This window comes from Danio rerio, chromosome 17 (assembly GCF_049306965.1).
Source record: "Danio rerio strain Tuebingen ecotype United States chromosome 17, GRCz12tu, whole genome shotgun sequence".
In the NCBI taxonomy this organism is placed as follows: domain Eukaryota; kingdom Metazoa; phylum Chordata; class Actinopteri; order Cypriniformes; family Danionidae; genus Danio; species Danio rerio.
In genome coordinates this window covers 39,154,492-39,288,446 of record NC_133192.1, presented here as the reverse complement: position 1 = coordinate 39,288,446, position 133,955 = coordinate 39,154,492, and the positions used below count along the sequence as shown (strand labels likewise).

Below are 133,955 nucleotides of genomic sequence, written 5' to 3'. Positions count from 1 at the left end.
TGAAATGGTCAACACCAATTTAGATAAACTAATAAAGTGACAAACGGGAGTTCATATGGACTTTTTTTTTTTCCCCTCAAAATCACGGGAAGACATGATCTATGCCAAACCAGCAATCTACAATGAGGCCAAAACCAATAACTGTACTGCAGCCAAAGAGGATACGCCCTGCTAATACAAGCACGTAAATTGGTTCACACAGACTTTGAATGAACATCTATCAACTGTATAGTAACTTCATAAATACATTTTTAACTCCATAGCAACACTGTAAAAATGGCGATTAATAAAATGTTAGTAGTACCAAAATATCTAGATTAAAATAATATTCGTAATTATACTTATAGAAGACAGTTTATGTTAAGTCTGAAAAATAAGACTTTAATAATGTTAAATGAAGGGTTATTTATTCACAGTAGCTAACGCTGACTGGATAAATGACCTGAAAATTCAGCCTTTATTATTTTACATTTTTTAAAAGTTGGAGTCAAGTTTTGGCCAACTAAATAAAAAAAACTAATAATATTTTGAAACAAAAGAGAAATTGATAGTGATATAAGAATAGTTAGTTAGTTAGTTAGATAGTTTTCGAAGAATGACTTTAAAGGGGCTTTATTTAAGAATTTTTATGCATTAATTGCTTTTTCCATACTGTATGTGCTTTGTTTGATACATTTATTTGTATAGCACATTTAAAAACAACAGATGTTGACCAAAAACAAACAAAAAAATCTACACTTGTACAAGTAAACAAAATCAAATTAATTACAATCAAATGCAAAGATAGAAGACGATTTTTTAAATGAGATTTAAAAGCACAGACGGAAGAGCATGATCTGATATAACAAGGCAAACCATTCCACAGATAAGGTGCTGCAACAGAAAAAGCCCTGCCTTTTTTCGATTTTAATTGAGACTCCGGAACAACTGGCTGAAACTGTTGTGCCAATCGAAGAGGCCTAGATGAAGTGTGCCAGTAAGGAAGCTTAACAATATATGTACTGTAGGTGCCAGACCATTCAAACCTTTAAAAACAAATGACAGTAACTTGTACTGAATCCTAGATTGGACTGAGAGCCAGTGAAGAGATGATAAAACTGGTGAAATACTAGCAAAAAAAACATTTGTCCTAGTTAAAAGCCTAGCGGCTGTGTTTTAAAGCCAACAGCAAGCGTACAATTGAGGCATGAGAACCTCCTGAATACAGAGAAATGCAATAGGCTGATCTGGGCATAATAAAGATTTAATGAGGGTTTCCAAATCTTTAGAAGACAGAAAAGACTTCAGTTTAGCAATGTTGATAGAAACCACTTCTGACTACAGAATTTATTTGCTTGTCAAACTTTAACTCAGTATCAAAAATGACTCCAAGACTCTTTGTGTGATTGTGGATTTTAGATTTAAGCGGACCAAGTTGATTAATTGTAGATTCATAAACACTCGGTGGGTCCAACACTAGCACTTTGGTCTTTGGTTCATTCAAGTCTAAATAATTTCCCGCCAACCATTTCCTAATATTATTAAAACGGGTTTTAAAAAAAAGGCTGTAAAACCAAGTTTTCAAAAATTTCTATGGGCATGTGAATAAAATGTCTACAATGGGTTTTGTTTTAATGTCCTCAGCTATCTATGTGAAGCCAGTGAACAAACATATCCATGTCACATAAATCTGATGCTTTTTAAACCACATTTTAATTTCCAACATCTTTATAATGAATATCAAAGAACAATCAAGAATATAATATAAACAAGGACCAAAAATATTACTTTCATTATATCAGGGCATTGAATCACATTCAAGCTGTTTTCGAAATTTCCCCTACACACTACTCTATTTACTAACCCCTTTCATTATTAGTCCACCAATGAACGAGTGAAAAGTTCCCTATTTAAGAGTAAGGGGGCATTTTCAGACACATCCTGTCAGTGTCTTGTACATTATGAATACATGAGTTTGCAACATAGGCTCATTCTGACAACGTAGTCCTATATACATTCCTGGAGATTATGAATTACGTATGTAGCCTGAAGTATGTATGGCTGCATTTTCTTTTTAAAACAAATATTAGTGGGCTGTATAACGCTGTTCCTTTTCCCCCTTACTAGCTGACCGCTTACCTCTGTGTGAATGGCTTTCCCGCTGTTACCTGTTTGTTCAGTTAGCTCCCCATGTATGTTGACGGACGATGATGGGGTTAGAGTCTGGTGAAGAACAAGTCCAGATGGCAGGTAAGACAAAAACAGAATCTAAAAAAATGAAATAAACAAGTAAATAACAGGGAGCAAATGTGGTAAAATCGTTTGATGTGGCTTTTCTTTTTCTGAATTTCTTTTTAAAACTGTTGGTTGGGTTTAGGGAAGTGGGTGGGTGGGTCAATCGTTGCTTTGAAAACACTCATAGTTTGGTTTAGGTAAGGAGGAGGGTGGGTCAATCGGTCAGTCAGTCAGTCAGTCAGTCGACAGTGGCCTCTGGTGGACTATGCCAGAACAGTAGGCACGAAAGGCAATTGCTAGAGAAATTTGAGATTTTAAAAAAGCGTACACATCGGCCTCTGGTGGATTTGCAAAAACAAAAACAGCTATATAAATGTACATCCTGGGACGTATTTGACACTTTCCAGAAATGTATATAGCGGTTGGTTTTCCAAATGAGCCTGGGTTGGGAGTTTGATGGTTAAATTGCTAGCTGCATTTCAGTAAATGGCCACAGGGGCAATCAACAGTTAATAGTTTTAATTGGAAAGAACTAATTATTTGTATAGCAAGGTCTTAACAATTACCCACCCACAATAAAACTGAGAAACCATTATCTAAAAAAAAAAAGGTTAAGGTTAAATTAAACTAATTTAATTTAAAAAATCATGAAACATTTTAGGTAACACTTTTGAATAACTATCTGTTACAACTAGTTAATAGATCATTAATAAACTGCTAGTTAACAAGTTTTAAATGACTTGTTAAATAAAAGTTAATAGTTTGTTAATTATTTATAACTAAGCCTTATAGATGGCTAATAGATAACTTACAAGCTGTTAGTTAACAAATTGTAAATGAATTGTTTACTGTATTTTAACGATTTATAACTATACCTAATAAATTATTAAGAGATCCTGAACAAGCTGTTAGTAAATTACTTAATAACGACTTGTTAAGTATCAGTTAATAGTATATATATATATATATATATATATATATATATATATATATATATATATATATATATATATATATATATATATTTATTTATATATATATATATATATATATATATATGTTATTGGTATGTTATTCTAAAATTGCAGCTATTCTTAATGTATTAACTGTTAGTAAATGAGGAATAATTGCAACTTTAGAATAACGTCCCAATAACATACTTAAGCTAATAACTAACACTTAACTAATATATTTACTCACACTTTAAAGATCAGTTGTTTATCGTTTGTTAACCATCTACTAAAACCAGTGAAACTTCTTAGAACAGCAAATGGATGGAACAATTTCAAGCTACAGAAATTTGATGTAATATTTAAAATATAGAATGTTTGTATCTTAACCTTGTTCCACTCATAATCTTTTCTGTGTGCTGTGTTTTACCGACGAAACTCCACAGATGAAATGTTCAACATTGTGTTTAATGTATAGAAACACACATACTGAACTATCACATGGCAGTACAGCAGTATACAAGAATACAAACCCATAAAGTGCTAAACACGAAAATTTATTTTATTAAAGTTCAACAAAGTTTCACTGGTTTTATTAGATGGTGAACAACTGATCTGTAAAGTGTGAGTAAATATATTAGTTAAGTGTTAGTTATTGGCTTATGTATGTTATTTGGACGTTATTCTAAAGTTGCAACTATTCCTCATTTACTAACAGTTAATAAATGAAGAATAGTTGCAACTTTAGAATAACGCCCAAATAACATATATAAACTAATACTTAACAAGCCTTTATTAAGTAATTTACTAACCACTTGTTCATGATCAATTACTAATTTATCAGGTATAGTTACAGTATAAATCATTAAAATACAGTTAACAAGTCATTTACAATTTGTTAACTAACAGCTTGAAAGTTATCTATAAGCCATCTATAAGGCCTAGTTGTAAATAATTAACAAACTATTAACTTTTATTTAACAAGTCATTTAAAACTTGTTAACTAACAGTTTATTAATGGTCTATTAACTAGTCATAATGGATAGTTATTCTAAAGTGCTACCAGATTTGACCAAAATGAACCTTAAAAATGGGTTTAAACACAATTATCAGGGTAAAAAAATTTAAATGGCAGTTTTTAGAAATCAATGTTTTTTATATAATTTGATTAATGTTAAATTTCCCTCTCTCTCTTTCTCCAGTTCAGTAGAAGCACTAAATATGCTAAGAAAAAAGACAGGCTGGAATATGCCCAGTGTCCTGCGATAGATAAAGCAGCTGCTCTGCTATTCTTTGACTTGGCTGAATTCTTCAGTGGTCTGACAGAGTTCCCACATAAACCCACCAGAGGAACCCTTTGGTCCAACTCTTTCCTTTGGGAAAACATTTCTTTTCTTTTCACGTCTGGAGAGCGAATCAGCATTTGTTTGTGTTGAGCAACCGTTTCCATAGAGACAGGAGGTTCTCAGACATTCAGCATTCCAGAATATTTCTTTTTTTCTTTGAAGCAACAGACATTAAAAAATCCCCTCTTTATTTCATCATGGAGACCATTAAGCTAATAATAACTAGGGGCCACAATGAAAAGTGAGGTATGTTTAACATTGATTCTAATTTTAAAAGACAAATGAGACCTTAAATGTTGGCCTCGGGAAAGCTTTCCTGATCTGTTAGGATGCTAAAATGTGATAAGCGCTTGATTAGCTGCTAAAAAAACAAGATAGAACCAGATCAGAAGATGGTCAAAATCAGAAGATGTGCACCCTAAACTAATACATACTTGAATGATTGAAGCTATGCTGAGGAAACTGTGCCCAATCAGTCCATTCAGCTCTACAATGAGTCAGAGATGCTGTTGTAGAACGTAATCCAAATGCATAAACAATGTTCATGACAAAATATTGAAAAAGTTTAAGATGTAATTGACAATTGAGTGAGCATAAGCGACAGATCATGCAGTTTTGTTTTACAATATTACAATTACATAATAGTTTCAACACCGGCTCATTCTGAAAACGTAGCCATATATATGTCACAGGAGAGACTTTTTTGTTTTTGTTTTCACAAATGCACCAGAGGCCGTTGTGTAACTTTTTGAGATCGCAAATTAGAGATCTGCACGGGACTAAATTTTGAATCCCGCTCCCGCCCTCACGCGCCGGGTTTTAGCCCGAACCCGACCGCTCCTGCTTATATTAAGAGCCGGAGCCGGGCCGAGTAGTAAGTCTAGTCAAGCGAGAATCTAGCCGGAACTGGCCCTAGTGTATTTTGCTATCTGGGAAAGCTCTCTCTCTCTCTCTCTCTCTCTCTCATTTGCGTGCGCGCGCACTAACATACACACAAGCACCAAGTACACACGAAGGCAAAGCTCTCTCTCTCTCTCTCTCTCTCTCTCTCTCTCTCTCTCTCATTTGCGTGCGCGCGCACTAACATACACACAAGCACCAAGTACACACGAAGGCAAAGCTCTCTCTCTCTCATTCGCATAGCAATATCCGCGATATTGCTAGACAGCCCGCTCCAGTCCCAAATTAAACCCGTTACATACCGCTCCCGCGATTAATTCGGAAATTTATTCCCACGCCACAGAAATCTGGTCAGGTCCCACGGTGCGCGCGGGACAGCCAGGGGAATGCAGACCTCTATCGCAAATTATCTCGCAAATGCCATTAGCGCCTGCTGTTTTCATGTAAGTCCACCAGAGGCCGCTGTTGACTAACTGACTGATCGATTGACTGACCCACCCTCCTCCTTCCCTAAACTCAACAAAAAGTGTTTTCAAAATTATATTAAGTGAGTTAATATTGAGTAACACATTTTAGACACAGTTACATTAAAAGAAAAATACTGCATTTTCCAAACCATGTCTTTAAATAAATAACCAAAACTTCTTCCAGAAAGAATCAACATTTTTAAATGAATCGATTGACTAAATAATTTACTAACTATGACTGAGGTTGCGGTCTGTTCTGTAGGACTCTTTTATCCTTTCTGAGGGTTCACCACCCAGAGGGCTTTGAATGGGATGAAAACTGTTTCAGGGAAATCCATTCTGCATCATCTGTGCCACAAATTAAATATCTGCAAATAATCTGTCCATGATTTGTACCCACTGAAATCCTTCATTCCAACAAGTTCTTTGAAGTGGCCAGTTTTAAGTACTTCAGTTAGGAACAGCCCTAAAATTTGGCAGCCATGACTGCGGTCAGTCTTGCACTTCAAATGCAGATTTACCATGTTTTGTAATGCACCATATGCCATAAATACAGTTATTTGTCTATTGAAGTCATGCATCCAACATCACAAACTGTCTGAGCAGGTACAACACTTGAATTTGAACTTAGTTCTCAACATAAAAAATGTTTTTAATGCTAAGAATTAAGGTAGTATGACTGAAATTGAAACATTTGCCTTGCTGTCAACTGGAACCTACTCTCCTGCGGCCTCATGATATAATAAATCGTCCACTGAATCTCAGCAGATGTAGCAGGTCATACCGGGGCTTCTCACCTGCTGTTTTTCGAATACTAGGGATTTAGTCTACGTAGCTCATCATTCTGGTTTTTACATAATATAGTACAATTTCAAACACAGCACATGATTCTGTTTCAAATGAAACAGTTCATCGGCATTAACAAAGGCCACTGTGTACATGTGTCTGTTTATTCGATGAGACTGTAGGGTGTCCCAGATGGCATTCTGGTTTTCAGAAGTGCACTCTCAAGCATCCCCTTGCGAGTACTCCCTTTACAGCTGCTATATCTCTGTTTTTGAGAGACTCGGTTGAGTAAATGAGCTTATTCTTGTGACTGAACTGAGGTAAGGATCAAGCAGACTTCTACCTGACAGTCATATTAGCGTAATGCCATGTAAGTGTAGACTCAGTGAAAGCCTGGGAAGGTTTCAGGTGCCATTTGGAATTGGCTTTGTGAAGTCACTAGTCGCCACCTACTGGTGTAATTATGTAACCTCCACACTACAGGCACTATGCCTTTAATACTTTAATGAGTTGGTTGCTTGAAAGATTAAATAGCTCACGTGTTTGTTTCTTTCCTGAAGGAATCATGAAGTGCTTTTTGAATGGCACATCCCAAGTGGCACACTTCATTACTTAGACTTGAAGTGGTCTACAAGATTCTAGGGTGTCCCACTGAGGTGTTAATCTTTTAGAAGGGTGTGCTCAAATGCCCCCACGATGTCCACTGCTCTTAATGTGCACTTCTATCACAGCAGGCACCCTGATGTCAAAACAACATCAACAAACATGTTTAAAATGCAAATAGAGTTTATGTTAAAACCTTGAAGTCTATGAAGGGCTATGAACCCCGTTAATATTGTTGTGGTATTATTGTACTGTAAATTTAGTAACTGAATCATTTTGACTAAGGTATGTCTTTTAAAACTGAAAGAGTACTGCTGACGATACTAACTTTGCCATCTGAATAAACATAAACAAAGAACACTGATCACACACTTACCAAATCTGTAGAAACAGGACAATCAACACAAACTGGAACTGCGTCTGAGACGAGTGGCAAATCCGGATTTCCCTATTTCCATATGCGAAAAGCTCTTGCGTAAAAAATGTTCCTAACACCCCTGTTTTTGTTGTGTGTTAGCAGAACACAGTAATCCACAAATGTGGGTCCGCACACATCACAGGAAAAGAGAAACAAAACCTTTTTAAAAGTTGCACCTCATTACGATAGACTGCACTGATTGGTTCGAACCAAGTCTTCCTCATGAATTAATGATAAAAACTCAAAGATGTCACTTTGTACCGGCCGGCACAGACAAGCCATCCAGTTTACAAACATTTACACAGTGATTGCATGGTCAGGATGTAGCTTCAAAACTTATTTTTAAACAGGAGGAACGAATTTGCTTAAAATAATGTAAAAACAACCAATTTTTTCTTTTTTTGCGAAACATATGTGTCCTAATAGTGTTTTTAGCAACGTAGGAAACATATAAGACTGTCAACAACTCAAAAAATGTGTTTTGGTGTTTTGTAAGCCTTTAACATCCACATTAATGCCTTTTTGATCACCAAATAATGACCAAAGTTTTTTTCAAAGTTTATTACAAAGTTACACTGGACTTTGCATCCTTACATTTGATCTATCTTGAGGTCAAAACAAAATAAAATAAAAAAACATAAAACATGCAAATCGATTTTTATGTCAAAATGACATTAAATTGACATCTAAAATTGGCATCAAAAACACCCTGAAACCAGTTCTTCCCTGCAGTCAAAGAGGCATTACAGGTATGCCATGAAAGTTGGGAACTTAAGAGTTTAGGATACCATTTGAGAGAGGGCTTTTGTTTCAGAAGCAATTGTTTGAGGTAATGATTCAACAACTCAGTCATAATTTGCCTAATTCTTTCCCTATTCCAAATATAGTACTGGTGGTCTGGTAGACTTACAATGGCTACCATTTGTGTGAACACGCACAGTCCGGCAGAGTCTTGATCCAACATTGATAAGAACTCATCTCTGCCTGTATTCTACTAAGCCTTATACCTCTCCAGGACAGGAGTTGTCCAAAGAGTCTCTGAAAACAACACTACACAGAGTCTCAGTGCATTCCAAAAGAAATATATTCAACCCAGGCTCATCCTAAAAAAGTACCACTATATACATTTCTGGAGAGTGCCAAATATGTCCCAGGAGCTACATTTTTTGCATTTTTGTTTTCCCAAATCCACCAGAGGCCGTTGTGAACACTTTTTCAGATCTCAAATTTCTCTAGTGATTGCCATGCACGCCTGCTCTTCTCGCATAAATCCACCAGAGGCCGCTGTTGACTGACTGAAGGACTGACCAATCGACTGACCCATCCTCCTCATCCCTAAACCCAACTAATAGTGTTTTCAAAAGCACCGATTGACCCACCCACCCACTTCCCTAAACCCAAACGACAGTTCTAAGAAGCAATTCAGAAAAAGAATAGCCTTCTGATTTTTACCATGTTTTCAGATTTTACGACCTTCTCATCCTACTATTTACTTGTTTATTTATTTTTTGGCCTCTGTTTTTGTCTTACCTGATTTCTGGAACTGCTCTTCAACAGACTCAAACCTCGTCATCATGTTCTCTATGCTTTTCAAGTCCGCCAACGTACATGGCGAGCTAACTGGACAAATTGGTAACAGCTGGAAAGCCATCCATTTAGAGGTAAGCAGTCAGCTGGTAAGCACGAAAAGGAACAACGTCATACCACCTCGTAGCATTCGTTTAAAACGAATCAGCCATACATACTTTTGGCTACATAATTCGCAAACTCCAGAAATGTACGTTTTCAGAATAAGCCTATGTTGGATATATTGCCTTCCCAAGGGCAATTTGGGTGAAAACAATCATGGCCGCCATATTGAAGTGTTGTACTTAACAGAAGTCCTTAAATCTGGCCACTTTAAAGGGCCCTTTAGAATGAAAGATTTCGAAAGATACAACTGATGGACACTTCAGAGCCCCGTAATTCTTTTCACAGGGAAGTTGTTTGGTCTTTCTCACTGTGTTCAATTTGAAAGGGTTCATCCTTATGCCCTAATCCCTTCAAAGCTCTCACTACAGTGGGTAAACTCTTTGACAGGATTAGGGCATGAGGATGAGCCTTTCACAGTGGAATGCAGTTTCTGTCTGAACTGTGCAAAAACAGTAGAGTAGAGTGTAGAGTAGAGTGAGAGTAACTGTGAAACGTGAAGTAAAATTAATTACAGTGGCTTAAATTTCTTCAGCATAGTCCTTTACTTATCAGGGGTCACCACAGCAGAATGAACTGCCAACGATTCGGGTATATGTTTTACACAGCGGATGCCTTTCCAGCTGCAACCCAGTACTGGGAAACACCCAAACACTCACATTCACACAGGTAAACAAACACTACAACCAACTGAGTTCATCCAATTCACCTATATCGCATGTCTTTGAACTGCGGGGGAAACCAGAGCACCCAGAGGAAACCCACGGGAATATGCAAACTCCACACAGTAAATGTCAAATGGCCCAGCTGGGACTTGAACCAGCAACCTTCTTGCTATGAGACGACAGTGCCCACTTTGGAAGACTTTGAAATTAATTCTTATTTTTAACAAATGATAACAGAGAAAGAACAGATTAGCAGTGATTTTAGGTTTCAAAATCGAATGTGTTTCTCATTCCTGTTCCCAACAGTCCTTTTCACGACATTGATTTACAAGCCGTTTCCACAGTAATGCCATATTTAATGGGCCGATTTTATAAGAACAACAGTATGCATAAACAAGCGACCACAAGATCCCCAGCCTAATATTTAATGATTAGTTAACCACCACAATATTACGATTCGTGACACTTTAGCCAAAATCTTTTAGGAGCCTTATCGGCATACAACTTTCCACTCCACTCACATAAAGTCCCTTCCATTTCACTTAAGAGAACAAACATCAACCGATCTCCGACATAATGACTTAAACATTTCCCTTTGGTTGCAGTGATTTCGGCACAATGATGGATCAGAGCCAGATACAGTAGAAGAGCATGATCTCTTCTCCAGGATACTGATCCACAGGACATTTTCCTGCTGTCCAACAGTCTCTGATTCCTAAATTGCACATTTTCCATATAAAACCACATTCATTCATTGTAGCTTACGCCGAGGCATGCCAGAGCACTGGCTTGAAATAAAAGTTTTACTATCCTTAGCTCAACTACAATCTGGTTTGCTTTAGCGCGCTGACAGCTTTCTCACTCTATTACTCACAGGTTTATTATACAGGTAGGTGTTAAATCCTTAAAAGTTTTGAATTAGGGAATGGATACTGTATAACAGTGGCAGGTTACCATGGCTAAAGTACAGTCTTTTCCTGTCCGTTCTGCTTTCCCTCAGCCTGTTACTCCATTATGACATAACCGGTCCGTCTCTCGCCAAACTCTCTCCATTGAAACCACAGCCATTTCCGTCCTGATAAACTGATTTAATGAAGACTCCAGAGTACACAAATGGAAACTTACCTCCCAGAAATGAAGGAGCTGTGGAGATCTGTTGGAGGTACATGGTGGAGAAAATCCCCGAGTTCAAAGCTTCACCAAGACACCAATAAACCTGTATTCTTGGTAATTTGTGTTGCTGATCTGTGCCATGTGCGGCTTAGTGGCCTCATAATAGAAACCGTGTGGATATGTGGTCTGCCCGAATATTATATCTGACTTTGTATCAATGGATTTATGGTAGTACATATGGTGAAGGAATAAGCGTAAGCGGGAGTCACAGTGGAGTGGATGATTGTGATACTTTTGTGGCGGAAATCCAGCTATAAATGTACTTCGGGGCTTATCGAACTACTTCTGAGATGCAGCAGTCTTCAGTAGTTTCAGAAGACAAGGGTTTTCGACCAGTCGCTTGATGGTTTAGCGCTCTGTGGCATATGAGAGTAATTTTCTCTGCTGTAGAGATACTAGAGCCAAAGTAAATTGGGTGAAATCACCTTTGATTTACCTATCGCTGAACTACTTATCAAGCGAGTGAAAACAGAACCTGGAAAAGTGCACATGGAAACTTGGCACTTTAAAGGGTTGGTGGTTTGTCTGAATATTTCACTTTTCAGTGAATTCTTGACTTTCATCAGCCTATTTTCTGCTTTATGCCTGATTGCGAAAGCTGAATTAAGTAAATATAGGTTTAAAATAGTCACGATAATTTAGTTGTTTCTTATTTAAATCATGTTTATTTGAAGATAGATGTTACACTTAATTGAGATTGCTGTTAATATTTTAAAATAAGTCTGGTATTTAGGGTTTGATATGTCACATTTTGAATAATTTACTTCTTTACTTTAATGCCTGTGTGAAATCAACATGTACAACTTTTATTTTGCTATAGTGCAGTGGTCCCCATGTGGACCGATATACCAGTCCATAGACAACTGGTACTGGGCTACACAAAAAAATCATTACTTATTTTCTGTTTCCATCTTTAATTTTGAAAAATCCTTAATTTTGAAAAATGACCGTAGTCTCTGGGTTACATTTCAGCCACCTGAGTGCTAAAATTTAACCCACAAGTAAGCAAAATGAGTAAAAAACACGTCTTTAAAAAATATTTCAATGTCTTTTGGAAATGACCCACGATTCCAATGAATGCATTCACAACCCATTTGTCAACAAATCAGGTGAATCCAGCATGTTTGTGCAAGAAGATCAACTGCTGGAGATCGCAAATGACGTCAGCCGTTCACATATCACGTCTTTTCTGTATGCAAGTTCGTTATTTCCAATGGAGACGTGGGCATATTGGGAGCGACGCTCACAAGAGGTGCAACACATACATGCCTTCCGGCGCATCCAGTTAAAAACATTTAGAATGCCATGAGCACACCACATGTCACGTGACAAAAACTGAACGATCGGCTTCATATTTTGTATGGAATATACACATTTCGGTAGACTTATTGTAACAGACTTGAATAAGAGTTATCTTCCATTTCTTTTCATTATCTTTCATGTTTAAGGATCACTTTACTTTTATTGTATATGGGGGACTTTTATTTTGACACGAAATCAATTTTTTAGAGCTAAAAAGAAATGATGGTTTGTGTAATTGTATACTGTTAGTTAGAAATACATATTTTGTGAAAATGTTTAAAAATGTTGATGTATATTTTTGTATTGGTTTGCTCAGCTCTTAAGGTGATTTCAGAAGAAAAGGAACGTTAATAAAGCTTCTTGAAACATCAGTAAAGTTTCAGCCATCAATTGGATGGGGTCTGCTACACTAATTATCTCAGAAGGTTGCCTAGGAATCCCCAACCCTGGGCGGCAGTAAAATGAAGCGGTGATAAAAAGGCTGGTGACCAATGCTATAGCACACATTGTTATTATTTAGGTGAACAATTATTCTAAGTTAATTCTGTGTTTGTTTTGGTAATCTTCAATAAAAATATGACCATTTACTTCTTAGTTTGGAGTATTGGTCCTTCTCTGTTGACGTCCATTTGACTAATCCTTTAATATTCTGTTCCCAAAGTACATTAACATACATCATACATCGGAAGTACATTAACATACATCAATTCCAGTTCACGCTGATGTTAACTTTTAAGTTAAATATACTGTTGTTTAATTTTGTTATTTTTGTTGTGTAAAAGACCGTTTTTAAGGAGTTTAATTGCTAATTGTTTTGTATGGATTTGTATGGAAAGTGATTTTGTACAGTTATATTATACAAGTACATGTATATAAATACAAGTCTAATTTCTACTTTAATGTTTCAAAGTACCTCTGTGAAAATATGTATGAAATCACGTTCCATCCATTGTCTAATAATTTAACAATTATTATGTACTTATAAAATATTATACAAAATAAGTAAACTGAAAATACTAAACCATATCACATTTGAAGTGATTAAAACATTTATATTTAAGCATTTAGCAGATATTTTTGTCCAAAGCGATTCACACCCATGAACCCACACATGGAGCAGTGGGCTACCCAGGGAATAGTAGGGATTTGGTGCTTTGCTCAAGGGATGCACCTCACCTGTGGTATTGATGGGGAAAGAAAGTGCTGATTATTCATTACCCAACATCCCTGCCAGTCCCAGGACTCAAAACTGGCACCTTTGGATCACAAGTCAAACTATCAAACCATTAGGCCATGGCTAAATGCAAATATATTCACACTCTAACAGCTAATACTGCTAATACCAATACAATAAGTACTACAAACATGGCCAATGTATATTTATTTAACGTTATTCTTGTTATATTTAATCGGCAACAATATGTGAACTTTTAAAAAGATCCATCTACTCATTAAAAGCAGATTTAAATATACTGATTTAGTCACCCTCAAGTGATTATAAACCTTGATGAGTTTTTTCTTCTGTTGACAAAGACATTTTGAAACTCAGCTGAAATCCTGCTTTCAAAGTATTTATTTTTCTACTATGACAATTAGTGGTTTACTAATTGTCATAGTAGAAAAATAAATACTTTGAAAGTCCAACATTATTCAAGGTTTCCAACATTATTCAAAATATATTCTTTTGTATTTTAACAGAACAACAAAAAAGATCCCAAACTGGTTTGTAACAAGTCAAGGATGACAGAACCTACATTTCTACTCATTTGAACAATTCCTTTAACCATTTAATGGACAATATGGTCAGACATGAGGAGATATCAGAGTGTTAAAGACCTGCAAATTGCAGAACTTCATTTCCAAAAGTAGGAAACTGACTATAAATGAAATATGGAGAACATGACAAGATGAGTGACAAACATGACATGTATGTCAATGAGGAATTAGTTTTTCCCAATGCTTACCTATTCATCAGGTACACACTCAAAAAATATGCACTTTTACTTTTAGGGATTAATGTAAGCAAATGAGAAATGGGACAGATCTTTACTCAGCTGGTGTCTGATATTGATTATATCACAATCCACAGCTTCACGTATAGAGGTAAAGTTGGTTTTATATTCGCACATTCTGACTTTTCCCTTAATAATATATTTTCAGAAAAGTATTATTTGCAAGCTCTAAACAGCGAAATCATATTAGCAGGCCAATGACTATCAAAGTACAACATTGTTCACAGTCAAATAATCAGTGTTAATGTTGTTTTCAAGTCACACTTGCATGCTAATTCCGATCGAATATTCAAAGTAACATGGTAAACAATATAGAGACTTCTAAATGAACGACTATAAATATAATACCAACGAATATAAAACCAACTTTACCTCTATGCTTCATTTTACCTCAACAGGGACTGTTATACCAGAAAAATCCACATCAGCTCAGGCAACATGCAGCTACCTTGGAGAAGAAATGCCAATTAGAGCCCAGTGTGAAACATGCGTGTTTAACACCAAACGGCTGCCAAACCATGAACACCTCAGTTCCATAAAGTTGGTGGTTGTAAATACTAGGATGTGTGAAACTACTGCACAACGTTCGTAACACTGCGACATGCAATGATTATAATAAGTTTAGCAGTTACAAGAAGCAAAAAAAAAAAAAAAAAAAAAAATCAGCAGTGCCGTCTCATTTTTCTACTAAGGGTGTATGTTTTCTCCTCAGTATTAGCATATTGCAACACATGCTAGTCGTTTAGTTAACAAATGACAGTGAGCTAAACAAATACAACCTGATACCACGTCTCAATATTTGTCTGGCAATAAAAACAGAGCAGTTCAGTTTGTATAGTGGCTCAGCTGACATGGGATGATACTGTCAGTTTGCCGGTGCAATAGTTTGCAACACTGTGAAAATCGTCCAAACACATGCAAGCTCATCATATCCTGTTTTATTTCTTGTTACCATGGCACAGGAAGTAAACTATGATAAATAACAGCCGGTTGTTAAGGAAACAACTTTTTCTCAGTCTTTTTTTGAGTAAATTCTTTCCACTGTGCCCCACCATAAATTAAGCTTATGATGACTGTTCAGATTGGTACAGTTAAAGCAGTATGGCATTTCTGGAATGTTTGTTTTATTCCCATTTAATCTTGTTTGATTAATGCATTCATCTTAAATAGAACCCGGTAACATGACTTATTTGTAAATGATATACATAGCAGAACACCTATGAAATATTCAGGTTTTAAAAATATCTACATTAATTTTGGACTATGAGGGTGGCTATTATTTTAAATGCGCAGTGCATGATGTTAAATGGTTTCACTCTGTGTTCAACTGGCACTGCCTCTTTCTTTATAATGCTAAAATAAAAAAGTAACACTTTAGTTTAAGCAACTGTTCTCACTATTCCAGTATGTAGTGGCATATTGCCTGTCTATTGTTAAGATATTAGCTGTTTATTAGTACTTATAAAGTACATATTCTGCAAAATCTTATTGTATATCTTTATTCTTAATCAATACCTAAACTAATACCTCAATAACCATCAGTAAGCCGCAAATTAAAATTTTATTGTTAATGGTTTATTAATGGAAAGAATTGTATCTTAAAATTAAGCGTGAAAAAAGGATACAATGCCACATTGCGTGGCTTTCCATTGTAATTTTCTGTCCAGTGGCAACAAGAGAAGTGATATTAGTCTTTACCAATGTTCATTCACAAGGAGTTTAAACACCCTGGATATCGAGACATAAACAGCCCTGAGACAAGAAACATTAGACCCTTAACATCCAACATCCTTAACATTGTCAAAAGGGTACATTTACTGACAGATTTGACTGGCCAATCATCAGGTTTAATCTCCTGTGTTCTGAACATTCTCCTTTAGTGATTGACAAGTGTCAGTATGTTTGCATATCCCATTTCTCTTAAACATATTTTACTTAATAACATGGATCTTTTAGACTCCTAGACTGTAAAAAAAGTTGACTTATATTTGTACGGCAACTTGCTGCAAAGCTTTTTTGAGTTGGCCGAACTTAAATCAAGTAAAGTGCAGTACTTGGGTTGAAAGTTGAGTCAACTCAAAAAAGTTCTGCAGCAAGTTGCCTTACAATTTTAAGTTGAGTCTCTTTTTTTACATTGTATTAAGGGGGAAAATCACTAGTATGACATTTGCAAGCCAGGTTCATTCTGAAAACGCACCGCTATATACATTTCTGGAGTAGGCCAAATACATCCCAAAAGCTAAATTTTTTTTTTTTAGGTTTCTTTTTTAGTTTTTGTTTTTACGAGGCCGCTGTGCTCTCTGAGATCTCAAACTTCTCTCACGAGGTACCATTTTGTGCCTGCTGTTTTGGCATAAATTCACCAAAGGCTGCTGTAGACCGACCGACTAATTCATTGACCCAATCTCCTACTTCCCTAAACCCAACCAATAGTTTTTTCAAAAGCACCGATTAACCAGCACACCCACTTTCCTAAAAAAGATTAGCCCTCTGATTTTTACCATATTTTCAGATTTTACCACATTCTCACTGTGTTATTTATTTATTTATTTTTTTGGATTCTATTTTTTTCTTACCTGCTTTCTAGAAACTGTTCTTCAACGAACTCGAACCCAGTTATCACAGTCAACTCCGCCCTGTGTCTCAAGTCCACCAACGTACATGGCGAGCTACTGGGCAAACTGGTAACTGGTAAGCGCAAAAAGAAACAGGATCATACCGTCCCGTAGCGTTTGTTTCAAAGATGAAATGCAGTCATACATACTTCTGTCTACATAATTCACCATTTCCAGAAATGTATATGGGGCTACATTTTCAGAATGAGCCTGTGTTAGACATTTGGTTTAAGCATACTTTTATATTCATATACCTGTAAGTTCTTTCATGAGCTGTGGTCTAAAAAATGCCTCAAAGGCACAATAGCACACACACATGCCTAGACGTATATACACAATACCATATACAAATGCAACCATCTAACAACCATACAATTTTAATTATAGTAATTTATTTATTAGTTTCATTTGAACATTAAACTCACCTAATGAGATGGGTAGGCACAATGTCACAGCAAATCTATTTTTGTTTTAATTTTGGGGACCACCACTCAGAGATCATTTTCTATATATTTAGTTTGGTTGATAATAGATGTGCATGAGTTCTGAAAAGATGACGTAAAGTTTAACATGGTGCCATTTAATACATCTGCTGCAACTGACGCTATTGCGGTGTCGTTAATCTAAATGTCACCTCAAGGGTCACAGTCCAAATGAAAGAAAATGGCTGATGGCTTTATATTTGCATGTTGTTGTTTTTATATGTAACCTATATTTTTATCTTTTGTATGTTGTGGATAAAATGTGTCATATAGTTTCATGTAAATTAATTCGATTTTTTCTTTATCCCACCAACAGGGGGTCCCGAACCTCACTTTGGGAATCACTGCATTAGCTTAGTGAGTGTCATGTCAAGCACTTAATGCACTCAAAAAATGCCATTTGCTCAAACTACTTATTAAAAATGTGTTTTTTGGGGGAACAACTTCATTGTTTTATGTTCAATCCATTTACATTTGGAAATGTTGTCCCAACACAAATTGATTGTCTGGAACTCAGCATTTTTTACAATGTATAGTCCAAATTAAATGTTTCCCAAATAAATGGAAATAATGAAAATATTTAATGGGTTTTCTACGACATATTTCAGTAAAAGAGATCATTTACATTATATAACAGTTTAATTTACATTATACAAGTCTTTAAATACACACATACTTGAGCGCTGAGACACAGATTACAAATGAGTTAAGCAATCGTGCGACTGTGTGAACCACATCTCACCTTTTGATCCCTTTCCAAGATCAACGTTTTTGCGATGTAATGACATGTAACATAAAAAAGAAAGTGTTTCAACTAATACTTCAGGCCTGTGATGAATAGGATGACGCTTTGAATAATATTGTTTCAACGTCAAGATTTTGCGTTAAAACCATAGGTGTGTTGAGGGACACCAGAACAGTCTTTCAGCTGTCAATCTGAAGGGCGCCAACTCGCCCACAACAGAGTTTCTATGGCAACATCTCCTCCCACCCAGTGACATGTCCCTCAGAGATGACTGACATCATCATTGTTGTGTGTACATGTGATGCAACTGTGCTCGGCAATAAAAGTATTACTCTCGAGGACTGTGGACTTTATGTGAGTGTGTGTGTGTGTGTGTGTGTGTTCTCTTCACAGCTTAGACTCAATGACATGTTGTAACATTTTGTTTGTTCGCCTCTCACAGAAAGAATGCATGGCTACAATGAGCCACTTCCCAGTCCTCCTCCTCTCTTCAGCAGGGATGAGTTCAGTCCAGCGAACTGTTATTCCACAGACCTTCATTACCTAATCGCAGACGTCTGTGTTTGTTTTCACTGGCCTCCTCCTCCCTTTCACTTCTGTACACGCTGATCTATCAAACTGGAAATAGGCTCCCACAAATAGCTGCTACTACGCTACAAAACAAGCTACAAATTTATGATGTACTTTACCTTTGTGGAGAACGACAACGCATAACCAAGTTACTTTTATTAAGAGCAGCATTTTAGAGTAATGATCCATAGCATTAACCATGGCAGCTTGCTAAGTAAGGACTAATGTACATCTAGGCGGTTGTTTTCACAGAATAAAGCCTGACAAGATTATCATCGACCAGACGCTATGGACGCTAGATGTACATTATCCTGCTTATCTAACGGCTAATTAAACAATACTAGTTCTTTTATTAAACGTAAAGCTTGCAGGAAAAAAATGGATGAATGCCACCTACACTGCAAAAAAATGCTTTTCTTACTTAGATTTTTTGTCTTGTTTGTAGTCCAAATATCTAAAAATTCTTAATCCAATAAGAATTTTCTAGAGAAGCAAAACATGTTACCTTGTTTTAAGAAATAATCTGCTAATATTAAGTGATTTTTACAATAAAACAAGCAAAATAATCTGCCAATGGGGTAAGCTAAATAATCTCATGTCAAAAGGAAAAACAAGATTATTTTGCTTACCCCATTGGCAGATTATTTTGCTTGTTTTAAGGTAAAAATCACTTAATATTAGCAGATTATTTCTTAAAACAAGGCAACATGTTGTGCTTGTCTGGAAAATTCTTCTAGGATTAAGAATTTTTAGATATTTGGAATACAAACAAGACAGAAAATCTAAGCAAGAAAAGCATTTTTTGCAGTGTACACTAACCTTATTATTCAGTCATAAGATGACACCAAAGAGTCAAGAACAGCGATAGAGCATATATATTCACAGCCAAGATGATTTGTAATACCTGGATGATACTGGGCTAAAACAAGCGGCTGTTATCTAGCAATAACATACCTTGAAATGTTGGGATTGACCAATCAGAATCAAGTATTTTAGAGAGCGTGTAATAATGCTAAATATCTACAACTGGGTTACAGAATGAAAAGAATGAGATCATCAAAACTTATATTTTTATTTTTTGATTGAGATGCTAATGGTCTAATCCGATTCAATGATTTTTGCTAATCTGAGATAAAATTGCTTTCGTCAGACCCAGAGATTGGATGAATGGGTTAAAAAAAAGTCAAACTCAACTTAAACTCTAGAGCAGGGGTCTCAAACTCAATTTACCTGGGGGAAAGTCTGGGTGAGGCTGGGCCGCATAAGGGATTTCACAAAAAAAAAAAGTCCTCAAATGTCATTATTAACAGTTTTAATTATTTCTTCTGAACATGAACAGTCCTGAACATTAATAGAACATTGAGTGAAGATTATGAACAGTTCTTCTGAACATGGCATCTTTTGCCTACTCCTTGCTGCCAGAGACTTGACAGCGCTTCTTCTCACAAATCTGAACCACATTTGGCTTTAGAGCGGAAGCAGTTGAGACCCTCAGTATGGCTTGAAGATGATCATCATTAAGTCTAGACCTGTACTTTGACTTATTGAAGTCCTAGGGAAAAAAGTAGGGGAACTCACTCAAAACTTCCATTCCCTCACCTAAAAAAAAGGCGTATATATGTATAAATAAAACACCCCCACCCCACTCCAGTCACATCAGTCTGTACCAGTCTGTATCTACCTATAATATCAACAGGGCAGGCACGTGCACACATAGGGCTCAACCTGTGCAGAGCACATGCCCTTTTTAGTCTTGCATAGAAAGTGCCCTTCCAAAATGATCAAAAGTGCCCCCGCGACGCGACACACCCTCGGTCCGGCCCTTCAGTAGGCGCGCGATAACACCGCTCTTGAGTATGTGCGCGACAACACAGCTGATCAGAACGCGCGCGACAACGCGCATTGAGTGACAAGCGCGCTGTGTACGGATAGAATCAGCGGAGCGGGGAGCGCTCTCTCTCCCCGCTCCGCTGATTCTGTCAGAGTACAGCGGTCGGCGCAGGCCACAAAATATTGCACTGAGGGCCGCAAATGGCCCGCGGGCCGCGAGTTTGAGACCTCTGCTCTAGAGGCTCTATTTTAACGATCTTGGCGCAAAGTCTAAAGCACATGGCGCAAAAGCATTAAGGATGTGTCCGAATACACTTTTGCTATTTTAAGAACAGAAAAATACACTCTGCGCCCCAGCGCATGGTCTAAGAGAGTGGTGCTTATTCTCTTAATGAGTTCTGGGTTTGTTTTTAGTATAACGTGCATTAAATCAGAATCTCATCTCACATTCCCTTCAAAAGTCAATTGCGTCGCAATATGTTGCATTTGCTATTTACATGGTGGACTTAAGTGGAAAAGCTGAACACTTCACTAGTGAGAGCAGCAAGGGTATAAAGAACGGGCCTCACCCATTTGGCCTCTTTACTTTCTCTTTACTTTAGTTTTACTCTCAACTTTACTACTTTACTGTTGTGGATGATGAAATGGTGGAAACGCCATTTAATTTATTTTGTTAAGTGCAAATATTTGTTTCAAAACTATTTTTAAATTTAGTTTTATTTTCAGCAAATTATTAAATAAACAATAATACCAAAGTGTGGTCAAAAAAGTTATATCCAAACACACATCCTATTCATATGCCCTATATGGTGATGCATACATCTCTGAAACCAGACAGGTGCACAAATCTATGTAGTGGTAGTGGTTTTTATATTTCAAAAGTTCACACTATGCTTGGAGTTAATAGTAGATTTGGCATGATGTCCCAGGAGAGAACCCTGAGCTCGGAGATGCTCGGAGATCCTGCCTGGTCAATAAGCATATAGAGGGGATCCGAGATCAGGTAGGTCTCGAAAGCTCCTCCTGAAAAAGGAAGGAAAAGGAGGAGATGGGGTGGAAGGGAAAAACGAAGATAGGGCAAGAGGGTGAAATCGGTCTATTTATTGTAAGCTTTGATCACTCTGATTGAATTATCACTGATTATGGATAAGAAGCCAGCCATGACCAATCATATCACGTGCTCCTCTCGAAATTAGTTTATAAAAACTTCACTTTTGTAGAAAATAATAATTTTTGTAACATTTTTATGCTTAAATTTTTTTTGCTTAAATTTTTTCTGCGCTAGACTTTAGAGCAGCTTTTAGTTGGTCAATGGCACGGTCTATTTCAGTTCCTCAAAATAGCAATACGCCAACAATTTAGACCGGAACACCCATGAGTCCACAAAGAGGCACAAATGGATTTGCTATTTAAACATTGTGCTGCAAAATGTGAAAAAAAGGGTTTGCTGGTCTGAAAATAACAACGAACTCCACCAAATACATCTTGCACTTTATTGCACCGGGTGTATGACAGTGCCCTTGGTGAGTTCTGGAATTAGTCTATTTGCAAAACAAGAATGTTTCTTTTACTAGTGAAACACAATTTCAGTTTTGCTTAAAAAATACAATTGTTTTAAAATTAAAGCTATTGAATGCAGTTGCAACAAATGCTTATGCATTCGACCAGCAGTTTTAGATAAATGTAAAATCAACATTTAGAAACTGCTCATGATTTTGAAAAGGCAATGTAAAATAGCTTTTAAAGATGTTTATCAAATGTTTTACTCAACAGATGTTTTCCAGATGAAGAGCTCTTTAAAAGACATCTTCATCATAACTGAGGCTGAGCTATAAAATATGTTCTAGCCTGACAAGCTACAGTTTCAAAGTAGTTTCTCCATTACTAGGATCAAGCAAAAATAAATGAGTTCACCCAAAATTTTAAACTCTCTTATCATTTACTCACCCTTTCCTTCGTCCAAAACAGTTTGAGCTCCTTTCATCTGTTGAACACAAATGAGCTATTTTGAAGAAAGATGAACACCTGTAACCACTGACTTTCATAGTATTTGTTTTTCTACAATGGGGGTCAATGGTTACAAGTTTTCGGCTTTCTTCAAAATATCTCATTTGTGTTTAACAGAAGAAAGTCATAAAGGTTTAAAGCCACTTAAGGGTGAGCAAATACTAACCTTTTGTAAATTAAAGTACATTTTTTATTATTCAAAGCATAATATTAATACTCGTCGTTTCAAAAACAAACCACGGAAGTGAGCGATGCGGGTGCTCAGATAAGATAACACTTTTAGTAATGGTACACAGACAATGATAACAGAGCTGGAAGAGGCTGGCAAGAAAATGATCTCTCAGCGTGGACTGCGGGATCTACTGTCAACAGAGGGAGGAAATGAAGATCGCTGGAAAAGCCTTGATGGTGAACCTCATGGTGTCTGCATTTGGGAAGAGCCCATGAGGACATGAAACAGCGGGTGGGCTGGGCTGTCTGTTACCAGTTGAGATGAAACAGTGGCCGGGCACGACTTGGTAAACATGGGTGGCACTAGAGTTTAGAACTTGCTGATGGATGATCTGTGGGAAGAGCCATCAAGATAAATCAAACACGGGACACAGAGAGAGCTCCAGACACAAACACAGACTGGGGTGCATAAATCACTCATTTTCAGATTAAATCCAGTATACATTTTCTTTGCACAAACGTATATATATATAGTATAGAGTAGTGTATCAACAGTCTGTGAATACTGAAAATAAGGGATTGTTTTTAATGTTGAAGAAGTACTTCTTTTAATCACCCCATCATTGCAAGTCATAGGTATTCATTTTGTTTTGCCTGTATTTGTATTTTACACTCTTAAAGTGCCAGTAGTCATTGCATTTTATGAATTAATGAGTACCAAGCTCAAATACTGATGAACTAAAATTAAATAACAGTTAGCAATATACACTCACCGGCCACTTTATTAGGTACACCTGTCCAACTGCTTGTTAAGGCAAATGTCTAATCAGCCAATCACATGGTAGCAGCTCAATGCATTTAAGCATGTAGACATGGTCAAGACGATCTGCTGCAGTTCAACCCGAGCATTAGAATGGGGAAGAAAGGTGATTTAGGTGAATTTGAATGCAACATGGTTGTTGGTGCCAGACGGGCTGGTCTGAGTATTTCAGAAACTGCTGATCTACTGGCAGTTCTTTGGGCGCAAATGCCTTGTTGATGCCAGAGGTCAGGGGAGAACGGCCAGACTGGTTCGAGCTGATAGAATGGCAACAGTAAGTGAAACAACTACTCTTTAAAAATGTTGCCTGGTCTAATGAGTCTTGATTTCTTCTGCAACGTTAGAATGGTAGGTTCAGAATTTGGCATTAACAGCATGAAAGCATGGATCCATCCTGCCTTGTATCAACAGTTTAGGCAGGTAGTGATGATGTAATGGTGTGGGGGATATTTTCTTGGCACACTTTGGGTCCATTAATACCAATTGAGCATCGTGTCAACGCCACAGCCTACCTGAGTATTGTTACTGATCATGTCCATCTCTTTATGACCACAGTGTACCCATCTTCTGATGGCTTTTTCCAGCAGGACTGCATCATCACAGACTGGTTTTTTTGAACATGACAATGATTTCACTGTACTCAAATGGCCTTCAGTCACCAGAACTCAATCCAATAAACCTTTGGAATGTGGTGGAACAAAAGATTTGCATCATGGATGTGCAGCTGACAAATCTGCAGCAACTGTGTGATGCTATCATGTTATTATGGACCAAAATCTCTAAGGAACTTTCCAGTACCTTGTTGAATCTATGCCACATAGGATTAAGGCAGTTCTGAAGGCAAAAGGGGGTCCAACCCGGTATTAGTAAGGTGTACATAATAAAGTGGCCGGTGAGGGTATTTGTACAGCACTTATTAATCTGCATTAAAGTAAAAATGTCCATTGGTTCAGGTTTGTTAACAGTACATTAAGTCATCAAATACAACTCTGGACATTAATAATGTATCTTTTAATAATGTGCGCTGAAACTAACATTAACTAAATTTTATAATGTCATAAACTGCATTATATTATTGATCCTTATTAACTGTAGTTACGTAATGTTAATAAAAGAAACATAATTGTAATGTGTTACCAATATGAGGACATTTGAATCCCTTAAATCACAAAAATATGATGATTACTGTTTTTTTAACAATGATACTAGAATAGCTGTACTAAAGTTACTGCATGTGTGAAATACATGTTGAGTAAACGAACATGCAAAAACAAGGACAATCATGTCAGTGATTAAAATATTATCCAGTCAAACACCTAGAAGTTTAAATCAATATTTGTGTGTGTGTGTGTGTGTGTGTGTGTGTGTGTGTGTGTGTGTGTGTGTGTGTGTGTGTGTGTGTGTGTGTGTGTGTGTGTGTGTGTGTGTCATGCTCATGATAACATGTTGAGTTTCCATGGTGCATATTTTATCAATCCATGGGTTGGGCTGAGACACACCTACAGTAACTTCTCAGGAAAAATGTGATCTATCAAATGCTAAAGCTCTTTACTTCATGTAAACACATAGACATTCAGATAAGCACACAAACATCCACTATATATTCTCACCTTCATATCTGTGAAAGAGCAAGCTGTAACTATTCATTTCAGGTACACAGCTCTGGCTATTATCTGTGATAAAAAATAACAAATAGTATCACCATATCATTAAAAAATGTCTGGCATGTCTACGGTATGATGATGACATCAGAAAGCCACCTACATTCAATATCACGTGACGTGTTTCATCCGTGAATTGAGAGTCGTTTAGCCTGAACTTGTAAAGAAAAAAAAACAAACACATTGAAAATGAATGATAGCTCGTACCAAAAATAGGCTCCCATTTCTATACATTTTAAACTTGATACAGGTTACCCACGCAAACAAAGACGAGTTGTTTGTAAATCTTTCGGTGAGCTAATTAAAAGCTGAATCAATATAGAATACACATGGTGAAACCCGCAGAATAGGAACATACTGTACAATGAAGCAATGTGCGTGCACGTGCGTTTGCTCTCTCGCTCGCGCGCCCTCTCGCTCTCTCTCTCTCCCTCCGTGACCGTGCGCAAACTATTTCCACAGTACTATATAAATAAGGCTGTTGCAGATGATCTTAAACCAAAGGCGTGGCTGCGTGCAGGTGGACCGTTGCTGCTCTCCATCTCAACTTTACATCAAACAGGACTTTTTCTTTCTCCTCCGAGGGACTAAATCAACGCAAACATGCCTAAATGCCCCAAGTGCCAAAAGGAAGTGTACTTTGGTAAGACTTGTGTGAAATATTTATTATTTTACATACTTTTACAAAATATAGGGAAAGAACGAAATGAAAGTCAAGCTGTTACGCGATTCAGTGTAAATATGTGGATGTTTTAAAATCAGATAAACTAGTTTACATAACAGCACGAGGGATTAACCAGGAAGAAAGCTGTCAAGTGATGCATGTGAACTTCAGGGTATTTCCTGCTTGAAACTTTTGCAATATAGACGTTACAAAATAACTTGTGCAAACTTTACAGCAAAAAAAAAAAAAAGAATATTTATGAGAATTGCAGTGTTGTTTTAAATTGATGTAGATTAGACTAGTATAGCCTAACTTAAAATGTTTAATAGACTATAGATATACTATAAATGTTATAATTCTGTATTGTTATTTATATTTCTAATAATAAAGAAACAATAAGAGCATAAGAGTTAGCAACTGAATGAACAATGCAAATGATAATGTCAGCATGCTGCTTTACATTGTAAAGTATCCTGTTTTACATTGTGTATTCAGCCAAACTATTTGAATATTCTCTTTACCATGAAGCAGCCGGATGAGGAGAATCCTCAAATAGTTTTACTGTTCGGTTTAAATTCCACCCAAGAAGTATTAAAGATAAATACAATAGTAAATGTGTGTATGACAGTAATCTAAACAGTAATCCTCTCCACTGAAGCTCTCAGTCTACTGCTGTTTTGCTGACTTGTTTTTTTAATCTTTCAGTTAACTAATTCCACTGATTTTATATTTTATATATTTTAAAAATATATATTCTATATAAATGTAAATTCTTTGCACATATACACTTTTTTGTATGGTTTCTATTGTTGTAACTTTATTTAGACAATGAAATCTTTATTTTAATGTATAGTTCTGAATATTTACCAGTTTCTAAATATGTTTTCCATCTTGTCAAACCAGTGTAAAGTTTATATGCAGCATTTACCCTTTATCCATTATAATTGACATGCTCATTTCCTGTGGAGTAATGATAGCCGTCATACAAAATCTCACACAATCACCCATTCTGCATTTGCTATTCATCTCTAAAGTTCTTCAAACCTTTGTAGAAACTTTTTCATTATATAAAATTGCCTCTTTTGGTGCCGCTCTTTCTTTTGATCTAACAATAACAGCATCTCCGAGATGGAAAATGGGGAAAATCCACTGTGAAAATATAAATGTAGAGATAAGATAATGGCACAATCAAAATAGCTTTGCCATAACTGCAAATTTATATATATATATATATATATATATATATATATATATATATATATATATATATATATATATATATATATATATAATTTTTTATTTTTTTATTTTTATTTATTTATTTATTTATAAATTATTATTTTTTAATCAATTTATATATATTAGGACTGTGATTAATTAAAATCGAATCACAATTTGAAACGTTGAGATTAGTTAATCGCAAGAGGCTGCAACATAAAATATATATTTATATAAATATATATATGTGAAAAAAAATAATGAATAACATCTTTAAAACCAGTCCGCTATGCTTCAGAAAGTTAAACATGCTAGACTTTCTGCGATGGTGTCCTGACGCATCGCAGACAGGGTATCGGTTGTCTTGAACTATTCCACATTACACAAAAAGAAATTATCTTGTATTAATGAAAAATCTTGTGTCACGACGTCCATTTGTTGTTTACGAATTCCTACGACACTCTATGTCAAGGAAATCGTGCAGAAATCATGTGATCTGACCATGGCTTTATAACTAGCCAACTGAGTGAACACACTTTTATTCTGCCCAATCAGAATTGCACAACTGATCTACACCCACAAAAAAAAAGAAAACAAAAAGGAAAGTGCTGACAAGTGGGATTATTCTGAAGCATTAATAGACAAATTCATATAAGAAAACCAGCATTTGTAATATGGGAATATTTTGGTTTCAAAGTCACAGACACCAAACAATCATTGGTAATTTTTAAGAGCTGTCGCAGAATTGTTACCACAGCCTTAAAGATTATTGAGCTGAAGCTTGAATTAATTAAAATCAGCTTAAAGCTTAAATTACATCGTAAATCAAATCGCAATCACAATATTTGCTAAAAAAAAATCACAACTAGATATTTTCCCCAAATCGCACAAATTTTATATGTATATATGATTACAGTATGTATGGTGTTTTTAAGGGGATTTTATTCATCATCTAATGTGGCTGCAAAAATAATGACTGCTTTCAAACAGGTTTCCCAAACTTTTTCTCTATTGGTCAATCAATATGATAGTCCCACCCCAAACTCACATACTTAATTGAGCCCTAGCCTTAATTTTAACAATTTGCTCTCAGCATAAATAAGTCTATCACTGTCTATTCTTTATCTTATGTTATGTAAAAATAAAACAAAAAAACAGATGCTTCACAGACTAAGAACAGCAGTATAGCCTGCCTTCAGATTACAAATCTCCATGCTGTAGACTTTACACCCAGTCTAGAACACTTTGTGTTGATAAAGACCGTTAAAGAGCAAGAGATTAGTGGTTCCCCTGTGTATTTGGGTGAGGGAAGTTAAGTAATTACTGTCTTAGGTGTGGCTCAGATGACCAGACTATTTCTTGGCTGCTTTTCAAGAGCCCAAACCCATTCTTGTGCATTCCTTTCTGCCTTGTTTTTCCTTTCCGAAATGTTCTTTCTCACATGGACCACTGATGGCGCATCCATCTCTCTCAGTGTGTCTGGATCATGTGTTCACGGTCCACTACTAAACAAAAGAGCTTCCTGTGTATGTGTGTGTGCGTGTGACATGACTAACTGTCTAAACTGGGATGAGCACGACTCTTATTACAGCTGTTGTGAGCAATTATAGCAGCTGGCAGTAGTCTGTAACAATGGGAATTATGTAGTGAATGTGTTATCCTTCAACACTCTGCTTATTGCATGAAGAATGGAGCATTATTTGGTGTCTGGAGTCTTTGCTAACACTTCATCACTTTTTTTCACATGTACGTCACAGATGGGAACTGTTAATCTGAGCTTAGTCCATCTTTTGATTTCTGCGTGCCAAAAAGCACAAACAAATCTCAGCTGGAGTGGTCATGCTTTCACAAAGTCTTTGGCGCCCAAATGTTCTCTTGTTAAAGGCATAGTCGAGCACCTTTTCTTATTGGAGACGCCCGAGCATGCATGACTTTGTCTTGGCTTCCCACTTCTTTTACAGTCTTCATCATGAGGGCTGTCTGGAGGAATCTTTTCTGCTGAGGGCTGAAGATAAAGACTTCTTTATGGCCCTTTTATAAGTGAAGGGAGGAATAAATTCCTTCGGGAGTGTCCCGCATGAAGCTTCCACACCCACCCATGTTCTCACTATCATGAGTTTATCCTTTTCGAGAGGAGAACTCAATGAACGATCCCCGATTTACAGCATCATGGTCTGTAAAGGGCATCTGCCAGACTTCAGCTTGAAAGGTGTTGACATTAAAAGTTAATCATGGCTTTGATTAAAGTGCATAATGGCTGCAAATCAGCTAATTTGGCCATGTCTGGTTGACTTTGTATTCCCCTGAGCCTTTTAAGAAAACAACTTTGAGCCTAATGAGTCATTTGGGTTTCTCCATGTTGTGTATGAGGTTTTAAACAGGGGCAGATGGAAACAAAGGTTTAGTTTTAGGGATTTTCTGCTCAGATTTTTTTTTTTTTATGACACATAAAGTATGGTTTAATGTGTCAAATTAAACTTTTCTCCAATTGGAGATGACAAAATATTTAAACAATTTAATTATTTAAAAATATTTCACCCCAAAATTGAATTCAGTCATTGTTTACTCATCCACACGTCTGCTCAAATCTGTATGGCCCAAGGCCCTGATATACTTGGAACTGGAGCTGCGAAATGGAAGCTGATTCAATTGAAAACCGGCTTCAATTACATTTGTTTCAGGAGTTCAGAACAACATGAACTTTTCAGAAAAGTGTGTAAATGCAGTCAACCTACTATTGGTCTGTAATGACTGCATAATAGTTGCCTGTGGCCCTTATTTGATGTAGAATCGGTTCCAGTTCATGTCTTTAATTACATGTTTAGATGTATGTGAGCAATAATAAGAATCAATGAGAGCTGCTTTATAGTTGTAAAGGCAGATGTTGTGCAAACATCCACGTGACTATGACCGAACCCTTTCTTAACTGCTGTTTTCTCACTGCTGTCTCTTTTATTTTGTCAAAGTAAAGTGTCTAGAACAAATGTATATATTTATCTAAGCATCACTCTCAGCATTGTACTTGGTATTGAGGTGTTTGCTGATAGTATAGCCCTTGTTAGTGATGACTGTGCTTTCGAAACACAGCTTCATGAACCTACAAAACATTTACAAACCTGCTGTTCCGAATCAGTGGCTTGTAAGGTCATGAGATTTTGATTTCAAAACACTTTAAAAATTCATTGGTGGGGATCTATTCATTCATTCATTTTCTTGTTGGCTTAGTCCCTTTATTAATCCGGGGTCGCCACAGCTGAATGAACCGCCAACTTATCCAGCAAGTTTTTACGCAGAGGATGCCGCCACAACCCATCTCTGGGAAACATCCACACACACATTCACACACACACACACATACACACACTACGGACAATTTAGCCAACCCAATTCACCTGTACCGCATGTCATTGGACTGTGGGGAAAACCGGAGCACCCGGAGGAAACCCACGTGAACGCAGGGAGAACATGCAAACTCCACACAGAAATGCCAACTGAGCCGAGGCTCGAACCAGCGACCTAGAGACCTTCTTGCTGTGAGGTGACAGCACTACCTACTGCGCCACTGCTTCGCCCTGGTGGTGATCTATATAATAGCATAAAATCCACATAAATCACATGGCTTCATTCAGATTGCCTCCAGTGACAAATTGCTGAGAAGGTCTTATAGATTTACCTGAACTCAAATCAGGTTTTTAATGAGACTTTTATAGAATAAAAGGTATAATTAGTATCTTGTAAATATAAGTCTTACAAATTTATAAAAGGCCACACATTATGCAGACACTTAATATTTAAGGATATTAGATGATAAGCTAAGTGCATTTATAGGTTATACTTTCAATTTAAAATTCACAAAATGCTTGAAAAGGTCTAGGTGTCCCTGCATCTGCTGTTTCGAATGCTTCACTTTGCAAAGCAACTGGTTCATTTTGTCTGGCAGCTAGCTCTCTGTGACTCTCACATGGTCGTCCACTGAAGCTAAGCAGGGCTGTGCCCATTCAATACCTAGATGGGAGACCACATGGGAAAACTAGGATGCTGCCAGAAGCGGTGTTAGCAGCAGGGGGCGCTCAACCTGCCGTCTCAGTGAATCCTAATACCCCAGTATAGTGAAGGGGACTCTATACTATCAGTGAGCGATGTCTTTCGGATGAAAGTCCTGACTCTCTGTGGTCATTAAAAATCCTAGGATGTCCTTTGAAAAAAAGTAGGGGTTTACCCTGGCAAATTTGTCCACTGGTCCATCATGGTCTCCAAATCATAATTGGTCTGTCTCCTCTTCACCAATCAGTTGGTGTGTGGTGTGCAATGTGGTGCAATATGGCTGCCACCGCGTCATCCAGGTGGATGCTGCACACTTGTGGTGGATGAGGAGATTCCCCCAAAAATGTGTAAAAGTCTTTTGAGTGTCCAGAAAAGCGCTATATAAATGGAAGGAATTATTATTATTTATTTATTTTTGTTGTTGTAGACCATATCCTGCTATATTTACATATACTCAAACTTTGCAATGGAATATTGCTGCACATATTTTCCACTGCAGAACACAAATGAGGATATTCTGATGAACCATACTATGAAAGTCAGTGGGGTCCAGAACAACAATGACCTAAATAGAGATAAAGACTTAATTGGAGATAGATTTAATACCTTTTAAATACCCTCAAAACTCGAACTGAACCCATTTAATTATTAATTTTTTATTTTTTATTAATTATTGTATGTTTTTGTGTATGTGTTCCAAGTCAACTCATGTCAAAAGTCACCAAGTCTTTTTGGGTGAGGTTTAGATGAGCTTTTATTCAAGGAATAAAAAAATATAGTGTTCAGCAAATGAAAGTTACAGTACTTTTTGATTCACTTTAATTATTCACTTTAATTATTTAATGCATATTGAACTATTTAGGCTGAGAATTGGTGTCAATGAAATGGTCTAACTTTAAAGCCAAATATTTAATTCCCAGGAAATGCGGGAACAGATATAAGTAAGGTAAACTTTGAAAAGCATTATAGCTACTTTAAATATTTCCTTTGGATTAAAGCATCTACCAGTTAAAAAAAATAAACAACGGTTGGGAAATTTTGTGAATAATGTGCGCTACAAATCTGCAAATATGACTCCATGTTGGTTTATCTATGGGTGTTTGTCATATTTATTCAGAATGAATGATATTTATCTTTGTTGTTTCAGCGGAGAGAGTGACGTCACTTGGCAAAGACTGGCATAGACCCTGTCTGAAGTGTGAGAAATGCAACAAGACCCTGTCCGCTGGCTCACATGCAGAGGTAAATATATAGTAGTACAGTAGTAAAAACACATACCGACTGCCAATGTCTTACCGGGACAGAGCGCAGATTAATGCACCAGGCAGTCTTAATGGAGTCCGGTTCAATTTTGGCATACTTTTACCTTACATAAACACTTCAGGGGGTTTAGTCTGTCAACGCGTTACGTTTTGACGAAGGTCTTGAATAATAGCCTTCGTTCAAGTCCATTAATAGAGAGTGCACTAACTAATGTGTTTCACCTCACAGCATGAAGGGAAGCCCTACTGTAACAACCCATGCTACGCTGCACTCTTTGGACCCAAAGGTAAGTTTCTACAATGCATTTACTGGGAGTTACTGTTCAACTAAAGAATCACATGACTTATACTAGGGGGCTGTTGGATGCTTGATTCTGATTGGCTGATGAACTTTCCAAGGTGTGCAGTTATTTTCAGATTAACACACATCTAAAGTATTTACAGGCAGGATTTGAGCATATTACAGCTCCATATCAGTACACTGAATGATCTGAGTTACTTCACAACCTACAGAAGTCAAAAATCAAACCAAAACCGAAGGCTTTGGAAGAGATGTGTAAGAAAGTAATGCCACACACAGGAGCAGTTTGAGGTCAAAAACCTGACAAATGTTTTGAAAAACAGACGTATAACCATAGTATCAGTAGAATAACTGACTTAGGTCTATTGAATTATTGAAAATTGAAATCATAATTCGGTGGACCAACATCATTTATTCTTTACATTAAACAGTGTTTTACTTCATAAACAGACATTCTCGTATTAAAAGCTGTGTCAGACTTTTAAAAGGTAGTACTTTGTACCTTTTTATCCTTAAAGGAGAGCATTTTAATACCTCAAAGGTCTATTTTAGTACATTTCAATAGGGTATCGTCTCACTGAAAGCATTTTTTTATCTTCTATTTCGGTAAGTGTGTGGACTGGAACAGCAGTTGGCCACTATTTTATAGTTTCTCTCTCATCTCATGTATTTATTCAAATTTCTTGCATTATCTAGCTAGCTAGTGGCACTTAATGCAAATGTCTACATGAGGGGACTCTTTCATTGATTCAAATTTACCATCAAAGCGCCACATTTTTAAACTGAGTATGTTTACATGGACAGTTGGACACTAATAATCCAATTTTATTAAGATTAAGACAATACTCTGATTAAGAGTCTACCATGTAAACAATAGTTTCTGATTACCTTAATCCGACTAAGGTCATAATCGAACTAAATAAAAAAACACATTAAGACATGTGGAGTATGCTGATTTAGATGCATTATTGAAGTGCAGTACAGACATGTAGACTCCTTAATCCTACATGTGTGTGAGATTTTCATATTTTACGTCAGGATTGTCTATACACACACACGGCTGTGTGATACTATTCTCTGCACCTACAGAGTCAGTGAAGGAATGCAGACACCTGCATTGTAAAATGTGGAGGTTTTTTTTTTATAACATACAGTGTGCAGTATACTCTTATCCAATATCTCGTTTGTCACAGGGGGCATGCATGAAATGTTCCTGAATGGAAGTGAAAGTGCCAAACTGCAGTTAAACTCGACAAGTTAAAAATGAAATGCCCGAAATTATACAAAACTCTGGAGGAAGCGTAGATATCATAGTGATGCAATGATGTTAATCGAATTATGTGCTACAACATGTAAAACGAGATGGTGAAAGAAACATTTAACAAGCAACTTATGTAAAGACCTTCATCATATTAGTGTCTTATTCAGATTAAGGCAAATCATTTGATTACTGACATCCATGTAAACGTAGTCAGTGTCACATGTTTTTGTGTGTGTGGATTTGGTTATCATGCCAACTGATCAGCCTACTGATCATGTATGCTTCCATGGTTAGCATGTCAATAAGACATATGGTTAAAACCTAATATATTTACCCTCCTGTGAAATTTTCATTCTTTTTTTCTGGAATATTTCCCAAGTGCTGTTTAATGGAGAGATTAATGGAACAATTTAAAGAACAAAATTCTAAAAGCTAATATATCTTGTCTTAATATTTTTGCCATCATTACAGCACAAAATATTTTACTAATTATTTCGTAAGATACTAGTATTCAGCTTAAATTAATAGATAGGTAATTAGGTAAGTTGGCAATTTAAAAAATTTAAATTTCTAAAGGGAACTAATATTATTAACCTTCATTTTTTTCTTTATTTTAATTGCTGCTTTTCTTTAAAAATAATGAAAAAAATGAATTTATTCCAGTCAAAGTAAAAGAAATATGTAAATAAATAATTAAATAAATAAATAAAAGACTTTTTCCAGAAGCAAAAATAAGAAACATAATAATAAATACTGTGAAAATACCCTTGCTCTGCTAAACATCCCTTGGAAAATATTTGTTATAATAAATATTTATTACAATTTATTAATAGAAATATTATTAATCTAAATGTTGCCTTCAAATGTGTATATTGTGCAAAAATTCATTTTCAAAACAAATTTCCAAACACATTTTTGTGCCTAATTATTAAATCTGTCTATATATGCCTGTCAAAGTTGTGAAACTATAAACATATTGCATTATATTCTAAATATTTCTCCTTTTTCTCTGCAGGTTTTGGACGTGGTGGAACTGAGAGCCACACATTCAAATAGGCCATTGCATTAGTCAGTTCATATTAAAAACATTTAATAAACCAACCAACTCTACCAATGCATACAGCAGATCATGTAACGTACTGTACGCTAACTGCATTCTTCTGTTTCATTTACAGGTTTACTCACTCCGTGTGCTTGTTTTTAGAGGAGCTCAATGTTTTGTCACTATTTTTATCTGCATATTGTAAAACCAAAGACAAAAAGAACCAAGGCATGTTATGTTTTAGAAAGTACTCATTTGTATAATGTGTGAAGTTTAATCAGGGGCACCAGTCGTAGACCCCTTAACAATTAAACTGAACATGATTTACATTAACATGTGTTTTGAACTACTTCTCGTCTCTCAAATTGTTATCTTTTTCTCAAATCAAATGATGAACCAATAAAGGATCAAATTTAAAAAGGAGTTTTCAAGCATCAAAAAAATAAAAGGGTAATAGTGTTTTAGATTTTAGACAATTTCACAATATTTACAGATTTTTTCTGATTATTATAATTGTTTTTTTTTCTGAAGATAAATAATGACAATCATACTTTTTATTTAAAGGGGACCTATTATGCTCCTTTTTACAATATCTAAAATAGGTCTCTTATGTTCCTAGGGTGTGTGTGTGTGTGAAGTTTCAACACAAAATACGACACAAATGATGTTTTATAACTCTTTGAAACTGCTTTTTTTAGACTTTGATCCAAGTTGTCGCCTCAAATGAAATTGTGCTCCCAGCCCTCTTTTCAAAACGGGGTGGAGCAATAAACACCTGTGTCTTAGCACAGCAGGACATTTAAAACTCAAATGGTGGACGGCTGCTTCTCACTTAGGGCTGTCTAAGCTAACGAAGGAGAAATCATAACTAATAGGCGGGGCTTTCTCCCTCTGATGACATCATACAAAGGAAGAATCTCAATCCAAGTGTTTCTGCAGACTATTTTTATATGAAGTGTCATTATAAAAATAAAATTAATACATTTTTAAACAAAAGCTGATTATATTCACACACTGTTGTCACATTTTGCATAATAGGTCCCCTTTAAAGAAGTCACCTGCTAAAATGTCATTCAATGTAACAATAGTTTACATACCAAAAAAAAAACATGTGTCAGGCATAATAGGAACAAAAAATATTTGATGAATCATTTTATTAAAAGACAATTTAACCCATTTGTGCCCAATTTTTTTTTATGATTTCATGCATGAAGCCTTGTTAACAGTGTCCTATATGAACATATTTTGTATTCATTTTATCCAGATTTTATTTTAATTTTTTTTACTCAAAACAACTTCTTTTAAATGATCAATTCATATACATAAACACAATTTTTATGTTTAAAATTAGAAAACCTTTTGATATTAACCCCCAGAAAATGATCTATCATATAATTTAATAAACATGAAAATGCAAAAAACTGATCCATTTGTCTTAAAGTGATGAAACACATGTTAGTTTCTCCAACAGACTACTGAGTGTCAAAAAGACAAATGAATAAGTCAAAAAGTAAAGTAAATAACAGTATAAATACACAAAAGTAAATGCTTTCCACAATGATGTCATCTAACAAAACAAGTAAATCTCACTACAGACTTTTATCTGACAGAAATAGTCAGACAGCTTATTATTTAAGTAAAGCTGCTGATTCTGTTTGTGGAGTTGTTTAATGATCCTGATGAGCTGAGATTCTGAGAGATTTATTACGTTTTCAGTTGGGTTCCTGAGGCCATGTCCACAAATACACAGGTATTTTTGTGAACAATACCGTTTTTCTCAATTTTTCTCAAAAAAAACACAGACCCTGGTGCTTTTGAAAATCTTTACCCTGACAAGAATCATAAAAAATGTGGTATTCAGTGACCCGATACTGCATTTTGTGAAGAAAAAAAATGCAATTTAGACAAAACCCTCTGTTCACTCAATAGTTTAACTCTGCTCCAGACGTATTTTAACTCTTTGCTGGAGTGGTACCAGTGAGAGAGGTTAATTTTACTCTGTGTGTCAAAAAAGGCTACTTTTAAGCAAAGATATCAGTTAAACGATTATGTTTAGATGGGGTATTATGAAAGCAAAAAATCATTAAACAAGACCAATAACCTTGATTTATTAAATTACTAACACATTATTTTATATACCCCATGATTTATGTACTTACAAGGTACATATTTGTCCATCGGCAACTATAGTTGCTACTTGAACTGTTGACAAAGTATACATAAAACTATAGATCTGAAAGTTTTATTTAATTTGGATGAATCTATAGAGACCTTTATTATTCGGTTGATATACATTAGTAAGCAAAAAATTATTTTTAGTATCATGAAAAATGTCTTTTTTTTCCCCGGAATTAAAGGTAGGAAGTTGAAGGCACCATGTGACAGGAAGTAAATCAATTCCTTTTTTCTTTCTTGAAATCTTTTATTTGGTTGTTCGCTTGATTGTCATTGAGAAAATAAACATGAATTACATGTAAAAAATTACTTATAAAAGGAAAATGGCAACTATGAACTTCGACAACTATAGTTGCCGATGGGCTTAAATGGGTTAAGATGACAGTCCAAAATACTACTTATATTATAATTGCTTCTCACAAATTAAATTTTTTTATTTTTATTTTTACATAAATGTGTGTTTGACAATGAATAATATTATCCCAAAAGTTATTTGAAACATTAAACAAGGCGCTTTATTTACTTTTACATACAGAACTGCCTTCAGTATGCTTTCTATCTATATAAAATATTTTAGAATGTATGCTCTTTGACCTTAAAATATACTGTATATATAAAATAAATATGTGTCCATCAACTGATCTTAATTATTTACTCTTCTTTATTATTGATTTGACAATGTTTTTATTGTCATTTTAAAGATTTTATTTTAGAGACCTAACATGAGCAAAATTCTATCTGGGCTTTAAAGAGCTTCAAATTATCTACACGTTTTGGCACTTGCTGAGTGTTAATTTTGCACCCTGTGCCCTGCTGTATTACAAAAATGCAAGACGGCCTTTTAACAGAGCGATTTTCACTTTTACAGAAGGTGAAGCCAGCAGATGCTGAGCTTAATGTTGAAAAGCTAATTATCGCTGGCACTCTTGCAGGATCCAGATGTAAGTTAGTGAGTAGGCAGTGTTAAACGAATAGTTCACCCAAAAATGAAAAGAATCTGTCATCATTTACTCACCCTCCACTTGCTCCAAACCTGTTTGAGCTTCTTTTCTCTCTTGAATACAAAATAAGATATTTAAAAGAATTATACACCCATATTCATATACATTTTTGTATAATTTTTTTCAGCTATGGATGTCAAAATGTAACTAAACATTTCACTGCAAGATGTTAAATGCAAATATGTTGCTAAAAAAAGATTTATTGTTTGGCTCAGGTGACGATCAACCATTCTAGAGCAAATCATAAAAATGAGGATTCTGCTTAAAAACAAAGGTGGATCAGCTGCACCTTTATTTGCAAGTTGGATGTTTACCAAAATACAGCTTTAATGCTGCTGTCGGGTAAATACTTAAAAAAAAAACGGTAGCAAATTCATTAATTTTCTTTTCAGCTTAGTCCCTTTATCAATCATTGAAATTCATAGTAAAAAAATAGTCAGTGGAAGTAAGTGGTTATGGTTCCCTGAGAGCAAAAAACGTCCCATATTTGATGCTTTGGAACAAGCTTCCACTCTCCTTAACAACATCTACTTTGGAGTCATTTCAAAGGTCAGTTAAAACACACATATTAGCTTGTAATAATGTGCTGTGAGTTTATGTATTTTGACTCCTTGCTTGTTTGCATGTATTTTGTTTTTATGTACAGCACTTTGGTACCAGTTTTGGGTGGTTGAAAGTGTTCTAGAAGTAAAAGTGAGTTGAGTTGAGTTGAGTTTGTTTATATCTGGAAAATATATTTATTAGTGTTTGCACATCTGCAAAACATCTATTAGATGTCAAATTTTGGACATTAAATAGACGTATAGAACATGTGACTCTGGACCACAATAAGCCAGCTTTATGTTGCATTGAAAATTTGTGGGAATAGTCAAAAATACTATTTATGCATCAAAATGATTGATTCATGCCACAGATCATTAGTATATTAAGATCATGTTCAATGAAGAAAATGTTTAACATTTCACACCATAAATATAGTATAACATAATTTGCTTTTCTCAATGTTTAACATTTTTAAAACTTTTCTGAACTCTTTAATTCCCGAATTTTAAATAGTTTTTACTCAGCCAAATACTGTCCTATCCTAACAAATCATCCCTCAATGAAACATTATTTATACTGTTTTGCGATTAAAATATTTTCAATAATAAATAATAAATTGTCACTCATTGTCACTTTAAAATGTTTAAAATTTGTTACTTCAGCCAACCTTTAAAAGATGTTTATAAGACCTTTAAACATAGCAGATGTTTTCCAGACCAAATGATCTTTAAAATACATCTTGCAGACCAGCCTGATCTCACGAGAAATCGTAACTATTTAACCTCAGTTGTACATAAAAGTACGATTTTAAAAAGAAGGCGTGGCACCCCACCCCATGCACCCCTAAACCCAACCGTCATTGGGGGGTGAGCAAATCGTACTAAATTGTACAAATTAGATCGTACATATTCATACGAATTAGCCATCAAATCAAAAAGTTACAAATTGCCATGAGATTGTGTTGTGCCGACATACGTATGCAGTCTGGGGGGGAAATGTGGGGTTCCACACAATCAATTTGTGTTGAGACAACATGAAGGAAATAAGTTAACTTATTGGGTGTTACAAATATAAGTGGACTGAACATGAAGCAATTAGGTTGTTGCAAAAAACGAAATCAAAAATTGTGTTGTTTCCACTCCTTTTAGGTAGGTAATTTGAACAAACAGCAAATGTCATTTTTTGAGCAAGGCCACTTCTGAATCACAGCAGACCAGGAGGAAACAACCTTCCAGAGTGATTAATTTACTGATTTAAGAAACTTTATTTAGAAAACCCTAATATGGCAACACAAAAACATTCTGAATCCGACATACGTTTCGAGGTGAAAAGGGAGTGCCACTTCTTCCACCCTGTGCCTGTTAAAAAGTGCACTACGCCCCATCCAGTACAGAGCGTCTGCTGGCGGGTCAGAGGACAACGGTCGCGATGGTAACAGACACAAACAAAACCCAACAGTGACTCGGCCAGCCCTCGGCACCACTCTCTCTTCAGCGTTTGCCATTGAACAAAGAGTCTTTATCGTGGTGAGATCTGCAGTGAGAGAATGAGACCGACAGAAAGGGTTGTTCCCCGGCTTCGCTATTTAAAATATTTTGTTCAAAGAAAGAGCCATTGAGCGCGCAGACTTGATGAAATGTGTCTATTTTTAAGCCATCTATAACTGAGATCTTGCAGCTGTGTGGGTTCCGCCCTCTCATTTGACGCTTTCCTGCACAGGAAGGATATCTGTGACTAAATTAAGGCTATCTGTCGGTTGTAACGCATGTAATATCAGTAGTGAAACTCCTGTGTGCAGATTTTAAACCATGATGAGCATAATCAAACTGAGAAACGGACATGTTTTAAAGTCTGATCTTGTTAAACTGATAATACTATTCATTTTAGACTTGGCCCTTTTGAGGTAAACAATTAATCTGTGCAACATTCTCCACAGAGAAAAATCAGCCCGTCCTTTAAATAAATAAACTTAAATCTCATATGGAGAATGAAGTCACAGGTGTGATTTTGTTTTCACAGACTTCAACAGTGTAAAAATCTGGACGTCAGGATTCAAGTCAGGTGATTGGCTGGGCCATTCTACAGCTTGGTTTTCTTTCTCTAAAGCCATCTGAGAGCTGTGTTATGGATCATTGTCTTTCTGAAATGTGCACACTGATAATTTAGATGTTGACTGAAGCAGCAAATATCAACTTGCTCTGACAAAGAGCAGAGGGTTGCTGAATAACTACTGAGAGATTTCAGCTGCTGTCTGGGCTTTCATTGTCTTTCTACATCTCCCTTTCTTCGTGTGCTCAATATTATTTCCCTGTGTCATTTCATTTTATTACACATGACTTCATCTGTAACTAATTAGATTTGTTTTCTTTGCATATATGGGTATTCTTTGGTTGTTACCAACATCTGGGGAAAAATTATATTAAGTCAATAGCACCTTTAGATTAATGTTTTCTGAGAAAAAATGGTTCAGAGTACCAATTCCTCATCATGGTGATCGGCCGATTCTGATACTTCAAGCTTTATATCTTTAACATTGCATAAAGCACATTTTCCCTCTTAGTATGATACTTAGACAATACTAAGAAAATAAATGAAGTATGTCACATATAATACCTTAAACATGTTTCTTATAACAATTTAGCGTGGACATGTCATGGTCAGAAGCAGCTTTACAGAAAATAATAGTTAATACATTTAAAATTTAAGAAAAATGACAAACAAAACCATTTGGAAATATTGCAAATGATGAAAGAAGAATTTAACATGTCTCAATTAAGAAAAAGTTTGGAACACATATTTGATGAATAGGAAGTTAAAATGGATCCTCTTCTGTTTCTAAACTCGTAAACAAACACTTGCAATTGGTCAATGTGATTAGCGAGTACTGTTTGAATCATAAGAGATGATTATCAGCAGATCTCTAGCCAATCGATCAGAGCATCCCTATTATATATATATATATATATATATATATATATATATATATATATATATATATATATATATATATATGTGTGTGTATGCTAACACTTTAGAAAAGTATTTAGCTTATATGAATTAAATTAAAAATGTACCACACATTTTATAAGCAGTATTTTTTATGCTTTTTTTTTTGTTAAAAGGCTTTCACTTCAGTATTAATACAGCAACTACTGTAAGTATATTCTTTAAAACAGCAAACCTTGTAGGTCTGTATTCTAACACAGTGATGAAATACAACTATTAAAGGTGCATGTTCAGGTAGATGACAGTTAACAGGTTAAAGGGTATCAACCCATCTATTACTTCACTCACAAGAGTTGCAAAAGCAGCATTTTTTTGTGTGTGTGTGTGTGGTTGTGTGTGTTTTTATGACAGGATATTTGTCTAGTTCCCCTCTACGATAGTGACATTAAATGGGCAAGCAGTACAATGCTATGGACCAAAGGGGATTATTACATTTGCCCAAGAATAACACAGTAGTTTTATGTGTTTTTAAGACACTCAGAGTCATTGCGTTATGGAATTCCCATAAAGTTTTTAGCCAACTACACGGTATAACTAATGGTACACACTGTTTCCAGCACATTTCCGTTTATCCGCTGTATTTTAGAAATGACATTTTTACCATCGCACCACTTACTTTCATTTAAGATCCTCAAATGGAGCTTTTCACAAACCATTTCCCTAAAAATGCCTTTTCGGTTTCAATGTTTTACTTTAACTGGAACAATCTGTTTGACGCTTACTATAAACTATATTTTATTCACCCAAAGAACATAAGGAAACTGTTCGACTGTCTCCCTTAAATAATCTTGAATGATTAATAGAATGAAAGTGCAAAATATTTTATGGTTAAACATTGTTGTAGCATAAGCTGGCTTCAGTTGTCATTGTGGGATGAATCTGATGTTTTGAGTAATTTAGCCGTGGTTATGGTAATATCTAAAAGGGATAGTTCACCCAAATTGAGTGTACTTTTTATGAACACATTCATTCATTCATTTTCTTGTCGGCTTAGTTGCTTTATTAATCCGGGGTCGCCACAGCGGAATGAACCGCCAATTTATCCAGCACGTTTTTACACAGCGGATGCCCTTCCAGCCGCAACCCATCTCTGAGAAACATCCACACACACACAGACACTACGAACAATTTAGCCTAATTCACCTGTACCGCATGTCTTTGGACTGTGGGGGAAACCAGAGCAAACCCACGTGAACGCACGGAGAACATTCAAACGCCAACTGAGCCGAGATTCAAACCAGCTACCCAGCGACCTTCCTGCTATGAGGAGACAGCACTACCTATTGCGCCACTGTGTTGCCCTTTTATAAACACAATAGTCTGCAAATAAAATTGTCAAAAGAAAAAACTTTGTTCGCCATTGTGTTCTCTTCCTCGTCAGATCAGGGTGTGCATTTACTATGGGCAGACACTGGCAAACCAGATAGTTTTTACATTTTTTGGTACATAAAAGTGTTCTTGGAGCTTTGAATGATTAAAGCTGAACCACTGAAGTCACGTGAAAAGTTTTGACAAAGTTTTTATTCTTTTTCTGCTATCTGTGGAGGTTCAGAGAGCTCTTGAATTTCATCTAAAATATCTTAACCTGTGTTTCGCAGATAACACAAAATGTCAGGTAATTGAAACAACTTAAATTATTTGAAATTAACAGAATGTTAATTTTTGGGTGAAATAACCCTTTTTGTTACACTCTAAGAAAACCTTTTTCTAAAACAATTGTTTTAGTTAATTATTAATAAATTATTATTATTTTTTTTTAATGATATTGACAAAAGGTCAACAGGCAGTTCCAGTGCCGGTGTCATTGAAAACAATTCCAGAAAGAAGTTCACAGAGGCCGAGACAGCAAAAAGCCCACATTAATTGTTTGTTTTGAATGATGTCTTGATCTTATCAATAAGACCAAAAATATAAAGTATTTTAAGCTTTTCACTGTTAGCTGGAGCTAGGTGAATGTACTGGCAGTTCATTGAAAGTACTGTAATAGAAAGCACTAAATGTGTCAGTCAAATGTGTCAGGATTCAAGAATCACCTATTTTTATGCTCAGCAGCGTCATTCATCGGATGATGCAATAGTTCAGTTTCACAGCATGGCCACAGTTTGTTACTTCAATTCAATTCCCTTTCACATGATGAATATATAATTGCATACAGTTGTAGTCACAATTATCAGCCATGTTGCGAATTTTGATTCTTTTTTAAATATTTCCCAAACAATGTTTAACAGAGCAAGGAATTTTTCACAGTATTTCCTATAATATTTTCTTTTTCTAGAGAAAGACTTATTTCGGCTAGAATAAAAGAAGTTTTCAGTTTTTTATTTTTTTTTCAATCATTTTAAGATCAAAACTATTATTAGCCCCCTTAAGCTCTATTTAGATTTTTTGATAGTCTACAGAACAAACCACTGTTATAGAATGATCTGCCTAAGTACCCTAACTTAACTAGTTAAACCTAATTAACCTAATTAAGAATATCCCTTTAAGCTGAGTACCAGTATCTTGAAAAATATCTAGTAAGATATTATGAACTGTCATCATGGCAAAGATCATGTTATGAAATCAGTTATTAGAAATGAGTTGAAAAAATCTTCTTTCCTTCAAACAGAATTTAGGGAAAAAATTACAGGCGCCTAATAATTCAGGGGGGCTAATAATTCTGACTTCAACAGTATATATAATAAATTGCATATGCATAAATTGCAAATGCATATTTATAGATCATTCTGATTACTTCTATCTGAAATCAACATGCCGATTTTTCAGAAAACATTTGATTATTAAATTAATTAATTCATTCATTCATTCATTCATTCATTCATTCATTCATTCATTTTCTTTTCGGCTTAGTCCCTTAATTATTCAGGGGCCGCCACAGCGAAACGAACTTATCCAGCATATGTTTTACACAGCAGATGCCCTTTTAGCTGCAACCCATCTCTGGGAAACATCCATAAACACTCATTCACACTCGTACACTACAGACAATTTAGCTTACCTAATTTACCTGTATCACATGTCTTTGGACTGTGGGCAAAACCTGGATGAAACCCATGCGAACACGGGGAACACATGCAAACCCAACATAGAAACGCCAACTGACCCAGCCAAGGCTCGAACCAGCGACCTTCTTGCTGTCACTGTGAGGCGACAGCACTACCTACTGAGCCACTGCGTCCCCCTGATTATTAAATTATCACATGATTTTTTAAAATTAACTTAATTTTTCAAGTCCAGTTGCTTGGACTCGATTTTGTTGTTTATCTTTATGAATCCCTTATCCAAAGAGCATCAACACATTACCCCCGAAACACTTTTTCTTTGATTTTGGATTTACAGTATATTAAACTATTATATTTTCTTTAAGGGTGCAGACATTTAAGGGAACACCGTGACCATAATGAAAACTTGTTGGACAATGCAGAAGGAAGATCTTGCAAGTGGTCAATTCTGAGATGTCTTACACATGTCTTAAAGATTAAAAATCTGTCACTGAGACGGACCTTTTTAAAAGGTACATTTTTGTCATATTAAGGTCATATTATAATTCAAAAAGTACAAAAGTGGAACTCATAGTACCCATAGTGTACCCTAAAGGTACTAATGTCCACCTCTATGCTACAAAAGTGTTCCTTTTGAAAAGGTACCATGCAGGGAGATTTATACCTTTAATATTTTGAGATAAAGACAGTTATTATTATGATTATTATTATTATTATTATTATTATTTTATTTTTATTTATTTTTTTATTATTATTATTATTCTATGCCATGAACAAGCTTTTATGATCAAGAGCATTTCAAAATAATGCATGATTTATATATAGCATAATTTAATACAATGATAATTGTATAGGTTCTATTTGCTTTAATATAACACAAATTTTAAGCTGTTTGCCAAAGTTGCTGTTTGGCTGCTAAGGAGCATTGAGCAGTTGTTTCTATGTTGCTATGTAGCAAGTTTCTATGGTCATAAAATTCGAAAGAATCCATTGTAGGTTCCTCTAAAAAGATTGCAAAGGGTTTTCCGCTGTGATGTCATAGGACCACCATTTTTGGTTTCCTTAAAACAGTTCCAAAACATTACAGATGGTATTTGTGATCCTGGACCACAGAACAAGTCTTGTGTTGTATAGGTAGTTTTTAGTTGGAATTACCCAATAATTCACTGTGTGGGTAAAAACATTGGATTTTTCTTCATTCATTTATTTTCTTGTCGGCTTAGTCCCTTTATTAATCTGGGGTCACCACAGCAGAATGAACCACCAACTTATCCAGCACGTTTTTTTTACACAGCGGATACCCTTTAAGCCGCAACCCATCTCTGGAAAACATCCACAAACACTCATTCACACATATTCATACACTACAGACAATTTAGCCTACCCACTTCACCTGTACCGCATGTCTTTGGACTGTGGGGGAAACCAGAGCACCCAGAGGAAACCCACACGAACGCAGGGAGAACATGCAAACTCCACACAGAAACGCCAACTGAACCGAGGATCGAACCAGCAACCCAGCAACCTTCTTGCTGTGAGCCAACAGCACTACCTACTGCGCCACTGCTTCGCCTTTGATTTTTCTTCTTATATAATAATCATTTGGATATTTGGATAACATTTCATGAACATGTTTTGTAAATTCCCTGCCATAAATATATAAAAATGTATATGTGATTAATAATATGCATAGCTAAAAACTTAATTTTGACAAAATAAAAGTTGATTTTCTCATTATTCAGATTTTTGGACCTTCAGATTCTAGATTTTCCATTAGTTCCAATCTTGACCAAATATTGGCAAACCAAAAAATCCAATGAAAATCTTATTCATTCAGGTTTTTGATGATGTATTAATCTTAATTCTTTAATCTTAAGTATAAATCTTAATCCTTATGACTGGTTCTATACAAGGGTGTAAATTAGCTCTTGACATTGGTGGGGGCAATATACAGTAGAGCGCATGCATAAAACAGCACATAATTTTTTTCGTGCTTTTAAAAAATAAATAAAAGCTTTAAGCTCCTAATAATTCAAATAACAATTAATGAAGCATGTTCCATGCTGCAAAAGTCAGTTTACATGATTTTACTGCAATCAGGCTTTAAAGGTAGGAATGTAGTGAAAGGGAGGCATGTGACACAAATGAACAATTTTATATTATTGATTTTCATAATTAGTAAGGCCAAAAATGTAATTTCGATTAATTGAATAGTGTTGGTTAATATTACTATGGTGGACTACTAGCGCACTTGACTTGAAGTGACTTACACTTTTCTTTGAAAAGTAGCGCCTTATGTCTAACATCCAAACATAACTACAGCTGTCAGTCACTTGATGGAAGAAAAAGGCCCAGCCAATCACACTGTCCTTATGTTTTTTTGGGAGAGGGAGGACCCAGGAATGAAACATAATTTAACCCTTTCTTCACATCCAGATTACTTAAAGTTGGGAGCATTATTTTAAATTAAAGGTGATCAAATTGTAGGAGACATTTAAGTATTGGTGAATATTGGTGGGGATACATCCCCTCCGTCCATACCAATTCTACACCCCTTGGTTCTGTTGTTCATTTTACCATCCACCAAATCCATTATTCAGCAACAATTCTCTACTAAACATGGAATTAATAAAAAAATAATAATATAATAAATAATAAGTCCTCCAAATGTATATCAGAAAATACAACTGAGTTCTGTTAATAGTAAACAGTCCAGCCAGAACGTGATACAAGGGACAAGCTGTGGTTTGATCATGAATCATGGGTTGTCCTCAACTCATTTGGCAGTATCCATAATATTTGTTGAATTACATTTCATCTCACTGCTTCCACCCTGACTAACTCACTGTTCCCTCTGGGCAAGCAAGCCTGGAATCAATCTGCTGTGATGAGCTGCACATTTCTCCTGCAGTCTAATGTGAAATAAGTCAGTGTGTGTTAATAAGAATGAAGTGAAAGACAGGAAAATCCACCTGCGAGGTGTGAGGGCCTGCACATCTGTCTCTGGTACAGTGCTGATTGGCCAACAGGGCTATTTCCTGCAAAATCCCAAAGGCCGGATGTGATAATATCCGCAGAGTGCATGACTACATGTTTGAAATTGGATACTTACAGAATACAACACATTAATGCTGCATACTGTTAGAAAGTAAAACAGTGGATATCATTCCACAATACGCACCACATCCGCAGTTTGCTAGATGAATGTGTTCAGAGGAAATATTAAGTTATTTCACATTTTTTATCAAATTTGATGGAAAAATATCTCAACTTTTGTTTTGTTTTAAATATATTTTTATCGAAAATTTTGTTTTCAAATAGAAGCATCTTCATGGAATTTCTCATATTTCTTTGTTCTGACGTTTGTTCTAATTAGCTCCAATGATAATAATAATAATAATAATAATTAAATAAAGATAAGAAATTGTTTATAATGGGCAATTTGCACAACGGTAAACCTCTGATGAACAGTTAATGTGACTATTTTAAATCTTAAAAATTCCTTTAACAGTATCGATGTTGTAATGTAATTTAAATACAACCAGTCAGCCCCGTTCAGAGACTATTCAAGTGGCATCCTGGGGGGGTGGGGGGGTAGGGGTAGGGTTGGGGGGGGGATTTAATGCAGTGCTTCTTGTCTATGAGACACACTTTATATTGTATATCTATCAGGTAATAAAGATCACTGATTTTTAAAGACATCAGTTCTTAAATGTGGTGATTTTGTAATGGCAAGACAGTTCACCAAAAGAGCTTGGGTTGGCTGACTGAAAATTTAAAGTCTGTGTGCATTTACCCAATTTTTTTTAAGCCTTTATGTATTTCTCGACTAAAGATTGTAATAATTTAAGTACTGTAGTTATTTCAAAAAAAAATATTAAAATGCAATGAAAAAAAATCTTAACTTTTGGTATTTTTTATACATTTTTCATAGAAAATGCTGTTTTAAGTAGAAAAAACTTTGAATTTCTCATGTTTGTTTGTTCTGAGTTTTTGTTAGATTTTGACCAAATAATAAAAACGCCCAAAATATGATAATAGTGTTTCTCTGACTTTGCTAAAAATAAAAAGTATCAATTATTTACAATTGTCAAAGAAATAGAAATATGTCAAATTTACTTGCATGTTGTAGGAAGCCTTAATATGTATATTTCTGTTTAAAAAAAAAAAAAAAGATTTTAATACTTGAAGTACTTTCGTTATTTCAAAATTTTAATAAAATGCTTTGTAAAAAATATCTAAGTTTTTGGTATTTTTTGTACATTTTAAATGGAAAAGCTGTTTTTAAATATAATTTCTCATATCTCTTAGTTCTAGGTTTTGTTCTAAATTGCCTCAAAAATAAAAACAGATCATAATAGTGTTTCTCTGACTTTACTAGAGCAAGCAAAAACAGAAATGTGCGCACATCTAAAATCCCAAAGGCAGGTGCTCGATCAAAAACAAACATTTGTAGCAAAAAATCCAAAGAAAATCAGCACATCTCTGACTTTCCTAAACATAAAAAACGAGAAATTGATTAAAATTCAAAAGACAAGGCAACAATAATGAATGCATAGTTTACTGGTGCGGCACCTTCTCAAAAGATACACATTTTACCTGAATGGTCTACATTGTGTACTATAATATTAATACCTAAAGTGCACATAAATAAATATAAAATAGTATAATCTTGAAGTGAGCAGCATGGTGGCGCAGTGGATAGCGCTGTTGCCTCACAGCAAGAAGGTCATTGGTTCAAGCCTCAGCTGGGTTGGCATTTCTGTGTAGAGTTTGCATGTTCTCCGAGTGTTTGTGTGGGTTTCCTCCGGTTGCTCTGGTTTCCCCCACAAGTCCAAAAACATGTGGTATAGTTGCATTGGGTAAGCTAAAAAAAAACAATTGTCCGTAGTGCATGTGTGTGCATGAGTGTGTATAAATGTTTCCCAGTAATGGGTTGCAGCTAGAAGGGCATCCGCTGCGTAAAACATATACTGGATAAGTTGGCTGTTCATTCTGCTGTGGCGACCCCAGATTAATAAAGGGACTAAGCTGAAAAGAAAATGAACGAATGAACTTAAAGTGGAACAGTATTTGTATCTTGATTTCTGAAAGTGTATGAAATCAAAGTATTTATGCATTTGTATTATATATTGTGCATTTGAATATGTACATTTTGACATCAGCAATGAAAACTTAAGGAATTAATTATTATTGTGTGATTAGCTTTATTTTTCAGTAAGCAGCAGTACTCTATTAAACATGGAATGAGTTTTCCAAAATGTCTTCTAAGTGAGTCTTCCAAAAGCATAAATTCTTCAGAGAAAGTGCCACAGATTTCTGTTAATAATAAACAGTCCAGCCAGAATGTGACACAAGGGAGAATCTACGGTTTGATGGTACTTTCCATTGTCATTGTACATTTTATATATCAAAATAAATAAATGAAAGTCAGCACCAATGGCGTAGTGGTTAATGTGTTGACAGACGGTGCTCAAGGTGACCAGTGTTTGACTCCCGCCTCAAGGTCCATATGCTGTTCCTTTCCTTCTGTCTGCTCCCCACACTTTCCTGTCTATACTGTCCTACTGTCCTATCCCTGAGTCCCTTTATTAATCCGGGGTCGCCACAGCGGAATGAACCGCCAACTTATCCAGCAAGTTTTTTTATGCAGCGGATGCCCTTCCAGCCGCAACCCATCTCTGGGAAACATCTACACACACATTCACACACACACACACTCATACACTAGCCTACCCAATTCACCTGTACCACATGTCTTTGGACTGTGGGGGAAACCGGAGCACCCGAAGGAAACCCACGCGAAGGCAGGGAGAACATGCAAACTCCCTGTCCTATCAATTAAAGATGAAAACCCAGAAAAAATGAATAAATAAATTAAACAAACCTGTTTCATTCAGATTTTGTCCATGTTTTCATGACGTTCATTTAGCTTCTTCAAACATCTGCTAAGTGAATCTGTATCATACACAGCTCTTCCTCCATACACCTTTCAAACGTGACTCCAGAGCTTCACACAAAATAACAGAGCCACTAAATCCTAAACATCTCTGCTGTACTGCTGTCTTCATCTCTTTTTTTTTTTAAACAAGCTCCCATCGCCCTGCGGGACATTAGGCCAAAACGGATGCTGCCAGTGACTTGTGGCCTTTTCCATTGATTAATGAACACACCTTTCACATCTGTTACAAATGGCTTGCTGAAATTTCCTCCAAACACACTATTTTACTGAAGTTTGCATTGCAGATTGAGCAAACTCTGTCTTTGTGCGTCCTTCTATAAGACAAACTGATCCCTTCTGATCTCTGATTGCTTCCATATGTTGTAAAAAAACGCTACAATCATCTCTCTGCAGCAATTATGTTTTATCTCTGCATCTCCTCCAAGTGGGAGAGAAAAAGGAATGCACAAAACCACCTCGCACTGTTCTTGTTTGAGTCTCCCAAAATCCCCTGGTGTTCATTTTTGAACACACATTTGGGTTTTGTTTTTAACCAATGGCCTCTACACCACAGCAACAGTCAACACAACACCTCCAGGATGTTTCTCTTCGCTGCATCAACTAACCACAGTTGGTACACACAATAATAGGTCTATAAACTATTTTCACTGACTTTGCTAGTAAATGGCTGTTTAAAACAAAAAGCATGATGAGTTTCATTGGTTTAGTCAGTTTTTAGCACCGTGATTTTGGCCTGGAAAACTCATATTACAGCGTGAGAAGCGAGAATACAGCTCCAGAGCTCAAATCTAACCATTTTTCTGTCTTCCTCAAAATTGTTTGCTTTTCACCTGAAAATTTATCATATGAGAAAAATGTATCACTTCATAACTTAAGCAAACATCAGAATGGAATGAATACAGAGTGTGAATTGACTTAGGGAAATTAAGGTAGAACAACACAAAAAAAGGGTTTACTGTTGTCAAAGAACACTTGAGTTTCAAAATAGTGCTATAGTCAGGGATGGGCAGTGTTTATGATACATGTACTTAAAATACATATTTTAAATACAAAATAGTATTCTGTAGTTTGTTTTTGATAAAGTTGATGATAATGGGTTTATATTTTGTATCAAAGTACTACATTGTAATACATTGTAAGAAGTCTACATGATGACTTCATACAAATGCGGTCTCAGATTGATGCTGAAAAGTAGGCTGAAAAGTAGTCCCACTCCGGCCCTGATGCTTTCTCAGTCGATGCCTATAGGTAGGACAGCACGATTCTGGCAAAAATGTGAATCACGATTTTTTTTTTTTTTTTTGCTTAAAATCGAGATCACGATTTTCTCACGATGTAAAATAAAGGTTAATATGATTAGCCTATTATTATTTTTAATTCTCAAACATATATGTTAAAACAACAATAATATTAAGCCTATGTGTAGGTCTACTGTTGCTTAAAATGCTAAATTGAACAGACTTTAAATGTGTCCTGTGTGCTAATTCACAGAAAAATGATGACAGAACATAACTAATCATAATTCTGGAATTGATTTATTATGTTGAAGACATGTGCTTATCATGTCATTGGACACATTATTAGACCATTTGTTTTCACTGGAAAAATTAGAATTTTGTCATTATCAGACTCCTTGCATTATATTCAACATTATAGCCTATATAGGCTAGGGTTGTTATACTGACACGGTAAACATTTATTTTTATGCACAACACTTTGTGTTCGCTATGAAAGAAAAAAAAACATATCAAATGCTTGTCGTAATCATAACTGTAAAATGCGATATGATCATTTAAATGTGGTTTCACTTTTACTTCTGAGTGCGGCTCATGGCTGCTGTCACTGTGAGAAAAAACACACATGCAAATCAAACCTCCCGTACGACCCTCAAACGATCGCTCTGTGCAACAAACTGAACGCTATTTACAACTTCGTTACCTGTTATTCACAGCCTATGCAGGTTGTGTTCACTGAAGTGGGCGTCATTGGGCGTGCATGCACGCTTTCTCGGAAACAAACAGCTGTATGTAAAACAGATGTAAAACTGAGGTATTTGACATTTTATTTTAAATACATGTCCATGTATTTTTGCCCATCCCTGGCTATAGTATTATATTGCCATTATAGTGGTGATTGTGCTAGCAAACAAGACTAACAGCCGTTGTGGGTAGCCTAATGTGTGTTTTTTTTCCAGTGTGCACTATTCTGTCACGAAAACGATTCCAATAATTTCACAAAACAGGAATTACTGTAGGTCGTTTTGTATTACCGTCGAAAAACAGTTGTTAAATTACAAACATTTTTGCTTAGTGTCTTACCCTAGACTCTCTAGTGCTTATGGTATTTACTTATCTTGTGAAAGGTTAAGCCCCGCCCTCTTGACTTAATTGGTCATCATTGAGAGTTGAGGGTAGGCTACTAGTAAAAAAAACTGATGAAACATGTTTATTTAATGTGGTGCACGTTAGAAAACAGTTTAAACTTAAAATGGTCATCCTAACAACAAACAGAGCAGCTTTGACATCTGGACAAAAACAATTAGATAGACGTAAATTTTCTTAGTACAAAAAAACTGAAATAGGGTATTCTTGTCAAATGTACAGCTCCAGTCATCTTTTTTCCCCCTCTATATTTGAATGTTTCTTTTGTTTACATTGTGGTGGATCGGATGTGTTTGTCTCTGGTCAGTGTGTACAGGTGGTGGACTGGTTTCCACGCATAGTTTTCCAGTAAAAGTTTGCTCATGCATTTGTAGTTTGCATGAGAGTAAAGCTAAAAATCCATCTCTGTCAAACATACAATCCTTTCATTTGAATTGCTAAAAGGACATATTTGTTTTTGTTAGTCGGGATTGTTTATACGTGTTTTAGCTACGATGACTCTTCTCTTTCTTTGTTTATCCATCAGAATGTTCTGCACTAAATTACATAATTGCTTTCCATCCGCGTATGGATGCTTGGAGCTGAACTGCAGGACTTGATGGCGGATCATTTGGCAGGGTTTGGCGCCACCCAAGGGTTGGTAGGAAAACAATGCAAAATTCCAAACAAAGTTCAAGTTCATGAGTTTTTTATAGACACACGACAAAAATCAACGGTGTGTTTTATTGTTTGATTATTACCTATTATGTTGGCAAAATATACAGGCATATAAAGGGGAAAAACGAGCGTTTTTGAGGTAATACAGTGTTTTACTAAGAACTCTCAACAACTTGAAAATGTCAACTTTGTCTTACGGTACTGCTTAAATTTGCATTATGCTGATGTTATTTTAATAATATGCAATTGTGCAGAGTTATGTGCTTTCCGTGAGGCAGACATTTCTCCTTCACTGTGGTAAATATAAAGAGGTGCGTGAGAAATACTTTGACAAACTCTCTAAGCTTATGCCAGAGCTTTATAGTTCTTCAGAAATGGATCAAATGCAGATGTTACAGGGAAAGACAGGTCAGTTAAAGCCAAATACTTTTTTTTTCAGCTGCAAAGCATCAAAACTAATAAAGGTGTAATTCAGCCTCACAATTTCATTTATAGAACAAAAATCAATGGCAGGCATTAAGAGCAATCAAATCTGTAAATCCAATATCCTTAAAAACACAGGTTGAGGTTTTTGGTATTTGTCAGCAATTTAGATTTTAATAATTTGAAATGTAATAAAATTTAGTTTGATCACTTATCGTTTTACTAATTTTAATAAGTACTGATGTTTCATTTTTTAGCAAATGAGTTAGGCTGAAAGACAAAACATTATTTCACTCATATTTTGACATGAAAGATGTTAGAATTTGAATAGATTAATTAGCATTTAGAATTTTGTTATTGTGTTGTTATATATCTCATTTTGTCTTTATTATGTGTAGACTACCTGACAAGTCTTGTCGTCGATCCCAGTTAAAGGAGCAACAAATATTAGCTTGACTTCTATAGTAGATTATTAAGAAAAGCAAAGATTTTACAGATGAATTATCTGTTGAACTGCATCCCAATCATTACAAATACTGCAAAAGACCTACTGGAACCTACATGGACCCAACATTTTCAGAGAAATCAGTCAAGTTTGATGATGGAAAAATTGTGGTTTGGCGTTACATTTATACATTACAAACCACAGGAGAGGTCAAATTCTTCAGCAGGATAGCGCTCCTTCTCATACTTCAGCTTCTACATCAAAGTTCCTAAAAGCAAAGAAGGTCAAGGTGCTACAGGATTGGCCAGGCCAGTCACCAGATATGAACATTATTGAGCATTTCTGGGGTAAAATGGAGAAGGCATTGAAAATGAATCTAAAGAATCTTGATGAACTCTGGGAGTCCTGCAAGAATGTTTTCTTTGCCATTCCAAATGACTTTACTTATACGTTATTTGAGTCATTGCAGAGATGTATGGATGCAGTCCTCCAGGCTCTTGGAAGTCATACATAATATTCATTATTTTTCCACTGCATCATTACTATATATTCTATACTGTACATCATATCTGATAAGTGACAAGACTTTTGTCAAAGCGCAGTCAGACCTAACTGTCCAAATTAAGTCGTTAAAAATGAAGGCATGATCATGTTTAATTTCAGTAAAATAATCGTAATCTAGAAGCCTTTGCCCAAATCATCAACTAGAAGCCAAGTTAATATTTGTTGTTCCTAAAACTTGGATAGGCGACAAAACTTTTCTCAGGTAGTTTTATAATAATATAAAACAAACAGTTATTATATGTATTTTAAATACAAATAAATATATTAAGCAAATAAAGGTTACACTGTAAGACAGTTACACTTTTCTATTTTCCATGAATATTTAATAAATTAATCAGCATTGAGAATTATTTTAACTAGTGTTATACATCTTTTTGTTTAGTGTATAATAATAAAATACAAATGCTTTATTGGAATATATTTAAAATAGAAATGAGCATTTATTTCACTCCCACTTACCATCATATGCCTATTGAAACATGTCTGTAATACCCGATTTACATTTTTTGAATAAAGATTTTCATGTAATCACTGCAGCTTTTCTAATGTCAGAAAATAAACGATCCAACAGTGCTACCGTGTGGACATTCAGTGCACAAACAACAATGAAACACATTCCTCCGCAAATACTGTTACAAATGGTCATGTTTATTGTGTTTTTCCTTGTTTATTATTCTAAAACACATGAGGAAAACACAACTGAAACACAATAAGTTACACTGTAGTAAAAAGCACTTCAGAGTTTCTCTCCACAGCCGTCATTAGTGTACAAGCCCCTATGAAAATAGCATAGAAAGTGTGCATATACAGTCTTAAGAAGCCTTTATCATACTTAACATTCCTCTGCAGAAGAAATTTCCCTTGGCTGAATGAAAAGACAGAAACGGGAGGTTCACCCTTTACAATTCCCTCCAATTCAATTTCATATTTCAACAACAACAACAACAAAACACAACATCGATAACAATAACAAAAAAGCTTGGCTAAACCATTTCAACAAAATGCCCATATCTTCATATTCGAGCGAATCAGTCTTTTCACATATGTCAACAAGAATATAATATATATATTTATATTTGTTTTCAAAAAAAATTAAGAAAAAGACATTAAATATCTTCTTTTTCTCACTTGGCTTTTGAGTTTGAAACAGTTTTTGAGTATCGGTGATCAACTACACACAACCACGCATGCAAAATAAACACAAACACATGAATACGCTCTTTCTCTCACACGCACACACACATACGCACGCTGCATAGAAGACTTGTGTGTTATCAGCAATAATTGGAGCCGTTACTGTTGGCGTTGAATCCCCAGTGTGTCTCTCTTTTAAAAAGAAGACTCTTTGCTGCCATAGAAACGAAGCCAAGTGCTTAAGTGTTTGGCCAGCGGAGAGACAGAAACCCGAGCTGCTTCTACTGTACAACTGCCCTTAAAACTCACCAACCACTCGCGTTTGTTCTTGTACTAAAATATAACTTGATTATCTAATACTTTTTTTGTTCAAAGATGCTGAGAAGGAGATCAAATAAGTCGTCGAGTGGGTGGGAACTCAACACGAGTCCCGCTATTGCTATATTGCACTTGGAGTGTGTTTTTTATATATAATCATGCTCTCAGCGAGTGTTTGTTATCTTCAAATTCAACGCAGGTAGCAAAACTAAAAGTCAAATGAGAAAAAGAATTACCTCCAACCCCCCCTTTACATAATAATAAAACAATACAAAGCTGATAGTGACACTACTAACAGCCAATGATTATATCAAGGACAACCGTTGTATATATAAAAGAACGTTTGTAAAAGTGATTGTCTTGTAAAGATAGAAAGTGTCGAAAACATCGAAGGCATCAGCGAGGTCACCAGTTTATACTAAAGGAATAGTTCATCTCAAAAAAAGGAGGAAAATTCTAGAACCACGTCATCACCTTAGATTAGGGTTTCTCAACCATGCTCCTGGAGGACCACCAACACTGCATGTTTTGCATGTCTCCTTTGTCACACCTATTACAGGTCTTTCAGTCTCTGCTAATGAGCTGATGATCTGAATCAGGTGTGTTTGGTTAAGAGACATGAAAAAAATGTGCAAAGCTGGTGGTCCTCCAGGAACGTGGTTGAGAAACACGACATTAGATCTTTTTAAATGTGTATTTTAAGAGTGGGAAAAATAAGACGTTAAGCAGAATTTTCAAGCTGCCCTTTTAGAATTACCGGGCCTTCAAGCTTTAGAAAGACAAAAAAAAAAGTAACAATAAAAGTGGTTTATTCTAATTGTTTACCATATTTAAAGATTTCTGGTGCTACTATAATGCATTTGTTTAACTAAAAAATCTATTTTATTATTATCAAGAAATAATATATCGTAGCTTTCATGCCTGCCTGTACACGCATATCTAAATGTAGTAAATTGCAGTTTTTTTTTGTATGTGTGCATACTATACTATGCTTGTTTAATATGTATCAGTTTGTTCTTGTGTTTATATTTTTAACTCAACCTTATTTTCCCCATATTTTTACAAATTTAGATGTTTTTTGTTATAGTTTATTACAAAAAAAGAGAAAAATTCTAGATTTAATCCCCTTACATTAGATCTTCCAAACGCTTATTATGGGAGTGGGGAGGAAAAAAAGACATTAAGCAGAATGTTCAAGCTGCTCTTTTTCAACTACTGGGGCTTCAAGCTTTAAAAAGACCAAAAAAGTATTAATAAAAAGGTTTTTTTTCTAATTGTTTACCATATTTAAAGCTTTCTGTTGCTCCAATAATGCATTTGTTTGACCAAATAAAATATATTTTATTATTAACAAACAATAAATTACAGATTTCATGCCTGCCTGTACACACATATCTAAATGTGGTAAATTGCGATGTTTTTTCTATGATTACATCCTATACTATGGTTGTTTAACATTTATCAGTTTGTTCTTGTTGTTACATTTTTAGCTCAACCTTATTTTCCCCATATTTTTACAAATTTGTATTTTTTTTTTTTATAGTTTTTTCCAAAAAAAAAAAAAGAGAACAATTCTACATTTAATCACCTTAGACCTTTCCAAATGTTTATTTTAGGAGTGGGGAAAAATAAGACGTTAAGCAGAATGTTCAAATTGCTCTTTTCCAAATACTGGGCATTAAAGCTTTAGAAAGACAAAAACAAGTAACAATAAAAGTGGTTTATTCAAATCGTTTACCATGTTTGAAGTTTCTGGGGGGGAAATATATATATATATTTTATTATTATCAACAAATAATAAATCGTAACTTTCATGCCTGCCTGTACACACATATCTAAATGCAGTAAAGTGCATTGTTTTTTCTATGATTACATACTATACGATGCTTGTTTAATATCAATCAATTTGTTTTTGTGCATATATTATCAATTCAACCTTTTTTCCCAGTAAAAAAAACTACCGGGCCTTCAAGCTTTAGAAAGTCAAAAAAGTAACAATAAAAGTGGTTTATTCTAATTGTTTACCATATTTAAAGCTTTCCAGAGCTCCTATCATGCATTTGTTTAACTAAAAATATATATTTTATTATTAACAAGTAATAATCATAGCTTTTATGTCTGCCTGTACACATATCTAAATGTAGCACATGGCAGTGTTTCTTTGTGTGTTCGCATACTATGCTTGTTTGATATCTATCAGCTTGCTCTTGTGCATACATTTTTAACTCAATGTTTTTTTCCCCATGACCTTCAAATTTAGATGATTTTTTAAAGTTTGTTCCAAAAAGAATAATTATAGATTTAATCCCCTTACATTAGATCTTTCCAACCGCTTATTTTGAGAGTGGGAAGAAATAAGACATTAAGCAGAATGTTCAAGCTGCTCTTTTGCAACTACTGGGCCTTCAAGCTTTAGTAAAGTGCAGTGTTTTCTATGATTACATCCTATACTATGGTTGTTTAATATTTATCAGTTTGTGCATTTATTTTTTTTCTCCATGATTTGCAAATTTAGATGTTTTTTTTTTTTTAAATAAGCATTTATATTTAATTTAAGTGTCTTTCTCAGCACTTTATTTTAAGACTTTGTTATATTAAAGAGAAAACTACATTTTGGACAGATTATTCATTATCCAAGACTGCAAAAATGAAATAAACCCCAGTTTTGTTTGGCTGTGGTGCATAAAACAGGTCAAATGTTTCTTGAAATCTTTAACAAAAAGCTACTATTAAAGGAAAAACCAGCCATAATCATCCTTTTTTGATAAGTTTCAGTTAAAACACTATGTCAAGACGACTTTGTGGCTTCAAAAGATTTGAAAATCCGCATAGTTATCTGAAGTACTTATGATTTTTTTTCGTCTCTTTTGAAGATGAAAAGCCCTTGGGTTATATTTGCGATGAATGGCACAGAACAACATGAACGTTCTGCTAATCTGTGTGTTCTACAGAAAAAAGGAGTATTATTCTGGAACGACATAAGGGTGACGCCTGCCTGAATTTTCCATTTGGGATGAACTATACCTTTAAGATGCTCAAAAACAGAAAGCCCGTAATTACAGCACTGGAGATCAAGACCAGGCGTACAAGCACAGTTGTGCAAGCGTTTGGCAGTCAGTCACGTGGAAGAAAAAGATATCTTCGTTTCGGAAAAGGAGGAGAAAACACACACACATACACGCACACACACACTTGCTTTTGTGTCCTTCGGCGTCCATTTCACAGCAGTGAACAGTGAGTGAGTTCTGTGCACAGATCAGTGTGTGTCCATGAGTCTAAAAGTGCATTTTGCACACGCACGCACGCAGACACACACACATTCACACTGAGATGGCATGGCTTACACTCCCAATAGCCCTATATCTGAACACGAAGCCCCTGAATGCCTCTACAGCATCGGTCTCTGTCTTTATCCGCCTCATACACACGTAACACACACGCACACACACACATTATACGGGAGTGAGCCAGTCCCTGAAACTGTTCTTTTGGGATGGGTCTTGTTGGCTGGTAAGGTAAAAATAAATATGTTTTTTATCTTTTGTTTCGTCGTGGGCAGGGGATTGTTAGCTAGCGCCAGTCTTCATCATCTGCATCCTCGTCTTCATCAGAAGAGTCGTCGCTGCTCGCTCTCCTCCCTCTGCCCTGATCTGCCATCGCCCCGTTCTGCTGGGCCGCTAACAAGGCGGCTGCTGCCCGCTGCTCGGCCTCTCTCTGCCGGAGCGCCGCCGCTTTCTTCTCCGCCTCGGCGTGACTCTTCATGTGGGCACTGCGGCTCTTCACCTTATAGAAGATCCTAGAGGGAAAGAAAAAACTAATTGATCATATCTGCAAGTCAGTAGTTTGAATGTAATATAATGTGTGTTTTTATATAGCGCGTTTACTGTGTGTGGCAATACACCCAAAGTGCTTCACAATCATAAGAGGGGGTTCTCTTGACACCACCACCAGTGTGCAGCATCCACTTGGATGATGTGACAGCAGCCACAGGACAACAGCGCCAGTGTGCTCACCACACACCAACTATTGGTGGAGTGGAGAGACAGTAATAGAGACAATTCGGTGGATGGCGATGATTGGGAGGCCATGATCGGTAAGGGCCTAGTGTTGTCACGATACTGGAATTCGGTACCAATCGATGCTCAAGTTTTAAAAACGTCCATTTCCTGCTAACATTTGAGCACTACTGAAAGAGTTCCTCAACACCGCTGAATTGCCATTTTGTTCACATGCTCAACAGAAATGACTGTTATCGTAAAGGTCATCAGTTCACCGAACTTAACGCTGTTTACATAGAGTGTAAACATAGATACAGGGACACTGGAGCGTTTCAAAGTCATGTCGAACTGCTGATTTGTCAATAAGCTGACATATGAGTAATCCACCGATGAATCGCGGCATTAAAAATGCTCCACTGTCCCTGTATCTGTAAACATGCTCAATACCGCTCAAATGTTAGTGGTAAAGGGACGTTTTTAAAATTCCAGTATCAATTGGTACCCAATTCTAATATCGTACAACCCTATAAGGGCCAATGGAGGGAATTTGGCCAGCACATCAGGATTATACTCCTACTCATTTATGAGGGCCATGGGATTTTTGATGACCACAGAGAGTCAGGACCTCTGTTTAATATCTCATCGGCGCCCATTATAGTATAGTGTCCCCTTCACTTTACTGGGGCATTAGAACTCACAAAAACCCCAGGTTGAGCACCCCCTGATGGACTAAAACAAACTACAACAGCATCCAGGTACTGACAGGTTTTTTATTCAGGTTTTGTTAAAGGTCCCGTAAAGTGCATAGGACATACTATAGCCCCTCCCCTTTTGTTTAAAAAAAAAACAACAACCAATAGCGTTTTGTTTGATCACAGCTATTCCAGTGAGAGTGAGGTGAAGGGGGCAGGGCATATCAGATACTAGACAATATTTAGGCTTTACGTGTTTTTATCAGATTTATATCTAAATTGTGTCACTGTTTTGGAGCACACTAGAAATCAAACAATCAAACAATACTGATACTAACATTAAAAAACGTTATTTTCATTTGACAGGACTTGAATCAACAAGATATGACTAAAAAGAATCGTTCATTCACGCTTGTTTGATTCATGAAGAATTGGCTGAGTCAGATTTATCAATGCATTCAAATGTTTTTTGTGAACCGAGTGTAATGCTTATTTGCAGAGATGATTCATTTAAATCTATTCATGATCAGACATGAACATGAGATCTGGATCAACAGCAATCGCGATCAGTTCAGCAAAGCTTTGTTAATTAAAGGAATCACTGAAAACATTGCATATCTCAAGCCTGCCTGGATTGCTGAAAAGTTCCACAATAATTTGCAATATCATGGCTTTTACTCTTTTCTTTATCTATGTTAAGCTGCTTTGACACTATCCACATGGTAAAAAGCATTATATAAATAAAGATGAACTCAATAATTAAACAATGATTCATTCACAAATAAGATGTCCATATCATTTAGAAAGTTGGAATCAGCTGGATTTAGAGAAATGGTATCTGACTCAAAAGAATGAGTCACTTGGAAATCAGAGATTCAGAAAGAACCAGAGGAGTTTGATCAACTGGATTTGTGAATCAATAATTCAGACTGGTTTTGTTAACTGGCTCAACTGATTCACTGCAGAGATTTCACTAAAATCATGATGCATTTACCAGTTCAGTCAGATTCATGAACTCATTCAGACTTTGAGCAAGATCAACTGATACCTTTGATCTGATCAGTGAGTCAATCAGTTCATAAGTGAATTAACAAAATAATAATTCAAACAATAAAAATCTTTAAAGATTGATTCAGTTCATGAACTGGACATGCAGATTATTTAGCTAGTTAAACCAGAGAACAGTATCAAATGGATTTGTGAAAAAGTAGGTGTTTCCTAAAATGCATACATATGCACTATTCTACACCATTTTGTAGTATAAATAGTGCAAGTAGTGCATTCACACTGAAAACTCTAATAATAATAATAATAGGTACACTTTAAACAGCCGGATGATGCACTTATTCAATAATTAAAATGAAGTGTGGAATGTTGGACCCTTCACGCACTCAATGGTCGCAGTTTTGCATACGTAACAGAAGGGGGAGAACTTTTGGACACTGATGTGTGATTATTTTGGATTGTAAAAGCAAAATTGTCCTACGAGAGGTTATAGCACCTCCCGATGGTGAACGCAGTTATACTCATGGCAGGTTTAATTTGGTAGTTTGGTCATTTATTTCACTAATTTGGCACCTGTCAAACCTTATTTGGGAAACGATTTGAATTTCTGCTTAGTGCTCCATTTGGGATGACACTACATACATGCACTATAATGTTGAGTTTGTAAGTGCATAAGTACATAGAGCATAAGTGCATAAATTATAGTTTGCCGTTTGGGACCAGTCATTCAGACTAGTTTTGCTAACTGAATCAACCGGTTCATTGCAAAGACCTGGTTCAAAAGAATGATTCTTTGTTCAAATAAGTGATTTGTCTTTCTGAATACCTGATTCAGAGAATTGGAGTAGTATGATTGGTGAATGCATCGTACACACAGGTTTAGTGATTTAGATCAAACAGATTCACTGCAAAGGTATAATGAAAAGCAAGATTTTCTCCCCCAGATCAGACATGATTCATGAACCAATCGTTCAGACAGGTTTTGTCAACTGGATCAACAAATTTTAAGATGCAACTAAAAATGAATCATTTATAAATCAGTCATGAAGTTATTTAAGATGAGCTAAGCTTAATGAAAAATAATCAACATAATTCAGGAAATATTAAGGAAATATTAATTCAGACAGGTAAAAATTAATAAATAAGTAAATTAATAAATAAACAAACATCCGACTCTAACGATCGATTCATTCTCAAATTGGGCTCAAAGATGAAATGAGAAATGGATCAATTGGAATTGCATAACATTCACATGAACTGGTTTGGTTAACTGAATCAACTGATTCACTGCAAATAAAAAATATGATCTCTCTCTGATTTGAATCATATACACTGCATTAATGATCCAGATAAACAGATCATCCATTGCAAAGATATGAAAAAAATAAAATTGACCATTCAGTTAATTCAGCAGAACTTCTAACTATAACTCATAAACTATGATTCATAGTACAGTTTTTATTAACTTGATCGGCCAATAAGAATGCTTTGTTCACAAATCAGAGATTCAGGGTGCTTTCACACCTGTGAATCGATTCAGTTGTTCCAAAACAGAGATTAAAATTGTTACATTGTTGCTCTTTGCTCTTGGAGCGGTTCGCTTTCACACTGCAAAGTTTCTAATCGGACCAAAAGAGCTAAAACAAGTCACGTGCGAGTAAACTCTCCTTACATTGGTCAGAGTGTCAGGGTTTATTTTGCAGCGTCCCGCTCTGCTGTCAGGAGAGGTGGTGGTTTGGTGGTGATTGACAGGGTGCGCGCGAGAGACGCGGTGGGGAGGGGTGAGAACGGTGCGCAACGATGCCTATTTGAGGACTGGGAGAGAGACACGAGATTACCCGGAGATCATCACTCGTTTGCGGGCATCCAGAGAATCGCGAAACTTCCCGCCATACTCATAATTCTCTCTTCATATAGCCTTAAGCCTATTACATATCCATAAAACACTGTGATATAACCGCGCTCGGATCGGATCGCTTTCTCACTGCAATCGAACCGCTCCAGGGTTCGTTTCAATCGAGCCGAGACCACCTCATTCAAGCGATCTCGGAGCGATTACTTTGGCGCGGAACAGAGCGCGATTGCCCTGTTCACATATGCCAATCGAACCGCGCTAACTGGGCAAACGAGACACGTTCCGAAACAAAAGTGTAGGTGTGAAAGCACCCTTAGATTGAGATATGTAGTTAAACCTGAGAAAAAGGCCCAATCCCAATTCTATTTTTGTAGACTTTTCTGAAAGGGCATTCCAGTGTCATCAAGTTTCAGAATGTTGTGGGACTGCTGTACTGGGACTGGAGTTATGATTAGGGATTGTAGATCGCGAAAATTTGTAGCTTTTCTTTTAGCGATTTTTTATTTTATTTTTTTTAGACATAAAAAGTGTCTGTTTGTTGTAAAAATTCGTAATAATGACAAAAATTACTAATTTGTGGATCTCCTTAATTCCGGGTCCAGCTATACTGCCGTTGTGGCTGGTGTATTCTGGGAAATGTTCTTACGCCTTGGTTTCGAGTGTGCTCCTAAATAAAATATCTGTTCAAAGGGCTATTCACCCCTTCTCCTAAACCCTTAGCCTAAAGAGTATTGGGACAACCCTACCCCTTTACGGGAGCTTGCAAAAAGAGGGGTAGGGGTAAGGGGAAGGGCTAAGGGCTAGAATTGGGATTGGGCCTAAATTCAGTCTGATTCATAAACGCCTCATAAAGAGGTATTGTTTTTTTTTTTTCTTTTTGCAAAGTGGACTAAATGACTTGTAGATTGAAGATTAATCATTAGCTCACTAATTAGAGATTCAGAAATGCCAGTGAATTAGAACTGTCAAAAAACACTCATTAACTAAATCATTACAAAAAGACTAATGCTAGCTGACCAACGATTGAGTTTAATTTAACACCAGATGGGTCTCATTTGTAAACACTTCACTCCTCATAAACAGCATCTCACAAAGATATTCTTTTTAATGCCTTGCAGTAACATTGGACATTGCTGGAAGCAAGAGCACGTGTGTGTGTGTGTGTGTGTGTCTTCAATCTCTCTCTCACTCACACACACACAGTATGTAGGAAACGTGGCATTCAACATCTCCATGGACTTGGTTGCTAAGAGACTGTTGATTTAACAAGCCGACTGTTGCCATGGATAAAATCTCCAATCAAAATCAGATGTTGCCTTTTTACTGCTTACTACTAGACTGAACCCTGCTGCATGAACACCTCAGAGCTGTCAAGCTTTATTGATTTCCCTGTAAGACCCTTCCACCTTTATAAGCAGCTCTCTGTCAGCTCTATGAAACAACCACACAGTGCATGTAATCTGATGATTTGTGCATCATAAAAAGTAATAGGAGAGCTAGTTTTAGATTGTACTAAATGAGCTACATTTACAAAAGACACCCAGTAAGATGTAATTCAGAATAACAACTATTGTTTATATATGCACTGGTGTCCATAAATAGACACTTATTGTCATTTATATCTTGTTCTGACAAGATATACAAGTAAGGAATAATCAATGGCTTGCCATGCATTAAAGGTTTTTAATTTAATAAGGTTTGTCCTCGCTGTGCAATATTTGTCAGAAGTTTCACCAGTTTTGACTTGTTAGATTTTCTAGTCCCTCCACTGAATTAGCAGTGACAGGCAGGATGACAGACGGAGAGAGAGAGATCATGTGTTTGCTGTTTAAACCTGCTAATGTTAAGATGCAATTTCATCAATCCGATCACAGATGGGCAAATAAAACATTCCTAGTCACACCTGGCGTGTGTTTCCAGTCACACGTGTTTCTTTTCTCAACTTTCTAACACTTCTCTGATGAGGGAGAATACGTATGTATAATGGCTTTCTCTTTCAATAACTGTTAATACTACAAATGCTGGGCTATCTATAGCAGAATATCCGCTTTATACATTTCATAATATACATACAAATCTTATTAAAATTGGCAAATTAATTAAATAAGCTTTAGCAACATGTTACTTTATGCATGGAACATAATTTAATATACAAATATATTACCAGTCAAAAGTTAAGGGTCAGTTTTTTTTCTTTTTCTTTTTATTCTGTTCAAAGTGGTATTTATTAAAATTAAAAAAATTGTTAAATATTTATTAAAATTATAAACAACTGCTATCTTATTGTATGTAGCTTCAAATAAAATTACTCCAGTCATTATTGTTTTATTACTATTACCATTAATAATTATAATAATAATAATAATAATAAACAATAATAATATTAACAACAAATAATATTAGAGTGATTTCTGAAGGATCATGTGACTCTGAAGACTGGAGTGATGCTGAAAACTCATCTTTAAAATCACTGGAATAAGTTATTAAATGAAATAATAAATTACTTTTGAACAGTTATTTTAAAGTGCAATAACGTTCCATAATTTGTACTGTATTTTTGAATAAAATAAAAGCAGCATCGGTGAGCAGAAAAATAAACCAATACAAAAGCTATTTAGCAAACACTAAGGATCGGTGTATTATTAAATTTTTTACAGTCATTAATTAATTATGAAACTTATCTTTGCGATCGACCAAAAAAATACACCTGAGAACAAATAATAGGTTCAAAAGTCTAAATACTGACCGTCAGACACATCAAAGATTTATTATATATCCGATTTAACAACAGATGCAGTAGATGAGATCCAGCGGCAGGTCCTGAGATGGTCTGGCAGATATAAGAGTCGAAATTTTTAAAGACACGCTATACTTGTACATAAACTGCCGATTTGACCTTAAAATAATATTCTTGCTTGAAAAACTTGTAATACTTTACTTTGTGGAATAATTGAGCAGTATTTTTCTAATTTTGCAGATTTCCCATCCACTATTAACCATCCTCATTGGTTTCCTGTGCAGCACATGCGAGTTGCTATGGTAGCTACAAAAGTTTAGGAGAAGCGCATTTATTTCAAACTGTGATCAAAACTGACTGGAACTACCTGTGCGTTTCAACAAAAATAATGCACACCCTCCAGCCAATCAGAATCAAGAACTTCACCAGACCATAAAATATAGATTTATTTATCTATATTTATCTATATCTATCTATATTTATCTATAGATATATTTGAGGACACCAGTGCAGCTCCAAATACTTCATTAATTGTCATTTTAAATCTCTACACTTTGCAACGATCCTTCACAGCACTAGGTTTTGCCATGTATAAGCAAGTTGTTTCTAACCCTAAACAAAAGTTCAGTAAAAGTATGTGGTGTCATTTTTTCATAAAAATATATGAATAACACTGAATGAACAAGTACAATAAATTCACCCATATTTTAAAATTATATAATTAAAAAAAAAACATTGAAGGAGGCTCTTTACTTGCTTGTCATGCCTATACCGGGTTTCTGCACGTTTCATCATGTCAAATTTAAGACTTTAAGACCTTTTTAGATCTGTTGGTTGTACTGATTGGCTATAAATGTAAAAGTTTAAATACTGTTTAAAAGTATTTAAGACCTACTCGACTGACTTTTTAAGGCTTTAAATTTATTTTTTGTACAATTTAAGACATTTTAAGACTTTAGGACCCCGCGGACACCCTGCTATGAAAATCACTTCAGTAAATTTGATGCAGACACCAAAATTGGATGCCGTCTGCCAAAAGCAGCTTGTTTAAATAAACGTATACAAGATATAACATTGCACAGATATATCCCAGTAAACTGACCTGCCACACTTCTTGCAGGGGAATTCGCCCTCTTGGTTGGTTTGTCCCTTTCCTGTGTTGCTGGGCCCAGTTTTCCTGGCAGCAGTGTCGGAGCGAGATTTGGATGGTGGTTGAGGTGGATGAGGAGGATGACTGACCCCCAATGTGGACGGATGTCTGGTGCTGTTCTCCTGACTCAAGACCAAGACGGCAGCAGCCTGACAGGAAACAAATGTTACGCAAGCAAACATAAGCTAAATACATACAGAGATCAAACACTTGTGTGGTGAATTAATTTAAAACCCTTCAAAAGTTACTTCAGTGTGATGGTCCCTAATAAATGTATTACAATTTCATTGTTATATTTTGGACCATTTTATTTGTATTTAGTGCATTACAAAAACTACAATTGAATATTTAAAGAGATAGTTCACACAAAAATAAAAAATTCTGTCATCATTCAGGGACTGCAGGTGGAAATTAGCAGTTTTTGCTAAAGCCAGGTACAAAACAAATTACCTTTTTAAGGTCAATGTAGTGTTTTGCATGTCCCTGTCAATTCATTAAAATTCAAGTCAAATTTACTAATCCTTCATTTGCTCCAAAGCCGTTAGATTTTATTTTACTTTGTTGAACAATCTTAATGTCATCTCAATGGCTACTAGTTTCCAACATTAAACACTAACAAAGTGAGTACTATGGCTGCACAATATATCGTTTCAGCATCCATACGGCAAAGTGATCATTCGCAAGTCACATCACAGGGTGTCTTGAGTTTATATAGTATATTATAATTGATTATTTTTATGTGTTTTTTAGGCTTGTGATTGTATAATGATTTTTAAAAGCATTAAAAGAATTTAAAAAATAAGAAAAAAATATAAAGAAATTGTACCATTTGCAACTTTTACAATGATTAATATAACTATTTTTATTTTTATTATACGATTACCCAAATACTGGTAGATTGGTAAACGATAAAACATAGTTATTTCAATTGTTTCTTTTTTTTTATTTGTATTGATATATGCTTGTACTTGGTTTATTAACAGATAAAGTTACAGAATGTTCGGTTTATGCTGGCTAATAACATTTTGGGACACAAACAGCAGTTATAATTTATTCTAATGAGGGCAGTTGTTTGACAGCTTATTTACGTTATAGGGTGTTTTTTTATAAGTTGTTTAAATTAAGACTTTTTATTTAAAAAACAAATGCTAGACACAAACTGTTTGCTATGGAATGCAAAAACTTTGAAGCTCAATATCTCAAAACCCTTCAGAATGCAGAAAGAAACTTATAATTCCATAATAACAATATACCACATCTATCCTAGCTTCTGTGTTAGTGATCATGTTTTAATTGCGCTACATGAATACACACATTACATTACATTAATTATTGTCCTACTTTTTCCATTTCTTGTTTTTTCCTCATCCCATTGATGGTCAACTATATGTAAATGTATGTATAAGCGGAGGCGGTGCATTAAAAAAATGACTTTGTGCAATAAAATCAACATGCGGCACATTTAGAATAGAGCCAGACACGCATTTAAGCTTAAGATTAAGATTTAGATGAATCCAATACAATATAGGTCTCACATGCCAAAAAAACTCAAAAGAACATTGTATCTGGGAAAGTGGGCTGATTGGGACTCTGGCAAACATTAAGTTGCTTGATTATTTCAAAACCAGTTCCAGTTAACCCTGAAATATGTGCTTTCGGTTTATCCCCTGTAAGTTTAGTCTGGATGATTCCAGCTATGGATCATTTTCATGTGTTTTTTGTGCTTGTCACTGTATAATGATTTTTTAAAAGCATTAAAAGAATAAATAAAAACATATACATATAAAGAAAGTGTACCATTTGCAACTTTGACAAATGATTCATTTTATTGAACTATTTTTATTTTTATTATACGATTACCCAAATACTGGTAGACTCGGAAAACGATAAAACATTGTTTATTTCAATCGTATCTTTTTTTTTGTATTGATATATGCTTGTAGATGGTTTATTATATTTTATTCATATGCACTTCTCTTTAGAATCATTCCAATCAATCTAAAATAACTCTTTCCAAATAGAGATATTCAAGTCATCTGGTTAAATGTATTCATATTGAAATATATGATCGCAGAATAGCAAAATATGGCAATGTTAGATTTCCCCAATATCGCGCAGCCCTAGTGAGTACTGTAAATAGTGAGCAAACTTTCATTTTTGGGTGCATTTTTAAATCATAATGAAGCACACCACTAGATGGCACTATACATATCACACAGGGCTTAAAGCACACATAAATATTGCCTTTCAATACCCTCTGATAGACTTCTTTTCTTACTTGTCAGGCTATTTCTGTGAGAATTTGATAACATAAAAAACATGCAAACTTCCATAAATCTCACATTTTCGGTGGCCTGTAGAGATTGTGTCACCCTGCCGGGGCTGTCTTCTTGCTTCCTGTCACATGACCCTTCCCACTTCCTGCTCTCCTCATCTTCTTTCCGTGATTCGAGTTTCTGTGAACTCTGATGGAAATGAAACATTACTGCACTGCACTGGACTTGACTGGAGGTGTATATACATCTAAATATATACATCTAAATATATACATCTAAATATATACATATATATATATATATATATATATATATATATATATATATATATATATATATATATATATATATATATATATATATATATATATATATATATATATATATATATATATACACAAAGCCACAGGAACTCACTTTGTTGTCCACTTCCTCCTCTGTTGTGGGTTTAGTCTCCAGCGGCTCTGTTTCTCCGTATACGAGCGTGCCGTTCCTGCCGATCTTCACCTGCTTCTTATATGTGTAGTAAAACTCCACACACTGTGCTACAGTCTTGGAGCTCACCTTCAAGACAAATAGAACAATTCAGCATTGCCATAATTTACAACCAAAAACCACACCAAGCTTGCATTCTTACAGTTGTTTCCAACTGCTTATACACGTTCTCAAAATAGTGTCACCTCTTTTCTAAACTGCACACAAAAAACCCTCACATCTACTTCAAAATGTAACACTGCATTCAAAATGCCATGAACCAGGGTTGAGCAAACTCGGTCCTGCAGGGCCAGTGTCCTGCATATTTTAGTCCCAACCCCAATTAGACACTCCTGAACCAGCTAATCAAGCTCTTTCTAGGTATACTAGAAACCTCAGGGAGGAGTGTTAAAGGAAGTTGGAGGGAAACTATGCAGGACAGCGGCCATCTAGTACTGTGTTTGGACAACCCAGCCATAACCACCTGTCAGAATGAAGCATTTGCATCAGAGCAAACAAGTCTTTCATAATAGTAAATGTTTGAATATAGCATGTCAACACTGTTGTTCTAAATCTAAAACTCTGTGCTCTTTTATAGGCTTATATCTACATTTCAATACAATTTTCTACAGTGGAAATAATCTGCAGAGAACAGTAACAGGTACACTGTGAACACCAATGACATGTGCTGTAGAAACATATATTGTTGTATACAGTAGCATACAACAAAACCATAAACATACTGTATGTAGTAATGTATAAATAATAATGAAAATACATATGTAAGGCAAAAGTATTTTCTCCTAAAGATCACAACTGTGTGTGAAGTTTCAAGGGGAAAAGTGTTGGCCATCATACACTTTCCAGCACCAGGCTGAGATGAACTCCTCTATTGTTTTCTAGAAGAATTTAGGAGATTTAGAAAAGAAGAATATGCGGTAGGTACAAAACTACAAATTGTGGGTGGGGGCTAAACTAGTTTTTTTTTTTTACCAGAACAAGCCAGTGTCCTGACACCTTTGACCAATTTATAGGCCTGTACTAGAGTAAAGCAGTGACTGACTTGTGATCCGTTAAGAAATTAGCTTTTGCTTATGTGAAAATATATAAGTGTTGCGTCTTGATTGGTTGTGTGTGGAAAGCAAGAAGCTTCCAGTTAGACTTTTGTGTTCTAGGAGGAGAGTTGCGTGAAGTGTTTTATGCGACTGAAAAATGAGCTTGAGGCTGAGAAATAGCTTCTGGTTGTGGAGATTTGCTCTGTATTTTTGCATTTTAAGTGAGATGTTTCAGAAATTGTGTGCCATGAAAGACTGCGTGTAAGCAGCTGGAAAACACTGTAATGCTCGGGTTTCAGTTGTGGTCATATATACACAGATGCCTCATTAGTAGGGCCAGATGGAATCTGCAGACGTTTTTTTGCTTTTTCTGCAGATAATTTTTATAAAAGTCTTTGGATTTCTGCAGAATTATTTTGGAAGTATCATAACTAAAATCTTAATATGTGAAATAAAAAATAATACATTTTTAACTTTTAATTAATGTTTAAAATGCAAGTTCAATTAAATCCACTTTATTTGGTAATCAAAGGAAGTCTCTCATATAATATCTCTACTAAAAGACAGAACATTTTATTGTACAAACTGCATTGTACATAAATCAAGTGAACATTTTTACATTAGTCAATAATATTACTGTAAATAATTCAAAAACTCAATAAATATAGATTTACACAAATTTACTCAAGTAAATAAACAGAATTAATGATGGGCTTAAAATCTGGTGAATTCTGCGCGCACAGATTCAGTGTGGGCCTAGATTCAATAAGCCACTGTGTGAAATGACTGTGCAGTTTTAATTGTTGTTTAATGCATGTATGAAATATCTAAATCTGCAATAGACTATATAAATATATACAATAGACATATATATATATATATATATATATATATATATATATATATATATATATATATATATATATATGAGCAATATCACACGAGTAGCAGTGCGATATGGCTGTATATCGGCACTGGTGGGAGGCGTGCGTTGGCAGGAGGCCATGCGTTGTATATATATATATATATATATATATATATATATATATATATATATATATATATATATATATATGCAAAAATTGCTATACAGCACAAATACACATATGGCGCACATACACATTACATATTTATTAATTTATTAATTAGCATATTTTGCATCTTAAGTAATAAATCAATGTAAATTTGCACCGTACACAAACATATTATGTAAATACAAACATTTATTTTGGATGCGATAATTAAAATTATTAATTTGACAGCATTAATTAAATTATCCAGTATCATTGGGAAATTAAATCTATATTTAAATAAATAAATAATTTTGAGACATTTTGGGGGAAACAATATTTTTCTATTATATTTATACAAAAATATTGTATTATATTAACAACACATAACGGCAGTTGCGCTGGCATGTCTATATTTATCTATTTGGCATCTACATAAACAAATTGTGGTGGCGATGGCTAGAGAGTTACTATGCAGTTGTTAATGTGTTCTGATTGCTTCAGAGCAGGTGATCTTAATCTGTTAAGACTGCAAGAATCACCAAATATGACCATACTTGTATAAGAGACCAGCATAGTCACAGCAATATGTAATTATATTACATTACATAGCATTCTATTATTATGATATATAATAAATATTTTACTATTATATTTAATATTTTACAATCTAGATTTTGAATTCTGTTATAATCCAATTCTTGTTAAAGCACAATAGACAGTCTTCAGCACTTTTTGTGTGAATTTTTTATTCCGCCCATTAAAAAAAGTGCGCTTTCTCTTTAATTGAGAATGAGCATTACAGCAATAAAATGTTGACTTGGCAATACACCATATCTCTGCAGCGCTTCTCACTTGCTGCTCCTGCACCCAATGTGTATGCAGTCAGTTGTTTATAAGCACGCTGAAAAAAAGATGTGCTGCTCACACTTGCGGTGTGAAACCTGTGTTACTAGGATGTTCTGGTTGGATGACAGGGTGTGTGAGTGTGTCGCTCTGGGGCTGCTCAGATGTTCAGAAGCTGTTTGCTAATGTGTTGCATTGATTTTCTGGGTAGATGTTAGAAGGTTGTTGTTACATTGCTTTTAGCATTTCAGTCTGTTGTTAGATGGTTGCGTGAAAGTTCTCTATGCTCACTAGAGTGTTTATAGGAAGTTTTAGGCGGATGTTGCCAAAAGCAGAAGCACAACAAGGTGTTGAGTGTGTGTGTTTTGGTAAACAAGTTACAGAATGTTCAGTTTATGCTGGCTAATAACATTTTGGGACACAACAGGCTGTTATAATTCATTCTTATGAGGTCGGTTGTTTGAATGTTGTTAAAAAGCTGGTTTGTTTCAAGACTTATACCACATCTATCCTAGCTTCTGTGTCAGTGATCATGTTTTAATTATTGTCCTTATTTTTACCCGTTCTTATTTTTTCCTCGTTTTATTAATGGTTAAATATATGCATTCGTATGTATGTCTAAGCGGAGGCGGTGCATTAAAAGAATGGTGTTGTGCAATAAAATCAACATGTAGTGCATTCAGAATGGAGCCAGACATGTATTTAATCCCAGAAGTTGTCAATTAATAGTAGATTTAGATGGATCCAATACAATATGGCTTTCAAATGCCAAAAACATAGAAAAATATTGTATCTGGGAAAGTGAATGATGAAGACTCTGGGAAACATTTATTTTCTCGATTATTTCAAAACCAGTTCCAGTAAACCCTCAAATATGTGCTTTGGGTTTATTTCCTGTAAGTTTAGTCATTATCAGGTTATCAAACTAAAATCATTACCATGTTTTTGTTTTCCTTAAAATGCATAGCACTCTATTGGAGGAATGTAGAAATTCATCCATTGACCACTGGTTGAAAGATTTGGCACATAACAGTGGACTGGACTTAATAACATACGGTATAAAAGATAAACTAAATGATAGAGCTGCACGATACTGGCTAGAAAGAGAATCGTGATTTTTTATTTTTATTTTTTTGCTTAAAATAAAAATAACGATTGTCTCACGATTCTGTAGATGTAAAACAAAGCCTAATATGAGATTATTGTTTATTCTCAAACATATGGTAAAACAACAATATTAATATTGTGTGTAAGTCTACTAGTTTCTATAAATAATTCTCGTCTACTTATAATAATTCTGATGTTGATTTATGTTTGAGATATAGGCCTATGCTTGCAATCTGTCATTGAGAACATTATTAGACCATTTAACTCACTGGTAAAATCAAAATTATATAGGCTAGAGTGAGTATACTGACACTGTAAACATTTATTTTCATGCACAACAGTGTGTTCGCTATGAAAGAAAAAAACATCAAATGCTTGTCGCAATCATAACTCTAAAATGCGATTTGATCATTTAAATGATGTGCACGCTTTCGGTTTCATTTTCACTGCTAAGTGCTGTTCTTACTTGGCGCGTGGCTCTCAAACGATCACTCTGTGCCACAAACTGAAAATTATTTACGACTTTATTACCTGTTACTCACAGCATAAGCAGATTCTGTTCCCTAAAGTAGACGCGCGTGTGTCTATCATTAAGTAGGGTGTGCGCCCGCACAGTCAGCAGCTCTCGTCACGTGTGATTTCCCGGCCGCGAATGACATTTTTGGGTGAATTATACCTTATGAATACAGTATGTGACTCTTTTAACATCATTTGGAGGTGTTCATGTCGCTGAGCAACATGCGTGTGACAATGAAAAGACTCGCGCAGCTGCCTTTTCTTCTCTCCTGAACTTGAACATATGATTGGCAGAATCGTAGAAATGCTGGATTAAGATAGTTTAGGGGGTCGAATCAAGATCGTGATCTTTTTTCGATTAATTGTGCAGCTCTACTAAATGACCATTTAAAAATTACCATAAAATTTGGGGATTTGTTTATACAGATTCTGGAATGAAAACAAACATCAACACAAGCAACAAATACCTCTCAGTCTACTAAAGGATTGATATGTGTATATTTGTATTTTGTATGCGGAAATACAGTGTATTGTTTTATCTGTCTTAGCCCATCTATGACATCTTTACCTGTATAACTGGATTTGGGTGCTTTGGGGAGGGGGAGGGGTATTTTTTATTACAAATATAATATAGTATAATATATAAGCTCAATGTGCCTTTTTTACACTACAATTAAAAACAAAATCTACATGCGCTGCATAAGAGCAAAATAAGGTAGGTTGTATGTGTTGGTTGCAGATTTTATTTAGTTATTTACAGATTAAGTACACATATTTACTGGTATAATTGTCACTGCTACTATCCTTACAGCTCTTACTTACCAGCCAAAGTCAAAACGGCCTAAACCAGTAATCTTAAACTCAATTCCTGGAGAGCCACAGCTCTTCATAGTTTGACTCCAACCACCTACAACTCACACCTGCTCAACAGTCTTTAGTGGCCTGTTTCCCCTGAGTGATACGTTACGTTATGGGTCACCTTTATCAGGCTTGCGTTTCCACTGCCAAAAGAGTACCAATAGTGGGCGCTGCATACGAAAAAGCTTCAGTCAATGTCATTCTCACTCGAGGAAATGTCAAAGTAAAGATGTGGGGCCGTTTACATATCATCCGAAGAAGCACTTCTCACTTAACAAATGCTTTATACACATAATTACTTGTGTATAAATGCAATCAATGATAACCTACTGTAACGTATGCAATTATATAAAACAAATTTTAAAATGTGACACATGAACATACAGACCCTTACAGTCTCCGTTATGTTACTAATTACAGAAGAACTACACACAGCATACATTTAGTCCTTATTTGGGTTCAAAAACAACACGCAACATAGCCCACAGTCAGTGCAAACCTCTCATCTGGGTCTAATCTTCACCAGCACATGTAACCTCTGTTAGAGAGTAATTCTGTCATTCCGAGTTGATAATAGTCTAAAAGGCGATAATAATAGTTACACTTGGCAGTTCGTTTGTTTTTTCATGTGTCACTCTTGCGTTTGTCCGTTTCTGAAAGGATCAGATGTCAGAAACACTTAAATAATCGTTATTATCATCAGCCCAAGAACGTTTTTTTTAACTATAGATGGGCGGCAAGCTCTCTCTCTCTCGAAAGTAAAACCACTCACGGTTTAGACGGGCGTGTAAACAACTATGGGACACAGGGTAGATCCTGCTCTTCTTCATAGCTTTGTGGCTGTTGGTCAAGACTACGACAAGGTTTGTTTGAGCTCGGGTCAATCATGGCACACTATTATATTTATATATTATTACAATGTAGTGTCTCGACTGTTTTTTAAAATGGCGCATCCTTTTTTTTCATTTTCCTGGCTTGTGCAAAAGCTAGTGATGTATCCCCATAAACCAAAAACATTCAGTTGTGCGTCTTGCTCTGCCTTTTGGTACCCTTTTGCCATGCTAGGTACCCCTTAGAACGGGTGCCTAAAAAGTGGTTGGTACGATTCACTTTTTGGTACCTTTTGACTTTTTACTAAATTGTACTGTACCACTGAAATTAGGCCATAGTAGTCTTGAACACCTTGATTATTTGGATCAGCTGTGTTTGATTAGGATTGGAGCAAAACTGTGCAGAGCTGTAGCCCTCCAGTAATCAAGTTGAGACCTATGACCTAAACCTCTCTAATAAATGAGCTTAAATATGGTTTTGCATGTCATCTTCAACAGAGAAACACTTTTAAGCACACCTCTGAGGGCCAAAAAATGTAATTTGTGTGGGAGACTGAAACATTTTGCAAACGGTTTATTCGAACCTGTACATACCAGTTTCTGGACCATGAAGAAGTCCTTCTTGTAAGTAGCGATGCCTTTGTTAAAGAGCCGTCGCTCTTCTGGCGTCCAGCTGTCAGAGCCTGCGCGGGACAGACAAGCAGACCACGGTATCAGAATCTGCTTGTTGAGTCCCCCATCCCACCCCCCTCACTAACACAAATACATCCCCACACAAAGGACAGAGAGAGGGCAAACAGCCAGCACACACATGTCCAGACAAACAATGATGCCGCTGTCTTCTCCTAGGATTTAACAACATGCCACAGACACACACGCACACATACTCCCCCTCCTTTCCTCTAACCCACTCGCGTACTTTACCCAGCAACCCACTCGGTCACCCGAAACCCTCCCTTCCACTCTTCAGCTGCTTTTGTTTATAGCTGAAACAGGGAACGTGGTCTGGAATGCCAGTGCAGGGGGTGACGGGGTACCGGGGGCCGCATGCCGGACAGATTAACTCACATCACCTTAGGGAAAAAAAAAAATCAGGGGGAAGGAAAGGGAAAGTATGCTAGACGTTGAGAGGGACTTACCAGAGTAGTGGTAGTCAGCCAGAGGGTGCGATTTGGAAAAGATGTTTTTTTTTAATAGCAGATGTGTGAGGGTTCCCTGTGAAGAAAAAAAAAAGGAAAGGAAAAAGAATTAAGTATGGCTGAGGAAACCAAACTGGCTATAGTGTGATGCTGGTGTGATGTGTCTTGGCGGAAGATGCGCAGGTCAGGGTATGTTAAGTTGATATAAAGAGAATAATGAGGCCAGGAGAGATGCAATTCTGTGAGAGCATGGTGGTTATGTACCCTTCGTAACATGTGTGAAAAGGCCTTTTGCTGAAGGCGTTTAACCCAACTGTGCAAGTTGCTGGATAATCGCTCTTGTTCTCTCCGCCTCGTTCCACCATGCAGTTTCTCAGGGTGCCATAAATCAAGGACACCCATCTTTTTCTGGGTCAGCGAGCGCCGATGTGAGATTTTTATATTCCATTTATAACTCTTTTGCCACTTTGATGTGAACAGTAAGGGAAATGACATGGACAGACCAAAACTCAATGCGTTAAAGAATATGTGGACACTGTGAAATGTATTTAGGTAATTGTACTGGATGAAGTCAAATGACAAGAAAAGTATTTGAACCTTTAGCAAAACATCCTTAGAGAAATTGATTCTGTGATTTACAAATAGTTATCGCTATTCACTCTCGACCTGATTATAAGCTTAGTCAGGGCCGGAGCAAGCTGAACTGCCGCTCTAGGCAGAGGACGATCATGCCGCCCTCAACCCCAATGTGGAAACGAAAGTGAACGGTTATGAAAATGAAGTGGTGTCGCGGACCTCTATTCTGCCGCCCTATGCGCGGATATAACTGAGGACGCGCGGGTACTAAGGGAGGGAGGTGTTGCGGACGCCACCCTCTCTATTTTGCCGCCCTTTGCGTGGATATAACTGAGGACGCGCGGGTGTCGCGGACCTCTATTCTGCCGCCCTATGCGCGGATATAACTGAGGACACCCGGGTGCTGATGGAGGTGTCGGTGACGCCGACCTCTCTATTCTGTCGCATATGCGCGAATATATCTGAGGATGCGGGTGGTGAGAGAGGTGTCGCGGACATAACAGAGGACGCGCGTGGTAAGGGAGGTGTCGTGAACGCCGCCCTCTCTATATTGCTGCCCTAGGCGGCCGCCTAGGTCGCTTCTATGGACGTGCCGGCCCTGAGCTTAGTGTTGAACAGCAGATGGTGCTTTATGCTTTACAGACATTGAATTCCTTAATTTTAAGAATTTTGCTTGTTAAGAAAGCAAAAATACAACAGTGTTCATAGTGAGCTGTGTCTTCCAAGTCATTAAATAAAAAGTAATTTAAATGATCAAATGCAAAAGTGCTCTTCCTTGTGAGTATTTGAGTGCTAGGTTAAAAACAATCCTAGCCGTCAGCTGTTAAAAACTAGCCTAGAGCACCATCTGCTGTTAAAAATGGCCTAGTGTCAGCTGCTGTTAAAAACTAGCCTACTAAGCCATCTACTGTTAAAACAATCTCAGAGCAGTCTACTTTGAATAACTAGCTTAGAGCGCCATCTACTGTTGAAAACTAGCCTAGAGCGCTGTCTGCTGTTAAACACTAGCTTAGTGTTGTTTGCTGATAAAAACTAGCCTATTCTAGATCGCTGTCTGCTTTTAAGACCTAGAGCACCGCATGCGGTTAAAGTAGCCTAGAGCGCCATCTGCTATTAAAAACTAGCCTAGAGCACCGCCTGCTGTTAAAAAGTAGCCTAGAGCGCCATCTGCTGTTAAAAACTAGCCTAGAGTGGCTGTCTACTTTTAAAAACTAGTCTAGATTGCTGTCTGCAGTAAAAAAAAATTGGCTAGAAAGTCGTCTGCTGTTAAAAAAAATAAAACACTAGCCTAGAGCACCGCCTGCTGTTGAAAACTAGCCTCGAGCACTGTTAAAAACTAGTCTAGAGTGTCGTCTGCTTCTAAAAACTAGCCTACAGTGTTGTTAAAAACTAGCTTAAAGCACCATTTACGATTAAAAACTAGTCTAGCGCGCTGTCTGCTGTTAAAAACTAACCTAGAGCACCATCTACTGTAAAAAACTAGCCTAGAGTGCTGTATGCTGTTAAATACCAAACTAGATTGTTGTCTGCTGTTTAAAACTAGCCTAAAACGCAATTTAAAAACTAGCTTAGAGCACTAGATAAAAACTAGTCTAGAGTGTTGTCTGCTGGTAAAATTTGCACATTTACACATATGCGTTTGAAGACCCTACACATTTAATCCAACCATCAAAATGATTATATTTGGAAGAGAATAACAGTTTGACTTGTTAAGGTATGACAAAATTACTGTGCAAAAAAACATACAAACTACAGCTTAAGTATTATGGATTTATATTAGTAGGCAAAATGAACAAATGCCAAAAAGAAACTACTCAAACAGGAAATAAACTAAACAGTCACTGAAAGATGATCTGTTATTAATTTGTCATTGGATACAGCTGAAGCCCATTCCTTAATAATTTTATTAATCAATAAATTCCTGGTATAATCTCAAATTAACACACCAAAATATGGACCACGCACAAAAAATATGTACATTCTCTAAACATAATTAAGCAATATGCTTAGAAATATTAATCAACATAACATGTTTGAATAAAATCGTAAAATATCAATTCCTTAGTATGCCCGTTTGGCCATTTCTATGCAACTTTTATTAATTTTGTCTGATAATTAACATGACAGGTATTTTGGGGGCTTGAAAACTCAAACTTTCAAAAACAGCCTTGCAAGTTTTTACAAGAGACACAATTATTGTCTTGGTTCAAAATACACAGATGAGAATTTGTGAAAGTAAGGACGTCATGCTTTCAGTCTATAATAATGTGCAAGTCCTTGACAAAACCAAAACAACAATGGCAGATGACAGAACCCTTGTGTGTGCAGGTGTATGGTTTGATTCACTTAGTAGTAGCAGCATTAACACCTTCTGGCCAATACAAACGATGCTGTTCTCTAAATGCTAAATATTTTTAAAACACAAAAGGAAAAAAATCCTGTTTTTAAACTGCATTGTGTAAATATACTCTAACAGTTGATGTGATAAAAACTGACCAAAAAATTCCAGAGAAATGTTACCTTAAAGTACAGAAACTAAACTGCAGGACTGAGTCCTTAAGCTCGGGTCCACATTGAATCAAAATCTGTTTTTGGTCAAATGCCTAAAATAAAGTTTAAAGTTTATCACAACCTCAAAACAGTTTCATGCTTTATTCAGACATTTAATACACCAGTAAAACTCCACAACTCCTAAAAAAAAATTATAATATTGAGCTAAATGAAGCAACAGAGCCTGAAAATGAATAAAGTCTGCTTTTACAGACTCTCTGTGTTTACTTACACACAACATCAAATCTTTTCATTTTCAGTTTTTTTCATGCTGATGTTCATCAGCATCTTAAATCCTAAATCAACTTTTTAAAATGTTGATTTCTTTAGCTTTTTTATCATGTAGCTTTATAATGCAATACATTAGGGCTGCACAATATATCGATTCAACATTGATATCGCCAGACAGGGATTGGCTAATCGGGTGGACCGGGTAAATTCCCAGTGAGCCGGTCTGTTTTTTGCCCGCGAAGGCCGTTGTCCCTAGCTTCTTGCACTCTCAGCAGTCCCAACTTCTTATTCATTTATTTATTTGACCATAGCCTTACTCTTTTTATTAAATATTTTGCAGCAGCTCCGCTCTTTTTATTTATTTGCTCACAGCCCCTTGAGCAAAATGCAGCCTGCAGGTTAATGATGCTGTAACTATCATTCGACCCCAAACAGTGGCACCATAGCAGATACTCATATTTATATAAAACATTTGAAGTTCTAAAACAGCTTTTTCCTTGACAAAGACATGATAGTGTCATTAGGAACTGAATTGGAAGTGATGTTATTTTAATATGGTCAGTCGTGAACTGAGGTGGGCCGGTCTAAGGCTTAAAACTCCAGGGCTGAAAAGGAGTCCCACTCGCAATGTCATTCTTCGCAATAGTCACATCCCGAGCTAAAGTAATGTTGAGTCTGGATTATAACTTATCATTTGCATGTGGTTGTGATGCTTGTGATTGTATAATGACTTTAAAAGCATTAAGTCATAATAAGTAATTAAACACTGTTAGACTCGGGAAACGCTAAAACACTTCATCTTAATTCTTTTTTTTTATTAATCTTTTTCTTGATTGCATTTATAGATATTTATGCATGAAAATACTCACAACACATGCAAATACAGAAAATGCACTGCAAATAGCACAGACCACATCAAAAATGTGTCGGAGGATCCCAAAAAGTTCATTGACTGTTTTTTAGATTTTACTTCCACTGCAGAATCATACAAATCAATTTCAAATCAATCAACATTAGAAAATATTTCCAAATAGAGATATTCAAGTCATCTGGTGAAATTGTATTCATATCGCAATATATAAATCACAAAACAATTAATATTGCAACATAATATTTTTTTCAATATTGTGCAGCCCTACTATACATTGTATTAAAAATGAAATGGCACTTTTCCAAGCGGTTTCTGATGCAGCGTCTATGAGCGAAACAGTACATTTGATGTGGTTCTCTCTTCTAACTAACATTTTCAGTCTCAATGTTTTTCTTTTTTTTCTTTCTTTTTGAAAGTAGTCAAAATACCATTATGGAGATTAGCTTTATTTATTTGATCAAACTGAAATGCAAAAAAATGTATCAGTTGAACTCTATCATTCACTGTTCTTTAAGTTCACCCAACTTTGACGTATTCCACCGCTGAGAAACCAGGAAACTGTAAAAATGGACCATAAGCCAAAAGAACCATGGTGATGCAAACTTTCACTTTGGCCCACAAAAAAAATGCACCCCTATCTAGAAAGTGAAATTGGTTAATAAAAGATCTAGAACCAATGAGAATGTATACATGGACACTAATAATCCGATAAAAATTTTAATTCGATAAAGACAACACTCTTATTAGCATGGGACGATAACCATTTTTAAGGTTCTGCTATTCTGATCCTACAGTATTTGTAAAAAAAATAAATAAATAATAATGTTTTTTTTTAGGACAACAGTACCTTCAGTAGAAAAGATATCCAAAAATGCCATTTTAAGTCAGTGATTCATTTGAATTATTCAGTCTGACATGTTTACTGCTCCAAAATATTTTAAATGTTTCTTATAATTATTACATTGTGTTCAAAGGGGGGGAAAGTTTAAGTTAATTACTCAGACATTTAAAAGTAACTTATTTTACAGCAGTAATCACAATACTGTTTATCCATGATATTGGTGTCCAAGGTTATCATACCGTCAGAAACTTATACTGGCCCATGCCTAGTTGCCACGATACTGGAATTCAGTACCAACCGATACTGAAGTTTTAACAACGTCTATTTACCCCTAACATTTGAACGCTGTTGAGCGTGTTCTTAAACACTGCTCACTCAACAGAAATGACTGTGATTGGCCATAAGGGTCATCAATTCACCAAACTCACCACTGTTTACACTCAAATGTAAGGACGCTTTTAAATTTTAGTATCGACTTGTCCCGAATTCCAGTATCATGCAACCCTGACTCTGATTGAGAGTCTACCATGGAAACTGAATTTTTTAATTAATTTAATCCTACTGAAGTCATAATTGAACTAAACAGAAATCAAATAAACACACGTGGTGTATGCCAATTTTAGTCGCATTATTGAAGTGCAGCACAGACATGTAGAAACCTTAATCAAATGATTACCATCGTGTAGGATTTGTGCAGAATTTTGCGACAGGATAGTCTATGCACAAAAGCTTTTTGATGCTATTCTCTGCACCTACTGAGTTAGTGAAGGATAACAGACACCTGCATCGCAAAATGCAGAGTTTTTTTTTTTTTTTTACCCATACGGCGTGTGGTATTAAATTCCATTAAAACAGCATTCTTCTAGCAATTCATACTCTCATCCAATATCTCGTTTGTCACGGGAGCATGCATGAAATGTTCCTGAATTAAAGTGAAAGTTTCAAGCTGCAGTTAAAGTTGACAAATTACAAATGAAATACCAGAAATTAAATGAAAGGAAATGTGGATAGCGAGGTGACGCAATGACATTAATTGAATTATGTGTTATAACATGTAAAACAGGATTATTTAAGAAGCAACTAATGTAAACCACTTAATCATATTATTGTCTTATTCAGATTAAGGCAAATAATTCAATTACTGACGTCCATGTAAACTTAGTCAGTGTTACAACTATTAACACTTAAACATGACAGATCTCATCGAATAACAATCAAATGCTATTAGTCAAACGAATCTATTAATCAGATAAATCTTCTATCTTTGTCAAGGCCATGTTAGCAATAAACACTGCACAAATCGCTCATTTGCATAAAACAAAGCAACACACAGCAGAAGTCGAGCAACTAGTCTAGCAACCCAAGATGAAACATGATAAAAAACTATCCATCTCTCTTATCACTGGCAAACAATAAACACCACAAGCCTCACAGAGACTCGAGCTGCCTTTCATATTCTGCAGAGTTGGTGCGCATCTGACGCCAACCACAAAGCATCAAACAGCATTTCGGTTTTCCAGTCTAACAAATGCATGATGGGGAAACCCAATGCATGCCATTCAGTTTCCTTTAGTGTGTTGTTCTGGGCATGAGCCAGTGTTTGACAGGCGTTGTGACAGCTCAGCAGTAAACGGCTGGCTGTTTGTGTTGTTGTAGCTGCTGGCTCAGCTGAGCGAATGCTGAAAAGCATCATATCAAAACACATGATGCGCCATTTGTGCTTACGGAGGTCATCAATTAGCGGATTACAGAGACACCGCTTTCACCTGGACTGCCAATCATTTATCATGAAAGAAAAAAGACTGCCGGCTGATTCAAAAGAGCTTTGAGTGCATAACATGAGGTTTCATCAACTGCATTAACTTAACAAATCCTTTATACAGCATATGCTTGGCACAAAGTGTTAATGGAAAATTACAATATATTGTAAAATTCAATGCAAAACAGACCAATTCTATAAAGTATGTGAACCATTTGGAAATTATTTGGACAATATCGTGATTTGTGGATTTCTAGTAGGAGAACCTCTGTACTTCAGCTTGAATGTCAAAAATTAGAAAGGTTTCTTTTGATTTTTTTTTATTTAGTTTTAAATATATATTCGAAGCTACATATTAATCTTTGTCTGCTGTGATTCATAATTTGTGAAAAAAATTTTAACAAAACAAAAACAAACTACACTACCTGACAAAGACCTCAAGATTACGCTTATTTCACTGAACTTAAACAATCATGCCTTGATTTAATTATTTAATTAGGACAGTATGGTCTGACTTTGCTAAGACAAAAGTCTTGACACTTAACAGAAATAATGTACAGTATAGAAAATAAAGTCATGTGCAGTGGAAAAATAATGAATATTGTGTATGACTTCCATGAGCTTGGAGGACTGCATCCATACATCTCTGCAATGACTCAAATAACTTATTAATAAAGTCATCTGGAATGGCAAAAAAAGCGGGACTCCCAGAGTTCATCAAGATTCTTTGGATTCATCTTCAATGCCTCCTCCTTCATCCTACCCCAGACATGCTCAATAATGTTCATGTCTGGTGACTGGGCTGGCCAATCCTGGAGCACCTTGACCTTTCATGAACTTTAATGTGGAGGTTAAATTATGAGGAGTGCTATCCTGCTGAAGAATTTGCCCTCTCCTGTTTTTAATAATGTAATGGGCAGCACATATGCCTTAATACCTCAGGCTGTTGATGATGTCATCCACTGAAGATCTCTCGCTCGACCCCCTACTGAATGTAACCCCAAACCATGAATTTCCTTCACCAAACATGACTGATTTCTCTTAGAATCTTGGGTTTAAGCAGGTTCCAATAGGTCTTCTGCAGTATTTGTGATGATTGGGATGCAGTACAACAGATGATTCATCAGAAAAATCTACCTTCTGCCACTTTTCTAAATGATCAACTAGAAGTCAAGTTATTATTTGTTGCGACAAGACCTTTGTCAGGTAGAAATCTGTATTAAACGTCCTTTTAAAAGTATCAACATTTGTTCAACTGATTAAATATTTTATATTTTTATTTATTCTTTTATTTTCCTTCGGCTTAGTCACTTTATTCATCAGAGATCGCCACAGTGGAATGAACTGCCAACTTATTCAGCATTTGTTTTACACAGCGGATGCACTTCCAGCTGCAACCCAGTACAGAAAAACACCCATACACTCCCACATTCACACACATACACTACAGCCAATTTAGCTTACCCAATTCACCTATAGTGCATGTCTTTAGACAGTGGGGGAAATCGAAACACCCAGAGGATACCAACGCCACCAAGGGGAGAACATACAAACGCCACACAGAAATGCCAACTGGTCCAGCCAAGTTTCGAACCAGTGACCTTCTTGCTGTGAGGCGACAGTGCAAACCACTGACCAACCTTGTTGCCCTATTTTATATTTAATTTAGTTAACTTTGTAAAAGTTTTCATTTAGCATAACTATTTTTTTTAATATAGCATACCATGTAGATTGGACTCAAGAAAATAAATTATTTTAGTAATCTAAAAACCTGTGCAAAATAATTTAATAACAACATTTATTTCACTTACTTCATTAAGACTTTAACAAATATAAAATAAGTGTATAAAACCTTTTAAAAAGTTAAACATGGAAAAAATCTTTACAAATAAAGCTTAGATTACTATTATTATTATTAAATAAAGTATTTGTGTAGTTGATTTCCTTTTTTCAAGTGTTTAGTAAATTAAACGATGGAGGATGATGCAAAACATGCAGACTTCAGACTTCTTTTTAAAGTTTTTATTATTGACTTTCATAAATGCTGGAACTAGTATCAGTATATAAACTGAACCTTGATAAACAATTTAATTTCCTGGGATGCTTTTTTAATACTATTACACTGATTCAATAAATGAAACGGGATTATTACTTTTATTTTGTCATCATTTTAAGTAACACTGACTAATTTGTTAAAAAGGAATTGAGAATCTGGTCTAAACCTCAACAAACTTTAAATGAATATTTCTATCATGTGCATCTATGCCTTAAGTAAAATGCTACTGAGTGAGTGCAAACAATGTCATTTAAAGCACTCAAACTTCCATTACGAGTCACACAAACACTTTGTCTTTTCAGGTTCTGCAAGTCACAATTCCAAAAAAAATCCATTTTTATTGAGCCAAATATGCGCACACTCCCTAAACCGATATTTCCAGTCACAGACGTCACCTCAAACAACTCAAAAGCAAACTGTCCTTTCACATATCTTCCACTCATTCGACAAACCCTTCATCCACTGCCCTGAATATAACCAGCTGTTTAGGGACTTTAGGAACAGGTTTGGTACACAATGCAGCAGGAAGTGCACTTAGACTAAGCCAATATGCATCATATGACACTCACCATGATGTCACCCTTGCACTCATACAGGCAGTGCATGGCCAGCTCCTGATTGGTCCCTCCTCCGAATAACGCACTTGAACAGGCCAGGTGCATGAGGTCATTCACTGCAATGAAAACACTGAATCAGTCTACAGCACAGGTGTCAGACTCAAATTAGGTTACGGGGGAATTAGTAAAAATGTACCACTGTGGGGACCAAATTTGTTAGACGTTAATTTGCTCACAATTACACTGGTACCAATACTGTCCAGATCCGATCACGTGATCAGAAATCAGGCCAGATCACGCGATTTTAGATTCGATCTGAATTGGCTGTTACCTCCCAATCAGTACTCGAATACATTTTTGAACACATCTATAGTTATGCGGTGGCACAGAGTTAGATCTCTTTCGTGACTTCACACAGAAAGAGCAATGCGTGCGGCATGACATCACTTTGTTGCAGAGAGGCTATTGGTTAAACGCTTCCAAAGTAGAACATGGAAGCAGCTTGAAGCGGAAAACGTGAGTCTGTCTGTGCTCTGGAGGTGTTATAAAGTTGATGATGACAACATTGCCATAGCAAACTGTGAGATGTAAACTTGGGATTGCCTGCCGGGTTAAGTTGAGATGCTATTTGTTTTTATATTAGATTTGTTATATATATATATATATATATATATATATATATATATATATATATATATATATATATATATATATACTGTTTCACTTAAGTCTGAAAGTGAAGAATTTATGTTTTTTATTACTTAATGGTTCAAGCTACTTTACAGAAGTGCTCTGTTTGTTAACAGAGTTGTTGAATGTTAAATTAAGGTGGATTAAATACAAAATAAGGAACATCCTGGATCTGTTTCTGCGCTCTTCTTTATTGTTTTTTTATGTATTACAGAAGTAACGGATCAGGTTTTATTATCGGTAGATACTTAAATGATTCAGAGGCAAAAAAAAAAACTGATCGGGACTTTCCTACTAGGCACAATATAATTCACAAAAAAATTGGAAAGGTAGTTTCATTAAAGAAGATACTAGCTCATTTCAGGTTGAGTATTTAAATGTTTTTCTAATAATATTTCGACAACATTTAATTTCTTTATCAAAACCAGGATTACACCTGTTTTAAATAAGCCCATGTCTTAATGAGTGATTCATTGACTCAATTCAATCAATAACGATTCATTCAGAAGGTAAACAAATGACAATCATTACGAATAGGTCGCTGAATAGTTGATTTAAATGATTTGTTAAAAAATAAATTGGCAAAAGAAACACTGCAGTGCTAGGACTCAATTCACATCAAACATGTCTTTGCTTCTAATAATGTGAGACGCAGCGGCTAGAAATTGTTAAAAAAAAAAAGTTTTCTATTCTCTATCTAATGCAGTCTATTCAAATAGAAAACACTAGGTATACAGTTTGCGGTAATACTGAAAAATGTGACACTATTTGTCAACCCTTCCTCTTACATTTTAAAAATGAAGAAAAAAATAATAACTGAATAATAATAAAACAACTATAGTTGACCTATTCTCGTTGCCCCAAAAAAATGGCAAATTGTAAAGGAAAACATGCTCTGTGTGTATGAATTTCTTACTCTGGGAGAAAAAAAAACATTTTAAATGAGAAATATGCGTTTAAAATGCAAGTCTGCTAAAACCAATTTCTTTTTCTGTTAATCTACTGTATAAAAAACGCTTTCATTTGTGATTAATGCTTTTTTTCACACAAATATTTAAACAAAAACCCATACCATGCATTTTTGATGCCAAATCCTAATTTATAGGCATTTTAACAGACTTCATCACACAGTAAATGCTTGCTTACAAAAAAAGCAACAATTTTAATAATTTAGCAGACATTATAATAACAGAAAATATCATTTTACACACCTCTACTTTTTTTCCATCCCAAGATGTCCGTTCATTTTAGGATGAAATACTTTAGTAAATAAACTTAATTAATTTTTTTAAATAATTTTTATTTATTATTTCACAATATTTTTCGAATCACCGTCCGGCAAGATTAAAACGCCTGTATGTGCGACACCCATCTCATATTAAAGAACGTATTAAAATTGGCAAAATGGTAACACTTTAAAACAATGGTCCCTTACTTTAATATATTTACTAATATGAACAAATGATTAGTAATGCATTTATTCATGTTAACATTATTTAACATTGTTAATGCTACTTAAAGGTGCAGTAGGTAATTGTCTTCAGAAACATTTTTTGTTAAACTGGTTGAAAGTCTCTTCACAGTCCAATAGTACTGATTAATGTAAATGATCTAAATATATTTATATGTATGTTTATATTCTGAGTAAGGGATAGAACTAAAAAATGTTAATTAAAGATTGTCGGGTCGACATCTCCCATAATTCTGATAAGTAGCCCAAACTGCCTGTCAGCAAACGTAGATTTGGGCTTCTGTGCATCTCTGTTCACTCATGGTTGCCATTAGCACATGCACGCCATGTTCACGTGCAGATGAGACAATAACAGTAAAATCAAATGCCGAATTGAAACTTTTTAAAATCCTAAATCAATATTGGAGTTACTTTTGCGTGCTGGAGGAAGGACAACACTATGGCTGAAGTATTTCTGTTAGACAGGTATTGTTCTGTGTTATAACTCTTTCAGTCCCCCAAAGCTGATGAAGATTGTGTTGTGTTTTGAATGGGTTATATGCATATGCATGGAGGTGTTGTTCAGCCACTGAAATCAAAGTAACTTCCAGATTAATGTGACTTTTTTTTAGTTTCATAAGGTTATTTTACAGCATTGATAGTGTAGATTTTTATTTAGTTTAACAACAAAACATCGGTAAATAGCGCTATTCTGCCTAGTCTGCTTTACTGAGCTGAAGTTGCTTTTATATTCACACTGGGTCATTTTTGAACAATGACAGCCTCCCTATACTGTTTACCATGCTACTCTGAATATTGGTTCTGAAAAAGCATGGAAGTGTGGCTTATTAATAAATGCAATTCCTGCACACCACCAGCCAACCACTGACTACATTTCTAACTGGCGAATGACATGAACTTTTGGTGGGTCGTCTGCTGTCATGTCACAGTGCAGGCATTCGCGATTTCAGGAGGCATGGCTTTGAAACACAGTCCCTCCCCTGCCGTCCAAAGATAAAATGCTAACCCGTTACTATTTTCACCTACTGCACCTTTAATGTAAAAGAATGTTAGTTCATATCAAATCACACTGCATTAGCTAATGTTAACAAGCACAACTTTGTACTTTAATAATGATTAACTATGATTAATAAATACTTTACAAAATTATTGATACTTCGGTAATGTTAGTATGGGCCATTATTCTAAAGTGTAACCAGCAAAACATTTTCCAGCAGATTCTTTTCATTCATTGGCATGAATTAAATGTGAGAATTAGCATGGTATTGTGTAAGTAGTAAACCTTTTTGCTGTTGCTGAGCACTGGCCTCTAGGTCAGGCAGTGGCGCCCACACCAGTTCAGCCTTGTGTAGGTCGTGCAGCGCTGCCGATCGCTCTCTCAGCTCGGGGACCTCCGCTTGATACCGCACTCCAATGTTTATCCGACTGAAAAAGAGAGAGCGAGTATAAACAGGCTGCTGCAGCAATCCAATCTAGATGCTTTATATTTTTTAAAACAGTGGGCTTTAAATGCATGAGACCACTGATTTTTTTTATATACTGAACAATTATCATGATGGCTGATGATTGTTAGTAAAAACAAAGAAAGATAATTCATCTCCAAATGTCTTTGTAGGCAGAGCTTGAAAGCTAAACAGAAGGCATGACTTGGTGCTGCCACTGAAAAATGCCTTTTTAATGAAAAATTCCACAAAAAAAATAAAAAAAAAATAATAATAATTGCATTCCAACAGGTAGTTTGGGCTGTTTCTAAATGTATCTGGGTCACTAGCGACAAACTGAATCAAAGCCTTTCAAAGGCGATCTGAGGGTTTGTTTACACCTGGTATTAGGTTGTATATAGGCTGTAATGTTATAGTTAATATACTGCAAAATAAAACAGGGAACATACAGAATGGCTTAAGTTGAATTTAATACCTTTTACTACCTTTTTTAATACCTTCAAAAAAAAATTTATACTGTAGTGGCGTAAATATAGCATCTTTTCAAATGGAATAACATATTGCAGATAACATATACATTTAAGTAGGGCAAAGGGATTAATCAAGATGTCCCAATGGGCCTTTTTTATTTATAGTTTTTAATCAATGTCATACATGTCATCAATGTCAAAAGCCGCTCTTCGAACTTCAACAGTTCGGTACGGTCATGGTTGTTTCTCCACAGAGCCTGGAACAGTGCTGGGCGATTACAAACCGTCTGTAATCAATTGTGCTGAACTGTGCCGGCAGATTCTGTGTCAGGACTCAAAGTGAATTTTGTTACTTGGTAGAACCGGTGCTTCTAACTTTAAATATTTAAAAGCACCCAAAAAAAATTTAGGAGCACCAACCAAAAATGAATGAGCACCACTGCAAATTGTATATTAAGCGATTTATTGTACTTGAAAACAACATCAATTAGGACTAACAAAAACCAGAAACAACTATCTAACTAATGCTGTGATGATGATAATTTTGTGCAATGCCAAAATCAATATTTAATAATTCTAAAATATGAATAATGATGACAATAACACTAACAATAAATTACATTACCGTCTATTTATCTTTGTGAATTTTATAATGGGACCTTGATCTCTGCTCTGTCTACTTTTGATGTTGAAAATTCAACTCTACAAAGTGACTATTATTGACATTTTAGTAGTTTGAAATAATATAATGCATGAGAAATAATATGTAGAGAAATAAGTCTGTAAAATAACAAAAAATGTACTGGCAGCTTCTTACAGCTTGTTGCAGAATAAAATACAATATATTCCTTTAAAATATTAAAAATATTCATAAAAGTCATTTTTTAGGGATGCACTGTAACCATTTTTTTGGAACCGATCCAATCCCGATACCAAAATGCTGAGTATCGACTGATACAGATCTGATCCTTATACTGTGCTGTTTTTTTTTTTTTTTTGTTTGTTTGTTTTTTTTAAGCATAATGTAGTTTCTATAGTTACATAAACTCAAATAATATATCATCTTTGGTAAAAATAACAGACCTATAGGCCTACTGTATATGACAGACGGCTAAGTAAAAACATGACACTTGCTGTAAACTAGGCTACGTTATTTGAGCATTCTTTATGACACTGAACTGTTTTGGTCCAACTTACTTAAGTTTTCTTTTTAATATTACAAGTTTTCTTTGAAATCTGAAATAGGCTACCACTATTGACACTAATCAAAACACAAACTGGGTTGCTAAATAAAATATTAATATAAATAAAATGACAGTGAAATATTCACAGTTTCAGAGCAGTCTATATTAGGCTGAATAATATTCTGTTAATGACAATCCATATTGTGCGCGTCAGTTTCCCTTTTATTAATATAATCACCTACTTTGACCACAATGAGCCAGGCTGTTTACAAACTATTCACAGCACTGAAACTATTCCCCTCAGAAGAATAAACTTGGTCAGAAGGTTGAAAGAACAGAACGCATCTGCGCAGTCAGGGCGTAAATGAAGCGCTTGATGCATTACTAAGTCACAGCGCGGAGCCCTCCGGTATCTGCGGACACTTTCAAAACGTAACAGCACAAATGGAAGAAATCAGTGCGTTGAGGATCGGTCCAATGTATTATTGAGCCTTTTCTCGTTTAAAATTTCAGGTGGGCCTACTTTGTATGTGAAGAGCAGGTATTAATCCTCTCTACTCCAGTGCTGCGAATGCGATCTGCTGATCTAACAGACACAGCGCAACATAATTAAGAAACTAAATGCATTTCTCTGCTAATTATTTAAACTAACAGAAACAAATTTTCGAGTTGTCATGAACGCGACACGCAGTTTGAATTGTGAATGAATGGAGAATGATTGACAGGCGCAGGAAGCGCTGAAGTGAACATGACTTTAAACACTTGAATATTCATCTGTACTTCACATTAAACTATAAAATGGCTTCAGAACATTCAAGATGTAGTAGGTCTACAAGACAACTTTCTAGTGCCTTATAATAGGCTTCATGGCTTCTGTTGGCTTATAAATTACTCAGAATATAGCGCACAGGCAAGATGAGATTTGGATCAGTACCAGCTGGCCGATACCGAATCCAGCAAAATAATAATAATAATAATGCGGTATAGAACCAATATACAATCAAGTATCGGGATCAGTGCATGCCTAATTTTTAAGGTCAAAGTATGTCAAAAGAAAGATCAAGGTCTTATAATGTGTATCAAAAGATTTTAAAAAATGTTTTAAAAATTAAAACATAAAATTAGAAAATACAGAAAACAGTTAATTTATGAATATTTTTACAGTATATTTGTGAAAACAAATTAAATAAAAATGAATTTATATTTTAATAACAGATTAATGCCAGTAAAAAAAAAAAAATATATATATATATATATATATATATATATATATATATATATATATATATATATATATATATATATATATATATATATATATATATAGTTTTATTTTTTTAATGTTCTTTATTGCCAATGAGTTCCTAGCAAAGCATTTCAACAGGTTTAAACCTTGTCTAGATTTAAAAAGAGAGAGTTTAAAAAATACTTTAGACTAGGTGTGCACAAACTTTTTCTTATGATCAACCAAAAACCAAACTTGACTAAGGGCTGTGGGTCAAAGGTACATTAGAATTTTATGATTAATCTGCTAATTAATTTCCTAATATTTAAAAATAAATAGAAAACATTGCTTTAAAATATATTAATGAATGCAGTATATTTAAAAATATATATTTAATTAATTTATTACAGCAAAAACAGAGACAATCCCATTAATACAATGGAGTTCAATGCTGAATACACTAAGCTGAACCTGCTTTTGCCTCGATTGGCTCGCCGATGTCTTGTGCATTGCCTGATATCCGTCGAGTGACAGTATATAGATTTTTTTTAAATGTGATGAATTTAAATAACTGAATAAATTAGCAATAAAAAAGGATACATTATATTCAAAATAACGATATTTGTCAAAGATATTTGCTCCAACCACCAGTCCATCGTTCTCCCACTCTTCTTAAATTGAATGGTGGGCCAAATCAAAGGTTAGAATGGGCCAACTCTGGTTGTGTCAGTTTTAGACAATCTAAAGTAATTATTTTGGGCGGCTTTACGAATTAGACCATTACATCTATGCAAAAAAAATAACACGAAATGACCATTCATGCAGCATTTTAGTGATTGAAAAAAATTATATAGACAGCAGCTTTACCAAAACACTAATATAAATACTGTGTGTTTACGGGAGAACTCGCATTATGCTATCAAAATCGTGCGCAGGTGCCTTTCCTGGTTCATTTGAGAAGCGTGAGTGCTCTGAATCGGGCTCAGGCGCGGTTCAGTTGGCCGGCCCTGGCCCGTTTAGAAGAGGTGTGCCAGAGAGCAGTTCACTTGGGTGGTATGCTTGTAGTGCAAGTGCAAAGCGCGCATAAGCCCGAAACTGAAGATGTGACGCCACTTTTAGGATAAAATCATATCGATTTATTAATTATTCTTACTTTTCAATGAACGCAAACTGTCGTAGTTTATTAAAGACGCAAACCCCTCACTGCATGTCAGCTGCACCTTCAGCGAACCGCCTAATACGTGCAGCATAATGACTTTAATGATAATTTATGAGTCAAAAGTGGAAAATATTTGACTGTGTGTCACTGCATCCCAAACGACTAAAAATAATACAAAACAATATTAACTAAAGCAATCTCCGCTGTGCTGAATGAGAGCGCTGCACTCTCTTCCTGTTAAACTGAACAGGGCATCATGCATCATCAATGAGGTCCAATAGGTGCTCAGGTTCGATAGGTAAAAATGCGATATGAGTGCAGACCGATGGTGGTGGGGGGGGGGGGGGGGGGGGGGGGGGTAAATCGCTCTTCGGCATGGTTCAGGCAACTTTACCTAATGTAAGAACACCCTAAAATTTCGTACTGCTAGAGCAAAGAACAGCCTTTCACATTTTTTTCCACTTTCTAATGAAATCCAGGTTTTCGAAGGCAAAAGTTTTCTTTTATTGTGATAAAACAGCCAATAGAATCATGTTTACACCACAAAAGCAAAAATCACAGCTATTGACTACACTCGGTTTACTCTCTGCACCTTTATGTCGTGTCTTCCACTTGTGACTAGATTGATGAAAATGCATCTCAATAACAGGTGTAAACAGGGCCAAAGTAGTCTCAGACTGCTGTATGAATTTATTTATTGCTCATCTCATTGTCAGCTCTTTTTTTGTTGTTGTTGTTGTTGAGAACTCAAGCATTGAGAGTAGACTCTGTCCATGGGTATTTGCATAAAATTAACACTCCATGTTTTTCAAGCCAAATGTTCCAGTATCTGACTGCCAAGGTCTGGGGATAAGGCAACACAGATTGTGTTTTATTATTTTGTTCCAGGATGTGCTTTCATGGTGTACTGGCCAACTCCAAAACTGCAGCCATTCACAGAGATTCACAGCGTGTGTGTGTGTGCAGAAAAGAGGGAAAAAGAAGAATTTCAACCGAACACTGTTCTGACCATTAGATAAACCAGCTGGTACCAGCCAGAGATGACATCCCATAATTCCCTCTGCTCTACCACCATCCCCCCACCTATTCTGTCCTTAAAAAGAGCTGAAATTTCCCATGCACCATCCAAGAAACCCATTGAGATGTCCTTTGCCTTTAACACACTCACTAACTTACACATGAAATACCATTTCATCAGTGCTAGCATACCAAAATGAGTATGAATTTAGCATCTGCAGAGTGTGGTTTACCATTTACAATAAAGTAAGGCCAACATAACACTACATGCATTAGCAGAGTGTAAGAGAAGAGTCCGCCTGGATGCAACAGCAGGCTTGTGTTGCGCTTTCACACACAGAAAACATTTATGCTGGGTAAAGTTGCAGCTCTGTATAGAAAACAGTCTGAGAGACTACATTTACTGTCAGCCATTCCAGTCACTTACATTCAGTCAACATAATGAATTGGATCTACTATGAATGTAGTAGAATTATAAAAGTGAAGGTTAATCACATAAAGAAAGTTATCATTTGGCAAGAAGCGTAAACTAATTAAAGCAACTTGTGAAGCGTAATGTGCGTGGGGGTGTTATTTGAAGAGCTTGTGTACTTACGGCTCAATGCTGACAGGTGTAGCTTCACTTATAGCTGAGAGAACTGGAGGGGTAATATCGCTGCTGTCTGAACGAATACAAACAAAAGGACTGTACTTAGACTCAAAGTAAACAGTGTTTCTTATTACAGTATATATATGTCCTCCCATACAAGATATGCAGCATGATTATGACTAATTACATATAACCTGGCTTGCTGGAAAATATAAACCATCTTAGTTGTACCAAGTCTACTGAGGAGCCTATTTATACAGGATTTTAAAGCTGTGACAGAGTTCATTTAAAGCGCACAAATTTTGGGGTACCTTATTTTATAGACAACAATTTTGAAAATCTATATATTTAAATTTGGATTAAAAGAAAATTATAACCAATATTTTTGTACCCATTATTATACTCAATATTTGTTATAATGGATCTTTGGGGAACTCTTAGACAATAATCTTTAGCTTAGCAACATAAGCTACCATGAAAATTAGATACCAAATTGACATTTTTCTCATATCTGGCCTTTCCTTAAAAAGGGAAAGTTGTTATAATTATGTATACCTCTATATCTGTAAACAGAAACTACAATAAATACAATATTGCTACTTTTTTTGCAACAATATTGGGAAAATAATTTTAAAAATCTGTTATATAACACAATCACACTGCATCACTAGAATTATGATACATAACTAGTGTTACAAATGTTACATCATATCAAATCATATCACATGTACCATACAAAAATCTAGTATTCTAGTAATCTAGGTTTTGAATGCAAGTAAATAAATAGCTGTGATCACAGTCTGTGACCCTCTACCAGGATATTCAAACCATTTTCTTGGGAATCTCTATTTGTCTGAGATAAATGAGTGACTATTTAGAAAGCTCTTCAGTCCCTTGTAAGCTTGTATTACAGTTAAGACTATATAGCTGGCTATATGATCTGCATCTAGACTGCCTGTTTATTTAGGTTGCATTTCATCGCGAATTTCAGTTCATTTAGTTGTAAATGCTGATTACTCTAATCAAAGTGATATTTAATGAGCTTTATTAGAGATAAAGTCAAGGGAACTCACTTGAGCGCAGAAGGCTGCGGGTGGCTGATTTGGGAGTGGCAGGCGGGGGCAGCACCTGATTATTAGCAGCAGCAGCTGCAGCAGCCGCAGCCGACAAGAACGTGGAGAAGTAAAGACCCGAACCCTCTCGAACCGGGCTGAGGATGGGCGGAGGAGTGTAAGGCGGCATGTTGAGGGGGTTGTCCACCAATCGGACAGGAGATCGTAGGTGACTCTGGAAGGGTGTGATGCTGGAGTAGGCCGGTGGGGCGATGAAAGTGCCAAGTTTGGGTGGGGGGATAAAGAGCGGTTCTGGACGAGGACGTCGTTTGGCTTTGGCTGATTTGCTGTCAGCTTCACTCCCGCTCTCTGCTCCGCCATTCTGCAGAAGAAATTAGATGTTAGAAAACTGCATAGATCGCAAGCTAAAGATATGGACATTTTGGCTGATACCAATAAGTGATAACTCTTTATATTTGAAGGCTAGACCTGTGGTGAAAAATCATTTGCAAATTTGATTCTGCATCGATTCTGACAATGTCAAATGTGGTCTAAGCAAAAAACAGTGATAGTGTTTATCAGTGCCTTGCAGCAGCTAGCTTAACTACATTTGTCAGTAGTGTGGCAGACGCGTCGCTACTTTATAAATCAAATAGCTTTTCGGTAGTGAAGCTAGTCAATTTGCGCAGTAGCGTCCACACAAGCTAAAACTCCTGATCATGGATCAATAAGTGATGGCACTGACATTCACAGAGCTGTGAGGACGGTGTCTAGCCAATGAAAATAAATCCAGATGCTGGCGAGAATGACAATTTCTTTTTTTTTGATTTCTCTGTGGTCGACAAAAAAATTATCCTGGTTGGTAACATCGCTAACATTAGAAATTTGCTTGATGGAACGATGACTGAGGGAGAGAAGCTATTTCTGAAGCAGGATTCCTCCTGACCATACCTGGAGAAGTACATGTTAAGACGCAGGAACGTTAATTCCAATGCTGTGCTCAAAAATTACTTTAGTAATTTACACCAAGTCCAGCAAGTTTATGATACTACATTATGTAGTGTAATTCATTAATGAAAAGTTGTAAATATATATACAATATAATGCTATTCCTAAATATTTCCCTTTACTATACATTACTATAGTATTTTAAATGTGTAACACCTGGTTTTATTGTATATTTTGTTTTTGCTGTTATATACTATCATTTGTTTCTGTTTGGTACAGCATATTATTTACAGTAAATAATTTAACTGAACACGGCTGCTGCATGGAGGGCGCTAAAGCGACCAGCGTCTTCCGGTAGAATGCTAAAAACTTCCGTTTACAGCGTGTACAACTGGTAATTTGCGCTCCGAAAATGGGTTTCAATTACGTTTTTAATGGATAACAGAGTGTTTTTGTGACACACAACTTAGAAATTTGTCTGTTAAAGCTGTAATAATTTGTCACATGTGGTTCAAGCGCATCAGAAATACGAGAAAAACGTTCTCCTAGTTCATGTGTTTGCCGTCAGAAACACGCACACACAGAGAGAGAGAGAGAGAGAGAGAGAGAGAGAGAGAGAGAGAGAGAGAGAGAGAGAGAGAGAGCGAAAGAGATAGAAAGAAAGAGAGAGAGAGAGAGAGAGAGAGAGCAAACCAGAGTACTCGCATGAAAGTTAACAGGTATGAAAGTCATGCAATTTACAAAAATGACCAATAAAAGTCTGTTATTGATACTCTGCTGGCTGATTTGCTGTTCATTCTAATCGCGAGCCGTTTGCGTTTTATTTTGTGTTGTATTCACCACGGTTTGTGTTTTTCTGTCATTTCGAAACGACACTAGCCTATATTTTCACTTTGTCACAATTATTAAATCAGTGTGTCAGTGGCACAGTACAGGCTATGTGTGTGTTAAACATTTTGGTGAATTACATTTGTTTGGGCTGGTTATATATTTGAAATAAAGAGAAAATGTTGACTTTAGCGATGACAAGGCTTCATTTAAACTGCAGATGATGCCGTCTGACAACGAGGGGAAAACGCCTCACAGCAGCTGTTTTCTATCCTATTAGATCGCATTTCTTTAAATGATCAGTCCAGGAGATGGTGCTGATGGACAACAGTGTTAGTTCAAAGAGGATAAAAGCAGGTAAAATAGACTAAAACTATCGTTTCAAAGCTGTCCAAATGTAACTGTATACACACATCAGCTGCCGACCGGAAGTTTTTAGCATTCTCCTTGCGCATACACGCAACGCATAATGGGTAATTTTGCGTTCCAAGAAAAAGGTCTATTGATAACTAAGATAAGATTGATTTGGATTAAGTTGCTTCGATTCAAAAATGAAATTGCAAAAATAGCTTAGATGTAGCTAAACTACTTTTGCTAAGTAGCTTTTAGCTTAGCCTGCTCATTTCCCAGAGGGTAGCTTTTAGTGTAGTTAAGCTACATTTTAATTAGAGTAGCTAATAGCTTTGCTCACTACATTCCTCAAGTAGCTTGCCCAACACTGGTGTTCATAATGCGTTTTCATTAACATCATGTCATAAAAGCCAATTTACATGACTCAGTTAAACATACAAGCGATCTTACTCTTGAGCATTGGAGTGTAAAGATAAAACTAGCTGATAATGTTTACTCTTTAACTGTAGAAAAGCAACAAAACAGCAAAGATTTTTCTTTTTGCAAAATTCTCTTTTCTTTCATTTAGTAAAAACGTGTGCATCTACTCCACGAGACCCATCAAAACCACAATGACCAACATTTATCATTAATTTAACATTACCGATAACAAAAATAACAAGGAAAACGATATACTGTGCATCTCTGCGTAAACCGTTCTTTAAGTCACAGACCACATGCAATCTAAATGATCTTGTTGAGTCTTGTAATATCTGAAAAATGGTTTGGGGGAGGGTGGGATTAGGGTACAGTGAACGAACAGAGGGTGAAGGGGGGATGGGGGGGTCGTTAGAAATTTGCGGATTATTGGGGAATTTTAATCCATGGCTTAACGCTGGGGGATGGAGAAGATAAGTTGGCAAAAAGAGAAAGATAGCATGAGAATAGAAAGGTAGATGTTTTGATGTGAGATCAGTCAGTAAACTCACCTGGCCCGTGCTCTCAGATGGGGAGTTCCTCAGCGAGCGCCGTCGTGTAACAATCACAGAGGGCTGGTAATTGGAGCAGCTCATGTCAGAAGGCCGCAAAGGCCAGCTAACGGAGAGGGAAGCCTGCTCATGATCCGGGGATGAGGAGTCAGTCTGCCTCACTGGTACAGAGACTGGAATGACCAATGGCATGAGGCTGTCGTCTCTGGGCCGCTTGGCACTCACCTGATCCACCTCAGCTGCCCCTCGACCAGGACCTGTCGGGACAACAGGCGGACTCCAAGGCCTGTGTGGCTCTTGCTGGCAACACAACATGATGAGTTAAATTAATGGTTAAAAGACCTGAATCTCAGCAGAGGGCATCCCTCCTCAGTATGTACAAAGGATATACATGAGAAATCAGAATTAAAATAAAAGCTGATAACATATATTATCACAGGAAATGAGGTTAGTTCAGGGCTATTTTCAAAAACAACTTAATGAATTAACTGTGACCTCATTTCTGCTACAAGATGAGACAACTTGCCCTGCAGACGAGAGACAGGCTGCATGTGGATATATAGATCCATTTCACATAATGATATTCCCCCACTGGACAAGAGCTGTTTCTATATAACCAGACTCTGCAGTGGGTATGTTAATGATTGGAGAAGGGGTTCCTATTATGTTAGATTTACTGAACTGCATCCATACTTCTCCACAAAACAGGAACTTACAAAGACCATACAAAAGTGTCAGTCTTAGTGATTTCACAATGGCTGTACATTTCAAAACCACCTTTTTAACACAAAGTTCTAGTCATAATAACAGTGTTCAGGGAAAAGCACTAAACCCTCATTTCCCTTATTGTGAGAGCAATTCCTTTTTACACTCCTTATTGCTAAAGATTAGAGCAAAGAAAAGGGCTGACATGTTTAAAACGTTATTGATATGTTGTGGAAAAAACGCAATCAAATCTACGTCATTACTACAGTGCGTCTAACTGGAAGCTGCATGAAAGTCTAGAAATCCCTGAGGATGTGGCCTGTCTTATCTGAACTCCGGCCTTGCTGGCACCACTGAGGTATTCAACTTAGTACATCAAGCCCTTGCAGCTCACTCACCCTTGAGCTATGGCTGTTTGTCAGCCTGTGTTTGGCGTAGGGTATTTTTACAGGCATGAACTGACACCAATCATCAACAGACGACCAAAAAAAAAAAACCTTAATGTCTTATGTATCCTCTATTTTCAATAAGCTAGAACTGTATTCACCTTACTGAACTATGCTGTGTGTTCTCTACACTATCTAGCCTATAGATCACAGTATATATACACACCCTTTCATTGTTATCATCGGTTGGAAGTCTTAAGGGAGTGCTGCTGTCCTTTTTATAGGAAGTTTACGCAACAAGAAGAAAAGCAGAATACATTACACGGAATGGCCTACAGACACTGCATCAAACTAGATTGCTAATTGTGCTAATTTTCCTTGTGCAATGAAAAAAAATAAATGAACAAACCAAGTCATTAAGACTTGCCCACGGATTCAAGATCTACCACAAAAAGATAAAATCTCAATCTAATCTTCCATTCCAAAACAAGTGATAACACTACTTAAAATAAGTTAAGCTATGATTGTGGAGTTCAACAAAAGGAAATGTGCACCAGTGTTCATGTGCCCTCAAGAGAATCTGTGAACTGAGGGTGGGGTGCACTTGCTGGTATTTGTATGAGAAATCAGTAAGGAGATAGTGTTTGCAGATGTGTGGAAAAACCTTTGTTTGGCTCAAGATATCATGTGACGTAGTGGTGACAGTCAGTGCCTGTCTGTCTTCTTCTAACTTTACACTCCCCATTAACTGAGAAACCTGCAAAACCTGTAGATATTTAAAAGAAGTAGTGCATCCTTGCTGTGCTACTTTATCATCATGTCAACTTCACTTGCCTAATGGTAATCATTGTCTTACGACAGACACCAACTTTTCATTCTCACTATAAAGCAATGAACGAACAGGAAATAACGTCAATGCTTGTTTCTATAATAAGAAACGTCAGTTACCTTGACATTACGTGAGGGAAGAGATTCTCTTTCTGAAGCCTTCTGAGCCAGGGTTTCTAGGTTGGCCTCTTGTGACACTCTCCTCTTCCGCCGAGTGCTCTGGATTACACCAGTTGGAGCGGCCCGAATGTCTTGCACCATAGAGGTCTCAGAAGCCCCGTTCTGAGAACCCTGAGCATGAAGATCAGACGGTATAACAAATGGGTTGTCTGAGGCAGGTCCTCCACCCTCTTTTGAAAGCCGACGGGATCTCCGTGGTCCAGGCTGTTGGGTTTCGATGGCTTGCTGTGAAACAGCTGCAGGAGGCTGGGGAACCGATTCCTGTGCCTGGGTTGATGAAGGATCTGTAGTCTCCTGGGATTGTCCTGATAACGAGGGGTGATGCTGATTAAGCAAAGGAGCATGTGGCTGCTGGCCATCAGAGTAAACTCCCAATGCATGTTGGTTTTGATGAGATTGCTCCGATTTTTGTTGCTGCTGCACCAGTTGTGCCTGAATCTGTTGCATATGCTGTTGTGGAGTCTGTTTTAATTGATGTGCTTGCTCCAGTGACTGTGGTATTTGTTGCTGCTGTTTTTGACGCTGAAGTACCTGTTGTTGCTGCTGCTGCTGTTGTCGTATCTGCTGCTCTATCTGTTGCTGTCGCTGTTGGAGCATTAACTTTTGTTGCTCCTGTTGCTGTAGTTGCTGAAGTTGATGTTGAGAATTTGTCTGTGAACTATAGTTCAAATTTGGTAAGGTCCGACTGCCCTGGACTACCTGATAGTAACCTGCTACTAGGTTCTGCTTGGGCTGTCCAAAAGCTAACTGAAAGGGTTGCAGCACAGAATTCCCAGTGGTGGACTGTCCGTGCTGCTGTGGATTTAACATTCCAGGCTTTTGTGTCTGCTGAAAGGCTTGCTGCTGATCCCATTCCCCCATGCCCCGGACAGGTTTAGTTGCATCCCTGTAGGTCTCTCCAGTCATGTTAGCCTGCTTTTCGGTTGTCCTAATAGCTGATGGCTCAGATTGCTGCTGCTGTTGTTGAACTGATATACCTTCGTGCATTTGTTTTGCAAAAGCAGCCTGAGGTGTCAGGTAAGGACCAAAGTTCTGTTGCCAAGCGGTCGTACCCTGTGACCAACTGTTTGGTCTTGGTTGGGGCTGCAGAGATGGGTCTTGATGTGTCCACTTCAAGGGCATTGTCTGTTGATAATGCCCACGGCTTTGATCACCCTTCTCTGGACTGAAAATAACTGAATTATGGTACATGCGTGATGCTTCTGGATTGAAGCTTTCCACACCTCCGCTGTCATTATGGCCTGGCCCTGAAGGTGGGACCCCGACGCCATAGTAGGGCCCCGTATGCTGAGAGGCTTCTTTCATTGCCACACCCTGATCGTTAAAGAAAGTGATACGTTTGCCTGTTCTCTTTGCGTTTGGTTTCGGTTGAGGTTGCAAACTCATGACTTTCATGAATCTAGATCTGGGGAGTGGTGGAGTGGGCAGCTGAGGAGACAAGAGTTCAATTCCCCAAACCACACCAAGGTGTTCTCTGGTTTAATAAAAAGTCTTAGAGTATCGTCCTTAAAGAACCCTCGACCGGTTTTGTGACAGTTAATGGTCATCCAAACCTACTTAACATGGTATCAATGCAGGTACACTTTAAAATACAAAACTGCAGCACATCTTGTGCAGAAATTTCAGTTTCAATGCGGTGTAGCTCAAACATGTCCATTTGCTTTTGTTTTTGCTTTCTTCTCTGCCAAATCTTCAACTCCTTGGATGGCAAGTACGGATAAGTTGGTGGGAAACTTGTTGCTCATTCATCAGAGACAACCTGAGAAGAAAGTGGTCACAAATATTATGGTTAGCTTTCAGAGTCTGAACTTTATGCTTAGTGGGGGGTTCATTTAAATGGCAGTTTTAGCAAATTCATGAATAGGGCCCTAGAGAAAAGGATTTAAAAGAGAAAGGTGGGTTGTTAAGGGTTGGAGAACTATGCCTCTAGCAGCTTAGTGCATGTGATGATAGGTAGTTTGTTGAGCATGCACAGAAAGTGACAGCGTAATCTTAGCAACCAGCAAACCAAAATGACACACATGTGAGAACGCTAACAGTGAGTAGAGGAAAATGTGCATGGTACCACAAGCTATTGTTTTAGACTGTGTGCAGAGACAGCAACGGCGAAAGTATGAGGAGTAGAGACGATGTACAGTTGCAAACACAATCCCACAGAAAGTGTGAACATATAGTTAGCTCAGTTTCACAATGAAAATGTGTTAAGGGGATTCCACCCCAGAGTTGACATTATCATCCAAATATTGTCTTCAAAAATCAAAGTGTCCTATTTAACCTCTTATACATTTCATACATCACAAAGGGTTTGTGTGCAATTAAGTGCAAACCAAATGAATAATGAAATTAATGACCTGAGATGTCTGTATACTAGTTAATGTTTGTGTGCACATGTTTGTGTAAAATGACATTCAAGACTGCATGCAAATTATAAACTACACTAATCAGACAAGAACACTCACTAGTGATTTATCAGATTTATTTTGAGCTATATTCAGTAAATAATGTATTTTTTCAGTCAAATAAAATTATTCTCTGAGCTTATAAAAGTAAAAATTGTATAATATAGCTATAAAATCTAAATGTTGTATGCCTTCCACCTACTTATGGTTATTACCATTATATACAGCTATGAATAAGGTGCCACTTAAATGTTTTCAGTTTTTCTAGATTTATAATTACATTTTTGTTTCATTCTGTGAACAACTGATGTTTTCCTAATTAAAATAAAGATTATCATTTTAGTTGTTGTTTTCATTTGTATTATTAAATATTTTGTGGAATAATGATTTCCAAAGTACCTGCAAAAGATCATTGAAAATCATTTTACCAAACTTTGTCTCAGATATATTTGGTTGCATTAATTGAAAAATGTAAAGCATGTTGAACAAGTACTTTTTACATTTCAGGCCATAAGCTGAAAAAGCAAATGAAAAATGTTGCTTTTTTTTCTGTCATTTTTTTAAGTGAGTAAATCTTGCGTTTCAGCAAGAAGTTAGGGATCTTAGGCTAAAAAAGTTTGGTGACAACGGAGTTGGGCTGTGCGATTAATTGAAATTAAATCGCAATCACGATTTGAAACGTTGCATTTAGCTAGTTGCAAGAGGCTGTGAGGTAAATGTATTATATAATTTCACCCACCCAGAGCAAATGTGTGACTGCCTTCTGTGTGCGAGTCTTACTATTCAATTGAGTGAGCACACGCCAATAATTTTGAATTTTGTTCTGCCCAATAAGAATTGCGCGACTGAAATAGGCGGAAAGCCCACAATAAAACAAACAAACCAGAAAACGCGGACAAATGGGATGATGCCGTCTGCCACTTCAGAAGCAGTACAAGACAAACTAATATAATAAAAATAGCATGTCTGTAATATGGGAATATTTTGGTTTCAAAGTCAGTCACCGAACAAAAACAGGTCATTTGTAAGAGCTGTCGCAGAATTGTTACCACAGCATGAGGAAATACAACAACCAGCACCTAAAAAAGCACCACAGGTTGCTATATGAGGAGTGTCTTGCTAAAAAGTCTACAAAAAGTATTGCTAGTGACACTCAATTTAGTAGCTAGCAACAGCAAAGTGCAATTTCAAAGTTCTTTGCAACTGTTAACCCGTATGAAAACACATCACGAAGGCAGCAGGACATAACTAACGCCATAACTCACTACTTTTTGCTCTAGAGTAAAATTTGTGTTGAATTTCTGAATATTTATAAACAAATGAAAAAATAGAAGTTGGAGTAATTTAATATCTTTTCAGTTCCTTTTTTTCAACCAACACGCACAGTATTTCAGTAGTAAGAAGCTACAATTCAGAATATTGAGCTGAAACTTGACTACAAAATTAAATATCAAATTAAATCGCAATCTCCGTTAAAAAAATTGCAACTATATATTTTCCACATGTCGCACAGCCCTACCCCTGAGTTAAACTGTCAGTATGAGCATCCCTAGTTTAAACCAATCAGAGATGTTGACCAGATTGTTAGTTAATGATTTACAATTCAATATTGCCTATATGGATGGCATTCTTAACCGTGGTGTTGAATGTGATGCGTTCAAAAATTTGGGTGCAACTTTTCTGGTGCACCTAAAAAAAGATTTTGGGCATACTAGTGCAACCAGTTAATCTAGAGCCCAGCAAACGCAAGTGAATAATTTGTTATGCTGACTTAATGTAATTTTTTACAACAACAAAAGCTCTAAATCACAATTTTAGTTTGAAATATGGAAATGTTATTTGTTTATTTATTGCCACATCTCATGACAAAATGGATATACATAAAAATATTACATGATAAAAATATATTCAAAGTTACATATGATTTTTCAGTTCAATTTTTGATAAATAATTTAAGATTCTTCATGGTGGTACCTTTTTAAAAATGTCCAAAGTACTCACCTTATAATAATTTTGTCAACTGGTATTCAAACTTCTACATTCCAACAAAATATGTTTGATGGTAAGAGCAGCCTGGCAGTAATTACATTTAATTGTGGTAATGTTGGTTTTAGATTCACACTTTCGGACTTTCTCCTTAATATTATAATTTCAGAAAAGTATTTGCAATTTCTAAATAGGCAAAACATGTTAGCAGCTATTGACTATCAAAGTACAACAATGCTCCCAGTCAATTAAATGGTGTTAATATTGTTTCGAGGTCATATTTACATCTGATTTCAGACCAGATATTTAAAGTATCATGGGAAACACCATGGGGAGCATCTCATAAGTCCAATGAATATGTGAATACAAAACCAACTTGACCTCGGTTTACTTTTAGGTGATGCTTAGTTATTCAGTAAATACAAATGAGTCAACCTAGAATATCCCATTCGACATCCAGTATAGACAGTTTGTTCATGCCTGGTCTCAAAATTATAATTTGCAAAGCGTCTTTCATTTATTTTCTGGTTAATTTCCTGTAATGTATTATTTATGCAGTTGTTTGAAAATGTTTTAGCCCTTCATAGATAAAACATTTTAGTGACATTTTACTAAAGCCCACATTTAATAAACGCAGTACATCCAAAGAAAATGAGAATTTCACTATACTTTTGCACAAGAAACTTTAATAAAATAAAATAAAGACCTCAAAGGTCTAGAATAGGTTTTCAAACTAGTTTTTCAGAAATGGAAATGATCATTATCCAACTTCACATTACTGATGTAACTATACTTAAAATACTACAGAGCAATATTACAAAAGTAATATTCCTGCATATTTCCTTCTAGCTAAATATTTTAGTAGAAGCCATACTATGAAGTTCAACAAACAAACAGTATGTATAAATGCTGCGTACTTCAAGCTGCCATTAAAGCTGCAGTATTTTCAGGGGTGGCGCAATGCAATGAGAAACACCCCTAACACAGGAGAAGGATGTAAACAACAAATTGCATCAACCAAACCAGCGTCCAGTAAACACCATATTGTAGGTCAGTTTGATCTAACACGTTTCAATTATTACACAACTCCAGCGTGTGGCGTTCTGGTGAAAACTGCGTGCAATGAACACACATGCATATCCATGCATTAGCAAAACAATACAGACAGCGACGCACGGGTTAACGTTACACAAGCCACGGTTTAAACAGTTGACAAGAGAACGCGTTTAATAAGCTTGTACGTCAAGTAAGGTTACCTAATCGTACCTAGTTCTTAATTTAAACCGCGAACAAATGCAGAAGAGACTCATGTGCTGAGGCATGAGCTAGAATTCCCCTCAGAGAGAGAGAGAGAGTGGATGTGCCATAAACACAAGTGAGCTGACTTACTAGGGAGTAATTTAGGGGGCGTACTTAGAGGCAGGACGAGTCTCGAGGCAGATTTTAAAAGTTTGTGTACTTTTTAAATGAATGAATAGTCCAGAAATGTGTTTCAAACCTGTATGTTAAGTTAGTGATTTCTGTGGGAAATGAGACGTGTATGACAGCCTTCATTCACTTTCATTTTGTTGGAAAAAAAGACGAGCTGAAAGTGAGGCTGTCATTCTGGATAACATTTTTTGTTCAACTTAAAGACAAAAAGCTATTTATACGACGTTGAAATCACACATGAGAGAGCATGACAGCTCTCATTTTTTGCAAGTACTACCCCTTTAACTTGAACGCGCCGTTTTATAAACGCGACGCAGAGGACGCGCGCCTGAAAAGCGCCCTCAAAAGCTGTCTATGTAAACAGTTCAATTGGTTTTGAGACACAGACCGAGTGTTTGCACACTACACGGGTGCCCTTCCTGGACCCCCTTCCTGGTGAAGCCAGCTCAGCGCTATTTACCAGAAGCCCTTTGTTGCAGAAAAGGGATTATCCAGTCACTAATTCCGTGTCACACTGCAACAAAGTGGACAACAATACACCCTATGAAGCATGCTTGAGCAGCAAAATAATAAAAGGAGGCAAATGACAAGCCCCCTCCTGTCTGTTTCTAGTTGTCAACTCTGGTAAAGGTAATTCGTGCGCAAGTTACTTCTTGCTTCAGTGAAACAAGGGAGCAACAACACGTAGCCCTCGTTAGGGTGCGATTAACAACTTGCCCATAGCAGATAGTTTAGATTCGTTAAACTGTACCAAACATTACATAAGCCATTTAAAACAATAATTCTTCTTACCGTGTCTGATCTTATGTTTTCAGGTCGCTCTAAGAACAACTGCAAGGTCCGATGCAACAGCAGAGAAATGACTGCATGCTTATCCACGATTGAGTCATGCAATGCTGACCTCACTCCAGTGATATTCAAGTCAAGAGGTAGATCCTTGTGCAAATGAAACCAGCGACAAATGGAAATGGAGGGCTTCTAAGACAAAATGGCGTTTTTTCAAAACAATTGCACGCGATTTTCACAGCTACTGCACGCACATGCGGATCGAAAACGCTCAAAACAGCCTAGTTGACTCGTACGTGGAGTATGAAACAACACATTCTCTTTCTGCTGAAGTCTTGTGATCCCCTACTGTCCTGTAGGCCACACCCACTTCCGCTACCATATATGGCTTTTCCCCCTCCATGCGGGGCGCTGTAAGTTACAGCAAAAGCACGGGCCATGCGGGAAATTCCGTCACTGGAAAACGTTCTTGTACCAAACATCTCCATCCGTGGCTGAATCGAGCCAATGAGCTATGATAGGTTAACTTATGCGGTCAATAAGCAAATCATACTTGCTATAGTCGAAACTACCACACAACCCGCATGTGGGACACTTTTAATTTTAAGAAAAGGTATGGTTGTTAGGATAGGGGAGTCTTGGGAGTTTTGTAACACGGTGTGTGTTGCAATACTTACAGTTTAACCAATAGAAAACGAGCTGAAATCATCACGATGACAGAAGCAAAAAAATATATGAAAGATGAATCCCATATAAGTACAGTGAATAATGTTATAATATACTTGTTATAAAGTTATACATGTATATAATGTTATACTGTATATAATGTAGATTGTCCCACTTGGTGCAAAATGTATTAAAATGGTATGGTTGTTTGGATTGGGGAGTCTTGGGAGTTTTGTTACATGAGTTGTGTTGCAATACACAAAACAGTTTAACCAATAAGAAAATAGAAAATGAGCTGAAATCCTCACGACTTGCCTAGTGCCAGCCTAGGGGGGGGGGGGGGGGGGGGGGGGGGGGGGCATTTTTTACGGTCACGTTTTATGAAATATTTTGTGCTTGTCGTCTGGAATCATGTGCATGCTTTTTGCAGTGACAAAAATGATGACAGATGAATGATGACAAAAATGTTGCTTACTAAGATCATGTGCAAATTGTTCAGTCCAAACACACACTACATGTTTTATAGTTTTGTTTTGTTTTCTTTTTTAAGAGGACTTCCCCTTGAGGTAGACAAATGGCGAAGTACAATAATGCAATATAATGTGATTATCAATATGCACAATATTGATAACAATTATTTGAGCTTTTAGAGTGCTTTTTAAATATATTCAGATTGTACTAGTGGTTGTTCATCACAGCACCACATGCTTAAATATTTAATAGGTGCTTTATATTCAAATAGACATTCAAACAGACTTACTTTAGGCTATTTGTGTTTTATGCCTATAGTGAATACGTATTTATATATTCATTACACTTTACATGTGTTTGGCAGTAAAAGCGCACATACAGGTGTTTCTCTAAACAGGCGCAGGTCAGATTTTCTCCAGGTCATAATTTATTTTATTTAAGTTAATTTTGTCTAAAAACAAATAATTAGACCCGTCCAGTTTCATCCCAGACCACCTTCTGAAGTTGTCAGATTGATCAGATTTATATCTGATCAGTATAAAACGAATAAAGTGACTAGTGTAAACAACCTTAAAACACACAGATGTGACGGGATTAGCACCTTTTGGGAATGGGAGGTCTCGGGACAAATCAATAATGCCCAATATACAGGATATCCTGGTTAATTCAGCCAGTTAGTCTAGAACCTCATGGTACTAGCAACAGATTTTCATCTGTTAGGAAGTAAGTAACGTTAGCTTTACCCAGTTTAAACCTATGTTTAATATTTTGTGACAATGACGCTGCTGCCTGCTTTCTCCATCTCTCTTTCTCGTTTCGTTCCATAGCGTTACTCCGTATGGATGAGGGTGTCACATCAAAGATTCAAACATTACAGCTCGGTGGGTTATGCCACGTGACTTACGTCATTGTTGTGGCTCCATGGGATTCGAATAATTGGCCATAGTTATTTCAAATGACACTTTATTACAGCCATATCACCATGCAGCCTAAGACCGGTTACTTACTGAAGCTAAACAGTGCTGAGCATGGTCGGTACCTGGATGGGAGACCACATGGAAAAAACTAGATTGCTGTTGGAAGTGGTGTTAGTAAGGCCAGCAGGGGGCGCTCAACCTGCAATCTATTTAAGTCCTAATGCCCCAGTAAAGTGAAGGGGACACTATACTGTCAGTAGGGGTGTAACAATTTATCATTGTACGATTTATTGCGATGCAAAAATGTCACAATATGCATTGTGGCGTTATGACGATTTCATTACGATACAACGTCCGTTTTCTCTTATTAGTTGAGCTGTTTGCACGTGAGCTACGTTCCACCTGCTGTCGCACGTGAGTTCAGATTGCAGCAGCAGTAATGTTAGCAGACCAAGATGAGTGGAGCTGAAATAGAGGATGGCCCATCCTCTCAAAATCAGACGTCTGGCAACATTTCGGTTGTACAGTCATTGCTTTAGACTCGTCCACTTTTTGACACGCATACTGGGTCAAACATCCTAAGTTTTAAAGTCTTCACAGTGATTTACATACTTTGCACAGCGACAGGGATACCTACTAATGGTGTTGAAAGAGTCACATACTGTGTTTATAAGGTACAATTCACCCTAAAATATCATTCTGTCTTCATATAATGTTACCGCCGCAAAATCACACATGACGAAGCTGTTACTACAGAGGGCGGACTGATAGACGCGCGCGTATGGCAAGCCGTTTTAGCATTTAAACCTTTGTTTTGACTATCCATAAATATATTTTGAGATATCTCTAATTATATTTTGACTAGTCATAACTATAATTCGACTAGTCAGAATGACAATTAGAGATATCTGCAATTACAATTGTACTAGTATGAAATCAGATTGGAGATATCTGCAAATATATTATGACTAGTCATATTCCTCCATTGACTTCCATTGAAAAATATTTGCAGATATCTCTAAATGAGTTTTGACTAGTCACAATTGTAATTAGAGATATCTCTAAATTAATTTAATTAAATATGAATTAAATACCTGGAAATGTGAATTTTTTTGCACACACAAAAAACGCAAGTGACCAAGCAAAGCCTTAAGCTCTTACTGTTAAATTCAATTGAATAGAAAGCTTTTTTTTGTTTGCACCTTTACTTAAATTGTTCCTTAATTTTGTCTGTCATTTCAATAATATTTTTAAGAAGTTTTTAAATTGTTTTATTTTCCAGAGACAGGCCTGTTTAATTTATTTTCTTGAAGAAGGTTCAGTTTAACAAGTTGAAACAAAAGAAATACATAAAAAATAGTTTACTTGGTAAAATTTGCATTTCAGTTTAATTTTTAATTTTTATTCCAAATATCGTGATACATATCGAATCGTGAACATTATATCGTGATACACATCGTATCGTGAGCTGAGTGTATCGTTACACCCCTAACTGTGAGCGCCGTCTTTCGGATGAGACGTTAAACCAAAGTCCTGACTCTCTGTGGTCATTAAAAATCCTATGACACTTCTCATAAAGAGTAGGGGTGTAACCCCGGTGTCCTGGTCAAATTCTTTCCATTGGCCTTTTGGCATGGATGTATATGCAGCCTTCTATCTACATTACCAAAAAAACACTTATATCACGTTTGTGACAGCAGGAAGGATTATACATTATAACATTATTCACTCTACTTATATAGGATACAAAGATTGTCCCATTTTGTACAAAGTTTAATTTATTTTCTTTAGAGGTGTTTGCCTGGGAGGACCCCTTTTACAGGGGGTTTCCACAGTTAGTAACATCCTAAATCCAGCTCCTGTTTTTTTAAGCCTCATTGACACCTGGTATTAAGATGCATTTTGGTCGATGGAATAACTAGCAGATGAGGAGACACATTCCTGCTTACACTTGTGGTTTTAATGTCTTTCTTTTATGCACTTTTGACCACCTTCCGAATATTGAGGGAATACATGGGTTTCTTTTATTTATTATTTTACTAATATTGCAAATAAGAGCTCACACAATTTGCATATGAACATTAAAGGAGAGAGGTCGGTGTCAGATTCAGTATGGGACATAATGCTTTTGTTTTGTTGCCTTCAAACTTAGCTTATGATTTTAGACGGCAAAGTTTAAATCCCATCTGGCTTCAGCATGCACGCTTCAGCAACCCATCCCGTAAGGTTGAATTAGGTCAGTAGGCAAAGAGTAGGTGGTCTTTGGCGCTGTTTAAACACAGTCCACCACATGAGGAGGGTTCAACCTATGAAAGCAATCTGGAAGTGGTTGAAAGTGAACAGGCTCAACATGTTTCAGACCCCATTCAAACATGTTTTTAGATTTGTCCACTTGTTATCAGATTAACAAAAGCATCTTAAAGGGATAGTCGACCCAAAAATGAAAATTCAGTCATCAGTTATTTACTCATCCTCCTTATTTCTTTCTTATGTTAAACACGAAGGAATTTGCACTACACGAAGGAAGATGCACTGAAGAATGTTGGAATGAAGCAACAGTCATTGACTTGCATAGCTTTTTGTCCCTATTATAGATGTCTGAATAACAAGGGATGTAACGGTATTGTAAATACCGTCATACCGCAATATTAATTTTTTTCGATATTACCGTAGTCGCATGACTCGGTAAAACTATAGGTCTTATGAGAAAATTTGCTCAGGCGAATGAAGCGAACGGGAGGTAGCGGAAACTACAATTCCCATCAGCCCAGGCGTGGCCATCATCCTTTGCGGTCTGTTGTCGCTACAGATCCAGTAATGCGGAAATGGAGTGTGCTGCTAGAAGCGGGGATGAAAAAGAGCTGGAAATGATCGAACTTAAAGCGGGTGTTGTCGCCACACGCGTACTGAATAGCGCATTCTGATCAGCTGTGTTGTCGCGCGCGTTCTGATCAGCTGTGTTGTCGCGCGCGTTCTGATCAGCTGTGTTGTCGCGCGCGTTCTGATCAGCTGTGTTGTCGCGCGCGTTCTGATCAGCTGTGTTGTCGCGCGCGTTCTGATCAGCTGTGTTGTCGCGCGCGTTCTGATCAGCTGTGTTGTCGCGCGCGTTCTGATCAGCTGTGTTGTCGCGCGCGTACTGTAAAGCGGGGAGGGGGGGTTGAGCGCGCACACTCAAGAGCGGTGTTGTCGCGCGCCTACTGAAGGGCGGGACGGAGGGTGTGTCGTGTCGCGGGGGCACTTTTGATCATTTTGAAAGGGTATTTTCTATCCAAGTCTAAAAAAGGCATGTGCACTGCACAGGTTGAGCCCTATGTGTGCACGTGCCTGCAAGTTGGGGAATACGACTAATAACAGTCATGGGGACTGCAGAAACACAGCTCACTGTTCAGATTGATGCAGACATTGACTTGTACCGCAAAGAGACCTCTTTCTCACTCATGGTTTGTCCTCTCAAGTGGGGGAAAGACAATGCACAACGTTACCCACTGCTGTCAACCTGGGCCAAGTCATATCTCTGTCCCAGAAACCTCAGTCCCAAATGAGAGGGTTTTTTTCTGTTGCAGGGGACATTGTAAATACCCAGAGATACCAGCTTTTACCAGATTATAGTTATATGATAATTTTCCTTAAAACCCATCTCTATCTAAGTGAGTGAGTGAATGATTAAATGTTGAATGTGATGAGTTTTCAACAATACTAAATTGAAACTTTATTTTTTTTACATGGTTTAATATTTTTTGTTATTAAAATTGAAGTTCCTGTTTCAAAGCTTACAGATAGATGGCTAATTTGTATGTCATTGACACTTTTGGCACTTTTTTGGAGTATTTTCATAAGTTTTGTTTTTCCTGTAAATGCTTCAATAAATACCGTACCGTGACATTCTGATACCCTTACATCCCTACTGAATACCTTTATTTGTTCAACATAAGAAATAAATTCATTAAATTGAAAAAACAACTTTAGTGTGAGTAAAGTTATGAGGAAAGTGATCCTCGTTTTGTCAGTTTGTGCTATTTGAACAACTGGGAAAACAACATATTATTTTGGTCTTTGAAAAACTTTACCCAAGTATGATGACTTCATACTGTTTCATTCTAACATGTACGTTGCTTCGATTTGTTTACAATTTTATTCCCACTTTATTAAAATATAGAAAAATGTTTACATTTTTCAGAAATATTTGAAATGAAACTGGATTGTTTTTTTCTGAATATTATTTTTGTGTGAATATTTGTATTAATAACTTGTTATTAATAATAATACCGCATTTATGAATATTTAAAGTTGACATTTTATTACTTTTACCCTCAGATCACTATTGGGATAGAATTTAACAGCACACTTTGCAATAATTTACACAGTTTAGGGACAAACTGTTGGTTTCTAATGTTGTAGTATTTTAAGGTCTTTTTTAGGTAACAAGTGCATTTGTACTTACACTAAAAAGGCTCAAAATTTTATTTCTACATCAGTCTCCATCAGAACTTCGGGATATATTTAAATCTGAATTAAGTGTTATTAAAGTCAGCATGAACCAGAAGTTGACTTAATTCAGTATGATGACATAATTGCAATTGAAATAGAATATTAAGTAGGGAGCAGGGCTTATCTTTGTGCTTCTCCACTGATCTAACAGGTTGGAGGGGCAGGCATAGCTTAGTATGTTTCACCCAAATGTCAAACTGACTTTTTATTTTGGCAGTGGATCAACTTGCATAGATAAATTGTTCACCTTAAGACCACCATTTTTTTAGCTATAGCAAAATAAAGATTATAAATATTGATTTTTGGCAGCGTGGAGATGCATTGGGTAGCACTATAGCCTCACAGCAAAACGGTCACTGGATGTTTCCCAGTGATGGGTTACAGCTAGAAGACCATCCGCTGCGTAAAACATATGCTGGAAAAGTTGTCGGTTCATTCTGCTGTGCCGACCCCTGATTAATGAAGGGAGTAAGTCGAAAAGAAAATGAATGAATGAATGAATAAATATTGAATTTATGCAGACTTTAATGTCATTACTGTGATTGGATGTAAAAATGTTTGAACTTTATATGCAACCCAAAACTTATTTTACATTTCATATATTAGTTACTGTTGTACTGGGTCAAAGATGAACAGAAACTGTGGTGAAGACGTAATCTATGATCGCACTTATATGATATTTTGCATTTTATTTTACAATAGGGCTGCAGGTATTAGACAAAAACTATTTAGTTTGTGTGCAATATATAGCAATATGAATATAATTTGACAAGATCTTATATAACTATTTGGAATGAATTAATATTTTTACATTGATTGGGATGATTTTGTAGAGGAGTATCTGCACAAATTACAATAAACATATACAATTGTACAAAAAGTTTAAGGTTTTCAGTGGAATCTACCAGTATTGAGGTAAAGAAATATAATAATAATAGATAAAATAACGTTGTGTAGTGTAGAGTCCTCATTGTATAAGTAATTAAACACAATTAACTTTGGTGTATGTACATTTATAACCTCTTGGTTTAAGTTTGCTTGACTACGGGTCTTAAAAACACATTAAAATGAAAATCTTTCACTCTATTTTAGAGTTCAAATTTGTTATGACTCCACAAATCACTAGTTCTGAACTGTGATGCTGATCAACTATAATCCCAACTTGACATTGCACATCCTGCGATGTGATTATTGCAAATTGACACATTGCGATATCGATGCTGAGACAATATGTTGTTCAGCCGCCAGCATAACACAATCGTACTTGATATTTGAAGATCAAAATCTTTCATCAAAGTTGTCCTGAAACTATCGAACAACACCCATTTATGTCTTGGGATAATTTTGAAAAGCTGTTTTGATCCATTACAAATGTTGACTACCATAATATATTTATAACCACAGCCATTATACAACATATCTCATAACATTATGCAGCTATAACTGTACTGTAAATGCCTTTTTATAATGTCATGAAGCCATTTCTCAGGCAGAAATTACAGATTCGATGAATTCGAGGCGTGCCGGTCTAGTTTTGGTCTGACGCTAGTTTCTAAGCCTGACATGATGTAGCATTAACAGACAAATATGGGATCAAGTTATCACAAGCTGGAAAACGGCAGGTACTAAAGAGATAGTTCACTTCCAAAAAATCTTAAATGCTCATTTTTTAGTGAACCAACCATTTCACACATCCCAACTGAATGACAGACAATAGTTCCAGTTCTAAGTGATACAATTGAGAACAATGTAAAAAAGGGAACATGACTGAGCTGGAGTCAGCAGACTGAAAGGAGTCAGTAGCAAAATTCATGAAACGCATCTACTCAACAACACCATTAACTCTGAGCATTTCTGTGTGCGTGCAGAGCTCCAGCAGCACAGACATGATCAAGCATGTGCTGCCGTGAGTAAGGAGACACCCATATAGGCCTCACCGTGACCGTGTCAGTTTGTAGACTCTCTCTCTCTTGCTCTATGCTGTGCCTTAAAATAAAGTGCAAAGCCACCAGACATTCACCAGGCATGGCATGTGCTGAGTGCACCAGCCTCAATGAACAATCTGATGCATCACATATTGCTATTAGGGTGTGTAAACTATCACTCCCACACATTACTGGAAGTAGATGCATGTTCCTGATGTATACAGACTGCATTATTAAGCACAGAATGCACGTAGCAGCTGCAACACATGCATGCTTGTAACTCTTGTAAGTGCAGTGCATAAATGATCTTGTCCCAGATGTAATCAGAAAACGGCTACACTCAGTATGCGTTGCAAGGGCTTGAGGGGAAGGCTGACACAAGTTTATATGACACAGTTGTTGCAACACCGCCAAATGTTGCACAACAGTAACACGATCCATCATAACGCAGGTACACAACTGACACGGACGCACTCACGCTGACACCGCCACTGATTTAAAGGAAACGCGTGCATCTGATTGCAATATTAATAGACATTTTGTTGCAACACGTTCTACTGATGGAGACTTTCTGCTTCTGCACACTTGCATTTCTTTGCAGCGCTCGCGCATTCGTTTGTTTACCCGAAACTACAACTCGCAACGCCGTAAAATGCGCATCTAATTGTTTCTGTCAGAAGTGCGGAACCACCCAATCGAAATGAACGAGGGCTTCTTTCGACGTCCTGCAGAAACTCACCATCAGTTTGTGTCTTACACGTGGAAATACATCCAGGCTGAGTATAGTTAGGACTTAATGCGCATTACATTACCTTTAAAGTGTCTGCGAGGCGGCTCCGGCGATCCGCATCTTTTTCGTGTTGCTTTCAAGAAGAAAAAAGGGGGAAAAAACTTTAAGCCTTTTTGCTCGCAGCGTCACTTCCTCGTTGGAAACAAGAGCGCCACCCGCCGCAAATTGCAAACTGATGTCAGTTTTCTCTTGCATCTTCAAGGAGTCTGGAGACACACTTAGTGAACGCTAAGGGAGATTTACGATCAGATATGAATATTAATGAAGTTTATTTAGTTTATGTAAATTCCCTAATATCATATGTGGCTTTTTTTATTAAGCAGTAAATTATTACAGCATAATGAAACATTATGAACTATAGAAGGAACATAGAAGATGCCAGGGGGATAAAACAGTAAAGAAGAAAAAAAATACAGTAAGTTAAATAAGAAATACATATAAAGTCACAGGATTTATCCTGTTTCTTATTTTCTACACTGTAAAAAATGCAAGGTTCCGCACAATTCATTCATGTTGCCCCAACACAAATCGATTAAGTAAACTCAACATTTTTACCAATTTATGTGGATTGAACATAAAAGAATTAAGTTGTCCCAATGAAACCTCAAGAATTCTGTTGTTTCAGCTTATTTTAAATAAGTAGTTTGAACGAGCAAAAATAAATAAATTTGAGTGCACAAGCGATTTAAATTTGATAAGGCAGAGTGTTCCTTCTGTGAATCTACACCTATGTTGTACTTGCCCTATTTCATGCAAATTCTGGAGTGATTCTAGAGAATGGCTGGCATTAAAAATGTCAAACATCCCTGTGTTTAACATCCACTGTATTGTCTTTTATGTTGATGAATTGCACTGTAGAAAAAAAGAATTGTCTCAAGAGTTGTGTTGTTTCAGCTCATTTTAAATTAGCAGTTTGTCTTATGTAGATACGTCAATATCAGACATTGTAAATATTGTTTTCCTACTTGCTAAATATCACATACACTGCTGTAGGTGAAAAGACTGACCTTAAACTCTATTACTCCTCACTGAAATTACTTAAAAATTGTTGTGCCCAAAATTATCATTGGACATTCATAAGTTTTTTATTTTGCTGAACCCTATTTATTTATTTATTTATTTATTTATTTATTTATTTATTTATTTATTTATTTATTTATTATTGCCTAACCTGTATTATGAACCCCCAAGGTTTAATGCTGAACGTTTTGTAATTGATTTGTTACTATGTTATTACCCCTACAAGATTTTGGCCATTTAGAGCTCATTTGTCCAATTTTGGCTGAATGCCTTCATAAATTATTAAGAAGGCTTTAAGAGAATATAGTTTTTGATTATTCGGATGGAAAACCACAGCAAAATGAACTGCCAACTTATCCAGTATACAGTACTGAGAAACATCCACACACACTCATTCACTCACATACATACGACCATTTTAGTTTTAATCTTGTAAAAATTAGTGCTTAAAATGTGACTAAAATGCTGTATTTGAACCTCATCATTTCAACGAAAATGAAGTGAATAACTGCAAAAAGGTCCACTTTTTGAGGAAAAAAGAAACACCCTTTCAATGGGCTGGCTAAGAATCTGTTTTAAAGATTGTGTAAGAAAATATACCTTCATTAACTATCCTGCAAGGAATATATATATATATATATATATATATATATATATATATATATATATATATATATATATATATATATATATATATATATATATATTTTTTTTTTTTTTTTTTTTTTTTTTTTTTTTTAAGAAAACTCTTTTGGATTTGTTTATAGAAACGTGGGAAAAAGGTTAAGCGGTGCTTGAGTCATCTCAACCACTCTGACTGGCAGAGCCGAAAATAAGCGGCTAAGTATTTTATTACAGCATTGAAAAAGCTAATAATCTATTGTGAGCATTTAATTGTAGCGTTGTATGTGTGAGTTTAAGTGTTATTTAGGGTCTATATTATTTGTTTATTTTATAGGAAAACTAATTTAGGCTAATTATTAAATCTTTAAATTAATGATACAAAATAATGTTAAAGTAAATTATAAAGTATTTTATTTAAACAAATACCTTGGTAAAGCAGAACAATATATTAAAATGTTACTAATAGAATATAATAAAATGTTTTATTTAAAGTAAAAAAAAAATAAAAAATATATATATATATATATATATATAAATATATATATATATATATATATATATATATATATATATATATATATATATATATATATATATATATATATACAAATTTAAAAGAATAAATTTAGCATAGGGCAGCACAGTGGCGCAGTGGGTGGCTCTCTCGCCTCACAGCAAGAAGGTTGCTGGTTCGAGTCTCAGCTGGGTCAGTTGGCATTTCTTTGTGGAGTTTGCATGTTCTCCCCATGTTCGCGTGGGTTTCCAAAGACATGCGCTGTAGGTGAAATGAGCATGCTAATATTGTCCGTAGTGTATGAGTGTGTTTCCCAGTGATGGGTTGCAGCTGGAAGGGCATCCGCTGTGTAAAACATATGCTGGATAAGTTGGTGGTTCATTCCGCTGTGGTGACCCCAGATTAAGAAAGGGACTAAGCTGAAAAGAAAAAGAATGAATGAATAAAAATTAAGCATAATATTTAGACATAAGGATTTAAATTGAAATACATAAATAGTACATTGAATAAACAAACAAATGCTAAGTGGAGTAAAGTTTATGATAAAGTTCAAATAATTGATTCAAATAAGCACGTGAATAAATGGATACAGTATTTTAATAATTAGATTTTTTAAAATATAAATTATTCTTATAAATATTTTATATATAAATATGGATATAAAAACTCTTTATAAAAATATAAATATAAAAATGCATTTTACCTGTATTTGATATAGTACAACAAAAGGAGCCGATTCTCTGAAACAAACTATTCAAAAGAACCGATTTGCAACTCTTCTGTGAAAAAACACGCGACCCTTTAACTCTCGTGCAACCAATCAGACGCGCGCCTAGGACTCACGTGATTACTTCAGGAAGAAACACTCTTTCTGCAAGCAAGGGAGTTGCTTTGTAAATATTTGCAAGTCCTGCACAGACATTTATTTTTTATATAAAAAGCGTTAATAAAAAAGAGAAAATGTTAAATGTAACAAGAGTTGTGTTAAGCTCCCGACCAGGTAAATGTTAAAGGTTTTGTTCAGCTTACACAACTTTAACAATCAAATGTAGCCCATTAGCCCAGTGTCTAAAACTCATGTTTTTTCTTTGCATATGAATAGGCAACAGTGGTCAACCAGTTAAAGAGAATTTCCGTGTAGAGGAGACCACGACATCATCAGAGCTGAAGGAAGGACAAGTGTTGGTTCGGACTCTTTATCTCTCAGTTGACCCTTACATGGTGAGACGTGACTCGCTCCATCTGCATATATATATATATATATATATATATATATATATATATATATATATATATATATATATATATACTTCTTTTTGTGGTTTCAGTTTTCATATCCTCATTTTAAAAATGCTTACATGCAAAATGATTCTTTATTCAGTAAATCACTTGCTTTACGATGTGACATTTGTCAGAAAATGAGATTTTTTGCATAATTATGTAAAATAAAATTAAATATGAAGAATAATATTTTTTTATTATTATTAATGGGGATTTAAGTGTTTATTCATTCATTCATTTTCTTTTCGCCTTAGTCCCTTTCTTAATCTGGGGTCGCCACAGCGTAATGAACCGCCAACTTATTCAGTATATGTTTTACACAGTGGATGTCCTTCCAGCCGCAACCCATCACTGGAAAACACCTATTCACTCTCATTCACACATATACACTACAGACAATTTAGCTTACCCAATTCGCCTGTACTGCATGTCTTTGGACTTGTGGGGGAAACCGGAGCACCCAGAGGAAACTCACGCAAACACAGGGAGAACGTGCAAATAATCCTCCGATGTTTTATATATTGATAAACAGGGTTATTTTGTCCAAAATGAAATCACTGATTCTTGCCTAAAACTACTTATCCATAATTTCAGCTTTTTTTTTTTTTTGCATTAACTAATTTGCATAAAGCCAGCCTTTGGTTTTAACTGGCTGCCACGAACAAGTCTACTTTGACCCTTTAATATTTGTAGCTATGCCAGGAAGAGTTGAGACATTTATGTTGTTGTTTTTTTACAAGCAACTTTGAAAGGATGAGTTTTTGCTCACAAATTTATCCAAAAATTATCATGACTAATGAGTTTTTGGTTTCGACATGGTGGCTCAGTGGTTAGCACTGTTGCCTCACAGCAAGAAGGTCTGCTGGATAAGTTGGCATTTCTGTGTGGAGTTTGCATGTTTTCCCCGTGTTTGCTTGGGTTTCCCATACAGTCTAAAGACATGCAGGACAGGTGAATTGATTAAACTAAATTGGCCGTAGTTTATGAGTGTGAATGACTGTGTATGGATGTTTCCCAGTACTGGCTTGCAGCTGGAAGGGCATCTATTGTGTAAAACATATGCTGGTTTAGTTGGTGGTTCATTCCATTGTGGCGACCCCTGATGAATAAAGGGACTAAGCCGAAGGAAAATAAATATATGAGTTTTTGGTGAGGAGGTACCCAATCACACTGTGAGGCTGTGTTTACACTAGCGCCTTTTCATTTTAAAATCGCTTGTTAGAATAGTGTATATGTGGAAGTATGCTAAAGGACTTTTAATTTGTCAGTAACCTGGGTTAAGCGATTTCGGTGAACTGAATGCCATTAAAATGAAAAAATCACAGACCTCCCCTGGCTGAGTGATATGCGATATAAAGTGGATCTCAGGTTGTTTTTAGAAGCACTGCATAAAATTACATTTTCCCCCGCCATGTCTTTAAAACTTGAAAACTTTTTGAACATTTAATTTACCCCGTAATATTCAATGGAGCTTCTCTGCTTGCCTGCCGATTCTGACGGGCGTGTGCGAGTAAACTACTTTTTGTCTTGTTTTACGCTTGAGCAACTAAAAGAATGCCAAAGTCTATTTAACTAATTATATTTTAATTACATTATAACATCAATGCTGTAAAAGGAACCGTATAAAATGGAAAAAATCACATTAACTGTTCACCGGAAGTTTATCAGTATGGGAAGGAACACTAGCTTGGCGTATACCTAATAAAAATGCTTCTGCGTTTTAGAAAAAAACTATTTCATTCCACACTACAGCCAAAAATGCGTGCTATGTGACCATTCAGGCTCACCAGACATGCATTTTTCCAGCAAACATACTTGCAGTAAGGAATCAGGGAACAATACGTAAAAGTCTAGAAGACTATTCAGAGATAGATTGTGGATACACTGTTGCCGCAATTTTACAGTTATTTACAGCAAAAACGCCCAGTAAATCATACACATAAATGCTGCGTCCCAATACGCATACCTATACTACTCCTTAAAAGTACTGCATGTACTTTTATGAGAAGGAAAAGTATATACTTTTGAGTGTGTAACAGGAGAGTATGCAAGCTTTCGGGCATACTAATTACTCTTTAACAGATGGTTGTGTTGCTTAAAGCCCTGTCAATCATCTCACCACATCATCCATATTTCTGTCATATTGAAATACCTTATTGGAGAAGCAGCAGCAGCAGGATATTCTGCCATCCACGTCATATCTGCCAGACGTTAATGTCCAAACATGTCTATATATAAGTTCAGTCATGTTGTTGCAGATGAAATATAACACAGTAAACACTAGATATTAATTAATAGTCATTTAAACATCTTTACTGAAGCCTTTCTTCGTGACCGTTGGTCTCGGGTGTCCATCATGTTTGTAGTTTATTACATTTTTCACTCATTTGGGACATACTAATTCTATATTCGAATACTATTTCGGATGGAAAGTATGTGAACTGTGACGTAGCAATACTCTTTACAGTTCACTACAGTAATATATACTGCATTGTGTGTAATTTAAAAACTTTTACAGTAACTTACTGCATATTTGCGGTATTCTACTGTAATCAAAGTAATCAAGCACTGCTACTGTAGTTGAGGACAAAAATGAGAAAGTTATTGAAAAAGTTGTAAAATTATCCACAATGCAGTGTTTAAAATGGATTTAAAAACAATGAATAATGAAAATACTGATCTCGTCACTTGTTTGTAATTTATTAAATTCAATAGTAAATACTAAAAGTAAAGTTTTTGTACTGTCAGTGTAAAATGTAAATAAATGACAGTAAATCACTGTAAAGTTGTCATACTGTACAATTCAAATGTGGTTAAGGTCATTTTACCATAAAAATAAGTTGCGGTAAGCCTATTTTACTGCAAAATGAAATTGCGGTAGGGCCCTGCTACTGTAAAACACATTTACAAGTAATTAACTGCAAAGGGGCAGTTGTGGTAAACTGCTGGCAACAATGCTGCCAGTAAGTCACCACAAAATTGTGATCAAATGTCTGAGGGTGTAGCCACATCCCCATTTCACTCTGTCTCTAATGAATACCAAAATAAAATGCAATCTTTATTTTAAAAATGCCCAGTTTTTGCTATGCGAGTAGTGTGGATGCCAGTCACCGTAACCATAGTAATTCATTCATTCATATTCTTTTTGGCTTAGTCCCTTTATTAATCTGGGGTCGCCATAGCGGAATGAACCGACAACTTATCCATATGTTGTACACAGCGGATGCCCTTCCAGCTGCAACCCATCTCTGGGAAACACCCATACACTAGGTACAATTTATCTTACCCAATTCACCTATAGAAGCCACACGAACACAGGGAGAACATGCAAACTCCACACAGAAATGCCAAATGATCCAGCCAAGTCTCGAACCAGCAACCTTCTTGCTGTGAGGCAACAGCGCTACCCACTGGGCCACCGCGCCGCCCGAACTGTAATAATATGCGTTTCAAAACAAAAACTAGCATACCTAATGTAAACGGCGTCTGAGCCATCTGACCAATCAGAGCACTGCAGGCTTTCAAAAGGAAAAGATACAATCCTGAAACAAGCTAAAGGGGCAGTGCTGCAAAGTAGGCTGTACTATGAGAAATTCAAAGTGTTTTAGATCATGAACGCATGTAAACATTGTAGGAGACCTTGAAAAAAAAATGAGCATAAAACAGGCACATTAGCTTATTCACTCAATGATAAAACGGTATTAACCCCAACACTCAACGCAGCGCTGTCGCATGAACGACGATACTGGAGCTGACTACCTGTTGCCATGGAGATTGGAGGAGTGTGTGGATGGAGGAGGAGTTGGTGTAGTTGAAGCCAGCAAGAATCCGGATTTATCTGTGGGCACCATCGTCACCTCCTTCAACTGGCATTGGCAAACCTACGATGTGATGGATGGCAGCCTTTTGCAAAAGGTCTGATGGTCATTTTGGACAGTTTGAGCCAATGTAGAGTGTGTTTGGATCTCAGGTGTGCTGTTCTTGCAGGTCGACCCAGGGATGGTGGATGGTCATGTGTCGTATTTTCTTGGTGCAGTGGGCATGCCTGGCCTTACTGCGTTTTTTGGGGTGAGAGAGAAGGGTCATGTGACTGCAGGTGCCCAGCAGACGATGGTCGTGAGCGGAGCAGCCGGAGCTTGTGGGTCAGTTGCTGGACAGGTAATCTGAGAATGGACAAGTGAGATGAGTTCATTCACTGTTGAAAGTTTTAAATGACGGTAAAAAGGGTGGTTGTGAATAGATTTTTAATAGTTGGTGGTGTTTGCCAAGGCAGTTTGGCAGAACATTCATTTTTTTGTCATGGAAAATTGTTCTTTTTTTAAATCATGTATATATTAGTTTGACTAAACTTTCTACAAGCATGACTTTACTATTGAATGAAATGTAAAATATTTTGGGTTATAGGCAAGGCAAGGCAAACTTTATTTTTAGAGCACAATTTTACACAACAGTAGTTGATCCAAAGTGATTTACAATAAAATAAAATAATAAAAAAATGGTATTTAAAAATATAAGAATACTATATATACTTTACTAAGTAATCCTATAATACATATAAGAAATAACATGCATGTGTTACTCAAAGCAAGGGAGTAAAAATCCTGTCCCAAAAGTTATATATGTTCTAATAAGTTTACTGACATAGACCAGGGCAGAATTGTGCAATGCTTTATAAGTGATAAGATTTTAAGGATTTTAAAATCAACTCTAAATATTATAGAAAGCCAGTGCAATGAGGCAAGGACAGTGGAGATATGGTCTCTTTTCTTAGTTCCTGTTAATAATCTGGCGGCTGCATTCTGGACCAACTGTAATCGAGAGAGTGTTTACTGAAGTAGACCCATGTTCAAAGAGTTGCAGTAGTCTAACCGAGAGGAGATTAAAGTATGTTACAATTTCTAAATCTTTTTTTTTAGAAAGAAATGGTTTAACATTTGCCACCAATCTAAACTGGAAAAAAGCTGCTCTTCACAGCTGCATGTTTGTCAAACTGCAAGAGTGGATCAATGAAAACTCTGAGTTTTACTTGAATCATTGGTAGCAGCGAGATCGAATAATAACACTTGTGTAATTTTCGTTTAGTTGCAGAGTTATTTATTTTATTGGTTATCCAGGTCTTAATGTCAGTTAGGCATAAAAAAGGTGTTCTAATGATAAATCTTTTCCTAGTTTGATAGGAAAATATACGTTAAAAAGTATTATGATTGCTAATGACTAGTGGTTATACCAGTTGTTCTCAATTCCAGTCCTTACCCCAATCTCTGCCCTGCACATTTTGTATAGTTATTTCTCAAAATGCATTCTTTAGCGATCCTGTGTTCTCGTGTAACGTCTCGTGTAACTCAAGACCACAAGAACAGAGGATACATGAACGTTCCCGGATGTGTTCTTGATATCGAGGACGCACTGATGCAGACTTGAGCACAAAACTCGCTTGAAAAGTCCCAGAAGTTATTGCGACTGAATAAAGGAGGTGGAAGCTCAGCATTTTATATATATTTATATATATTTATTATTAAAGTTCAGAGGTATAGTCGGTGCCAATAGCCTAGTGGTTAGTGCATCAACATATAGCACCCATGTGCTCGCGGTGACCCAAGTTCAATGCCCGGCTCAAGGTCCTTTGCCTATATTTCCCCTCTCTTTGCTCCCCATACTTTCCTGTCTTTTAATCTCCACTGTCCTGTCAATAAAGGTGAAAAACCCCTTAAAAAAATAATAAAACATTTTTTAAAAAGTTCAGAGGTATAACTTATTTATATCGGGAGTTTCCCTAAATGAGACAGTGAAAGTAATCATTCATAATGAAAATCCTAATAGAGGAATAAACACATCAGGGTGCTTTTTTGCTGAAATTTGTATTAAAATGAGTTTTATTTGTATTGTGCAACATATATTTATAAGGTCTTTATGCATAGTCTATATCGTGAAAAGGGGAATAACAATAAATTGTTGTAAGAATGCTGAAATGTTTAAATAACTTTTCATTAAAAACATGTGAAGGTCTTGTGACCATAAGGATGAACCAGGGAAGAACGCAGCATCTCATTTCTCACAGGACGTGTTCTCTGTTTGTGCCGTCTCCCGAGTTCGTTCTTCTGAGGTGACCTGCCAAGACCGGTTTCCAAAGAACACAAATCCGTTCTCTGTGTTCTTGGAATTGAGAAACAGCCAATGTCTACCTTACTTAACAAACCTGATTCACATCATTAGCTCGCTAGAGAGATCCTTGAACTGATCATTGTGTGTCAATTAAGAGAGACTTACAAAATATGCAGGGCGGGGGGCCAGAGGACCGGAATAAGTTTTTTTCTTTGCCATGATTACCGTACATAATATTTTACTAGGTTAACAGAATAACTAGTCAGGTTTGGTTAATTGGCACTAATCTAAAATATCAATTAGTGTCATTGGACTGCAGTTGTTTGTTCTGTAGCCAGTAGAATAATAATGACATTAAAAATTATTTTTTAAAATGTAAAAAGCCAGCCAAACTAAAAGAAACAAGGAATATACAAATATATTAGGAAATACTGTGAAAAGTTAGATGCGCTGCAAACATCACTTGGCAAATATTTGAAAAAAGAAAAAAGATACAATTTCACAGTAGGGCTAATTATTTAGCCATCAACTACAGTGAGACGCTGACCTGAAATTTTCCCTGGAAACAACCAAAGTAATCCATGTAAAGAAAACAAATCTAATGACTTTATAAATTATGTGTATTAAATTTAACGATGCAAGGGAAAAGTATTGAACACATGAAGAAAGGGAGGTGTGGAAAGGCAGTAAAAGCCCAGACAGCAGCTGAAATCTCAGCAACCCTCTGCTCTTCATCATTGTGAATTAATATTGAATGGTGGACATTTAAGCAAGACAATGATCCAAAACACAGCCAAGGCAGCTCTCAAGTGCTTTCAGAGAAAGAAAATCAAGCTGTAGAATGGCCCAGCCAGTCACCTGAATTTAATCCAATAGAGAAGACAAAATAAAGATCAGATTTTATAAACAAGACCCACAGAACCATCAAGATTTTTACACTCTGTTGAAGTCTGAAAAACTCACACCTGAGCAAATCTTGTGACTTCATTCTCCATATGAGAGTCATATTTATGCTGTCATCAACAAAAAACCTTCTATATAAAATATGAAATACATTTCAGTAGTTCAGCACTTTCTCCTTGTGTCATTTCATTGTTGCTACACATAACTTATTTCTCAGATATTTTTGTTTTGTTTTTATGTTTGTATTGTTTCGGTTTTTACCAAAATCTGGTTCAATTACATGTCAACAGCTTCTTTACAAATGTTATTCCTAGGAAAAAACATGACGTGTTCAATACTTTCTCCCATACTATATATATAGCTCTGGATTTTAAGCGTGCCCTCTATTGTGCGTTTAGATTGGCCGATTGGATGGTTGTAAGACAGTCGTGGGGATTTGCGGCTCTGACCAAAAATGTCAGACCTTGGTAAAAGAGCTGGGATTTACAGCAGGGATAAACTACAGAAACGGAGACGTCAGCTCAGCGCTGAGAGAGCATTGCCCCAGAGGCATTGATATTTACTTTGACAATGTAGGCGGCCCCATCAGCGATGCTGTTATATCACAGGTACAGCCGGCACAATTTGTTTTGCCTTCATACAACACTCTTTATGCCAGTTTATATGAGTCCTATCTGTTACTGTGCAATATTTACACTGCAGATGAATCCCGGTGCTCATGTGATCCTGTGCGGCCAAATCTCGCAGTACAACAAGGATGTGCCTTACCCTCCTCCTTTAAGTCAAGATACCCAAGAAGCTTTGCGTCGTAACAACATCACAAGGTACTAGAAGTGCTTTCTAGAAGTATGCTTTCAAGAATACAGTTTTGTACAGTGGCCACTTTATTAGGTACAGCCAGGTTGCTGGACTATTTTCAGAAATGGCTTCGTTTTATGTTCATCTGAACGTCACAGCCGAAATCAAGACTCATCCGATCAGGGAAAATTTAATTCAAGTTTATTTGTATAGCCCTTTTCACAATAACGATTCTAAGCAGCATTGCAAAGAGTGCATGTTATTGTATTACAGTCAAATTTAGAAAGGTTAAGCTTATTACCATAACTTTATTAGTTACTCATAACTCTAATAGCTTTTAACAGTTGAAGTTAATGTAAATAATTATACAGCAGTTCTGTGTGGTTCTCGAATCTGATTGGCTGATAGCCGTGATATATTTAAGTAATATCAGCACCCGTACAGCCTATTTATCCTTTGTGTATTACTCCGCCCACATACAGCCAGCAAAAAGCAGACACTACAGATCTAAAGTTTAAAAGATGCACGCTCAGCTGTTTAACTGTCAGCTTATGATTTGAATCTAGGCGGAAGAAAGTAGTTCCTCAAACAAAAGTGTTTTTGAGACTCTCCATGTTTGATTTTGTTTTTATAAACACAATTATGCCGTCAAACTGTTGTATAAATGCGATATCACACTCGTAGCAGTGCGATATGGCTGTATATCGGCACTGGTTGGCCTGCAACCTCCTGATAACGCATGCCTCCTGCCAGCCATATCGCACTGCTACGAGTGTGATATTGCTCATATATACCTGCAGTAAAGTACAGTAAAGCTTGTCAATCTGCTGTTGAATGAACTTGATGAGTTGTGTGAATTTAGAACTCAGTTCTGCTAGCTGATCTGGGGTCTGTTTTAATAAGAACGTTCAACCAAACTTTAATCAATCAATTATCCATTCAACCGAGGTCAATTTTCGGTCATTATGTGGATCATTCTCCTCTCACAGTTCAACTAATCATCGCTTCTTTGAGTTCATGCAAGCTTATGTTTTTTATCAGATTTGACAGTATCGAGCCAACAAGATCTTGGGCAGCCTTTCCTCCTACTTCAACGGACCATTCCCAGCATGACTGCCTTCTCGAGTGAATTGCTACACATGTCATGGCCAAAATAGGATCATTTCTGCTTGGTAATTTTGGCTTCTGGCGAGGCAGTGGCGCAGTAGGTAGTGCTGTCGTCTTACAGCAAGAAGGTCGCTGGTTCGAACCTCGGCTCGGTTGGTGTTTCTGTGTGGAGTTTGCATGTTCTCCCTGCCTTCGCGTGGGTTTCCTCTGGGTGCTCTGGTTTCCCCCACAGTCCAAGGACATGCAGTACAGGTGAATTGGGTAGGCTAAATTGTCCGTAGTGTATGAGTGTGTGTGTGAATGTGTGTGTGGATGTTCCCAGAGATGGGTTGAGGCTGGAAGCGCATCCGCTGCGTGAAAAAAAGCTTGCTGGATAAGTTAGCAGTTCATTCCACTGTGGCGACCCCGGATTAATAAAGGGACTAAGCCGACAAGAAAATGAATGAATGAATTTTGGCTTCCAGCGAGGTGTTTGGCTTGATGCCCCCTGGGACTTTGTTGGTGAGTCTCTCTGACCACAGGGTGTGCAACAGTCTCCTTCAGCAATTCGTTGGTGTCAGTCTTTCTTCTCCCTGTCTTCTTGATCGTCCAGGTCTCGCAGCCATAAGTTGCTATGGGGAAGACTAGCCTTGCTTTAGTTCCAGTGCTGATATCCTTACTTTTCCAGATTTCATTCATGCTCACCATTGCATTCTATCCATGGTTAACCGTGTCTTGATTTTAGGTTTTGTGTCCCCATTTCGGTCAATCATGGAACAAAGGAATATAAAGTCCAGTACTGGGGATCTTTATGCTGCATCTTCCATTCTCAGAGGTCGTCCTCACCTTCCTCTTTGTAATGTTCAGGCACAACCCCACATGTCTCACTTTCAGGATGAGTCACTCCACATCTCTGCTTTCGGCCAGTAGGGTGGTTTTATCTTCATATCTAAGATTGTTGATGTTTCTGCTGCCAATTTTCAGTCCGCTTTCGATGTCTGCTGTTAGTGCTTTTCTTATGAGGTTGAAGAGTGGTGGCAATACAATGCAGATCTTGAACCACTCCGTATCACCATACACAGTTCTCACTGTGGCTTCTTGCTTTCCATAAAGCTATCTGACAAGCTGGACAACAAAACTTACCAAGATAAACGTTAAAGTCTTGAATTGAGTTACTTAACTATGAGTTTCAGTCATCACAGGTATTTCACTTTACCTTGTTTCTCATTCTGATGCTCAATTAAATCTTCAACATTTCATCGTGACAACATCTAATGCCTAAATGCACTGAGTAGCTTTATGTGATTGGCTGCTTAAATATTTACATTTATAAGCAGCTAAACAGGTGTACCTAATAAAGTGGCCAGTGAGTGCAACTGTACGTCTTTATGGACATGTGATGTGCACAACTATGTGTTCACAGGGAGAGATTTATTGTGTTGAACTACATGGAGAAACATGCAGAAGGCCTCATGCAGCTCAGCCACTGGGTAAAAACAGGCCAGATAAAGGTAAATGTCCCCACTGTAGCTTACTTAGCTTAAAAAATGGAGTAAACCCATTGCCTTAAAAGTGACATGTTGGCTTTAGTTTAAAAAGTAAGTAAAATCATTGTAGCTTGGAACTGTTAAGTTGGTTTAACTTTACGCACATAATTTATTCATTTTCCTTTAGCTTGTATATCAGGGGTCGCCACAGCGGAATGAGCCGCCAACTATTCCGGCATATGTTTTACACAGTGGATGCCTGACAGTCCTGGGAAACGCACATAATTCATTTACTTAAATTTTAAGGCAACAGGTCTACTCATTTTTTTGAGTGCATGAAACCTCATAAACCTTTCATATGTCCAATTTCTCTTCGTTTTACAGGTGTTGGAAACTGTTGTGAATGGCATCCAAAACATGGGAGGTGAGGGCTCATTATTTTCACTAGTATGGATGTGTGCTTTTCATACATATTGTATGAACCCTCATTGTTTATTGTATGCACATTTCAGAAGCGTTCTGCTCCATGATGACCGGAGGCAATATCGGTAAACAAGTTGTCAAAATTTCAGACTGAGTCAGACGTCTGCAGCAAGAGGCCTTCTGGAGGTGGTCTGCTGTTAAACCTGAAAGTCTATGAGAAAGGAGTCCTTCGAAAAGACACATGAAGTTCCTCCTGTGGGACTGTCCCTTTAAGTGTGCTAGAGGTAACTGTGGATAAAGACAACAGATTCCTTTGCCTAGTTTCAAATCATTTTTAACAATGGTTAGTAATTATTTACCAATGGTGATTGATAATTACTTGTAAATTATAAATTTTTTCCATAATTATTCAAATTTGAGTGTGTAATAAACTAAATAAACCTGGTTTAGGAATAGTTTAATAAGAATAACTATTTATTAGAGTATTGGACAGACTAACAAAAGTGTACACTTTTAAATAAGTCTCTAATGCACAATGCCTGCATTT

At 36.3% G+C, this 133,955-nt stretch overlaps 3 protein-coding genes and 1 long non-coding RNA gene across 9 annotated transcripts; 2 read left to right on the top strand and 2 right to left on the bottom strand.

Annotated features, from left to right (window-relative positions):
* Positions 1-21,852: 21,852 nt before the first annotated feature.
* On the bottom strand, positions 21,853-26,051 carry LOC110438049 (uncharacterized). 3 transcript variants are annotated; one of them, XR_012393058.1, is made up of 4 exons: positions 25,785-26,051; positions 25,530-25,583; positions 25,376-25,438; positions 21,853-23,337 (listed from the first exon to the last, which is right to left on the bottom strand). It is a non-coding gene; the product is annotated as an uncharacterized lncRNA (long non-coding RNA). The 3 variants fall into 3 exon arrangements; XR_012393059.1 differs by having other exon boundaries at positions 25,530-25,578; positions 25,686-25,986; XR_002455961.3 differs by having other exon boundaries at positions 25,686-25,812.
* Positions 25,890-36,393, top strand: crip1 (cysteine-rich protein 1). 2 transcript variants are annotated; one of them, NM_001159819.3, is made up of 5 exons: positions 25,890-26,069; positions 32,500-32,594; positions 32,844-32,901; positions 35,192-35,244; positions 35,352-36,393. In NM_001159819.3, the coding sequence occupies exons 1-4, from the start codon at positions 26,030-26,032 to the stop codon at positions 35,230-35,232; spliced, it is 234 nt and encodes a 77-aa protein (NP_001153291.1). In that variant the 5' UTR covers positions 25,890-26,029; the 3' UTR covers positions 35,233-35,244; positions 35,352-36,393. The 2 variants fall into 2 exon arrangements, with proteins under 2 accessions (NP_001153291.1, NP_001160054.1); NM_001166582.2 differs by having other exon boundaries at positions 35,192-36,393.
* A 22,954-nt stretch (positions 36,394-59,347) lies between these two features.
* mideasb (mitotic deacetylase associated SANT domain protein b) lies at positions 59,348-119,254 on the bottom strand. 3 transcript variants are annotated; one of them, XM_017351828.4, is made up of 13 exons: positions 119,193-119,254; positions 103,252-105,070; positions 101,213-101,512; positions 98,139-98,499; positions 97,072-97,138; positions 91,262-91,404; positions 87,831-87,934; positions 78,378-78,453; positions 77,833-77,921; positions 70,960-71,106; positions 70,609-70,731; positions 68,219-68,415; positions 59,348-60,625 (listed from the first exon to the last, which is right to left on the bottom strand). In XM_017351828.4, the coding sequence occupies exons 2-13, from the start codon at positions 104,704-104,706 to the stop codon at positions 60,400-60,402; spliced, it is 3,288 nt and encodes a 1,095-aa protein (XP_017207317.1). In that variant the 5' UTR covers positions 104,707-105,070; positions 119,193-119,254; the 3' UTR covers positions 59,348-60,399. The 3 variants fall into 3 exon arrangements, with proteins under 3 accessions (XP_017207317.1, XP_009291493.1, XP_073783911.1); XM_009293218.5 differs by lacking the exon at positions 119,193-119,254 and adding an exon at positions 109,920-110,268; XM_073927810.1 differs by lacking the exon at positions 119,193-119,254 and adding an exon at positions 108,963-109,061.
* A 2,923-nt stretch (positions 119,255-122,177) lies between these two features.
* On the top strand, positions 122,178-133,726 carry ptgr2 (prostaglandin reductase 2). The gene is given in 9 exon segments (NM_001256223.1): positions 122,178-122,328; positions 122,431-122,549; positions 126,333-126,524; positions 126,597-126,767; positions 130,013-130,222; positions 130,317-130,438; positions 132,922-133,009; positions 133,370-133,409; positions 133,498-133,726. Coding segments are annotated over 9 exon segments (1,047 nt in total). The 5' UTR covers positions 122,178-122,288; the 3' UTR covers positions 133,563-133,726.
* The last annotated feature ends 229 nt before the right edge of the window (positions 133,727-133,955 follow it).

Coding starts and splice junctions, on each gene's coding strand:
- crip1 (NM_001159819.3), top strand. CDS start 26,030: ATGCCTAAATGCCCCAAGTGCCAAAAGGAAGTGTACTTTG. Junction 32,595..32,843: donor CCGCTGGCTCACATGCAGAG/GTAAATATATAG, acceptor TTCACCTCACAG/CATGAAGGGAAGCCCTACTG. Junction 32,902..35,191: donor TGCACTCTTTGGACCCAAAG/GTAAGTTTCTAC, acceptor TTTTCTCTGCAG/GTTTTGGACGTGGTGGAACT.
- mideasb (XM_017351828.4), bottom strand. CDS start 104,706: ATGAAAGTCATGAGTTTGCAACCTCAACCGAAACCAAACGCAAAGAGA. Junction 70,732..70,959: donor AGGAGGAAGTGGACAACAAA/GTGAGTTCCTGT, acceptor CATTTCCATCAG/AGTTCACAGAAACTCGAATC. Junction 68,416..70,608: donor CTCTACAGGCCACCGAAAAT/GTGAGATTTATG, acceptor GTTTCCTGTCAG/GCTGCTGCCGTCTTGGTCTT.